Here is a 144,179-nt window from a genome sequence, read left to right on the forward strand (position 1 = left end):
TTCTGTGTATTGAATTTTTGCTATTAAAATAATTTACTCAAACATGCGAAGGAGACGAAACGCAGTAAAACCCGAATTATTGCAATTTTTTGAAATGTTGGTGTATGTGATTTTGGCAAAGAATTATCTGCCTAAGGGGAGGGATCCCTTCGGGGAAGACTTTCTAAGGGAAACGCTCATGAAGCCGGCCCGTTCGCAGGATTCGAACCTCGGAGCGAACTACCAGTGTTCAGCGACTTTGGCGTTAGGCCACTGATGGACGCAATTTTTGGAGGAAAGGGTTAATTCTCCTTGATAATGAGACCTCTTCCGGCTAATGGTCATTACTTTATTTCCTTTTTACTTCCTTGTACGAAGTAAAAAGGAAGGATTGCAATCGCGAAAAGTTTCAGGCAGCATATTTCAAGGAAAATATCCATTTTCACCGCTATCGAATGCAATTTGACGATGTTTTTGCGTGATATCTTTACGTAAGAACGGAATAAAAGACTCGTTTCCTCCAAAAAAATCGTAAAACTGCTTTAAAATTAATTCTGAAGAGAATTTTTGGTGATGTCTGTACGATCGCATGTACGTACGTATCTCGCATAATTCAAAAACGAGTAGCCTCAGAACGTTGAAATTTTGTATGTAGGACTGCTACAACATGTAGATGTGCACCTCATATTTTGGTTGCTATCGGCCGCACCAAACATGCACAAATATATTTATATATATACCCACTCTGTTACCCGGCTCAGTGATCTCAGTTTCTTATATGTTTGTAAATTGTACATTTTTTGCTTTAAAAATGATTGAATTATGTTCTTTTATCTTCCGGTTAAGGTTTTTATGCCTTTAGTAAATCTGTATGCAATATTTTTAGAATTGTCAACAATTTTAAAGTTGTTTAAGTGCCGCTAAGCCTTTTTTATGGCGGCCATTGATTGTTTACAGTTGAAACAGCATACTAGTGGATTTGTTGCCAATCTAGAGAAACTTAGCTTCGCAACAACAAAGATAACGCCTTCATTTATTATTGCCAATTAAATCATGCTTAATCCTTTCTGGAATTTTTTCGAGGAAATAAGTGTTTAAGATTTACTTCGTAATTTTAAATATAGATATTTTGAGTTTCTGTGTATTTTTGCCTTCTCGCGAAGTGAGAACTGAATTAATTGAATGAGAAATACTCAATCGTCTGTGAAAAACTGTTTCTTTTTCGTTTTGTTTGCTTAATTTCTTTTATACATCGTTCTAGCTTTTTATAGTATTTGAATAGAACATGTGGCAACGATTAGATAATTCTTTAAATGATATAAATTTTGTGCATTATGAGTTATAATATGAACGAAATATAATACTGTTAAGTGAATCTAGCGCCAGAGTGTTGCTATGGTAAAGATATACTAGAGTGAATTTTAAAGAATGCATTTATTCTATTGCGGTTTATGCGCTGTCGGCGAAGTAGATTTAATTCAATCCAATAAGTGTAAATGAAATGCAAGAAAAAATGAGTATAATTTAATATTCCGTACAAGTCCGTACAAGTACAAAAAGTCATGTGGTGTACACATCAGATTTTTTATGTACGCACTGTTCTGCCTTATTTTTATGTATGTACTATTCTTTTTCTTCCTTAAAATGTGCGATTTTAATGCGTCCTATTACTAGTTTTAGAAGTTTATTACAAGTTTTTAATAGCAGTTCTTTTAAATTCTAATATTTTGTAATTTTAATTTGCTACAGTTTTACATTTCCTTTCCTAGGAGATAATCATAAATAGAAAATTAATAATTACATATATATGTTACTGGCAAAGTTTGAAATCCAGTAGCAAGGCTTCTTAAACTTATTTCAGATCCCTTTTTAAAAATGAGGGTTTTTTTTTTTTTTTTTTTTTTTTTTTTATTATTATTTTATTTTATTTGCGACCCCAAGAACACCATAATATTTAAGAAAATTTTGTAGCCCTCCCATGATCATTGCGCAAATCCCACGCACGCGTAACTAAAACATTCAGTTTTTTTTCACTTGTTACTGTAATGTACTATTGGAGTTTTAGGTCATTAACTTTAATTTATGCTTTTAAGACATAAAACAACATCAGCATTTTAAATAGGTAACAGACGAAATGACAGCGTCACGTGCAAAGCAAGGAAAATGAACGTTTATATTATAAAAAGAATGCGTCGAAACATTTTAGTTTTTTCTTTGTTTGTATTTTCTAAGTTTTATCTATTTTCAGATACACTGTGTATAAATATTTGGTAATTGTAAAATTAATATAATAAATCAAAAAAATATTAAAACTGCTAAAATTTTTGGCGACACCCCCCCCCCGCTGTAAGTCCCGGGACCCCCATGGGAGCTGCGACCCACAGTTTAAGAAAACTCTGTTCTACAAAATCCTAGGCATTGTATATAATGCTAAAACTAGCCTGCGATGTGAAGCGATTCATATTTCGTACATTTCCTAAGCACGTTATATAATGCCAAATAACAAACCGGCAAAGTATCAAAGACATATTCAGATTCGGCTAATCTTTGGAATATGGTAACAGGTAGTTTGGCGACATTTTGGTAAAGCAATAAAGGTTACTAGCTAGGACTTAAGCAGTGTACATGGATATAGTCAAGAGTGTGCGCAATGCCATTTTGTGCAATTCTGGGATGTTTTTTTAAGTGAAAATAGGTCGACGTGTACATGGATGATACCGTGTATGTGCAATTCGTAAAAACGCGGCAAGCAGTGGGCGATTTTGCACTTTGTCCCAATTTCGCACCTAATCTTCGTATTGATTATGCACTTTTGTTCCATAAAAGTTCTAGCATAAGCGTAATTCGGCTAGCAGATTGTTGGAAAAAAATGTTGGAAATATTGAGTAAAAAAAAAAAAACCATGCCTTTACTTCGTGAAAACAAAATGGCGTCCAAACAAAAACTAGCAAGTTGCTGTAGCAGAGTTGGTCGCCAAATTTTCGCCAAAAAATCGCCAAGTTACCATAATCTAAAGATTAACCTCAGATTCCTATCGAAGAATCAAACTACTTACCAAAAGTTAACAAACGATGTAAAATGGCGAAAATTACTACTAAGAAGGAACCACTACTGATTGCCGCTGATTCGCTAGAGTGCAATTGTTTGGACAAAACAAAATTGCATTTATTTATCGTGTTAAAGAAAGCGTCAGCACTATACAGTTTTATTCACCTACGCGGAGTTACTTCCGGTACTTGATCAAAACTCATTCCAGTACCGGACTCGGACGAGGTGACAAAAAGTTGAAAGAAAATACAACCAAATACACAAACGTTGCACATGATATTGAACTGTACAACCACCTTTGCGAGCCCTGCCAGAAAAAACAAAAAGGTATTAAACCCTTTCGGTACATTTGACGTCTGAGAGACGACATTCACTTGTTTTCCCTAGGAGCGGATGACAAGTCTAAAACGTTATTTGAGGTTATGCATAATTCTATTCATTTCATTGTAGCTTGTATCAGTCATAATAGAAGAGGCAATTACAGTATTTCGGTGAACATTATTTGCGATACACTGCCCCATTATGTCAAAAACAAGGAATATATTTTATGATAGTGATAGCGAAAGTGACTTTGAGTAATCTAAGGAATTGTTTAGTGATCCTGAAATTGACGATTACCATGAAATACAAAGCGAAGGTGATGAAGACGGTATTGAACTAGAAAATGGTGACAATTGTAATATAATATCAAGGTTTCGAAGACGCACAAGACGTCTATCGAGCAGTGATAGTGAATCTTCTCGTGAATCAGTATCAGAGGAATGGATTTTGGAAGAAGAAGAAGAAAATGTAGCCGATATAAAAAGTTTTTCTGAAATATCTGGAATTAATCCTTTGAGCCTGCGTAGACTAGGTGGTGGTAATCCTACGCCTTTAGATGTTTTGAAAGAAGTCTTGAATAAGTGGAACACTATAGTAGAAGAGACGAATAGATATGCCAGACAAGGAATAGAAAAAGAAGGTTGTGTAAAAAAAAAGCTGGTTTCCTGTAAGTTCTGATTAAATGAAAGCTTATATTGCATTATGCATCTTGATGTCGCACATGAAGAAGCCAAAAATGAATATGTATTGGTCAAAACGATATGCAATAAGTACTCCAATTTTTGCCAGCACTATGGCACGCGATAGGCTTTTGATATTTCAAGCTTTCTACATTTTACGGATAATGAAGAGGAAAATAAAAATGACAGAATAAGAAAGATTAGAAATATAGTTGATTACCTAAATACTAAATTTTGTTACATTTATACTCCTAAAGTGAAGTAGCTATTGATGAATCGAACCAAAAATTATATCCGTTCCACATGCAAAAATTTTCTCAAATAAATCCGTACCCAAGGGGTTAAAAAAAGGGAATTATTGTGAAACTTGCGACTGTTTCCAATTTCCATTGTCAGGTAGATCTTATCGATTCCCAGTCTGAGACGAGCCAGATAGAAAATACAAACTGATTGTGGTATATCAAGATCATCCCACCATCTTTATTTTTACATATTTCGAACAACAGTTTTTTTAATGGCACTCTTTCAATTAATTTTTCAAACCGACATTAGACTTATCGTAAACCTTTTTTCATACTTTCTACAGCATTTGTTATTCTATAGAATGCCTAGATATTATATGCAATGCCTAGAGACAATGTGTAATAATTCTCATATTTCCCACGTTGTCTAAAATCGTCCGGTATTACATACAATGCCTAGGCATTCTATAGATGCTGATAACATATACGCACACACAGAGGAAAAGATAAAATCGCAACAAATTGAAGATAGCTTAAAGATTCATATTCGTCTTAAAATCCAATATCCCCAAAGGCAAATTTAAGAGAAGCATACTGAAAATATCCAAGCTTTAAAATCGTCCGGCATTACGTACAATGCCCAGGCATTCTATAGATGCTGATAACATATACGCAAACACAGAGGAAAAGATAAAATCGCAACAAATTGAAGATAAAATGTCAAAATTTTAAAAAATAACTAGACAAGTAAAAACGTTACTCTTCGTGCAACTCTCACAAATAAGAAGCATTTTCTTATATCTTAACCTAACATCCAAATCTTGGACACTTTTGTCAATAAAGTGCGCATTTAACAATTCTGAAATTTTCTAAATTATACTCGTCTCGAAATCAGGAGGCTTCATTGAAGGAAATACGAAACAGGAACTTTTGTCAGTTAAAAAATTAGAAGTAAAAGAACAAAGTCTTAAAACTATACCTTTTTCTTTTTTTAAGAATATATTTTTATCTTCATAGCTATTTTAGGAACTTAAAACTGCTGAAAGTTAACACTGAAGTAGATCTTGTATAAATGCTATAGAGAATGGCAGCTTAAAGATTCATATTCGTCTTAAAATCCAATGTCCCAAAAGGCAGATTACTTTTCAGCAAAAGAGAAGCATACTGAAAATATATTTAGACGCATTCTTCAGTTGTTCCTCCTGAACATAATTGCTTCCAAAAATACATCTGTTCTGTTTAAACATGACTTTAAGAAGCAATATCAGAATTTTTAAATCTCATAAATATGACAACTGTGTTATAAGTAGAATTTCCAAGTTGTTTAATTCTGTATGATTTGTGTATGAGCTAATACGAAAACACAGGAAAAATAAAAGAATTGGAATATATAAACAAAAAATATGTTTTTTAAAAGTCAACATGAAGATCATTGCTTACTATAGTAATATCACAATGAATTGCTCCAGCGACGTCATAGGTTATTGGAGATAATAAACTTGTTTGTTTGCATTTAGTACAAGTTTCGGAAAATAGCGTTTCATTATTACATTTTGGAATCTTTAGACCTTGCACCAACAGAATGCATTACGTTTAAATCAGCTAGATTTAAGTAATCACACCTTTCATGCCACAGTTTCAGTTTACTGTTTGATTCATTTGCATTACCCTTTCCAACATCTGAAACCTCAGTTACATCCTGTTACTTCACAACATACAAGCCGTTTTGCTTCGTTGCATGCGAGGCTATGAGTTTATTTTTTGTCTTTAACACACACGCATGGTTGTTTCTAAAGTAGACATCCATTTTTTTTGCGCATGTACATTTACGGTGCGTAACCAAGTTAACTGAAATTAATTATCTTTTTAGATTGGGAACGTAAAATGCATCATTAAGTATTATGCGTTGAAGTTTAATAGACGCTTGCATAAATTTCAACTTTCTCTTCCCTTCTGACTTCTAAAATTTCATTATTTTCTAACTGAACTTCGCCTTTTATTTCAGTTACAGACGTGAATTTACTTTTGTCATTACACATGTGTCCTGTTGCTTCTGAATTAAGGTACCAGTTAGGTGTTCCTAATTCTCGTGTTGAATTCTCGTGTTGATAGAACAGCTTAGTTTAAGGGATTCTTGATTAAGATTTTTGCTTGGTAAAGTTTACAATTGGGTGCCCCTTGTTTATTTTCGGGCGCCAAGAAAGCACAATTCCAATATGGCCGCTACACAAAACCAAAATAAGAAGTATCATCAACTTAAAAAATATTAACAGCTACAATCAGAAGACAAGCGTCTCTTTCGAAATCATTCATACCGATATTTCACATGTTAATATTTTTAAAAATAATAACATGCAACACATAGTTGAAAATATTAAAACAAGTTTTTACTAAATGTATAAGATGTAATAAGTAAGAATAAAATTCATATTATATTAATGACATAGTGTACAATTCGTAGAAAAAATAAAGCTTACCTTGATCATTATTGCGACATCATTGGAGAAGATGCAGGTACACGTACATTTGTGATGCAATTCAAAAAGTGCCGGGAAGGATCCGGAAACATACCGAAAACTAATCGTGCATACACCAATCAATAACAGCTTTCTTACCATTTTGCTCCAATTCAAAAAACAAGGCATATTCATTTTTCCAGACATTCCACTTTGCTAGATGACGGAGAACGCTAGAGCTAAATATCAAGCAGGCAGCTAGCAGTCAAACAAAATGGCGCTTAAAATTTGAAATTACACAAATAAATTATTTTGGTTTTGTCACGCAATCACAAAAACAACCAATAAAATTCCCATTTAAGAAAGTGACAATGATAACATCATATAAGGTTAAAAAAAGTTACGGTAATCGCAAGGTGACATGCTTATTCACAAAGCCTACAGACCGTTTCCATTGCTGTTTGCTCCGATTGGTTGAAACAGGAAACGTAGGGTTACAGAACCTAAGTGCTTGGCGGCTTTTGGTTCATCGCCTTTAGAATTTGTATTTAAGAGTGGTGTACCAAAAATTGTGCATAACTCACCGGAGAAACCGCAGCTCGGAGGTAACGAGCGCAAAGAAAGGTCTCAGACTTCTTGATCGCCGGTTCTATCCCCTCTTGTAGCTATCATAACCTCTGCTCTACACGGGTTTGTTTTTTATCTTAACTTTATTAAATGACTTTGCCATTATTTGTTTGGGTCCGGTGTTAAAAATCAAACGCCTTCATTTTCTCTATTTTTATTAATTTTTCTTATTTTTATTTACTGGTTTGTACTCTTTTAGTAGGTACCAGTAGCAAGATTACTATCCAAGATCCCGAAAAGCGTTTCAATAGAAATAGCGCATAATGGAATAAAATATAATTTTAGTTATACTTTTCATAATTTAGATAAAAAAAAGAATAGGTAGCCGACGCCCTTAAATGTTGAATGTTTTCATTTGGTTTATTTTTTAATATTCCTTTATTTGTATAAGTTAATGCGGCGCTATGGAAATTTACACAACAGGCTCTTTCTAACAGAAATGACGAAAAAGTGCATATGCTATGTAAACACCTTTTTCTTGTAAAACAATTACGTACTTTAAAAGTTTAATTAAAATACAAAAAAACTATTAATAAGATCAGTAAGTTATATAAAATATATTCCACACAATTCCTCCAACCTTTCATTCATAAACTAAAAAAAATATCGAATAAAATAAACGCTGTTTCCGTTTGTTTGGCGTTAATTACCATGCCTACAGGACGCTAACCCGCCATTGCAAATATGACCGCCAAGAAGATGTTTCATCCAATGAAAGCAGACCTTAGAGAAATGGTCTGTAGGCTTTGTGAATATGCAGGTGACATCAGCGAAAGCTAAAACCAAATTAAAACTATCATCGTAAGCAGAAATGGGGTTTCATCAATAAAATTGAACAAAATTTGTCGCCAATCGAAGAGGCACCCTATTCTACACTACAGCATTTTGCTTTTAGTCTACATTCTGATGTTTGCGGCCCTTTTTGTTACCTTCTAGCAACTTAACATTTAGCGTGTTTATGTCAGGCAATTTATCACGCAATTCTATCGCCATTCTAAAACTTTCGAATTCTCCAGTTAAGCAGTGTAATAGAAAAATATTTTGGAATTCATCAGGAATTTCAGGTTCTATTTCTGCTAGTTTGTTTGCAATTTCGAACAGAGAAGTTGGGTAATCCTGCATTGTTTCGTTCACGTTCATCTATTTCGAGTTCCGTTGCTTTAAGAGGCTAACTTTAGTACTAGGGCTTTTAGGCTTATGAATTTCGTGCAATTTCCTCCCTGCCTCGTATGAAGTTTAACATTTTTTAATATGCACTATCGCAGATGATTACACGCTCATAGCAACAATTGCTAAAGCTTTTTGATCTTTTGAAACCCACTTATCCAGTTCGGCTCGGTTACTTTCGGAAGTTTCTGGTTTCATTAGTTGACCCACTCATGACTTCACAAAGTTCTTATTAGATTAAAACCTCTCTATTTCATAGCTATTGTTACCCAGTTTTTCAATTGGAATATTCGAGTTCCATCATTTTCATCAGATACGTATAATTTCAGTAAAGCCAAGAAAAGAAGAAAGGGTAATTTGCTTTCCTTGTTTTGGTGCCACCAAAAAAAAAAACACAAATGTTCAATATCCTGCTCCGAAGGACTCCTTGGGAATCTTCGTTAACTGGGCGAATAGTGTATCTTAGCTCGTGAACCGTTGTTTTGAATATTTGAAGGTTCGCGAGAGTGATACGCAGTAGTACAAAACGTGGATCTCTACCAAAGGACACTTGCTGTAATTTGAAAACATAAGATTTAACGGGCACATTCCTTGGGTTTAACAAAACAGATGAACGTATCATGTAAGACTATGACACGTTAGTAAAACCATATGATGATGTTCATGGCTGGTACAACGTGAAATGAATCTGGCACAACAATGACTGGTACAACATGAACAGATGAATGTATTATGTCAGACTATAACACGCTAGTAAAACCATATGATGTTCTTGACTGGTACAGTATGAAATGAGTCTATTTGACAGTTCATTCAGACAGACAGGTACTTGGCGGCGTAATAAATTATCAGGGATATTGTGCTAGATTCCTGTTACAATCCATAGTTACACTCCACAGCAGGTTTCCATCCTTTGAAATCACCGCACCACTGAATGTTTCACGGTTGTTAGCTACGTCGATAAGGCACACCGAGAGGACACACAGTCTTCACCACTATCGGAAGGTTTCCTACTGCGAAATTCCAAACTCTATTTGGAAGCAAGAGAGAATATGTAAATTTCAAACACAATAAAAAGACAAAAATCGTCAGATATTTGGTTTTCAATTCCAGTTACAATCTATCTTAATGATAAATTCGTGTTTATTCCCTCATATTTTTAAATAAAAGCTCTGTTGAACAAGTCCTCCAAGTAGATGTCACCTATAAAAGATAGTACTTTGGAGTTATACTGGCTTTCAGCAGGCGATGTACAGGGTGTTTCTAAATGAATATCGGGGTTTTAGGGCCTGGTAGTATTACGCAAAACTTAAAAATATAATTAATACATGAAATGAAAGAGTAACTCAAACAGTTGTACAAGTGTTCAATGTGAAAACCTTTCGTCACACGGCACACATCCAAATCGATAGCCCAGCTTTTCTCAAATGTTGATTAGTGTTTGTGGCTGTTGCAACAGCTGCCTCATATCCTGTTTCTTCGGTAGGGTAGGTCACCCGGTAGTGGAGGCACATACACCCGATCCTTTAGGAATTAACTCACAGGATCCTTTATAAACTCAACATTCTCTTGACTAGCACTTGGTCGTCCCGTACTCTTCCCTTTGCAAAGGCAGCCTTTACTTTCAAACTGATGATACCATCTACGGAAGTTATTATCACTTGGGGGATCACATCTGAACTTAATCCGGAACGCACGTTGCACAATAACTACATATTCGGTCTCTGCAAACTGCAGAACACAAAAAGGTTTCCGTTCAATAGTCACCATTTTTTGCTACTATTGCACTCGCATTCGCCATTTTTGGAGCATGCTTGTACCAACAAACAGAACTGTTTATGTTGCTCTTTCATTTCATGTATTAATTATGATTTTAAGCTTTATGTAATAAATACTACGAAAGATATCCATATTCATTTAACGAAAGATATCCATATTCATATATCCATCAAACAACCTGTATTTAGCCTGCTCTTGCCAGTTCCTTGATGTATTCCAAGTTGGACCAGACGGCTGTGATTCGGTACAGCGATTTTCTCCCGTAGATCTGATAGTGAAGCATCATATTTCCCGGAGTTAGCTGCTAGGCTGGCGTGTTCGAAGTGGGGTACTCCTGATTGGTTCGTGATCTTATTTTAGGAGATGGGCGGTTAAAGGGTGGTATATCTTATCTTCTATCTGGATGGATTCATTAAAGAAATTTTCGTTCATTCTGTAAATGAAGTCCAGGATGGTTTCCACATTAGTCAAATTGGGGAATCTTATTTCTTACGTAATACGGTGCACCGGTGATGATGTGTAACACCTTGTTTTGAAATAGTAAAAGATGTTCATGCCGCCCAACCGGTATAGTGGTTAGCGTTGCTAACTGCTGTACCTTGGCGGTTGACTCAGGCGAATGCCTGAGAAGTACTGGTTAGGATCTGTACCTAGGCAGTCTCAACCACGGGGGTATAAAAACTGACTTCACAGAAGGCCTGATGGCTCTCGGGACAGAGCAAGGCGCGGCAGGGACCGTACGGGTACTGCCTTGTCTGCCCTTGCTCTGTGGGGACATTGTAGATTGAATTTTGTGTGGGGCGGCACTAATCTGAATGGCAACTTAGCCGGGGTGGAGCTGCTCGCAATAAGAGTTGTACCTTAGGGCCCTGTTTCGAATCCCGGAGAAGGCATGGATGTTCATGAATGTATAGTGCCCGTGCGGTCTGTAGGAACTCTAGATATGCGACGAGCCGAATGTCCTCTCGAAAGGTTGGTGGTGGAGACTCGTAGTCCGGGATGGTCTCCATTAAAACTGAAGGGGCTGAGATAAATCGCACTGTCACATGTAAAGTGCTCAAGGTTGTTGCTAATGGCACGCGTAAATTTTCGCTACTTGCCTCGAGGAATTTCATGGTCTTCGGCTGACTATAGGCCACACAAGTGAGCATTCGCTACAACAACAACAACAACAAAGAGTGTCATCTTTTGATTTGCTCAGTTAATTATACGGATATATCTACCAACTGTTGCCGATTACAGATTTTTCTTGCTTTACTGCGGAGCAGATATTTTATCCGCAATATATATAGTACACAAAATTTAGTTTTGTAGTTTTATGTGATTACGGCAAAGCCTCGAGGTCTATCTGCCTAAGAAGGGATGCCATCGTGGAGGACTTTCTAAGTGAACTGGCTCGTATACATGTTACACATGGAAAATCCATGAAAACGCCCATACAGCCAAGGTTCGAATCCCGCGAACGGGCTGGCTGCATGGGCGCTTTTGTGGTTCTCGAAATATGTAACGTGTTGATATGAGCCAGTTTCCTTTAGACAGTCCTCCATGAAAGCCTTCCTTCCTTCCGTGTAGTGCCTTAGGGTGGAACACGTAAATCATAATAATTAGAGTATATCCTAAAGTTTATATGGCTAAGTGCTCGTCGCGTTTGAAAAAAGACCGAAATCAATGCAATAGGTGAGTACTTCCCAAGCATTTCTCAGCGATGGTGTTTCAAATGAGCCTTTTCCCAAACGGTTGTGACGATTTTATTTTCATTTCTGTCGAAGCCGAGAATACTTTAACCATTTGCCCCGCCTTCATTTGCCGCTCCCTCTATGAAGGTAAAAGATATTGGGTCTATGGAATTGCACCAAAGCAATCACGCGATTCGTATTAGCCAGTCTTCGCATCCGACCTATCTTGAACACCAATTTCTAGTAGCAATTGTTGCCCCTCTCTTTTTTTTTTTTTTTTTTTTTTGCTTGTAATAGCTGCAGTAGTTTCGTTAAGAGTTCTTTTAAATATGTCTTGGAGAAAAGTACCTGAAAATCTTGAAGGGCTAAAGTATCCTAGCGTATGATAACAGACCTTTTAGATTGAAACATAACTATAAAAAGGTAATAAGCAGTATGTTTGCCGATGTAACGGTTCTAATGGAAATATTCTTCCAGAAAAATTACCCGAAACTTTTGATTCTATCATAATGATGAAAACGGTAGAACTTTCGCATGCGAGACAGAGAGCGCGACGAATGAATACGAAAACAGAATGTGATTTGTGATGGAACTTTCAAGTTTGGTTTATTTAACTATGGCAAAGCTCGCGAGGTCTATCTGCTTAAGGGGAGGGATGCATTCGTGGAAGACTTTCTAAGGATTGGTTGGGGTATTTTGGCACAAAACCTATGGGGGTTATGTTGCGCCAAAAAAAAAAAAAAAAAGGTTGTGTATTTCCAAAACTTAAAAATAAAGACAAGACACCATGCACCATTCAGTGCACACTCACAAATGGAAATTTAAGACAACGTTACATATAGGTATAAAACAGCAAGTGTATAATAAAACTTGAAATAACATCAAACACATAAAATTCTTTTACGAAGAACTAGGATATGAAGACCATGAAATACAGATAGAAAAACTCTATAGTCAAAGGATAAATTTTCATGATATGAATATAATTAGGTCCCGGTGGACTTTCTAAGGAAACCTGGCTCTTATACACGTTTCAGATGGGGGAAACCACGAAGACGTCCATGCAGCCAGCTGGTTCGCCTGGAATAGAACACAGTTCAAAGAGCTACCAGTGTTCAGCAACTTTACCGCTCGTTCGCTAATGGAACTTTCAAATCATATCAATTGCCCTTAGGTCAATGAAGATATTGGAAGTTCTGACTATTTAATAAATATAATGTTATTTATATAAACCTTAATCACAAACAGGAAGGAACGAAACACACGAGAGGTTTTTCTCTGTATTAAGTAAGAAAATACATTCATGACCGCAAAAATCGCTTATAATCGAAGTTAAACTGCCTATTATAAGAAAGTTGGTAAAAGTATAGTTTAGGGTACTCCTTGCCGAAACTTGGCGATTTTTGGCGGTACATGGATACTGATTTTATGCAATTCTTTGACTCGTTATTTTGGCTTGCGAAGCTGCGATTTTCGGGCTACACAAAACCAAAATAACAAGACAAACAATTGCACAAACTCGGTATCCATGTACACGTCGACCTATTTTCACTTTAAAAAAATCCCCGAATTACACAAAAAGGGCATCGCGCACTCTATCCTTGCACACGTCGATCTATTTTCACTTAAAAATATCCCAGAATTGCACAAACTTGCATTGCGCACTCCCTTTATTTTGTGTGTACACAACGATATATTTTCACTTAAAAAGTCAAAGGAGCACCAAATTCTACAATATAGGCAAACAAAAAATACATAATCCCAATAAAATACATTTTAAACCAAACAATAAAATAACATAAAAAAGGAAAAACATGTTATACATTTAAGCACTACCAAAAGCAAATATTCACTTACCATGATTTTCGAGTTCGCTTCGTACACCCAGAGCCACGTAAAAATCAAAATATCAATCATACTCAAATGACTTTTTTCAAACCAGGTACTCTTTCTGATCGAACGCTTCACATAGTGACCATCTGAACCTTTCTTCCTACAAACCCATTCAAATCCATCTAAACGGTTTTTACGTTCGACTAGACGCATATCCTTCCTACATACAGGACACTCATAATGGCTACTAAGTAAATCTGCATTTACACACCAGTCAATTAAAGCTCTTTTCCCCTTTCGCTCCAAATCGTTCAGAAACTTCAAATTAATCTTACTACATTCGGCCATTCTACCTTCTAAAGAATCAAACTATCACACACCCGAAAAAAAGCTTACAAAACATCCCATGATTCAAAATTTCCCAGAATCATGCACTCGATTACGTCACAATAGGGGATTTCCATAACATTCACCTATTCAGGCTACCATAAATGAAACAACAACTTGGCGATAAATCAAACAACAACTTCGCCATAATACAAGGGGTACCTTAAAGTCTACTCTACCCGAAAGTTTTCTATTCCGTAGAAGTGAAGGGTTGCAGCACTCAATAAGTTCTTGAAAAAGATGGTGCGAAACTAAGTTTTATTGTTAGTTTTCTAACAAATGTTATAAAACTGTTAGTTTCTGAGGCTCTGGTGTAGAATTGGGTTCCTTTTCGATTAGCGACAAATTTTGGCGATGAAACCTCATTTCTGGTTACCATGATAGTTACAACTTTGTTTTAGCTTCCTGGATTTAAAAAATGGTTTGGTTTGGTTTATTTAAGTATGGCAAAGCACACTAGGGCTATCTGCCTAAGGGAAGGGATACTTTCGTGGAGGACGTTCTAAGGGAGACTGACTCGTATACACGTTACACGTGGGGAAAACCACGAAAAAAAGCCCATGCAGCCAGCCCGTTCGCGGGATTCGAACCTCGGACAGAACTACTAGTGTTCAGCGACTTTACCGCTCGGCCGCTGGTGAGATCCTTTTAAAAATGAAATGTGTACATGGACAAGAGTGAGTGAGTGAGTGAGTGAGTGATTATGGCGCAAAAACCAGAGATGATTATGACGCGCCAAACACAAGATGGGATGATTACAATTGAAGTCATTAAAATTCAATGAATAAAAACAAGTAGATAAATGTACCAAATCCACAGGATGAAGTCATATAAAAACAAGTTAAAAGCACATATTAAAATTCAAGACACAGTCTTCAAAACAAATTACATTAGGTAATAAAAGCCAATCTCTTTTAAATAGTAAAATAAATTACAATTGACCTCTCTTCCGATTAAACGGTCGAGAGGTAAGTCACAGCTATTAAAATATTTCTGGCGAAGATTATTAAAACATGGACACTCAATTAAAATATGATGAACAGATAAACAAACATTACAATTAAAACAAACAGGCTCATTTTCAGCTTTGAGAAGATAGTTATGTGTGACTCTAGTGTGACCAATTCTGAGGCGAGTCAAAAGAACGTCCTCCTTACGATTTCCAGAAAAATCCCAATGCTCAATTCTAGGCTTGACGTTTTTCAACTTGTTGTGATGCTGAACATCCCAAATTTGCTGCCATTTTTTTCGGACCTTTCCTCTGATGACACTGCAGATATCTCTAAAAGGGATAAGGCGACTGGACAGTTCAACAGCAGATTTGGCTGCGATATCTGCAAGCTCATTTCCCTTTATTCCAGCATGTCCAGGAACCCAGCAGTACAGGACTTCATAACCTCGAATCGTTAAATTTATATGAATTTTTAGAACATCCACAACCACAGGATTCTGATTGTTGGGAAAAGCTTCCAAGGATTTAAGAGCACTATACGAGTCTGTATAAACTATGAACTTTCTATGGCAGAGCTTCGATATGTACAAAAGACCATAATATATTGCAGTTAGTTCAGATGTTATGACTGAGCAAGCATGATGCAGGCATTTGCCCTCAATGTAATCTTCAAATACAAAAGCCGTCCCGACATGATCATTTGACTTCGATCCATCTGTGTATATCGGATAATAACTGCTATATTTCTGCCTGTGCTCAGCAAAGAATTGTCTGTAAACGATCTCGTTAGTGCTTGCCTTCACGTGATGTTTGAAAACATCAAGCAGCTGAATACGTGAATTTTCCCAAGGTGGGATTTCAAAGTTCTGTACTGCTTGGGGGGGGCATATCAGAGAGGGAATGTTCCTCAATGATAGGGCGAAGTCTTAAAGGAAAGATAGGAATACAGGATGGACGTGTTTCAAATAATATATTACACTCATTATCAAGTAAGCATAGCTTATTGGGATGTTCAGGTTGTGATAGAATATTAAAATATTGCAAAAGGGACAATTGCTCACGCCTCAGATAAAGTGATGGTTCGTTAGAGTCAACATACAGGCTCTGGACAGGAGAAGTCCTGAAAGCTCCTGAACAAATCCGCAGAGCTTGATTGTGAACAGGATCGAGTTTTAACAAAACTGATGACCGAGCGGATCCATAAACAACTGAGCCATAGTCCAGTCTAGAGCGAACAAGGGCTCTGTAAATGCGAAGCATGGAGCAACGCTCTGCACCCCAGGAGGTGTTCGCCAACACTTTTAAAATATTTAGTGTTTTTAGACACTTCTTTCTCAGGTTTAAAACATGAGAAAGGAAAGTCAATTTTCGGTCGAACGTCACTCCTAAAAATTTTACTTCGGGCGTAACTGGAATAATTGTACCATTCAAATATAACTCAGGTTCAGGATGGAGACCACGCTTCCTACAAAAGTGAACACACACAGTTTTCTGTTTCGAAAATGTAAATCCCTGTTTGTCTGACCATTCTTGGATCTTATTCAGAGCCATCTGCAGTTGCCGCTCTACATATCTCATGTCTGCTCCTCGACAGCTAATCTGCAGATCATCAACATATAGAGATCCCAAGATGGTGGAAGGAAGTTCTTTTAATACAGAGTTTATTTTTAAACTAAACAGGGTTACACTAAGCACACAGCCTTGAGGCACACCCTCTTCCTGTTGAAAAACATCCGAAAAAACAAAGCCAATCCTTACTTGAAAAGTTCTAGCGTTCAAGAAATTCTGTATGAAAATTGGTAGGTTGCCGCGCAAGCCACTCTCGTGAAGATCCCGGAGTATACCGTATCTCCATGCCTTATCATAAGCTTTCTCAATGTCGAAGAATATTGAGACAAGGTGACTTCTTCTGACAAAGGCTTTTCGAATAGATGTCTCTAATAGAAGCATATTGTCTACGGTCGTTCTCCCCTTTCGAAAACCGCTCTGATAAGGCGATATAATATTATTCTTTTCCAAGAAGTAGACTAGGCGGCTGTTTACCATCTTTTCAAACAGTTTGCATCAAGCAGTTTGCAAACATCAAGCAGCTGAATACGTGAATTTTCCCAAGGTGGGATTTCAAAGTTCTGTACTGCTTGGGGGGGCATATCAGAGAGGGAATGTTCCTCAATGATAGGGCGAAGTCTTAAAGGAAAGATAGGAATACAGGATGGACGTGTTTCAAATAATATATTACACTCATTATCAAGTAAGCATAGCTTATTGGGATGTTCAGGTTGTGATAGAATATTAAAATATTGCAAAAGGGACAATTGCTCACGCCTCAGATAAAGTGATGGTTCGTTAGAGTCAACATACAGGCTCTGGACAGGAGAAGTCCTGAAAGCTCTGAAAAGACAACTGGTAAGGGCAGTCCTGAAAGACAACTGGTAAGGGCAATTGGCCGATAGTTCGAGGGATTCCTCGGGTCTTTCCCTGGCTTCGCAATAGGAATGACAATAGCTCTCCTCCATGCACTGGGAAATGTACGCTCCTTCCACACTCTATTGTAAAGTGTGAGAAGGGCACTCAGTGACTTATAGGACAGATGCTTTAGCATTTCATAATACACGCCATCCAGACCCGGACAAGACCTATGTGTCTGCAACAAAGCTCTCTTTAGTTCAACCATAGTAAAGTCTCTATTGTACGGCTCAAAGTTGGAAGAGTTGAAAGCGATGGGATTTTTTTCAGAGCGTTGCTTGATAGAAAGAAATGCAGGTGAGTAATTTCGGCTGGAAGAAACGGCAGCAAATGTCTCACCAATTGTATTTGCAATTTCTTCTATGGAGCTAATCACTCGGCCATCTTTTTCCAGAAAGGAAAGTGAGTGGTCTTTATACATTCCGCATGCTTTTCGAACTCTTTCCCAAACCCGCTTACTAGGCGTAGAGGATGTTATTGAGGACACATATGAAATCCAGGAATCCCTCTGGCTCTGCCTTCTTACTTTCCGTGCATTTGCTCTGGCTCTTTTAAAAGCTATGAGGTTTCGCAGAGTAGGATATCTACGAAAAATACCCCATGCTTTTTTCTGTTTTTTCAGTGCTTCATGACAGTCGCGATTCCACCACGGTTTCGAATATTTTAGTAGTTTTCCTGATGTTCTAGGAATGGAGAGCATAGCTGCCTGAATAATAGTATTAGTAACAGCTTCAACAGCGTCATCGATATGCACACCTTCTACCATTTGATGTGTGAGCTCTGCAATGGAAGAGAAGAGTTCCCAGTCTGCCCTGTCCAGGATAAAACGAGGGAGTCTCGTCATGGGATTTGCTTCTCTTCGTGCAAGAGACACAAAAATAGGATAATGATCGCTGTTGTACAGGTCATTTCCGACACTAAAAGTGCAAAATGGCAACAGAGATGGTGAACAGATGGCAAGGTCGAGAGCATGGAATGTCTTTGTAGGCTCATGGAAGTAAGTATCCTGCCCATTATTCAGAAGACAAAGGCTATGATCTTCGATCATCTGCTCAATTTGTCTCCCTCGGCAATTTGTATCTTTACTACCCCAGAGCGGACTATGGCCGTTAAAATCTCCTATTATGATGAAAGGCTCAGGCAGCTGCTCTAAAAGACCATTTAAATCTTGCTGATCAATATGCTCATTTGGAGGCAAATACAGAGAAACGACTGTAACAACAATATCAAAATTTGTTTGAGTAGCGACAACTTGGAGGGATGTCGTCAAAGAAAGCACATTTGAGGGATAATCCAGTGAGGTGAGGAGACCTACACCTCCACTGGCACGTTCACCTGCAATGTTATCTTTCCTGACGAAAGAAAACCTCCGAAGTTTTGCCTGTTGTTCTGGTTTTAGATTTGTTTCCTGTATTGCGAAGCATACAGGATGATAAGCATTGATTATGGCTTTGATGTCGAGCAAATTTCGGTGGAAACCGCGACAGTTCCATGAGACGAGGGTGGCCATTATGATTGATGTTTGTTGTTCCTGTGTTCCTTTTTAGTTTTGCGCGGAAGCAGATGATCGGGAACTTCTAGACCGTCTTCCACTTCCATACTGTCTGAATCTGCAGATTCAGAAATAATTTTATTTGCAGAACTATTGCTGGGACTTCTATTTTTGGTTTCTATTATTGGAGGCACAGTTTTGTGTTTGCTCGGGATTGCTATTTCTTTATTTTGTATGGTATGTGTTGGATTTTCTTTGTTCTTGCTTGCAGGCTGCTGGTTTTTATTTGGTGGAGTCTGTGTACTTATGGAAGTTTGGGTGGCTATTGTGCGGGTTGATTTCACGGCATTGGCATATGATTTGTTCGATATAGGCTGTGTGCTTTGAACTTGTCTTCTGGCTTCGGAATACGAAATGTTCCTGGTAACTTTTATGGTCTGCACATCCTTTTCTAATTTCCATTTCGGACAGGAACGAGAAAATGCTGGATGGTTGCCCTGGCAATTTATACACAGTGCTGCAGCGGTGCAATTTTCGCTATCGTGGCCAACCGACGAGCATCGAGCGCACGTCAGGGTCCCACGACAGGACATCTTGGAATGGCCAAAACGCTGGCACTGGAAACATCGCATAGGGTTTGGAATGTATGGACGTACAGGACAATTGAGGTATCCAGCCTTAATATTCTTAGGCAGATCAGGCGATTTGAAGGTCAGGATCACGTGTTTGGTGTCAATCAACTGACCTTCCTTACGCATCTTGATCCGCCTAGCGCCACAGACATTTTGGTCAGCTAACTCGGAAACGAACTCTTCTTCTGAAACAGAGAGAAGGTCGATTTCCGAGATAACACCTCTACAAAAATTCAGAGTTTTATGCGCTGACACAGTTATAGCTACATTTCCAAGTTTGGTTTGTGACAAAAGGGAAGCAGATTGTGTTGGCGAAACAGTATCTATAAGCAGGTCTCCAGAACGGAGACGCTTAATATTCTTTGGCTGACCTATGCATGAGTTAATGTATTTGCTTACTAGAAAAGGAGACATCTTTTGCAGTTCACCAGAAGGACAAGAGACAACTAGGAAGCGCGGATTTTCAGTAGTTTCCTTTGCATTTACATCAGTACGGGTTTTCTTACTAATAGGTTTCTCAATTATTTCTATATCTTGTTTAATTTCGTTTGGGTCAGGTTTTTTTAGTATGAAAATTGAAGCCATGTTTAAAAGAGAAAAAATTCGGGTCCGACGGCCCCGCCCACCACCGAGCCCTACAAGGGAACACAGATTCCTGTGTTAGGGCTAGCCGGACCTATACGCAAACTGAAGCCCCACAGTCGGCTTTCCCGAAAGCAGGTACTCCCGAGAGCTTGACCCCAAGCCACTGACACAAGGACTAGTGACCAGCCGATTGACACCCGTGAGGACGACTAAGGTGCCTCCCGTTTAGCTGAAGCAGAGGCCAAAGTAGTGTGTTGGGGACAGTACCTCGCCCCTCAACTACCAGGACCCTCCTTTCCAGCGACACGGGTCTCCACGCACGGCAAACACGTGGGCAGTTTTCTCGCCACTCGAAAACTAGAAACAAGGTCTGTTCCAGCCTCTCGTGACGAGCCCCAAACTCCGTAGAGAGAAACCACAAGGGAGAAGGGAAGGGAAAAAGTTCCAGCCAAGAGGAGAGGAGACGGAAAAGAGGATAGATCACTGGGGCTCCAGGATCGTGACACCCGTCTCACCAAGAAGATGATCCCCTGAAGGGCTAGGGTACCTCGGGATTGCCACACCCGTACTCACAAAAGTGAGCCCCTGAGGGCGTGTACATGGACAAAGTTAAGTTTGTGCAATTCTTTGATGTTTTCTTAAGTGAAAAGAGATCGATGTGGATATGGAGTTCGTGCAATTCTTTGACTTCTTATTTTGGTTTTGTGTAGCGGCCATCTTGAATTGTGCCTTCCTGGTGCCGATCTTGGAGTCAGAAAAGAATAATAATAAAAAAAAAAAAAAAAAAAAAACAATGGGCACCCAATTGTGAACTTTCACCGAAACTAACTAAGGTTTCAAAATTTTATCGTTAGAACACGGGTATTTTACGTACGAGTAATTTTTCCACATCAGCCTTGGCCCAAATTCTCGCCGCGTATTCTTTCGCCGCTTTCCCATCATAGCCCTTGGCATCAAGAACAGCCTGCTTAATTTCTGTCAGTTTATTTGTTTGAGACACGTTTATATCAAATCATCGACTAACTGTATTAGAACAGCTTTAGTAAGCTTCATCATAAACTCAAAAACTGTGAAAAGATAAAATTAAGAAAAATAACCTTACACTCTCCCCCCCCAAAATATTACAAAATACAAAAGCAGGCTTATTCTCTACAACTGAATAATTCCCCAATACTTCCTGAACGCTAATTGCCTTAAAATCTGAAAAGATTCAAAGTACTTAATATATACATAAATACAATATATAAATTCCTCGATAACTGAACTTGATTTCAAACACTTTAATTTGCTTAACTATGACATTACACTTGGAAATACCTCCCTCCTGTAAACTCAATGCATCAAAATACTTTAGATATAAACATATAAATCAGAAATGCTAAATAACGTGCAAAATTATGCCCAATGCACACCGCTGTAATACTCCTAATTTAAAACTCAGTTACTAGAAGAATGGAACATACAATTAAATTCCAATTAACAATAGTCTAACCACAAATCCCCAGTAATGAAGAATGTCTCTGAATGAATGTTTCGAATCAATGAACCCAAAATGAATGAAGTCTCAAAGAGCGTCTCTAAAATCACAAAAACGGTACTCACAAGTTTGAAGACCCCCTTCGATGATTACACAGAAAAGCACTTGGGTACAGGCATCTCTCCAAAAGAATTCTTCATTGCTCTTCAGCACAAAATCACACTGCAACGTTTTCCTTCGGACATATGGTAACTTTCTGAAAAGTCCTCATTATACGAATGCCCTTGCGCACAAAACATTTAATTGTTCTCGTGCAGAGACGAAAGACTTCTCGCGCAAGGTCTCTAAAAACCTTGCCGTTTCTGGAAAGTCCCTTCGACGACCTGGTACACTCACTCAAGAAGATATATGGAAAACAGCGCTCGATGTAAGCTGAAGTCCACATGCGAAAAATTCATTCCTAAATTTACTTTCATTGTCCTCGTGGAGAGAAAAAAGTCTGACTTCTCACACAAAGTTTCTAACAACCTTACCTTTACTGGAACTTTCCTTCGACAATCTGGAACACTCACACAAGAAAGATATACGGAAAACAAGGCTCGATGTAAGGGTTTAATCCTAGTATCCGGTGCATACGGGATTTGGCTTCTTTTGGCGACTTTATGATGAGCACTAAAAACGAAACATATACGATGAGTAGTAAACGGGTCATTCAAAGAATATATATAGTTATACATAGTATATAGTATGTATGTAGTGATAATATATAGTGTATAGTATATACATAGACGTTCTTTGGGTCATTTTTTGTGTTGGCGATAATTTTCAAAATCGCGCCAAGGCTGCACAGTATACTAGGATTTTACCGATGTAAGTCCACAGGCGTCCACAGAAATTCTTTTCTGAATTTACTTTCAGGAATAATCCACACTTCTGCCACCAAATACAATATTACTGCTGTGGGGTAGTGGCCGAACACGCTGGCCCAAACTCTTCTTTTATCTTAGGGTTGAAATTAATTCAAACCCAAGTTATAAAACGATAACAAGAAATTAATAAAAACGTAACCTTAACAAGTGAAGTTGACAACAATCTTTTACCTGGATAACACCAAGTCCAGCAGGGCTTCTGTAATGGTTGCAACTGAACTGTGCTAAAACAACAGCACATCTGAAATGGTTCCAGATAGTCCGAGCTAAATCTCAGCACAACAAAATCGTCCAAGCAAGACGATGCTACCTCCAGTATATATGCTGGAGGTTGTACGGTCTCCTAGGTCAGTTATGCTGTGTTGTTTAACGTGTAGGCGATAGCCTTCGAACTCTCGTACCCATTCGCTAGAGCATTCCACGGCACTGTCTTGAAACTACTCGCTTCTCCAAATATTGACTATTCCCTTTCATGGGGTCGCTCATCCTCCGCTGAATAGCGGGTATTCGTCACTGGTATGAAAAAGGTAAGACTTTATTCTGAGTCTGGTGAAAAAGAGTCTATTACGTGGGAGCTGTTTGAGGGACCTTGCAAAACGAAACCAGATAAGAAATTTATGATGAACGACCTTGTCACAATTGAACTGTTAGGCTCCATTCAGGCGGTGAGAGGCATAAAATACGGGAGCTCCGTTCACATCTGCGAGACAGGGTCTAAGCCGCAGCCCATTACAGAAGTTTAATTTGCGCATGCGTGGATATGTCTACAACTTTCTACTGTATTTTCCTCTTCAAGTTTCGGGCATTCGCTCTCAATTGTCGACTCTTATATACTAAATTTGCCTAAAGTCGGAAACTTCGAACGTCATGCCAAAACTCCTAAAACAGTTTTTGTAACGTAGGAAGATTTATTTACCTGGCAGCGAAGTTCGGCTTAAACAAGGTATGACATTTAGAAACTTCGAGTTCATATTTAAATATTAAGCTACATTGGGTTAAATCCCATATGGGCGTTATTGGTAATGAGACGGCCGACAGACTGGCCAAGCAGGCGGTCTCAAATGTGAGTGCAATGGATATTGAAGTAACAGGTTAGAAGAGAATTGCTATTCGAAGAATGAAAGAGAATTTTACGTTAACGAATGGAAAATACAGTGGTTCTCTTCACCTAAAAAAAAAAAAAAAAAAAAAAGGATTTATGGAACTAATTAAAATCTGCAGGAAAATCAACTATGTAATAGTTGTCAGGTTGATGGTGATGCTAGGCATTTTGTGGTTGATTGTAGTTTAACAGCCCCTATTAGACAGATTGGTACTATTCGGTTTCGAGGACCGTAAAAAATCGCCAAATTATCGTTGATGCCAATGCTGCCAAAAAGAATTGCGGCAAGAAAGGAAGTATAATAGTAAATAACTATCTAAGATGGATGTTTTAATTTAGATGAAAGGTTCATTTCATATAATACTTTTTTATTATTATAATTTATATGAAAAAGGCTAAACATGACTGAATGGAAGCATAAGAGTAAAAAACTATTTCAGATCATTATTATAATTTATATAAAAATTGCTAAACATAACTGAATGGATGCCTGCATCGCTATTTCGTTACCGACTTATCGCTAAAGCATATTTCATCTCGTTGGTTGTTCAAACGTATTGTATAATGAATGATGCCTTTTCTTTGAAAATATTCTCGGTAAAGTGCAGAATCGCTCACTTATTTGCTGCTTTTTACAAGGGTAAAAACAATTCGATTTATGTCAATTTTCTTTTACTCTTTAAGTGAAAATAGGTCGATGTGTACATAGATAAAGTCAAGGGTGTGCGCAGTGCCATTTTTGTGCAATTCTCGAATTTATTTTCAAGTGAAAATAGGTCGATGTGCACATGGATACCGAGTATGCGCAATTCTTAAGAACGCGTCAAGCAGTGAGTGATTCTGCACTTGACCCAAAATTCTATTGCCGACTTTTCGTCATGGGCAATTCCCAAATTGTTAAATGCATAGGATAACAAAAAAAGATTTAAAATCAAAAAAGGATTTAAATTTTAAACTAGTATTTCAATGGCGTCTTAAGAAATATAGAACTGTATAAACTTACGCAATCTGAAATCAGCGCGTACGCTGATCTGGCGCTGTTAAATGGGCGCGTTTGCTAGATTTGGCGATCTGGCGCTGTTAAATGGGCGCGTTTGCTAGATTTGGCGATTTTGCGCATACATTTTCGCTGCAATTTTCTTACGGCCCTCAAAACAGAATAGTACCGACAGATTTTTAACATTATTCATTTTAATGTAAGTGTTATTAATTTTAAAGTTTTTAAATCATATTCTATTGCTCTAATGAAGTTTATTAGTGAAAATAGGGCGCTGGTAGGAATCTTCTGTTAAAATTGAATTCTGTATTTATATGGGTTTTAGAAATCTATGTTGTGAATTTGCGATTTTTTTTTTTTTTTGTTTGTTTGTTTGTTTGTCTGTAATTTTGTGTTATATGTGCTTACTTATTTTTAATTTAATATTTTTGTTTGTTGTTTGGGAGTGGTTGGGTTATTGGATTGCCCTCGTTTGTGGAGATACGGGGCCTCTTCTTTTGAGCTATGGGGACACTCGTATCCAGGTGGGCTGAAGGGAGCCTCCAATTCTTACCAGGTATGACATTTATACCACCGTCTGAACGGAGCCTAATGAACAACAAATGTGATAGAAATCAGAAATTAAAAAATCTGAAAGTTTTCAGATTTTAAATCACGTCCAATAAGGCTTTTTTTTTTTTTTTTTTTTTTTTTTTTTTTTTTTTTTTTAAGGTTGTGTGTGTTACCTTTATTTATTAAATATCAAGTTCTTCGCACTTAACTCATAAAATTCAATTCAACAGCAATATCGCAAAATATTCTTAAAATGGGCATATCTTTAGAATTTCGGATACACAGTTCCGCGCGCTGGAGATAAAAAAGGTCCTCCCCCCCCGTAGAATGTTATTGTACGCTGTGATATCGTGGAGTTTGTTAATCAAAAACTCGCTAAAATTCTACAAAATATGAAATCGATAATAAAACGAATTCCAAACTCCAAATTTGGGCTTCCAGATGCCCATATTCGGGTGGAAACTTACGTTATTCAAAAATTAAATGACTCTGGGTACCTTTGTTTTATCACAATGCGAGAAACATACATACATTTATGCAGATTCTTCATTATTTAATTTCTTTAACCCATTAACGGTTTCACCCGGATTTTCTCGTTCTTTTATGCAGGTCTCTTAACGGTTCGTTACGGATTATTGTTAGTTTAAATGTACCCTCGAAAACGGACAGTCCCGTGTTTTTGTATTATCGAAAAAACACGCCAAAAAGGACTAGCCCGTATTTTTGTATGTCTTCCAACCCCCAATGCCTAAGGGGACAAGGGTCCATGCAATCCTGACGACAATGGGTAATGGCTGTCATTAGCGTGGGGAGAAATCTCCTTGATGTTTTGGGATAAAGGCCTTACACTGACTCTAAAGAAACAAATTTATTACCAGTTACAAAGTGGATGCATATATAAAGGGATTTAAGAATTTCCGTTTTAGAGCAATTATTGAATAAAAAATAGAATTTTTTTACAAAATGATTTTTTACCTATAAGAGCATTAATGAATTAAAACGAGAAAAATAAAAGTAATAAATGCAAACATAAAAATCTGAGAATGCAAATCTTTCAGATTTTACATTACGCCCAAAGGGCGTTTTTTAACGGTTTGTGGGTTACCTTTATTTTTAAATATCATGTTCTTCGCACTTAAACCATAAAACTTCAGTTAAACATCAATACCGCAAAATAAATTTTAAATGAGCATATCTTTAGAATTTCCAATACACAGTCTCGCCCGTTGGAGATAATTTTTTATATTATTATTTTCATACAGTGTTGCCTTTGCTCGCTTTAAAATCGTTGATTTTCTTAATAAAAAATTCATTGAAGTTTTACGAAATAGGAAACATATAATAAAACAAATTCCAAATTTCGGCTTCGAGATGCCCATATTCGGGTGGAAATGTACGTTATTCAAAATTGGATGGGTCTAGGTACCGTTGTTTTATCACAATGCGAGAAACATACATATATTTATGCAGATTATTCATTATTTAATTTCAAGGCAGATAGCTCTCGAGTGCTCTGCCGTAATCTAATAAACCAAAACCATTATTTAATTTCTTTAAATATAATACAGGGCTGTAATATGTGGTAGCAACAGTTTGAAAAGTGAACTGACATAATTTTCAACGGAAAATGAAAAAAGGAAGTTAATAGACCTTCTCGGCTAACGCCCTTTGTTTTAAAAATAATGTATCGTGTAATTTAATCGGAATACGAGATTAAATAATTCTCTTTAAAAAATTCTTCTACAAATTTATATCACGAATAATAAAAGCGTGAGGCTGTCTTGATAAATTTATAAATATTATACATCTGACAATGCGATTCAATTATTTGATTTCGTAATTTAAGAGCCTATGATTCTTCTTATAAAACTGTACAGGAATTTAGCAAAGAAGCTATTAAGTAATCTCTTATTACCATTAATCTATGCGATAAATTATTATTATTATTATTATTATTACTTTTGGTTCAGTCTTTTACTTCCAAGTATCCTTTTACCTCAAATAATCGAAAAAATATATAAATTTAAAACAAAATTCGCCCCCAAATCAGAAATTAGGTTACAAATTTCATGCAAATTTTATTTCAGAAGCTATTTTACGCTCTGTAAAATGATGCAAACTTAAAAATTTAAGATTTTTAGTTTATTCATAAATGGAAATATACGCAAAAAATTTCTTCGACATTAAATTTTAAAAACTCTAAATCGAATTATTATCATCCCTAAACGTAATTGTACAAAATCTGAATTCAATAGCTTATCGATAAGCAGTTCAAAAATCGACGACGAGCTTTTGATTAAACACCGTGAATGAACTGAATACAATTTTTGGAACAGCTCTATTTTTAAGCACTTTGGAAAGATCGGTAAGTTGTTGATATAGCATAACCGTTGTTTTTATAACATTCTTGGCATTATGAAACGTGTAAGTGATATTCATAAGCAATTCCCGACAGTTCTGTTCATTTGTCAAAGTGGCTGCTTTTGAAAATATTGTGAAGCTCACTCGATGTGCTCCACTATCTATGATACTCATTAAAGATATTTAATAATGTTTTATTTCTATACAGAAATACTGGTAAAATTAAGAGGTCAAATATTTAATTATTTGAGTTATATAACTACTTATACTGTCTCAAGAAATTTTGAGTCATTTTCTAAAAATAATCTTTTCTTTAAAATTCCTTTCCCCCCCCTACCCACTATGCTTCATGACTTTATTACTATTCTGATGAATGAAAGGTTTTTAGAGACATTACATTTTTTTTAACAGCAAGAGACATGAAAAATGAGCAATGCCTTACCCGGGACGCGAACCACGGACTTCTCGAATGCGCGCCGAGCGTACTGAGACCACGAAGGCATGCTAAAAGGGCGGGAGAAAATACCGTATATACTCCCCCTTTTAAAGGGCGTCTGGGGATTAGGGGACCGAATCGCCAAATCCTTGCGGCGGAGAATCATCATCAACCACCTTTTTTGGTTTGTGTGCCACTATAGAAACATTAGGTTATTTCGAAGCAGGACATGTGAAATAGGAGCAATGCCTTCGCCGGCACTCGAACCATCAACCTCTCGAATACACGCCGTGCGTGCTGACCATTACACCACGAAGGTATGCTAAGAAGGCGGGAGAAAATACCTTATAGGTTACAAAAGTTGAGTAAGTACTCACAAATATAACTAATAAATGCTCTACAAATACAACTTTTAATATTTTAGCAGAATTTTTCGGAAACGTATTTATATAGATTGTTTTAGAAATCGACACAGTTTGATGCCAGTTTAGAGGAGGGGTTGTTTATGAGCGTATTAAAAATGCTTTTCCCACTCAAAATGTTAACTACTTTAAAATAATAATTGATAATCGCACTGAAGCTGATGTTTACAATTATTTCCCCTGAGATTTCTTTAAAAAGAAAGAATTACAATTGTGTTTAATGCAGAAAATTTAATGGAATTGGCATCTGCGCAAGAGGACGGAAACTATCAGGGAGGACTTTCTAAGGAAAACTAGATTTCCTTCACATTGAACGTAGAAAACTTTCACCGAACAAGCGTGTTCACCAGGATTTGAACTTATGTAGGTTTACCAGTACTCAGCGGTTTTAGCGCTTGGCCACCGCAGGCCGATTAAAAATCTCGTTTAGAAACCTTTAATCTTGATTTAGTGTAACAGGTGCCGTAGTTTAAAGGTAAGGATTACTTGAATACAGCAAAACACACGAGGACTATCTGCTTTTAAGGAAAGAGATGCCTTCGTAGAGGACTTTTTAACGAGAAAACTCTCATATTCATGTTATATATAGGGAAAAACATGGAAAAATACCATCGTATTCGTTCGTCAGGGTGTAAATAAAACTACCAGTATTTACCGGCCACTAATATGGCCGTAATTGAATAGGGGAAATAACTGTTGGATTGTAAGGCATCTAAATTAAGAAATAAAAAAAAAAAAATCACTTCTGAGGTAATCTTAAACCCAAATTAAGTTTTTTATTATAATTATGAAAGAGTTCAACTCATTTGTTAATTTTCAGATCGTTAAAATTAGTGTGGCTTTAATGAATGATTATTTAGACCTGTTACAGGAAACAAATACATCAAAAGTTTCCTTTAAAATATCAGGAATTATTGAAAAATCTTCTGTAATTTATAAACGAGAAAACGTATTTATCCAGATTTTACATGTGTGAAAAAATAATGAATTTTGATCTTCCCTAGTAGAGACATTTGTAATTATATTTCTAGTTCCAAATTCAAAGTGAGAAATCTAGGTGCCTGAAGCCAGAGAACACTATCGATTCTTCTTGGCTTCTATTTTCAGCGACGAAATAGATCAACTGCATGGAACTTTTATGATTTTTCTCAACATGTAAACTAAATGCGTGTAAATGTTTCTTAGAAAGCTCGTCGGAAGTAGAATACCTTTATCTTGGTAGATAGATATCGTGTGCTTTAGTAAATTTAGCAAATCTAAACACAGGGCCGACAGTACTATGTTTGAGGCCTTTCTCTAACATAGTCGAATAGTGTATCGAATAGTCGAACAGTGAAATTACTCTACATCGCCCTCTTTTACTTACTTTTATACTTTTATCTCAATATTATATATTGCATCCACAAAAATGTCTCTAAATTAATGTTATTTGGATTCGAAAACCATTTTATGCTTAAATACATCTTTCCAGATGTTTGTCTTTTACTCACTGAGAGTCAATGCTTCTTGAAGATGTCAATTTATGAATGAAAAATTATTTCTTGCTTTTCCGGTTTCCCCTAACCGTTCCCACAAAGGCCGAACCTTTGGGCAAAAACAGCCCTCCTATGATGTTAATTCCTCAGTAAAAGAGAAAGCACTGAACGGGATAAAGTAGTAGAAATCTTGACTTTCCTTTTCACTAAAAATTCAAGCATTCCCAAAATCTACTATAAAAGATATACTCCCTAAGGTATAAAATTTTTGTGTAATGAAATTATAAAATGCAATATATATATATATTCATTATAATATATATATATGCTAAAATATGAATGCATATATATATATATCATTGATTATATATATATATATATATATATATATCATTGATGACATATATATATCAAATAAACCTTTAGACACACTCACACACATACATAATCAGATATATTACATATATAGAATCACATAGTATCAGTAGGTGAAAGAAGAAAATAAATCCTATTGGTGAAAGATTGCTGAAGAAATTCAAAGCATAATGAAAGTTTCTTTTATCTTGGAATCAAAGAACTTTTTTATCGCTTTAGTTTTTGGGAGACTATTAGATTAAAATGTAATAAATAAATAAGTATATGGAAGAAAAATAAATCTTTAAAGGAAGAAAAAGGAAAAATAGAACCAAACAGTCAAATCATTTTCAGCATTAAAACCAATTTTAAGTGTGACAGTATATTTTCCTGCCGATACGAAAACTTAAAAAAATAGACAGAAATCTACATTGTTTCACCTATCAATATACGACAAATGGAATAACGATACAAGAAAAAGTAAATTTGAAAAATTTGCGAAAGTGGAATAATTTCGAATGCTGCACAAATAGGAAGATACCATGCAGATACATTGGATTTTTTTCGAAGCAAGAAATGCGAAAATTCAGCAGTGCCCTCTTTGTGCTTCTAATAAGGTGGTCTTCCAAATTCTAGCTGGAAGGACTTCCATTTATAACAAGATAGTGAGAATGGCATAATTCCTTATTATTTGTTTTCATTTAAAGGGCGAGAGAGAAGAAGCACGAGGCACTGTCGGAATAATTCATGTGTTAACGAATTATCGTCTGACATGTTTTCGTTGGGGTGCCATTGAAGAGACATAGCGTTTTTATGAGGGAAAAAAAAAAAAAAAAAAAAAACACGAAAAATCCGTTATCCTATCAGCGGAATACGAACCACAGGCATTCCGACTGATAGTCCGATCTACTATCACTTACACCCCGAGTTCAAATTCTAGCTGGAAGAAGCTCCATTGAGCAATTTCCAGCTCAAAGAAGAATGAGATAATTTCTCATAATCAATACGGATATATAACTGATGATTCTAAAATTCTATTATCATTAAGACTGGAAAAAATACACGATTTAATTCATTTTCATACATTTTAAAAGAAGTTAAATTTTTCAGAGAGTTACAATAAAATATTTATTAGAATGTCAAATTTAAGCATTTCAATTATTTATATAATAAAGGATAAATTTTATATTTATATAATAAAGAAAAATCGTTAATAATATCACTCTGATTTTAGTGGAGATATTTTAAGAAATAAATAAGTGAAAGCTGGAGGAAGAAAAACTATTTCAAGTTATATGTTTATCTTAAAAGTAACGAGAGAAAAACTATGTTAAAAGAAAAGGCACGCATATCGAAATTATTTCCTGTACTGCTGACAAATTGTTATATGGCATGCATACTATAATGTTCATGAATAATTGATTGCTACTAAATTAATACAGGCATAGCATATTTCTAGGGACTGATCTGCTGTAATTTCCAATTTGATTTTTGCATACTTTTATATTTAGGACACTAATTACATCACACTGAAGATTACTCAATGGAATAATTCCATTGCAGTTTTATAGAAAATTATAAAATTTTCGGTTTCAATAAACAAATATATAATATTTCGATGACTCAGCAGGTAACATAATTTATTATCTTTCAAGTTTTTTTCGAAAACACCTCGGCAGATATAGAATCAGCCGCAGACTGTACTAACTTTAACAAGCGGCAGTATCTGAGTGTTCACATTTCTGTTTATAACTGCAATAAGAACAAGTATAAGTTTGAAAAGTTTACCAATGGCTATGTGGATAAAAGAGATGATCATAAGTATTTTGACCTGGTTTTGGTTTCTGGTCAATACGTTGGCTGTAGGGAAGATTTCGTGATTTTTTCCATGTGAAATAGTTTTCTTTATAAATTCCTCTAAGTCTTTCGTTAAGTACATACAAAGTTGCTACATTAAACATTAGTAAGTGTTTACATAGGTAAACATTTTAAAAGCGACTAGCGTAAAGAAAGATTATTTAAATTATGTTTTTAAAATGCAAATTCAGAACACTGAAAACCAAACAGTAAACATTATAAGACTAATTTAATAATCTTTGGTTTGGTTTACTTGAAAACTTTACTTAAAAAACGTTGAAATTTACAATGTTTACAACAAACTATTATTCTGCCATATTCATCGATTGCGTTAATCAAAATCTAAAATTATTTAACGTAAAATGTAATTATCCGAAAATTATGTAAAATAAGAATTTTTTCCCACTATATCTGTAGTTTACAATGGCTAGAAAAAAAGATAGCTCTAGATAATAAGTATTTCTAGAATGAAAAAACTCTATTGACTAGAAATAGTCTTTCGAGACCTTAGTGTCAGTTAGCCTGCGGAGGTCAGGTTCCCTTCCAAAAAAAAGTAAAACTGTTTAAAATGCATATAGTTTAACGCTTCCTGTTTTATTTGGAATAACATTTCAAAAATAAATCTCGTGTCGGTTACGAACCAAGCAATTCTTAACAGGATAAAAAGCCGTACTTTGATAATGCTAGGATCATGCATTCAGTTTTCGTCGTTTTAATAAAATCCATTATGATACTTATGCTGGTAATTATAAACTGCATTTACGGATACAGAAGTATGATTAATACACTAATATCACAGAATATAAGCTTTTTATGCTCTGACAAGTTTTGTCAAGATACCAATTTTTAGTTCATATACAAGTCGTAATTCCCTAGCCAGATTCCTTTTTTATATAAATAGATGCAGAGAGGAGAAAATGGAACAGTTAATTATATTTTTTATTCTTTTTCAAAATTTAATTCTTTTAGATATAATTTTTAACGATAAACGATATTCTGCTAAGTTATAATACAAAAATTATTACTAATAATAATTTATATCCTAATTTAATAATATTTATATCACTCAAAACAGAATTGGAAAACTCATTCAAATCATATTTAATCAAAACATTTTACGAAGTTATGGGAAAAAGGAATTTTGGGGTTTGTTTGATTTTTAACGGTGAATTCAATCATTAAAACATTTTTACCGTGTTTCCTCATTCATAAAACATTAGCAAAATAATTTACTAAAAAATTTAAAAAAAAAAAAAAAATCTGAAATGTTTCAGATTTTAAATTACGTCCAAAGGGGCGTTTTTTTAACGTTTTGAGTGTTACCTTTATTTATTAAATATCATGTTCTTTGCACTTAAACCATAAAATTCAGTTCAAGAGCAATATCGCAAAATAATGTTAAATTAAGCATATCTTTAGAATTTCCGATATACACAGTCTCGCGAGCTGGAGATAAAAGTATTTTTTTTTTATATATAACGTTGCCATTTCTCGCTTTTAAAGCATTGAGTTTGTAAATCAAAAATTCGTTAAAGTTTTACAAAATATAAAATCTATAATAAAACAAATTCCAAATTTGGGATTTCAGATGCCCATATTCGCAGTAGGATGTCGTCATTCAAAATTCGATGGCTCTATGTACCATTGTTTTATCAAATTGCGAGAAATAGACAATCATTTATGCAGATTTTTCATTATTTAATTTCTTCAAATATAATGCAGGACTCTAACATTTTGTGGCAACAGTTTGAAAAGTGAACCGACGTTTATGAGTCCGACGCAAAATCGCAAAACGAAAACAATAGTCCTTCAGGGACAAAGCCCCTTTGGACTAATAATTCTTAGATGTAATAGTATTCTTGTTTATCTTTTGTTATATGACTAAAAATAAATAAAAAAGCGGCTGGTATTCAATATTATTTTATTTAATTACAAATATTTGGCTATTGGTACTCAAGACATAGTCTTTCCATATTATCACTTTTCTATTAGGCCTTGAAATTATGTTAACGACCTAATAGAATTCGGTAAATCCTATGATAGCATAAAACTGCGGGAGGTGCTAGTAATGACAAATTTTAAATGAAAATAGAAATTTATTTAAATAAATTTATTTAAATTCTATTTGTGAGTGTCTGCTTTATGCATTTAATGTATCAAATGCAGAAAAGTAAGAAAAATCCATCCAACGCAGAGAAATAATTCTTTCTAGTCTGTGGTAAGATTGTATCAAATTCATTTAAACTTCCGTTTAAATTCGAAATGCGATCTCTCAAATCAACGAAGGAATACATTTTTGGCTTTAAATTCTACATTAGTAGCAACTGTATAATAGCTAAACTTACCAAAACATTTGTAGAAAACCGCCAAAATTCTAGAAATTGCTATAAAATCCCGAAAAATATTACGAAGATTATGCTTGCCAATTCCACGCTGAAAAGACGAAGATGAGCTCGACAGTAAACGAACAACTTGTGGAAAAAATTCAACGCTAAAATATAAATGCATATGCGAAATTTTCCAAAAATTTCTGATAAATATTGTATTCTCATCGTAAATATGTATGGACTTATAATGTGATGAAAACTGAGTCGGTAAAAGAATGGATTAAAATTTAATTTCCCAAAATAAATTGGTTTACTAAAACTAAATAAAATAGATAAGTAAATAGTAAAAAAATTGTGTAACAAAATAAATAATGATCTTTCTTAAAATACTGTCCAATAAACCATGTCTACAGGCTACTAGTACAAAGAAAGAGGAGGGAGACGAAACTAAACGGAACAACTACTTCTTGGCATTCAATAGCGGGGAGGCAATTTTATGGCTCATCCTACACACCATGGAGGTAAGAAGTAAGAGTAGTACTTTCCTACCTCCATGCATCACACTAAGGGGAAGCAAACATACTGCCTTAGGCTGGGCCATCTTAGAGAAATTTCAGAAAACGAAAGCAATTTTTTTGGAGGGGTTTGTTGTCTGACAACGCGACCGTTTTCGAAGCATTTCGTTCCGAGAGGCGGGCTCGTTGATGGGTTAAATATAATGCAGGGCGATAATATTTCGTGGCAACAATTTGAAAAGTGAATCGGACATTTATAGTGAACCAACGCAAAATGCCAAAACGAAAATAATCCTTCAGGGCAAATTGCCCTTTTGGAATAATAAGTCGCCAATGTAACTGAGAGCGAGAGTCGCCAATGTAACTGAGAAGGCGAGAGTTATTAAGAAAGGGGAAGTGGTTGCAACATGTACTCCAGTAACCACCGTTGAAAGAAAGAGTAACATCCAAGAATTCGTGTCCTCAGAGAGCATTACATCGGAGTTATTGCAGAATGCGCAATTAAACGATAAAGAGAGGAATGCTGCCGATCGCGTCATTCAAGATCTTCAAGTTGTTTTTTCCCACTCGTCTTCTGACGTGGGTCGAACTAGTTTGACACAACATAGAATAGATACCGGCGATCATCCCCCGATCAAGCAACATCCAAGACGTCTACCGTTTGCTAAACAGGAAGAGGTGCGAACATTGTTAAAAGATATGGAAGAAGGCGATGTCATCGAGCCTTCAGTAATTCCATGGGCATCTCCCATCGTCCTAGTCAGAAAGAAAGACGGCTCAACAAGATTTTGCGTTGACTATCGCCGGTTGAATGAGGTTACGAAGAAAGACAGTTACCCTCTTCCTAGAATTGACGACATTCTAGACACTGTTTCTGGAAGCAAGTGGTTCTCAACACTTGATTTAAAGAGTGGGTATTGGCAGGTAAAAATACAGCCTGAAGACCGAGAAAAGACGGAATTTACTACTGTACAAGGGCTTTGGCAATTCAAGGTGATGCCGTTTGGACTCTGTAATGCGCGGGCAACATTCGAACGTCTTATGAAGACTGTTTTGAAAGGCCTTTCCTACGAAGCCTGCCTGATATACCTGGACGACATCATCATCGTCGGAAAGAGTTTTGAAGAACATTTAGAAAATCTTAGGAAGGTGCTTCAAGAAACTGAAAGAAGCCAATCTGAAGCTGAGTCCCACTAAATGCAAATTGTTCCGAAAGGAAGTGACTTACCTGGGACATGCCATCTCTGCAGAAGGTGTGCGCACGGATCCTGAAAAGGTATCAGCGGTTAAATCCTGGAAACGTCCCGAAAATGTCCGTCAGCTGAGAAGCTTCCTAGGGCTTTGCACCTACTATAGGAGATTCGTGAAGGACTTTTCTTCCATCGCAAGACCCCTTCACAAGCTGACAGAGAGCAACCAAAGGTTCTTTTGGAAAAAAGAATGCGAGGATGCATTTAACAACTTAAAGGAGGCTTTAACATCTGCTCCAATCCTGACGTATCCTCAGCTCGACCGACCATTTATTCTCGACACCGACGCGAGCAATGAAAGTGTCGGTGCTGTTTTGTCCCAAGAAATAGACAGCCAAGAACGTGTAGTGGCGTACTGGAGCAAGTGCCTGTCTAAACCGGAGAGGAATTATTGTGTCACCAGGAAAGAGTTGCTCGCCATAGTCAAAGCTGTAGAACAGTTCCATCACTATCTATACGGCAGAAAATTCCTGCTCCGCACCGATCATGCATCATTGACCTGGCTTTTGAATTTCAAGAATCCTGAGGGTCAAATAGCCAGGTGGATACAGAGACTCCAAGAATATGACATCACTATCCGTCATCGTAAGGGATCATCACACGGAAACCCCGACGCCCTGTCTAGAAGACCTTATCAGGTTCAATGTTCCGTCTTACTTTCTTCGGGAACATGCAAGGACCTGACTCGGAACAGAGAGCTTACTAAAGCTATGTTCAATAACTGTGGGAAGTAGACAGGATACACAAGAAGGGTATACAAAACCCTTTATTTTTCTCTATTTACAATAACTTCCGTACTTCGGAATACAAAGACCCACTACTTGTGGTCTAAACGTAAAAATATAAAAATAAAACTAAACTCTAATTTAAATTTAAAATAATAAACGTGGAAGATTGGCCTTATATTAACAGGAAGCCTTATGTAGTACAGAGAACTGTGAACACTACAATACGTTTAAAGTTATCAAGAGGATTAAACCTCTGGCCTGGAAGGCAACCAGCAACTGAGTAAAACTTCTAAGGTAAGCGGCCTGCTTCGACTAACTGCTTCCTCTCTCTCGCTTGGCAAAAAGCCACAACTTAAATACTTGGCGTTCGCCAGACAAACTTTGCATAAATACGTTAACGCTTATAATTCTGGTCGGAAGGAGAAAATAAGAAGTGATAGTAAAGATTTAAAATAAAATAAACGTTAGTAAAACTTAAGATCCTTACAACCTTGCCAAGAAAGCTGCCGATATTGTTCCAGGGTGAAAGCGAAATACGAGCTGCTGACTCCGGTCGCAAGACAAATTACAACATCAACATCGGCTGATCGAGAACCGGGGAGTGCTGATGAAGTCAGGAAAGACCAGCTGGAAGACCGCGACATTAAACCCATAATTGATTTAATGGAGTCATCATACAGAAAACCTACCTGGCAGAACATTTCTATCTGTAGTCCTACAACCAAACAATATTGGGCACCCTGGGATTCACTTTACGTTCGAAACGGCGTCTTATACCGGAAATTCGAATCGGATGATGGGAAGACGTACCCATGGCAACTTATACTTCCAAGATCCCGCATTCCTGATGTCCTTTAAGAATTTCATAGCAGCCCTACAGGAGGTCACTTTGGAATAATGAAGACCTTGCAGAGAGTTCGTGAGCGCTTTTACTTTTACATCCTTTGCATTAGCAAAGGATGACGTGCAAAAGTGGTGCCGATCTTGCGATGCCTGTGCAGGTCGGATAGGACCGAGGAGACGCAGCCGAGGCAAGCTGCAACGTTACAACATAGGGACGCCTTTTGAACGTATCGCCTTTGAAATCCTGGGACCTCTGCCACGAACTGCTGATGGCAGCAAATACATACTCGTTGTCATTGATTACTTCACCAAGTGGCCTGAAGTTTATCCTATTCCTAATCAAGAGGCTGTCACAGTAGCTGAGGTAATGATACCGCACTGAATTTCCAGGTTCGGAGTGCCTCTTCAGTTACATTCCGATCAGGGAAAGAATTTGGCCGCGGCAGTAATCAAAGAACTATGCAAACTACTCGGCATTGACAAAAGTCAAACGACGCCATTGCATCCCCAGTCGGACGGCATGATAGAGAGGTTCAATCGAACCATCCTTAATAACCTCTCATTAGTGGTTTCCAGAAACCAACAGGACTCGGACAAGAAATTACCACTCTTTTTACTGGCTTACCGCAGCGCTGTCCACGAGACCACCGGCTATTCTCCATCACAGATGCTCTTCGTTTGTGACCTTCGTCTGCCTTGTGATCTATTGTTTGGCCGTCCTCCGGATGCTCCTTCATCGTCTGAGGAATATATTCAAGATCTCCAGGCCCGGTTTGATGTGATGCACAACTTTGCACGAGAGCGAGTCAACTTGGCGACGGAGAAGATGAAGACCCAATACGACACAAGAGCTACTGGACATAGATCCAACAAAGGAGACAAGGTGTGGTTGTGGAACCCGATTCAACAAAAAAAACTCAGTTCTAAATTGCAGTCACCTTCGATTGGTCCATACACAGTCCTGAAGAGACTGAATGACGTCATTATCCGTAAGTCTTCGAACTCTAAACTTAAAGTCGTTCATTACGACAGGTTAGCTCATTACAATGGACATAGTACATAATGTAAATAATTGTAAATAGTGCAAAAGCCCATGGTCCTTTTTGTTTTTAAATGTGTATTTGATTGGATTTGTATTTAGTATTTGATTTGCATTTAGTATTTGATGTGTATTTTGTATTTGATTTGTATTTGATAGCATTTGATTTGTTTTATTTATTGCATTTGTTGTTCATGTTGTTTATTATTGTAATGTAATGCTTATTATTGCATTTATACCTTTAGTTGTAAGTTTGGCTTCCTGTCCAGGGACTGTACTGCCCGGGACGTGCAGTCCTTGGGAAGGGGGTAGTGTTACGAATTTGGTATTTAAAAAGCTAATGTTAGTTCAATTATAAATTAAATGGTTTTATTTCTCGCGCAGTGCAGCGCGTGACGAATATTAAAAGAAAGCTAAGCCGGAAAATTGAAAATACAAGAGCGCGTGCATTAAATAAATAAATATCTCTTTTTGATTTCGAGAAAGTACTAGAAAATTTTAGCGCGTGATTTTAAAATCTTATAAAAGGAGGAAAACATCAGTTCGTAGTAGTTGCGTAGTTTGTTGTTGTTTAGAAAACTGCTCTTGTTGATTGTATCGAATTCGCGGATTAGCTTTCTTTAGCTGTTTTGAATTACGTTCATTGGACATTTAAGTAGTTAAAAGATAACTACTGTGAGATATTGTAATACTGCATGATAATTTGAGAAAATTTAAGCATTTTTGTTGTAATAATAATAAATTTTTGTTCATTTTTCATCGGATTTGTGCATTCATTTCGTAACGAAACCGTACGCACGCAACAATATGAAGTTTAATTAACGCAGCTAATAATAACTACATTACAAACGTATTAAATGTGTAATTCGGTGCTTCTGTTTTTTTTCACCTTAGACTTTCAAACTTTCAATGATAACTGGTACTACTCGATTTTACGGTAGCCCTTATCAAATTTGGCAAGATTGTCGCCAAGTTTAAAAAATGTGCATATAGTTTGTGGCTGTCAAATCCCCATGATTGCTTTTAACATGACATTTCAAATTGCTTTTAACATGGCGATTGCTTTCAACATGGCATAGTCTTATAGATAAATGGCTGTAACCAATCTTTTCAAGCTTGTCTGTTTTATAGTCATCTCAATAAAGCAATTTGAATAAACGGTCGATCCTTCTGCTACCTAGTGGTTTCAATTGTTAACATTGTTACGAATTTTGTACATAGAGAGATGATTTTAGTGCAATTATATGTGAAATTCTCGTATTTTTCTGCATAACGCAACATGAAAATTTACAGAGATCATGCTGTACCAAAAAAGCAAGAATACCGGGGCAACTATATTTAACATTGAGTAAATGGCTATCTCGCTAATTTGGCGAAATATCGCCCAGCTGCAAACGGCTTTGGCGACTCATTTCGGTCGCAAATCTGGCGAGAAAGCCCCAAAAGTCACCAAGCTTGGTGACCATTTGGCTCCGGTCGTTGTGTAACTCTAATGGATATTATAGTTTAATTATAGTTTAATAACTTTAATCGATGTTCTAAGCAACTGTAACCGTATTCGGCCCTCATATATGCCTTTCGCTAATTTCGAGAAGCACAAAGTACTAGAAATATCTCGACGGTAAAAAGTATAAGACCGGAAAGTGTATCAGTTCCTCAATTCTAATCGTTAGTTGTTAGCTCACAAGAGCATTTGGAAAGCTTCGCTTTTCAGATGAGCTTTTGGATTCTGTTTTGCTTAACGTTCCTAGTAGCTAGAAGTGTAACTACTGATTGTGCTCTGTGACACTTTGAACAGCTGTTTCTTCGGATAAAAATAAATTTTGCCCATTACGAACCCTTATGCACGCAAGAACATGTGCTTGCCTCCAGATTCAGAACCTGAACAAGAAGGAGATTGGGATTATTCAATTATGGCAAAGCACACGATGGCTATATGCCTAAAGGAAGCGATGCCATTGTTGAGGACTTTTTAAGGGAAACTGGCTCGTATACACGTTACACATGAGGAAAACCACGAAAACGGCCATGCAGCCAGCCCGTTCGCGGCATTCGAACCTCGAACTGAAATACCAGTGTTCAGCGTCTTTACCGCTCGGCCGCTGGTGGGCTCCTGAACAAGAAGGCACTGACCACTTTGTAAGATTTTGATTAAAACAACTTTACTTTGTAGGTTGGATGCTTACTAGTAATGTGAAGCGAAACTGTATCCATGACAAGGCGTACGAAGAGTGTGTATGTATTGTGAATACGGCAAAGCACACTAGGGCTATCCGCCTAAGGGGAGGGATGCCTCCGTGGAGGATTTTCTAAGGAAAACTGGCTCGTATACACGTTACAGATGGGGAAAACCACGAAAACGCCCATGCAGCCAGCCCGTTCGCGGGATTCGAACCTCGGACCAAACTACCAGTGTTCAGCGAATTTACCGCTCTGCAGCTGGTGGGCGCGTACGAAGGTAGAAAAGACCCTTTTATTCGACTCAAGGAAGAATTTATAGACTGATAACCTGGTGCTTACAAATTTAGCCAAAGCTTGGCTGCAATTCAAATTAGATATATAAAATTAAAACTAAATTAAATAATCAGCCGAAGCTGCACAGAGATAATTAACGAGAACTGGCTACCACCGACGTACGACCGGCAACTAATATATGCACGGTTGCAGAACACGATGTGTCTCTAGTAATTCGACACCTGCTTGAATAGTATCTTTTCACCCTACTTCGAACAACGCGCGAAATTGAAATATCGTTCCGACAGGGAATGGAAATAAGAAAGGTAAATTACTCAACAAAAACTGATTAACTTCAAATTAACCAAATCCTCACAACTTCACGACATAACCCTCCGAATATCCACTAGTGTCTGCTGTGGAAGAACCCTGTTTTACAGTCGTCGATGAAGTGCTGTAGAAACTCTGAAACGATCAGAAAAACTGAACTCTCTGAAACTCTGAACGAAATGTCGTCTCACGAACAAACGCTCGTCAATCTAGATTATTCTTCCAGGGCCACCTATTCGTCCGTTAGGTCGTCGATGCACATTTACCAAACAAAACTCTCATAAAAATTGTTCCATTCAATCCTGGTATTTTAACACATGTTGAGCTGTTCATCGAACCACTTAAGCGACATCAGTTCCCTCTGCCGAGCAGAAGATGAAACGCAACGCTGTTAGGATCGGTATTCTGGAACGATTAAACGGATTTGTCGGATCGAATGATTTATTTTTTTTATTTTTTTTATTTATTTATTTTTTTTTTTTTAATTTACAACTTTTTCACCTCCACGAACTTTCCTTTACGTATAGTTTCATTTTGTGGCCATTTACGCATATTGGATTGCAAGGTAATGTAAATCTATCAATGAAAATGGTAAGTAACTCCTCGGTAAATTAAAAACTGTAAAACATTGTTTTACAATGTTTAAATTCAAAAAATCTGATGTGTACAACACATTACTTTCTTGAACGGAATTTCTCTACATATAATAAAAGGTAAAGTTTGTTTGCGTGTGTCTTTGGTTCGTGCTGCGTATAAGCTAATAGACTCAGGGCTAAAAAATTTGGTACATAGATGCATCTACACAAGAGCCAGCGCACCTCCAAGCCAGGTTTTCGAAATTCGAATGACATTTTATTTTACGTTTTTTTATCAAAATCGCATCAGACTTAATGGGCATACCGCCAACAATGGCAAACAGGCAGCGTTGCCGTTGTTGCTGATATCAACACTGTTGCCACTCGGGAAAATGAAGGCGAAAACTAGCGTTTTAAGAGTTTTTAATTAATATCTCTGAATTTTAGCTACCTTTACCAGGACCCAGAAAAGAATTGTAAAAGGTTTGGAAACTGAGTTATTAGCGAACAAACACACACAGACTTTCTCGCTATGCTTTGTATACTGGACTGCTGACTGTTTTCTCTTGAAAATCTCTACATATAATAAACGAAAGAGTCTGTCTGTGTGTGTGTCTTTCGTTCGCGTTGCGCGTAAGCTAATAGAGCCACGGCTACGAAATTTGGTACATAGGTGCATCTAGACAAGAACCAGTGCACCTCGAAGAGAATTTTTCGAAATTCGAATTCGAAGTTTTTTAATTTTATGTTTTGTGACGAAATCTCGTCATTTTGAGACATAATGGGCTATAGGAAAGCGAGATTTTACTCTACACACTCCATTTTCACATCTTCATGAAACGTAGGCACTTAGATATTTTAGGAACTTAAAATAAATTTCGTGTTTCAATAAATAAATTCAATACGAATTTATTTAACAAAGTGAGCTTAACACCTCTTCAACGGGATTTTTTCTAAAAAAGTTTATTTTTAAAAATGTACAGTTTATTTTTCTTTGATTTTTGGACACGTTAAACTTTCATCCTTGCGACTGTTTTTACAAAAAAGAATTCTGGGAAATTGATAAAATTTTGTATTTTTAAAAAATGTTTTAAATGAAGCTTCCTAGTACACTTCTCACATCTTTAAAAATGTGACTTTGACAACCATTTTCCTTTCTTATTGTTGTTGATAGATTTTGGATGAAATCGCATCATTTTGAATAGTTTCATTCTTTTAGAAATATGAGTTTGGCAACAATTTTTCATCGTATTTCTTATGTCACTGTTTTTAAGAGATTGGCATATTTCACTGTCATTTTATATATATATATAATATATTTTTATTGATTTTTTGATAAATTTGTTCTGCAGAGTAATATTCTGTGCAGTTTTTAAATTTAATGTTCGGTGTTCCCTTCAGGCAATTTTTCGGTACATTTAAAAGCCAGACGAAGGCTGGCCGAGTAGCGGCTAGTATGAGATAAAATATTATAACTGTTAGTATGAGATAAAATATTATAACTGTTAGTATGAGATAAAATATTATAACAGATTGAGAGTAATGCATCTAACATCAGAGAGAACGGTCCTGCTGTAATAACGAAGTATGAGATAAAATATTATAACAGATTGAGAGTAATGCATCTAACATCAAAGAGAACGGTCCTGCTGTAATAACGATGCAAAAAATACGATTCATAGTCATACATTTGTAAATCTGATGCGATATGGAACTCACATAAAAAATTTCGATAGAAAAGTAAGCTACATCTCTCTCATTATATCAGCAACAATGGCAAGCAGTTTTGAATGATTTTCGTCTTTCTTATCAAACGGTTATAAAAGCTCAAGTTTCATCCAATACTTCCCGTGTATTCATTCAATTTTAGTGGATTAAATGTGGCAAAATATTTATCATCATTAACCAGAAATCAATAACGCGAACAAACAAACAGATATTCTTTCTTCTCTCTCTATATAGAGAGAGATTTTGTAAAAACTGTAAAACTTAACAAATTTTTGATTAACAAACTCTACGACTTGAAAGCGAGCAGTAGCGCATTGTAAGGCACGAAATACAGTGCACTCCCGATTATTTGCGAAATGGGTGGCGCGACCGCCGCGGATAACAAAAATCGCGAATAATCCGAAAAAAGCTAAAAACGGGTATAGCAAAAGAGGAAACTGTTATTCCAACTCTGAAAAATGTATATGTACAATAAAACGTAAGATAAACAGCAGGAAATGTTTAACTAACGCTTAATATTTTAGTATATCACTCAAAACTAACCTAAAATGCATTTTGTTAATGTGTGTGTGTATTTAATTATGGCAAAGCACACTAGGGCTATCTGCCTAAGGGGAGGGATGCCTTCGTGGAGGACTTTCTAAGGGAAACTGGCTCGTATACACGTTACATATGGGGAAAACCACGAAACCACCCCTGCAGCCAGCTCGTTCGCGGGATTCGAACCTCGGACCGAACTACCAGTGTTCAGCGACTTTACCGCTCGGCCGCTGGTGGGCCCGCATTTTGTTAATGAAAACACAGAAGTGCTTTGTACTTACGAGAGGCGTCAAGGATACACAGAAAAATTAAAACATATTTACTGTTTTAAGACTGTAATGTACTATGTAATTACAAAATCATAACTGTAAAATCAGTAAGATTAAGTAAGACGTATCAGTAAGATTAAGACGAGAGAGGGGGGTGGAGCGGGCACTGCAAGGGTGAGTAAGAAATACCTTACTCATCAGAGGGGAAGGTTCCGAGAAGGCCTGGGATATTTTTGCTATAAATAAGCACGATGTTTAGCAAATTTAACGTTTCGCTCAGTTTTGTGAACATTTTTATTTTCTTTCTGAACTTCTGCTTTACGCTTGTAAAAAAAAAAAAAAAAAAAAACTTTGTGCGGCAGGCGAGGACAATCCTGAGTCTACTGTAAGTGAAATTCACTTGGGGCAATATCTGGGGATAAGCAAGATGTGGCAAAAGATCTCAATTAAATTCACTCATTTTTTGCAGCGTTGTTGGATCAGTATGCGTTCATCATCCAACTGACATTTTCCAACTTCAAATTTTTTAAACCATTTCTGGACAGTCCTTACACTAATAGTGTGTTCACTATTAATTTTTATCGCTGCAAACCTGTCAGATTCACCACACGAAAATAAAAAATGTAGCACAGCACGTTTGTACTGATTATCTATATTCACCTTCTACGGGTACTAAAATGCGTTCGATATTTACGAAAGTTGGTGATGAACTGAATAATATGTTAGTCAAACGATGAGAAGTTTCAATAGGTTCAAAATTGTATTGTTTTAGTAAATGCGCCATAGTGAATTCCACACATACTCTTAATGCGCACGAACTTGTGCACTGACCGGATAAATACATCAGTAAAAATCTTACTAGAATCAGTGCAATGGCAATTTTAACCCTTAGCGCTCCGCACGTTTTTGTACCACTGCCTACCAGCAACTCCTGCACATTTTCGCAGGATATAACCCATAGAGGTAGAAAGTAAGATGGAGTAGCCCTAAACAGGTTTCTCCCGTACCCTGTTCTGAAGCACCGGCGATCCCTACGTGGTGACCAAAACATTGGATCATTTACCATTAAGTTCAATGGGTTGACTCGATCGGATGTAAATATTTTGCAATTACGTCGTAAATATACATATAAATGTATATATTTTCTTTTTCTACAACACTTCAGAGTCCTAAGTATTTGAAAACAGCATATTTTTAAAGAACATTTCATTCTGAACGGAATTAATTGCTATACTTTTCGCAGAACAGTTTTCTCAGAATGGTTTAATTTGAATGAAATATTTTCACAAGTTTTCGTTAATTGCATTAGAAAAAAAATTAAGGTAATTCGATTTTATTCGGTTAAGGTACAAAACTTAAGATAAAAGTTTATTGTATTATTAATATTAAAATTATGCATTATTTCTTTTCTATTTACAGAGCTTCTTCCTAAAATACTTTCTTTTTTTGGCTTTTTTGATTTTTTTGGCTTCTGAGGCATCTTTTAAATCGAAAAATATAAGTAAATTTATAATTAATACTCTATTCGGTTCATTTTAAATTAGAGAATTATCAGAAATTAGCGAAATACTTTAAATAGTACTTAACTTTCTCTGAACATTTCTGAAATGGAATAAAATAAGGATTTTTTTAAAGTATTATTTAAAACTTTTAACTGTGTTATTATAAAATGTAAGGGGAATAATTCCTTTAATTATACTTATCAGATTTTTTTACCATTAATTTCAACAATAGATATTCCAAAACTCTTTATTACTTTCTTAAGTGCGCATCTCAAAGCATTTGCTCTACAATGCCTTTTAACAGATTGCTTTCCAGTACGAACAATTCTTGCTTAAATAGTTTTATAACGTATTTGTCAATAGGATTTCAATTTATGTTTACAATTCAATATTAAGGTTATTATATATTTAGATAACATTTATAATAATTATAAATTAGATACATTTAATAATTAGATTTCTTCACAGTTGTTTATAAATGAATAAATTCTTCATTTCAAATACATTTATAAATAATTTAATGAATATTTATGTATTTTGTTAAAGCCAGATACATGCTTTTTGCAAGCACATGCATAAATACCCATGCATATTTCATATTTTTCATTTCCGGCATGTGCAAATCTTTAATTTCTGTGCATTCACTATATTTTATTTTTAATTAACCCAAATAAGTAAAACGTGTAAGCTCAAAGGGATTATTTTTCAGATATATAAAATTAAAATGATGAGTTTAAAATGAGCAGCAGTAAAGCATCTCCTCTAAAAAATTTTAAAGGGTACATGTTACAATAATATATGAATGTGAAAAAAATTATTTTATTTAAAACATTTTGGCGTTTGGAACATAAAATAAAAGTAGCGAATACTCTATCAAGGGTATCGAAAGACGTACACAATTTTAAAGGTACCGTAAGGTATTTTCCCTTCTTTAAGCATAACATTTTTGTTAAAATTTATATTTTTGTTAACTGACTGTTACAGATCTAAGAGAATTGTGAAGGGTTAAAGTTTTGTTTTTGAGATATTGAATATGGAAATGCCAGGATTGCCGAGTATCTAATACTATTCCCAGATATGTGATGCTCTTGTCAATTTTGATTTTTTCTTGAGAAATTTTGATTATTGGCTTTCTTAGGTTTTTTATGGAAGTACCTCTTTTTGGAATATATAGTGCTTTACATTTTGTAGTAGAAATTTTAAGATGAAATTTTTCTGTCCAGTTGCGGAAGATATTTAAAGAAAAACTGGAGTTAATTTCTATTGATTTCCGGCTACTTGCGTTCACAATGAGAAGAAAATCATCTGCGTATGCTTGGATATGGCTATGATTAATATTGTCGTATAGTTTTAAAACTTCGTTTGCTATAAGATTCCAAAACGTAGGGCTTAAGCAAGATCCTTGAGGACAACCTTTTGTTAATTTATAATTTATTACACCGGAATCTGAAGAATATTGTAGAGTTCTATTGCATAGGTAGTCTTTGATAATATGAAGGATATCCTGAGGGCATGCTATTATTTCTAGAATTGTTAGGATGTCTTTCCAGCGGATTGAATCGAAGGCTGCTTGAATATCTATCGAAATTATTATTGAATGAAGATTCTTTGATTCATTCATCTTTAAGACTTCTTGCATTTTTTGAAAAGCATGATCTGTTGATTTATTTGGTGTGAATCCATACTGATTTTCATGCATGATTTTATTCTTATTTAGATGATATAAAAGTCTTGAAAGGATTAGTTTTTCAAGGAGTTTGCCCAACGTGGGAAGAAGGCATATTGGCCTATAAGATAGAGGGTTTGTGGCTGGTTTATTTTTCTTGAGGAGCCAAACAACTTCTGCATTTTTTAATATATTAGGAAATGTTAAGTTATACCAGCAGGCGTTAATGAATGATATAATAATTTGTAGATTATTATAAAAAATAAGTTTTAAGATGATGTTGTCGATACCATCGAGACCTGGTGCTTTCCTGTTATTTAGTCTTTTGATGATATGTTCCAATTCATCGATCTTTGGAGGGATGATAACTGTTGGTGGATTAGGACGACGTGTAGAAGAACTGTTAGATGCTTCTGTATCTGTGGTATGATTCGATCTATATTCATCTTGTGGGAATAGTTTTGATAAAATTTCTAACGCAGCTTGGGAAGAGGAAATTGATTCAGAGAAGCTGTACATTGATAATGAAGGAGGAGTGAAAATTTTATTGTGCGCTATTTTGAAGGCGGAGCCATAAATTTTGGAGGTAGAAGTGCAAAATTTTTTCCAACTATTAATTTTTGATATTCTGATATTTCTTTTATAATGCGCTCTTCCTTTTTTTCTTTCTATTGCAAGATTTTGGTTCCACCATGGAGTACTTAATTTTTTGGTACCTGAGCATCGTTTATATGAGGAGTTGCAGATCTCTGTTATACTATATATGAGGTATGAAACAGAGGAATTTACTTCCGCTTTTGAAGAGGCTGTTTTTAAGGAATGAAGAATACTGGCAGGGTAATTTTGTAGATTAGCTATAAATTTATTGTGTCCGCCATAATGAGTTTTGAAGCGACGTTTTTTATTAAAAGTGAAATCAGATTGTATTACAAAGGTGATGAATCGGTGATCACTAAAAGATTCTATTTCAGAAACTTTCCAATTTGTGATTAAGGATGCTATTTTAGGCGCTGCGAGAGTTAAGTCAATCCAACCTTGTGCTCTTAATGTCAGGAATGTAGGTGGACTATTAGCGTTATTTAAAATTGTAAGTCGTTTTTCTTGAATAAATTCTAAAAGCAGTCTACCTCAATTATTTTCAACCGGCGCTCCCCATATAGGGCTATGTGCGTTGAAGTCTCCTGCAAGGATGGGATTTGAGTTTGGAGGCAGTTGAATTGAGTCCAGTTTTATAAGTATCTCTTGCAAGTCTATTGATGGAGGAGCATAAATGGAGGTACAAAATAAAGGATGAATAAGAAATTCTAATTTGATAGTTATTGTATGTAGAGTAGTATGAACTATTATTGGAGTTAGAGGCCCAATGTAGATTATAGCAGATTTATGAGAATGCGAAAGATGATAAAATAGCCCCGATGGAATTTCCAATTTCCTTGTTGAGGAAATAAATGGTTCTTGTGCAAAGATGATATTGATATTTTCTTCTTTTGCAAACTGTAGAGCATTCGGTAAAGTAGCACGAGCTGTTTGTAAATTTATTTGTAGTATTCTTATTTGTTTATGAGAATCCATTAGTAGTATGTTCTTGATTTTATTTTCGAGACTTCTAATTGATAAGAAGGGCAGTGAACGTCATTTGCAGCATGAGAGATATGAAAATTGGTGTTAAAATAAGAGTTATTAACTTGACAGTTAATGCAGGTTGGAGCTGGAGCTTGACATTGCGAGATATGATGATTATCTCCGCAGTATAGACAATGAGTTGAATAAGTGCAGAATTTGCTTGAATGTGTGAAATCTTGACAATTATTGCATCGACGAATTCCGAAGTGCTCGGTGATTCGAATAGTTTTCCAACCTATTGCAATTGATTTCATATTGATAAGAAGTTCAAAAACCGTGGGGGAACATTCAATTACCCACTTTGTAGTAGATTCTGATCTTTCTGAAAGTTTGAAAAGTGGGGCGAAAGAGTGGTTGGAAGTATCTATTAACGAAGATATTAAGGCAGAACTGTCCTGATCCGTGTAATGGGCTGGAACATTGTGAAAGTTACATCTTGGGAGTCTTGGTAAAGAGATTCGAAGAGAAATATTATCTATTGGGCTATCTATTATTGTTGTTTTAAGGAGTTTGACATCGTTGTAAGATTCGCAGGTGACAACCAGGCATCCTCTTTTAAGTTTGGTTATTTTTTTAATTTTCTGTTTCAAATTGTTTAATGGTACATAGTGATCCAAATCATCTAAAAGTTTTTCAGTCGTATTATTTTCTTTTGGATGGATGATAAGTACTGGGGATTTTTTATTTGAGTTGTAATCGTTCACAGATGGATAATTGTGTGGTAGTGTGATATTCGGAGTAGAATGTGTATGGCAGTTTGATCTCATATGCAAGTGATCTTGATGAAAATTATCAGTGCGAGTTTCATTTAAATGAAAATTAGGAATAATATGAGCTGATTTATTTTGAGTATTGATTTTTTCTTTTTGAGATTGAGGAGACTGAATAGACGGAGTAACTTGCCCCGCTTTGTCTTGCATAGTAGTCTTCTTATTATGAGTATTTGGAGACAGGATAGTAGGAGTGAATTGGCCTGATTTATCAGAATAGTTCTTAATTTCAGTTGATTTCATAGCAATATTTCTTAGATTGTCCAAAATTTGTGTTAGTTGATTTTGTAACTTTAATGGAATAGTGTTCTTTTCCCCCTTTTTGGATTTTAACAATTTCAGTCCTCTGTTGTAAAAGAATTCGATGACCTCCTTATTGCTGACGAGGACATTTTCAGAATTTTCGAGAACGTCAGTAGAATACTCCATATCCAATTCTGAATTTGTGTCCGAAAAAGTATCAATGGTACTCATTATTATTATAAAATAATAGAAATGTAGAGAAGAAAAATAGAAATAAAAAGTTGAAGTCTTGTAAAATTGAAATCTTGAAAACACAAGAGTCAATGCTTTCTGCTATTAAAATGTAAACAATGCGTAAACTTTTATTACGTATATTACTATTTAATAATATTTGAATATTTAGTGTTTCCAAGTACAGAAAACTAAACAATTTCTTAAAATATATTTAAAATGAGATTTATTTATTTTATTATTAAGGATATTAACAATTTTACATATTAGATAAATGTATTATTGCATGCGCTTAGTTAAATTTTGGCATATGCATTGCTAGTAATATTCCAATGATTTAAATATGAAAATAAATAGTAAAATATTGAAAAATGTATAATAACTTTTAAAATAAGGAATATTCAGAAATTAAACCAATATGAAAAGAAAGAGAAAATTCTTCTTGTTATTTCTATTATAAAATCATTATATTTCAACAAAATCTTAAAATGAAAATATAAAAGATATATGTATTTATATCAGTTAGAGCCGATTCAATAATGTAACTCAATAAATTTTTCTTAAGATAAAAGAGGATAAGTTTCAAAATTTGAAAATATAATAATTTTTAAATGCAAATAGGTATAGGAAAAGTATATATCTTAATGTAAAGAAGAAAATTTCTCTTATAAGAAAATATAATTTAAAACATAATTTTCAAATAAAATCTTGAAAATATCTAGTACATAAAGCTTACACCACCGTTGAAACGGAGTAATGATTGTTGAAAAGCAGAGACCTATTTTCCGAAGTTGTAATTAATTCAACCGTCCACAGGTGATAAGGAGCACCCCTATGAGAGTTATATCAAACTGTTACTCTTATAAAGGGCTGTCGAATGACATATTTTTCAAGAATATACTGTCGGCATTTCCGCACTTACAAATCCTCAAACGATCAGCATTAAAACATCCAACAAACAATGTAGCAGTCAGTAGATGATCAAGCACGATGTTAGCAAATTTAACGTTTCGCTCAGTTTCGTGAACATTTTTATTTTCTTTGCTTTACGCTTGTTTAGGAAAAAAAAAAAACTTTGTGCGGCAGGCGCGGATAATCGGGAGTCTACTGTACTTCGCTAGTGCATTCTCATTAGAATGGATGAAGTTAACCCTTAATTTTGCCTTTCCTATATTTTCGCTTTCGGGTGAGCGGTGTGATTGCACCCTAATTGACTTAATTACCGCAAATGGTCTTAGGGTATAAAATTGAACTATCTGATAAACATTCTATGTAATTGTATGTCAGTATTGAAAGAAACAATCCATCTGATAAGAAATGACTTATTTTGAAAATGAAGCGTAAAAGGTTACCAGCGAAGATATTCCGTTTGGCATTAGTTGTACCATTATTGGCGACTTTATCGTTTGCGCAGGCAAACCGAAAAAGTACCTTTATTTTTATAATAGAAATTATTTCTCCTGTTACTATTAAAGTTGGGTACTTCGCAACTACTTTAGTAGCAGTCGCCAGATTTTCCGAATGTGTCAGTTGTTTTTGATGTTTTCATGTCCCAACGACTCTTATAAATAAATTGTGATATTTTTTGCCTTAAACTCAATTTTAAAATATGAATTTAAGTAAAATATGAATTTGTCAATAGAAGAAACTAAAGTAAAATTCCTGCAGGAATGGTTTTATTTTGCCGCAAAACGACTAAAGAGACAGGAGTTTGGTAGCGATGTCAGCCAAACTATGGGAAAGCCGGTGCCGCAATGTCAAGCTTGGACACAGTTTCTTATGTTTTCAAAGAGAAACAGATCTTTAGGTCCATCGCCTAAGCGAAAACAGATCATGGGAAAAGAACAGCACAAAAACATGTGTTTTAACTTTTCATGTATCGTATAATTTATTTAATAATTTAATTTTTTTCGTATAATTTATCCTTATTTAATTTTGTATTTCAAATTGCTAAAGTGTGTTTTCCTTTGATGTGTTGATAATGTTTACCGACAAATATTTACGGTTTGGGAATCGCTTTTTTTTTTAAGTTGCGACAACCGCCAGTTTGCACTCGATAAGTAACTATCACCTTTTCATCTGAAACGGTCGTCAATTTGCGCCAGAGTGGTTGTTATGTTAATAGGTAAATACTTGAAATTATTGTTCTTGTTATTATTGCATTCTTCTAGTAGACGTTTCAAGTTCTAAAGTTCGTCTGTTTATATCTTTGTTCTTTAATAATGAAAGCTCAGAACTAAATCAGAAATTTGGAGATTAATATATAAAAGAAAGAATTTACTTTTACATTCGTGTACAAACAAAACTTTGAAAGATATTTACAGAAGATTCACTATGAAAGAATGATAGAAAAGAGCAAGGACAGTGATATTCGCGCCCTATTTGCATGAAGTTAAATAGATTCGCCGCGACAGCGAGCCTTCATTAAATAAGCTGTCACAGATCGGAATATCAATACAAGTCATCCAATCTGATTTATAACCTTAATTCAAGACTTTGAGCTTAACATTTTACTCTTAAAATTAATTTTTATTATTTGCTAAATTAATTTTGATTAAATTCTAACTGAAAACAGATCGCTACGTATTTAGGGAGAAGATTACAAAAAGATTTGGAGACGAATACGAGTGTTTTATTATCCTTGATAAGCAAAATTTGTATTTTAAACTGCTAAAATGTATTTCTTTTCGTATGTTGACAATGTCTACCGACTTACGATAAATATCGATAGTTTGGGAATCTTTCTAAAAAAAATTACCGAAAACCAGCAGCTCGCATCCGTTAAGGTACTTTAAGGTTTCATTAGTAAAAACAATCCCCAAATTGAGCCGAGGTGGCGTTAATACGTAAGTACGGAACATATTTTCATTTCGCAAAACAGATGGAACTAACGTATTATCTCGTCGACCGTCAAAGTTGACTGCCCTTGAATCACGAAAGTTGCTCCAATGATGACTAAGGAATTTTAAAAGAAATGGCGCCTCTTTCTTTAATAAATTCTTACAATATCCGACCCGCTCCGTGAAACTGGCTTTCGTCAGTTTCTACTACAGTAGAAGTCCGATAATCCGGCACATTCGGGACCGGCTCGGTGCCAGACTACCGAAAATTCCGGTCTATCGGGCGGTAATTATAAGAACAATTAGGTTAATAATTAAACTAAAAACACAGTATGCAAATACATACAACAAAGTTTATTTTACATTTCATATAATGTATGTACACGTACTGTAAAACATATTTCACTTAGATTTAAAAAAGTCACGAATGTCTTTTTGTTTTCTTGACTTTTGGCGTTTAGTATAAAATTTATTTCTAATGATATGGAAATCAATAATTTCTGAAGCACTGTAGCTAGTACTAGCCTCGGCAAAAGAGATAAACTTATTTAGTGATTCTGCAGCTTCTGCCCAGCTGATTTTTTCCTTTTCTTCCGTTTCGGCATCTGAGTCATTTTCTTCAAGATTTTGAGTAGGCTGAGGGTTTACTACAATGTTGATAATGTCCTCATCGGTTAGTTCTTGTTCAACAGGCTCATTCTCGTCGATTAAAAGCCACTCCTCTACCTCATCTTCAGGCAGGTTTTTCAAGGGATTGTCAGTACTTCTAACGACATCCAAAACTTTGGTCAGAGCGTCTTGATGGTTTTATTCCTCATCAGTCTGTAGAGTTAGGTCAGATGCAGGGTTTGCAGCTGGCCAAAGTTTTCTCCAGCATTTTTGGAGTGTTGTATTTTTTACCTGGTTCCAAGACTGTGCAATAGCATAGACGGCATCTTTTACTGTAAACTTTTTTTGAAAATCAGTCACGTCACAGTCGGCATTTAACAGGCCTTGAATAAAAGACCTTCTCTAAAAGCATTTAAAATTTTGAATAACCCCTTGGGTCCATGGGTTGAATCAAAGATGTTACGTTAGGTGGGAGCAGAGTAGCAACAATATTTCCAGAAACTAACTCATCTACTGGCGGATGGGCTTTGCAATTGTCCAAAAGAAGGATGGCCTTTAGTATCTTCTGGTAGACCAAGGCTTTTGAAGGATTCCTTGACCTCAGGCACAAAGTGGTGAAAAAACCAGTCTTTAAAGAGGGCGGCAGTTATCCACGCATTTGATTGATCATCGTATTGGACAGGCAAGTGTGTAACACTCTTAAAAGCCCTGGGTTTTGCGGATTTACCTATCACAATACCGGAGGATCTCTAACTACCCCGAAAACTTCCGAATAGCTCTCGAGCGGTTTTATTTGCTTTAAAGACACACTTTTGGAGAAAACCAAAATTTTTACAATTTTACGGAGCGATGCCGGACTATCGGGCATTCCGGACTGTTGGATGCCGGACTAATGGACTTCTACTGTATTGACACTGATTTTGCAGAAGCTCCGTTTAAAACGCGATGAGTGCAAATTTCTCGCAGGCAATTCCTGCAGTCTGTAAGTTTTTTATCCACCGTATTCAGCAGACAATATCATGTCCACTAATACACAATTTTATTGGTGGCAAGGTACTATAACTTTCAAAATAATCACCTACCGGTAATAACTACCGGTTACTCATCTGTAGAAAGCAGGTCCCAAATTTTACTCATTTTTTAAATGCAAAAAATATGTATATAATAATAATAAAAGTTAATTTATATCCTTGTTCATAAAAACCTAACGGGACATGTAGAGAATTAACTGGAGTTACAAGAGACAAAAGCGACATGTTTATATCATGCATATCCATAATTGGCGCTAAATCGCACTGCATGGCGACTAATGTATTGTCGACAGGATAATGCGTAAGTACGAAACAAATTAATTCTGTCTTGGTAACATCTTTGGTGAGTGACTCTTAATTTAAAAACCGTATTCTAGTAAAAAATGCATTTTAAGAAACATTCAGAGTAACGCCCATTCGGCGAGAAATTGCTAAATATTATCGAAATTTTCCTAACAAGGTATATCTTGATCTGTCCTCCAAGCCATTATACAACTGCAATGCGCATTCGTACAACACTCGATATATTTCAAGCTAGTTAAAAGCATAAAATTCAAAAATAACCCAGAAATTGAAAATTATACAAAGCACACTAGAAATATATATATAAAATTAAGTCTCATATTGCACAATAATTGAATAAAATATAAGTGAGCAGAGTCGTACAAAATCAATAAATATCATTGTGATTATAACTCAAACATATAAACACCAACATTTGTATAAATTTGCTACTACATATATACATTTACAAATTTTTATCTCTTCACTGGTGATATAATATAAAACCTTCCTTTTTGTCAAAAGAAAAAATCTGATGTGTACACCACATGACTTCCTTGTACGGAATATTAAATTATACGCATTTTTTCTTGCATTTCGTTTAAACTTATTGGATTGAATTAAATATATTTCACCGATACCGCATAAACCACAATAGAATACATGCATTCTTTAAAATTCACTGTAGTATGTGTTTACCATAGAGCCATTCTGGCGCTAGATTCACTTAACAGTATTATACTTCGTTCATATTATAACTCATAAAGCACAAAATTTATATCATTTAAAGAATAGAATTATCTAATCGTTGCCACATGTTCTATTCAAATACTATAAGAAAGCTAGAATGATGTATAAAAGAAATTAAGCAAACAAAACAAGAAAGAAACAGTTTTTCACAGACGATTGAGTATTTCTCATTCAATTAATTAGTTCTCACTTCACGAGAAGGCAAAAATACATAAAAACTCAAAATATCTATATTAAAAATTACGAAGTAAATCTTAAACACTTATTTCCTCGAAAAAATTCCAGAAAGGATTAAGTATGATTTAATTGGCAATAATAAATGAAGGCGTTATCTTTGTTGTTGCAAGGCTAAGTTTCTCTAGATTGGCAACAAATCCACTAGTTTGATGTTTCAAATGTAAACAATCAATGGCCGCCATGAAAATAAAGGCTTAGCGGCACTTATACAACTTTAAAATTGTTGATAATTCTAAAAATATTGCATACAGATTTACTAAAGGCATAAAAACCTTAACCGGAAGATAAAAACAACATAATTCAACCATTTTTAGTTCTACTCCTTTTTGAGTTATGCGAGATACGTACGTACGTATGTTCGTACAGACGCCACGAAAAATTATCTTCAGAATTAATTTTAAAGCAGTTTTATAATTTTTTTGGTGGAAACGAGTCTTTTATTCCGTTCTTACGTACAGATATCACGCAAAAACATCATTAAATTGCATTCGATAGCGGTCAAAATGGATATTTTCGTTGAAATATGCTGCCTGAAACTTTTCGCGATTACAATACTTCCCTTTTTACTTCGTACATGGAAGTAAAAATAGAATCATAAGTTTTCGCCTAATTTATGTAATTAGATGATGCCCTTAAGCAAAAAGAGATCGTTCTGTATACGGGAAGAATAATATATCAATAGATCTCAGTCAGAGAATTGCTCAGCTTCTGATCTACACACATTAAACATTATATAGATATTGTGTTATATTATAAATTACTGTTATTACAATTTCGTTTTTCATGAAGCTTTACGTATCATTAAGTTGCTTTCATCTGGTTAGGTTTCACACCGACGTTTATATTTGACTCGCCCACCAGCGGTCGAGTGGTAAAATCACTAAACACTGGTAGTTCGGTCCGAGGTTCTAATTCAGCGAACTTGCCGTCTGCATGGGCGTTTTCGTGGTTTTCCCCATGTGTAACGCGTATACGAGCCAGTTTCCCTTAGAAAGTCCTCCACGAAGGCATCCCTCCCTTCAAGCAGATAGCCCTAGTATGCATTGCCGTAATCTCAATAATGTAATTATGTCTGACTTTAAGTGGCACTCCGTTAGCAGAAAAGTACCGTCAAATATTTTAAAATTTATACACTGAAGTGATAAAATATAAGGTGAATCTTCGGATTATGGTAACTTGGCAATTTTTTGGCGAAAATTTGGCGACCAACCCTGCTACAGCAACCTGCTAGTTTCTTTTTTTGGACGCCATTTTGTTTTCACAAAGATAAGGCTTTTTTTTTATCAACATTTTTTCCAACAATCTGCTAGCCGAATTACGCTTATGTTAGAACTTTTATGGAACAAAAGTGCTTATTCATGACGAAGATTAGATGCGAAATTGGGAGAAAGTGCAGAATCGCCCACTGCTTCGCGCCTTTTTAAGAAGTGCACATACGCTGTATCCATGTACACGTCGACCTATTTTCACTTAAAAAAACATCCCAGAATTGCACAAAAATGGCATTGCGCACACGCTTGACTTTATCCATGCACACATCGATTTATTTTCACTTCAAAAGTGAAAGAAAATTGACAAAAATCCAATTCTCCTTACTCTTGTAAAAAGCGCCAAAGAAATAAGTGGACGATTCTGCACTTCAGCAGCGAAATTGTTTCTCTAAATGCTTATGAGCTCAAATCACGATCGGAATTTTCCGGAAAACGTCACATGGCATGTCTCATGATCTCTCATTTCTCTGAGACAAAATAATCTGTGATTCGAACTGTGTACTAAAGTCCTACCTAGTAACCTTTATCGCCTTACCAAAATGTAGCCAAACTACCTGTTTGCATATTCCAAAGATTAGCCAAATATAATAGTCAAAATAAGAAACCATTATTGACAACCAACAGTAAATCTGACCTTAACTAACAGTTTTGTTGTGTAAAAAGCTTTTTTGCCTGTTTTTAACTCGTGAACGAGTATTGTTTATTCCTTGTTGTGCGCATTATAAGCAATATTATAAGTGTTTCAATCTACATACGGCGATCTGTTATACGAAGTTTATGAATTCCTCGAAAATATATTCGATGACGTTTACAGAAGACGCCGGATAATGCGGTTATTGCCGCTCCTTTGTATTAATCTTCTTTTAAATTGAAGAAATAAAGTCTAAATTGCAAAAGTTTTAAAGTAAGGATTAAATGATTTCAGTTAACCCTTTAAAATTAGCCTTTCCTCCAAAAACAACCTTAGTTTGATGTAGATTTTAAATAACGCTACCAATTTTGAAGGCTACCAGCCACAAGTTCCCTCTATTTCAGAAGCAGAAACATTCTGCAGAATTTTTTTTAAATCCCGAAAGGAAAAAGTATCCTCCAAAAAAAACCACGCCTTGCCTTTTTTTGCTTACTTTTAAAAGTTACACTTTCATGAATTTGCACTTCATGGAATGTTACACTTTCCGAAGCTTATTGAATCGTTCGTAAATGAACTTTTCAATAAAAGACATTGTCAACAGTTAATGAAGAATCTACTGCATTTTCCTAATTAAAATGCTGAGGTGCAACATCACAGAGTTACAACAACAGCAAAACGCAGACTATTTCATTATACTTAAAATAATTCAACAGCGAAATTTGAAAATATTTATCAATTATCGCGAATAGTATATTTCAAGAGTTTCGTAAAAAAATATATTAATATAGTTTGCTTCTTGATCTTTCACCTACATTCAGTACAGAATTCAACGTTGTAAAGCGAAGTAGTATCTACGTTAATTTCCAAATTCCGTAATTTCCATAGAAGTATCTACGCAATTTTTAACAATAGTTTGGTTTAGGTAACGCGAAGTGCAGATGCATTTAACTAAAGTTAATTTTTCGCCGTTTGTTAATGTTCGTATGCAAGTGCATAAACTTTGGGAAATGAAAGCTGCATTATTCGTATACGTAATCATTTCTGGTTATTTTCCCATTAGCTCAAATTTGGTAAATAATGCAAAACGTGCAAAATGCAGCCGAAATTTGGATTCCTTAATTCCATAATGCACTTCTGAAGCCGTTTTAAGATTGAATTTAATACGAATTAATAAATATAATTCTGGTAAAATCTTTACCTCCGTTTAATTTTTACGGCGCATATTTGAGATTTCGTCTGAAATTGCGCAGTAAATTTACAATAATTCGTAATTTAAAGATACAAGAGACATAATCAAGAGAGAATTTTAAAACTTATTATAACTATTGGATTATTATTATTAATTTATTCTTTTAAGAAATTGACTTGAAATATAATCAACTCCTATTAATAAACAATGGGAAAAAATTGGTGAACCGATGCTTATCTAGACATATAATGTTAATTAAAAAGAATCGTAGTTATAGTATATAATGAAATTAAAAGCACGTATCGGATTCGTACAAATAGTTATAGTAAATAATGCATTTACCTGGGATACATCCAACGTTAGAGAAATTGGCTTGCATCTTCTTTACAAATGGGAAAACCAACATGCGGACAGCACCTATAGCGGAAACCAAAGTCAAATTACCTTTAACCTTTAACCGGCTGTCCAAAAGAGCAAATAACGAATACTTTTATCGCCAAGCTTCTGAATTCCTCAGACCTCATTCCTGGGGAAAACATTTTTGTGGGGATTTTAGCCCAAAATGGCAAGTAGTCTTTTGCGTTGTTTAACTTTTCGTTGCCATTCGGAAAATGTAATCCTTTAATATTAATCTGCTTGTTGTTAGCGAGCAAGCTAAGTTATTTAAAAGTAATAGATGCAGTTCTTAAGAACAGTATTTTTTTTTTTACTTACTAGTCCGATTCAATTAAATAAAAATGCATTTATGATATATCTAATTTAAAAATTCAATATTTTTATAGAACTACAGAGGCTGTTCACACATTTTTTAGACGAAGTATATTGTATTCACAAAACTAAATTACATAAAATTCTTGTATTTTAAATGTTCTATTTGACATCCCTTATTCTGAACTATCTTTCGGCACCACAATTTCCAGGATAATAATGCCTTTTGAAGAGGCAGAAGAGATATTCTATCCCATTCCTCCCGAACAGCTTTCCAGAGTCCTGTTAGGGTTTTGGGACAACGTTTGGATTCCGAAAGCACAAAAATCCATAAGTGACTCATCGGGAGATTTAGTAGGGATATCAGTGAAGGGTATGGCCTTGGTACCAGTTTTTTGTTCCATTTCTTTTAGGAAATTTACAGTGGATTTTGATGTGTGACTGCTAGCTTTGTCCTGATGGAGTCTCACAGATAGATGGCACTGTGGGTAAAGCGATGGTATTTCATTCAGAACAATTGGCGATAAAATATGTTCCTGATAGTATTTGGAGTTAATCTTGATATTTTTTTTGCACTCTCTTTATTTTTAACTTGCCATTATAAGAAAAACCAGCAACAATCATGAATCCTTTAGAAAAACCTTCTTTCGATTTTTTGAACCATGTGCTTAAATTTTTTCTCCTCTTTTACGATAATAAATGGCTCTTTTTTTGTTACAATCATTTAAATACACCCATGCTTCATCTATTGTGACAATTGTTTTTCATTTTCTTTGGATAAGCGTTTCTCATATAGAATTCTGCAGCGTGTCCTGCGTTGAGCGATGTGGTTTGGAAGAAGACGATGCACATTGCGTTCCTTCGCTTTCTTAAGATTTAAATCAACGTTTATCATTTTCCTTACAGTGGTCAACGAGCATTTTAATGATTTTGACACTGTCCTTTGACTAGGGGGATTTTCTTTTAACATTAAACAACGTACCTTTGCAATAGTCGAAGATGTCCGTTTTTTCCTTGGATACTGGTTTGGAATTTTTGAGGTTCCTATTTGACGTTTTTTTTTCCTTTCTTGTTGATGATATTACCTATCGACGCTTTAGATATCACAAAACCATGACTCTCACATCGTTTTTGGATAACGGAGTATGCATATTTCTCTTCGGAAAGAGCGTCAATGTAGCCTTCGAACCACTGCTTTGCTAAATTCGCCATTTTGAATAAAAACAAAACTTTCAAGCCACAGACGATAATTTTGACTTTTAAAAATATAGTACAATTGCAATTACTTCTTTTGCAGCAAACGACTTTTTATTACCGCTTACCGAAATCGTCTAAAAGATGTGCGAACAGCCTCTGTACATTACATTTTTCCGTTTTTAAATATACAGATTTCCAGATTGGAATTCTAAATACATGCTTTCCGAATATTCTATGAAATGTTTCGCTATTCTACCTGGATTTATCTATTCACAACGTACTCATAAATCATATTAAACTTTAAAAGAACCCTTTGGAGCGATCATTAAAATCTGAACGTTTTTCGTTTGAGGGGGCACTGTTTGAATATTAATTGTTTTACTGCCATTTGTCTTAACGAACTCTAATTATGTGCTATTCACGCTATCCCGACAATGCATTATCGACTGAAATGTACTAAAGACTGAATGACGTAGTATCTGTTATGATTGACCAGAAATTTAAAGAGTCCACGTGATATTAAATAAATTATGTTTCCCTTCAAATTCTGTTAAACATTTGTAAAAAGATGAATTTTTTGAGTAACTTTGTACATGATTTAAATTGTTTTAACATTGTATAAAATTTTTATTTTAAGTATCGCAATTTTGTTCTTCATTTGCATTGCATTTAATTTCTTTATTTTATCGGAAACAATTGCTGACTAAATTGACTCGTTTTCAAACAAATTCTTCGGTCTCCACAGTTTTATTCATCAGTGTGGCATGTCGACGGCAAAAGCAGAAAATTGTGATGAATATTAGTTAAAAATTAAATCCCTAATCTTGCTGAAGCAAAAGAACAGAATGGTAAAGGAAACTACTGGGATTTCGGAATGAATATTAAGTAATGTACCTAAAAAAAACTTATTTCCCAGAAGGAAAAAATAGTTTACTAATTTTCTCTTATTAATTATTAGACAATAAGAAGTGTTCAACCGCTAAATCAAAACTAAAGTGACTTACCTAAAATAACGTAATTAGATTTCGGGGGAAGCAAAAGGATTCAAATACGAATTCTCCTATAGAAATCCTTTGCTTTTGAATCTTCTGCTACAAAAATCTTTTTCAGTTAAGCTGTAAAAATATATCTTATCTCTCTTTTTTCCGGATAAGAGCAAGATTAAATTTTGAAGTGAATGAATTGAATTCTATCATAGTACTTAACTTTCTCATTAAAGTCTCAATATGTAAAATAACAGAGTTCTAAAAACAGAAGAAAATGCTTTCGCTACTCTTAAAAGAATACGTTCATCACGAATTTCACCAACTAGTCCGAAGTTTAACTAAAAATACGATACAAAATTCAGTTAATTTGTACAGCAAATGAAATAATTTCAGCTTGTTTTTCAAAGAATTTAACAACGAGCAGGATAATGCAACTTTTACATGCTGTTGCTCATATTTCATCTGGCAAGCCAATTCACTCGCTATAACATTTCACGAATGATGACATATATGGGTCATAACATGCACGGGAATGATGACACGTACTGGAATGATGAGTATAACACTGCACGTTCCGATATTTAAGCACTCAGGCCCACCAATGGCCAGTTGGAAAAATCGCTGAACGCGGATGCATTTCCCAATGAATGTAGGCTACTTGGTGAGTTGGTTGGTTGGTATCTCGCAAATGTCCACATACTCGGCGAATGCCATCAATAAATGCTAATTTATCAGGTCCATTAAGAGACTTTTATCCCCAAACTATAATACTTTTTTTTAATTGTAGAAACCACATCTTGAGGAATCAAAGTTTTTTTTTTTTTTTTTTTTTTTTCACTTTTCATCTAAATCAATTTTTTTGCCGTACGATCCAAATAAGTTAAACGTACTTTCGTCACTGACTATTATAATTTAGCCCAATTCCAAAGGTCTTTGCTAACTAAAGCCTTTTCTTCTATTCCTCCCGGGGGTCGACGTGGAGAACTTTGCGAAGGTACTGCTTTTGTACCTAACCAATCGCGGCCTTGGGAGTATACAAATTACGAAACTTGTGGTTCTGGAGGCCCCGGAGAGATCATAAGGTCGGAGAGATCGGCCTGTGAGTCTGACAGGTCCTAAAACTGAGGGCTCTAGTAGCCCGGGGTTCTCCCGGGTACACTGGGTAATGTCCCTCTGCGACGGGCTGCCCGAGCGACTGGTAGGTAGCAAACTGGCGACTGGTGACGCCCTGGGTCTCTGTTGCTCCAGGCGCTTTGGCGCCGATCTCTCCAAGGTTCTAGACCAGGGTTTGAAGCCCTATGCCTAGTTCCGCGGGGTTTGACGACCCTAAGTGTCATTAAATTGACTGAGAGGAGACCGCCCAGAGATTGTCTTATCTTTTTTTAATATTTGCTTCACTAATTTTCCTATTTGCTTCCTCATTACGCTTCTACCCTTATAGACAAATCTATGTGTATGATTTTTTACAGTACATGGTGTCAAAAAAAAGCATGATGTAATGTCATTTTCAATTTCATTGCTACTAATTACTTTTAACAAAGCTTTAAATGAGTCCCTTGCTGAAAGTGGTTTGGGTCAATCACACTGCTTGCAGTTTCCACTTGCTTCGTAAGTAAAAGTAGGAAACAGTTGATATACACCGAAAAGGTAAAACCATTGCTCCTTAATTGGACTATTTTGGCACGATCTTCTCTGATTCCAGACATTGCCAATTAAAATTTTTCTTAAAATAAATGTGCCAATTGACTTTCGGTGGGTATTTTTCATTTCTTACGCTATCTGAAGCGCAGTGGGCTTCTCCACCAGTATTTATTTTTAGTTTAACTTATTAACAATGAAGTTAGTGCTTAAACAAGGGCTCTGTTCAAATATTTTTTCCCGTCGCTGTACGTCTCGGGCTTTTCCCATACCGATCGTGCAGCACTGCACGGAAGAAAAAAGAAATTATTTCTATATACTCTCCAACTTGTATTATGATGACTACATGAGTATGTATTTTCTGTTTCTATATTCGATGTTATATAACTACCGTACTTCTGTAGACTAACAAGCAAATGTAATACTCGCTTGCCCTTGTATGACCCTGTAATTTTTATTTAAGATCCAAATAAACTCCCGGTGCTGCCTCCTGGGGCCCCAGGGAGTTGTTGCTACTAGATAGTGGAGGATGCGGGACATATGCCTGCTTGCCTCTATCATACGTCAGGCGTCCCCGTCCTCAGACACTTGTATTATGATGACATCATTTCTGAACATTTATAGAACTTCATTTTTTTCACCTGACAAGAGCAAGCTTATTTAATAAGAATTATACATAAATAACCAAACTGATGAAAAACGAAGAATTAAAAAAATAAAGTACAGAAAAAGATAAAAATGCCCGTAATAATACTGGTTCTAACTCTGGGCGCCTGCGTCTGAATTTGTCGCGATCAAAACTTTTTACTTCGTGTAATAAAACAAGTATTAAATCGAATCGTCGCAATGGTTGTAAAATGCCTTTAACTTGAAAATCTTCTCTCCGGGGGTTTAGTTCAGTTTATTATGGCAAAGCACACTATGGCTAGCTGCCTGGGGGGATGCCTTCCTGGAGGACTTTCTGAGGAAAACAAGCACGTACACACGCTATACGTGGGGAAAACCAGGAACACATCGATGTAGTCAACCCGTTCGCCTGAATTCGAATCCAAGTCGAAACTACCAGTGTTCAACGATTTTACCGTTCGGCTGCTTGCGGGCTCCCTCTCTCTCAGAACTTAGCGCTGTAGTATCAATATGCGTATCTCCATACGCAGATTGTGAATGCTGTCAAGCAGTAAAGAATTTTATGGGCTTACAATCATGTCGAAATAAGTATAAATAATTTCAAACGTTATTTATATTTTGACATGATTGTAAGCCGTAAAATTCTTTACTGTTTCTAGGATTTTCCGAATAAATATTATTAATAAATGTTCTGTTTTCCTTTAATATTCAAAGATCTAAGTGGAAATATAGCATAGAAGGAAATTAACTAAAATGTACGATTTCGTAATTTTTATAAAATTGATATTAAAATAATTTTTGTAATTTTTTGTGTTGATCCAATGGTTGCAAAAATAAAGGCCAGGTTGCGTTTGATTTCATTATGGCAAAGCACACCAGGGCTATCTGCCTGACAGAGGGGTTTGGTTTACATGATTACGGCAAAACCTCGAGGGCTGTCTGCCTAAGGAAATGATAGATTCGTGGAGGACTTGCTCGTATACACATTAACACTTGCTCGTATAGAGAAACTTGCTCTATGCGAGCTGTAAGAGAAACTTGCTCGTATACACGTTACACACGAAGAAAACCACGAGAACGCCCCTGAAGTCAGCCCGTTCGCGAGATTCGAACCTCGGTCCGAAATACCAATGTTGAGCTACCTTACCGCTCGGCCGCTGGTGCGCGCTAAGGCAAGGGATGCCTTCAATGGAGAACTTTCTAAGACAAACAGGGGGCCCACCAGCGGCCGAGCGGTAAAGTCGCAGAACAATGGTAGTTCGGTCCGAGGTTCGAATCCCGCGAACGGGCTGGCTGCATGGGCGTTTTCGCGGTTTTCCACAAATGTAACGTGTATACGAGCCAGTTTCTCTTAGAAAGGCCTCCACGAAGGCATCCCTCCCATTAGGCAGCAGATAGCCCTAGTGTGCTTTGCAGTAATTAAATAAACTAAACCAAACTAAGAGAAACCGGCTCGTATCTATGTTACTTATGGGAAAACCACGAAAAGGCGAATGCAGCTAGCTCGTTCGCGGAATTCAAAACCCGGTCGAATTAACAGTGTTCAGAGATTTTACCGCTCGTCCATAGGTTAACCAGATCTCCGAAGATTCCAGCGCCAGTCATTCCGGCTGTAGTTATAAAGGAACAGTTAGTTAATCAACAAATACAAGCTACGGGTATGATACATTAAAAAAAAAAAAAAATCCCTTTAAACGCTTACCTTAATCTTTCAAATGAAATTTGCACAGGTCCCATTAATGCACAAGGTTCTCGATATCAAAATCCTGTAATTTCAAAAATACACTATTGCAAGTCATGTCCCGATTTTTACAATTCTTCAAAATGCGAGGGGAAAAAATAGAAAAATATCAGTTAATTTCTATCAATTTTTACAAAAACTACACCAGCTTATCCAGAATGAATAGGATTGACAAAGCACAACTGGTGCAACCGGTGTATTCGCGGCAGAATAAGAATCGCTGAGATTTCACCGGGATGCAAAAAGCTATACTTGAGGATGACCTTTTAAAGGCTCTTATTTGCTTAATGTTTCGAAGGGAAAAACGGTTACTTCTACTTTCCGGTTATTTGAATGAAAATCGGATAGTCAAGCTTTTACTTTATATGCACCTCTATGTTTTGCTTCTTCCTTCAAATGCATACTTTTCATTTTGAAAACTGATTTTCTAAAACTTTAATTTGCAGATGCACAGTCGATAAGTGTATTTTCGGAAGTTAGTTTCATTCTTTCATTTTCTGTGCACTTGAGGTTTGCTTTTCTAAACCGGCTCTTGTTCAAGAACTAAATTACTTAAAAGCAGTTACTACTGACAAAGGCTTTCCGTCTAACATTATTGGCCAAGCGGTTAAAAAGTACTCAAGACATCAAAAAGCACTCTCTCGTTTTAGATTATAAGAACTCTGTTATCATTCTTTTCTTTCCAACGATTAGCTATAAAATTGCACGTTTTTACAGAAATTAAACTTTCCGTTCGTTTTTTTCTTCTTTCAGTATAATTCGCAGTTCCATACTTAACCACTTGCGCTACGATTAAACTTCACGGTTGCGGTGCCGTGCGCTACAATTTAACAAGCGGTAAAGTGTCTCATTTACGCCGCTCCGCGTCTGCGAGTGCAATCCAGAGCTGTAACTCGAGAAATAAACTGTTTGAAATTAATCAATTTCTTGACTTATTTAATAACTTCGGACAAATGGTAATATATTTCGCAGAGAAAACCTTTTTAATTAACAACGAACTTATTTATTTAGCATTCTAAACATTACAAAAAGAATAACATTCCGTGAGTTATCAAGCTCAAAGCAATATATAAAAAACATAACTGTTGCCACAAAAAATCTACATTATAATGAACATATTAAATTATTGTGTATTAACCGAGTTCGTGCATGTTCCTAAACAAAAACAATCTCGTTGTTAGGCGACGTGTGCACCACGTTATTTTCATTTTGTGATAAATGCCTATCGACGTGGTGTTCACGTCGCTCGCGGTTTGAGACAAAAGCATCTCGACGTGCGTGGCACGTCTTTTTAGCGCAAGTGGTTAATGAGCCTTACCGGATACGAACTCCAAGAATATACAGGGTGTCCCATAAATAGCGTCCAAATACTGCACAACCAGATTCCTCTTTGGGAGTACATAAAAAATGTCCAAAGAACTGTACCCGTACGATCCATAATTTACAAGAAAAATACATCATAACCGGTGCAATGAAAAACGCTTTATTTGACACATCAGCAGCAGTATTTATAAAGGCAGATGTTCAAGGTGCCCGCCGTGAATATCGAGGCAGACTTTAGCGTGTCCTGGAATGGATGAGTGATACGTCGCAGCAGCGCGTTGTCTACCGAAGCTCAAGCAGCATGCAGCTAAGCGATCAAGTCCGTTTCTATAGTCACTAAGTCTCGATACACCAATTGCTTAAGATGTCCCCATAGGAAACAAATCCAACGCTGTGAGATCTGGCGATCGCGGTGGCTATAGAACCGGAGCCCCACATCCAAACCAGCGGCCTGCGTATTCCATATCCAGCCAATCACGGACAGAAGAGATAAAATGCGCCAGAGCTTCACCCCGCTAAAACCATCGGCGATATAACGTCATAATTTTCTTTTGCAATTATGTCGAAAACTATGGACCGCACAGGTACAGTTCTTTGCGCATTTTTTATGTAATCGGCACGAGGAATATGGCTGTGCAGAGTTTGGATGCTATTTACGGGACACCCTGTGTACAGGATTCGCTGCCAATGTAATCAATTTACACTGATCAAACTGAGAATCCCGTAAAATTTCGAGCTACAGAATATGAGACATATGTTCATAGCCCGAAATTTAAGCATTTCACATTTATAAAAATCTTTCAGTTATAGTTAGCCATCCCAGTTTCAATCCGTCTTTACTCTCATCTTTTAAGGAAATTATTTCCTAGTTGTTGTTAGTTTTTGTCAATAGATGCTACCCTTTTTTATTGACAGCTTCTCTTTCGTCACTTGCATTATCAGGTTCAATGTTTCTTCTAGCCTTCTTCGGAAACATACAATGACCTGACTAGAACAGAGAGCTTACTAAAGCTATGTTCACTAATTGTAGTAAGTAGACAGGATACAGACGAAGGGTATACAAAACCCTTTATTTTTTTTCTTTATATACAATGACTTCCGTACTTCGGAATACAATGACCCTCCACTCGGGGTCTAACTTAAAAGATATCAAAATAAAACTAAACTCTAATTTAACTTTAGAATAAGATTGGCCTTATAATAACAGGAAGCGTATGTAGCACAGAGACTGTGAACACTACAATACGTTTAATTTATCAAGAGGATTAAAACCTCTGGCCTGGAAGGCAAAGTAGCAACTGCGTAACTTCTAAGGTAAGCGGCCTGCTTCGAACTCACGGCTTCCTCTCTTCTGCTTGGCAAAAAGGCCACACTTAAATACTTGGCGTTCGCCAGACAACTTTGCATAAACTCCTTCACGCTTATAATTCTGGCCGGAAGTAGAAAATAAGAAGTGATAGTAAAGATTTAAAATAAAATAAACGTTAGTAAAACTTAAGATCCTTACATACTTCCCGCCAGAGTTAATTAGTTTGAAACTGAGGTCTAAAACGACCTTGTTGAAAACTTTTAGCTCTAGAAACTAACGCGAGGCCAAACTTGTACAATCATAACTTAGCTAGAAACTAGAAAATTTTAAAAGAAAGAAATTTGTTACAATAGCAGCTCCCGGAATATACAACAATCTTTTTTCTTTTTCATCTGTACTGCATCAAAACAGGAGCTTTATTCAATTCTGGTTCCTTCCAGAGATCTGGAAGGAAAACTAGTTTAATGAAATGTTACAGAATTACATTGCAAATAACATATAGAATATACTTTTCTTAACATTCTTATTTCATTCATGACTATTTTAATTATCTCTCCCCGTGCTCTCTGACATGTGTTGTAAAAACACCAAACACGAATGTGTTTCTGTCTATGTGTTCAACACTTCCTCCTACAATCAAAACACTAACGTGTTAAAATTCAACATACGAGACCTCTTAACACACCCTAATTTCAACTCTAGACCCTGAGGTACTATTCTGAAAGTGGCTAACTCTAAAGTGTAGCGTCAGAGAGCCTAACTACATCATTCAACCTTTAACACATATTCACCATGATTTAATCTTTACAGTCACACGAATAACAAATTTTTTAACATTACTTTCACTTTTACCATATCACGTTATTTCTAAACATTCAAAATAACAGTTCACATGTATACAAGAACATATCAAGATGCCGTTAATTTTACACATTTGAAAACATACATTAGTAGTACATTGTTAACTTCTATTCTTTTCAAAGCAAGTGCCAATTCTTTCTACATTGAAATAATACTACATTTCAAAAAGTCTTTCAGACTAAAACTTCTTTCTTGTTAGAATGTTTTAAATAAAATTTATACAATAACTTTTTACAATATTTAAGTCTTTATACAACGCTATTATACATCAACTTTAGTTTTACGCGCGAGTAATTGAAAAACATAATAAGAAAATCGGTCACAACTCATTTCTCGCCCTTTTGGCGATAAAGGTAGACCTCGCATGAGGTAAAACTTCTTGAAATCTGCCACTTGCAGTAAGAATGAAAGATTAACTTAAGTTTGTAAAGTAACATAAAATTTTACTTATCTTTGTAATATTCAGACATCCTTTTCTGGGCCCAGTCTTTAAAGGTGCTGCAGACCGTAGCTTGGTTGATCCTCCTTCTTGTACGGGCTCGCCCTTCAGTGCTTTCCTCTGGAAGCTTCCGTTTTTCACCACTACGGCCATCCTTGAACATCTTCCTTCTGTCCTCTGCTTGTGGTCTTGGCCGTTTGAAGGCAGCTGGTCTTGGTGGAACCGGGAAACTTCTGTCGTGATCCTGCTTGGACCTCGTTGTTGGCCGTTCAAATTTTTCTTGTACTTTTTCCTCCGCCGCTGATGGCCCTTCCGCAGTTCGGCGACTTTTGCTGCGGAGAGTTCTGTCGGATGAGTCAATCTTCCGTTTCACAGCCGGGTTATAGTTGCCGTCCTTTCTCCCGGTCTTTTCCACATACGTCGTCCTTCTCCCTTCTTCATTCTGGGGGTGTTCGTGAACTCTGTTTTTTGGACGGTGGAACGGCTTCTTTTTCTTTGTACCTTCAATTTTTCCGCGGGGCAATTTTCTTTTCACTTGCTTCTGTCTCTCATTGGCTTGCCCTTGTACTTGTCGTTTTCCCACCTCTGGAACTTGTACCTGCGGTGTCTGCCGTACCGGATCCTGCAAAAGATCTGAAAAGATTTGCATTTTATTACGGTCATAGAATGGTTTTATCTGGTCAATGTTTGCGGAACAGGTTTCACCATTTCTTGCCTTTAACACTACAACAGCGTGAGTTATTTTTTCTATAACATATGGTCCTTCAAAGCGTGGAAAAAATTTGGCAGTTTTATCTTCTGGTGCTGAAGAAAGTGAATGCTTAATTTTTAGTACTTCATCCCCTACTTTATAAGTTACTCCCCGTCGTTTCAAGTCATAATACAATTTTTGTTTTCTTTGTGCTACTTCCGTATTCTTTTTTGCTTCTTTTATTAGTTTTTCTATATCACCCATTTTAAATTCTGGGGATCTTTGTTGCACATAAAATAGTTTATCTAACGGTGTTATAATCTTTCTGCCTAGAAATAACTCAGCAGGAGTTTTGCCCGTTGTATCATGTTTTGCGGTCCTAAGGGCGAAAGCAAATTCATTGACATAGTTATCCCAGCTTTTATGAAAATTTTTAACATAACTACGGATAATTTTCACTATATTTCTGTTGACCCGTTCCGCTATATTTGATTGCGGCCGATACGGGACCATTTTTAAATGACGTATGCCCAGTTTTTGGCACATGTCTTCAAATATATTACTTACAAATTGAGGACCATTATCCGATATAACTTTTAGGGGCGCCCCGTATTTTAAAATATATTTATTTAAAATAGAATCGGTAACTAATTTCGCGGAGGCTCGTTTTAAGGGAACAATTTCGGTCCATTTACTAAAATGATCAACTATAACAAGGAGATAGCGACTTTTGTTTAACTGACTTTTTGGGAAAGGGCCCAATAAATCGATGCCGATTATTTCATTTGGAAATTCGGATTTAATACTATTTAGAAACCCGGCCGGGCGGAAATTAATATAATTAACGGCTTGACATGTTGGGCAGGACTGGACATACGCCCTTGTTAACTTTTGCAGTTCAGGAAAGTAGACTGCCTCGCGTACGCGTTGAGTAGTTTTTCGAATACCAGCATGAGAAGCTAAAGGGCTGTCATGGAGCTCTTGCAGGATATTTAATCTAAGACTAGCTGGGATAACAGGTCGAAATTCGTTGTTGGAATTCGTAGTTTTTGTATAAAATAATAGACCATCTATTAGTTCGTAATGGGCCGCCCTATTTCTTATCGCCACAATATCTTGGTGGCTAAAATTTTCAGGATCCTTCAAATACTCATAAATACTTCCAAACTCAGGATCCTTACCCAGTTCTGTTATTACAGTTTCTCGGGAATTTATTGTACACGCTGTAAGCATTGCAACTTTTACGGTATTACCCTGTTCGTCTAATTTAATTCGTGATAGGGCATCTGCTACGATATTTTCCTTTCCGGGGGTATGCTTGATTACCAGATTATATTCTTGCAGCTTGAGTGCCCATCTTATTAACCTTGGGGATAAATTTTTTCCTGAGTACAATCTAGTTACCGCCGCATGATCAGAGTATACTGTTATCGGCGCCTTTCCAAAATAGACTCGGAACTTTTGCACTGCTAACAGAACTGCAAGTGCCTCTCTCTCGGTCGCGGAATAGTTTCTTTGTGTTTGATTTAAAGTTCGGCTAAAAAATGCCACGGGCTGCTGATTTTGCGAAAGTACCGCTCCTACCGCATAATCCGAAGCATCCGCTGAAATTTCTAAATTTTCATCCTTTTCAGGAAATTTTAACACAGGGGCTTGCGTTAATGCTTGTTTTAATTTTTCGAAAGCACTATTGGCTTCGGCCGTCGACGAGAATCTTGCCTTTTTCCTTTTTAATTTTAACAATGGCTCAGCGATAGCCGCAAAATCTTTTATAAAGGACCTATAATATGAACAAAGTCCTAGAAAAGAAGAGAGCTTCTTTGCCGTGTTTGGAGTCGGATACTTTTGTACAGCGATTATTTTTGATTCATGTCTCGATCCCTTTTTGAGATATTTTGTAACCTAAATATTTTAATTCAGGGGCTGCAAATTTGCACTTTTCGACATTAACTTTTAGACAGGCCTCATTTAATAAAGAAAACACCTGTCTTAAATCCTGTACATGTTGGTCTAGATTATCACTAGTAATAATGATATCGTCTAAATAGATAAATGTGGACTTTCCAAGAACAGGTCTTAACACAATGTCCATGCATCGCTGAAATGTTGCTGGGGCCCCTGAAAGGCCAAACGGCATACGCAAAAATGCATAAGTGCCAGACTTGGTTATAAAAGCAGTCTTAGGCACGTCCTCAGGCCTCAACCCTATTTGAAAATAACCAGTCGTTAAGTCTAAAGTCGTCATAAATTTGGTTGATTTTATGTTCCTTAAAATTTCTTCTATGATCGGCAACGGATATACCGGATATTTCGTTATGGAATTTAATTTACGGTAATCAATAGCGAATCTCCACCTTTTTGGATGCTCCAAAGGATAATCATTATTTTTCTTACATAAAACCACCGGGCTAGCATAACTACTTGAGATGGGCGTTACGATCTTTTTACGTAGCATATCGGTAATATGCCATTCTATAATTTTTTCCTTATTCTTATCATACCGGTATGGTTTTTGACGAACCGGCAATGCATCTCCGGTGTCAATACTATGGTTAGTAACCTGGGTAAATCCTGGAATATCACTAAATAAGGAAGCAAATTCACTTACCACTTGTCGGATTCTATCTTGCTCGTCATTAGGCAGGTGATCAAGATTTAACCTTGGCGGTTCAACCTTTTCTACACGCACTGGTTTCATCGTCAGCTTAAGAGACGCTTCATTAAAATCCAGTGTAGCTTGTGCGTCTGAAAGAAAGTCTATTCCTAGTATTAAGTGTGCTTGCAAATTCTTTACTATAAAAAACATCACCTTTACTTGTTCGTCCTTGATACGGATGTACAAAGGTACTTTACCTACGCACTTACATTGTTCTCCTTGCGCCGCTAATACTGTTGTATTATCCGCATTATATATGCGGTATTTGCGAAAATACTTTCTAAAAAAGACTTCTGCCACACAGGAACACTGCGCGCCGGTATCCAGGAGTGCGGTGGCCGGGATATTATTTACCAAGACTTCAATCTTCGGAAGAGTTAAATTTTTCACCATTACTGTATTTAACTTGTAGGAAGAGGGGTTTTCGTGGCCTTCGGATTTCCGCACCCTCTCGTCAGCAGAAATCCGTTTTAGTTTAAATTATTTTTCCTTTCGGTGCTTTCCTTCTTTCTCCACTGGCCTTGAGACTTTTTTCCTGGGTTGCTTTTGAACTGTCGACGTTCGCCGGCTGTTTTTGAATGCTCGGGTTTCCTTGCCCACTGATTCGCTTTTTCTCCGTAGCCATGTGCTTGAGTTTGCTGTAGTCTTGGCGTACCAAATTGGTTTCGCTGTTGATATTGGCGTCTTCTTTCGACGTCCGCCGTTCTTCTACTTTCAAACTGGATTGCTAGCTCAAATAATTTTTCCAGTGTAGTCGGATTTCTCAATTCAATAAAGTCTTGCACTTGGGGTAGTAACCTCGGCAAAATCACTTGAATTATTTCAGGATCCGGACGGTTTCCATACAAGAGCTTGAAAACGTGAATTTTTCTTAAAATAAAACTCGAGAGGTTTTCCATTCTTTGTTGATATATACTGAAAAGTTCTGTTTCTAATTTCGCACGATCCCTTACAACAGGGAAGGCTTTTAGTAGGGCAGTCTTGAAATTTTCGTAGGTATAGGTGGGACTTCCTGCTTGACCCAAGAGACTTCTGCCGATACATTTGAACCAGTTAAGCGCTTGGCCCCTCAAAGCGCTGGTAGCTAAGGTAACTTTTTGAAACTCGTGCACGGGGTAGAGCATGAAGTGGTCATCCAATTTTTCCAAAAAACTGGTTACCTGTGAGTTTCCATTAAACGTTGCTTCTGGTTTCATCGAAGCGCGCATGGTCTGGACAATATACCCAAATCCTTCCAGGGCGGCAGCTGGCATTTCTGGATTCTGAGCTGTTTCTGCAGGCAGCACAGGTTCTTCTTGAAACTCGGCCATGGTTATTCTTCGTCGGGCGCCACTATCAGGTTCAATGTTTCTTCTAACCTTCTTCGGAAACATACAATGACCTGACTAGAACAGAGAGCTTACTAAAGCTATGTTCACTAATTGTAGTAAGTAGACAGGATACAGACGAAGGGTATACAAAACCCTTTATTTTTTTTCTTTATATACAATGACTTCCGTACTTCGGAATACAATGACCCTCCACTCGGGGTCTAACTTAAAAGATATCAAAATAAAACTAAACTCTAATTTAACTTTAGAATAAGATTGGCCTTATAATAACAGGAAGCGTATGTAGCACAGAGACTGTGAACACTACAATACGTTTAATTTATCAAGAGGATTAAAACCTCTGGCCTGGAAGGCAAAGTAGCAACTGCGTAACTTCTAAGGTAAGCGGCCTGCTTCGAACTCACGGCTTCCTCTCTTCTGCTTGGCAAAAAGGCCACACTTAAATACTTGGCGTTCGCCAGACAACTTTGCATAAACTCCTTCACGCTTATAATTCTGGCCGGAAGTAGAAAATAAGAAGTGATAGTAAAGATTTAAAATAAAATAAACGTTAGTAAAACTTAAGATCCTTACAGCATTACCGCAGCTGGTTCTATATTTAAACCTTCGAAAAAACTAGTCTTACAAATTTATGAATATTACCTCGATTCTTGCAGCTTTAACACAGTTTATATTTCATAACCAAGATTACACTTTCCATACGCTTTAGCATAGATTCAAATAATTTTTTTTATGTGTTAAAATTTGCTACATTCCTACACGAAAATTGCTTTTGCCAAAGCTTTTGAAAAAGTATCATGTTTCCTTGTTCTTTTCTTCAATCAGTTCCATGTATGTTCTATAGAAATTAAGTTCCGAATATGGAAAAGGTTTTTTAATTTCAGCATAGTTGTAAAATAACCACAAGGGCTGTATGTTAAGGACAGTAGGGCTGTATGTTTAAGATTGTATAATTACAATATATCTTTAAACATACAATCTTATCAACATACAGACAGTTATTCTGATAAAACTCGAATGTATTTTGCATTCCGGGGATTTTCGCAGACGTTTCCAGATTTTCATTAAGAATATTTATATATTTATACCAATCCATATTATTTTAGACAAACGCTATTTTCGTATTCTAAAGACAAAGAAACATCTTCATCTGTATCCCTATGCGTGACATTAGGCAGTAGGTTTTTTGAATTCAGTTCTTAATTCTGATTTTCTCAGCTATTTATTCGTCTGTAGAACAAAAAAACTTTACTTACTGTAGATTTTGCGAAGGCCAGGCGTAGTTTCACTTATTTTCTTTCTGATGAAAAATTTCCTTCTTACCGATCGCCCTTTTTATTCGTGTGCTCTAAATGATTCTTCTAAAAGCTTCAGGAATAATTTTTATTGCAAACCGTTCTTCTAAGTCCGCTAAACGATTTATAGTACAGAAAACGAGAGAAAAATATCCACGATTCCTTGGTGTCAGCTTAAAAACTTCTCTTTAACGGCCAAAACAATTACTCACTACTTTTTGTTTTCCAACAGAAATAAAAAACATAAAACAGCACAATGTTTTCTGGCTCCATTTTCTAAAACATTTAAGTCTCTTCCGTTCATTTTTAAATTTAAAAAACACGTAACTCAAGATTTATTCTACTAAGAAACTTTCGTAAAACAATGAAAGCAACAGATGTTAAAAAATTTCAGAACTTCCAAATTACTTATATATTTTATAAAAACGTTTTATTTCAAATAAAAATATCATACGTGAAAGAATATCACAGAGAAAAAATGTGAAAATAGTTCAAATATTAATGCATTCACATATTACAATCATTTTATACAATATCATATAAATTAAATGAATTTGGTGTATTTAATTATGGCAAAGCACACTAGGGTTATCTGCCTAAGGGGAGGGATGCCTTCGTGGAGGACTTTCCAAGGGAAACTGGCTCTTATACATGTTACACATGGGGAAAACCACGAGAACACCCATGCAGCCAGCCCGTTCGCGGGATTCGAACCTCCGACCGAACTACCAGTGCTCAGCGACTTTACCGCTCGGCCGCTGGTGGGCCTTAAATGAATTTGATTTGCAGTCAAAATGGATATTTTCTTTGAAATATGACGCCAGAAATTTTTCGCGATTAAAATACTTCCTTTACTTCGCACAAGGAAATAAAAACACAAGCAATTTAATTTTTCAGAATTTTAAAATATGCGCCTTCTCTTTATTAATCTTGATTTCATTCATGTACCTTTTTAAATTTTATTGCCGCTTAATTTTTAATTTTATTTCTGCAGATTAAACGAAATTTCGTTTACTCGAAATTAATGATAGGAACTCAGCTTATAAAAACGAATATAGAAACAAAGAATGAATATAATATAGAAACAAAGAATGAAGAAATACAATCTCTACATACTTCTGATTTTGCAGATAAATTAACATGCAAAATAATTATATAGCAAATAGTGATTATAAGTCGGTAACAGTGATAAGTATAAAAATCGCTTATGTACACCACATGACTTCCTTGTATGAAGTATTAAATTATACGCACTTTTTTCCTTTATTTCATTCCAACTTGTTCACTCGAATTTCACTAGAGATATATTTCTCGTTCAATTAATTCAGTTATCACTTCGCGGCTGCTGAGTTTCAAATGTAAACATATGGCTGCTATGCTAAAAAATTAGGCTTAGCCGCGCACATAAACAACTTTTAAATTGTTGATAATTCTACAACTGTCGCACGTAGATTAACTAAAGTTACCCGACATAACAACATAATTCAATCATTTTTAAAGCAAAAATTACTTTGTTTACCAACATATAAGAATTAAAACAATTGAGCTCATGGAGCCGAGTAACAGAGTGGGTGTGGGTATATATATATATACTTTTGGTGCGGCCGATTGCAACTAAAAACAAAGGTGCACAGCTACATGTTAGAGCAGCCCTATATACAAAATTTAAATGTTTTAAAGCTACTCGCGTTTGAGCAATGCGAGATACATACATATGTACGTACAGTCGTAAAAAAATATCTCTTCTGAATATATTTAAAATCCTTTTTGCAACCCCTTTTGGGAAAAAGAGACATTTATTCTGTCCTTGGCTGTGGGGCAATTTTTTCCCACCCAAGTTGGGGCAATTTTTTCCCACCCCAGTTGGGGCAATTCTTTTCCCACCCCAGTTGGGGCAATTTTTTTCCACCCCAGTTGGAGCAATTTTTTTTGCACTCAGTTGGGGCAATTTTTAGGCATACCATCCTTCCGTTAGGCATACATCCTTTGAACACGTAAAAATATTATAATAACTAAACTCGCTTGGTCACCTGGAATAGGCATTGCAGTCAATTAGTTTGTATCCCGAAATACCGGAATAGCAGTAAACTGGGCAAAATAAATTGTAATTGTGCCCTTCCTATCTGTGTCATATCTTCTACAATTTCAAAGAGCATAGTTTAGAGTAAACTCATTGTTCTACTCGGAACACTCACATGTGTGCCAAATCAATTAGGCGAAATAGTAGTTCTGATAAATGTTTTAATAGGAACTGTCAGCGGGAATCCAACACTGGTGTTAATATTAGTGGCGTCGCTTAAAAATTAAGGCTGTGTAGAAATGTGAATACCTATTTTTGTAAAAAAGCAACTAGAACTTACTTTAGGTATGGCGTTCACTCATAGCGGAAGCGCAGCTATGGCAACGCGAACTTGAGACAGGTGATGTGAGAGCAATAGTATGGTGAGTTTTCCAAATCTTATGTGTAGTCAGTGGCTTTCTTCTTATTTTGATGGTCAAGAGCGCACAATTTCATCCAGATCGGAATAAACGTGTACATTTGTACAAATTACACAACAAAGAAAAACGGGCACAGATTTTTATATGCACAGAAGATTCTAATAAATTCAGTTAGTGTTATTTCATATCTTCAGATAATTTATATGAATTTTGGCTCTTTTCTAAATCGCTTAGTTTGTGAAAAATATAAGAATTAATTTGAAAGGAAAATTAAAATTCCTGCGCTTTGTTGAATGAGAATAATCTGCTGCGTGGTCAGCGTAAATATTTAATTTGGCTAGTGGCAATGCATTTTTTTTAAATAACTTGTTTGAAAAAGTTGGGTGACAAATATATTGCGATTTGCAACAGACTTCCTTTATACCCCCGAGCTAAATGATTACATTTGAAAAATAAATATTATCTTATGCTTTGCAGAATGCTTTACGGATGACCGGAAACACACGTCCGGTCACAGAAAAAGCTTTACGGATGACAGGAAACACACGTCCTTATTTATGTTTTATTATTCATTTAGCTAAAATGACAGTGCAATTACTGCTAATTTCATTAACATACAAGTAATCCAACCCCATTATTGCTGTTTTATATGCTTATATATTTTCTGTAAAAATGCGTTTCTTTGCGTTTCTAAAAGCGGGCTGTAAACATAAATGTTTGGGAAACACAGCTTTAGGGCCCGATTCATGACATTTTTAACCACAGCGTTAAGTGATTTTTACGGAATCACGTGGTACTCTGACATCACAAGAAGTTAAATCGCAAGTATTGGTATTCTCATCAAAGCTAGCGTTAAATTTGACCGTTAAATTGATGAGACGGCTGTTAAAGTAAGGACAGGTCTGACCCTTCGTGTTAAATAAACAGATGATTATATTTCCGGCAATAAAGATGGCGGAAGGTTTTGCGTCAGATTTAGCTAAAGCGTATGTCATCGAAGCAATGCGTTCGATTTACATACAATATAGACAATGGATAATTAATTATTGTCAAGATTAATGAATTCCGGACCAGGAGAGTGTTGTTGGTGAGGTAAGTTCAGCTTCGTATTTTTTTAATAGAATGTTAGAAAAATTACTCTTCGTATTTCTTAAGAATGTGTATTTTTATTTCCCTGTCACTTACTGACGATCAACTGATTGTATAAATACAAAATGAATTGCGGAATGTGCATGTGTTTGTGCAGTAAAATTATCGCCAATACTCTTTATGATGTTTCTTTTATTATCGCATAGTTTATGCTGTTTGTAAAATTGTATCCTACATTTCATGTAAACTTTGTGCTGAGTTATCACATGAAATTCAGTAATTATATTTCATGTATACATTATTCTTGATAAAGAACTATATCAGTATCTCACGTTGCCAACCATAAAATTTTGTACACATGTCATTCTGATAAATGTTGTATGTGTGTAAAAATATCTACCTGCTGTATATTTAAGTTATGCATTTAATAAGCTTTTTTTTTTTTTTTTTTTTTGCCTAATTTTAAATGCATACATATCTAAAATTGTGTATATTCCTCATTCTACTTAGCATTGTGGGCACGTATGGTGGATATATTATTTATATTCAGCCATTGCAGGTTTTCAAATTTTATCCTTTATATACAAAACTGAAAGTTTTCTTAAGTATATATTGTGATTATGAGAGTTATTATTTTTTGTGTGCTGTTAAAATATATTTTAGGATGTCTGTGTCTCTTTTATTTATAATAAACAGATTGATTTGATCAATTGCTTTATCAAAAATTTCATTATTTTCATTTGAAAAATTGAAGTTTCTCTAACACTGAAAATGTAAATTGCTGCAATGCACTTAATTTAATTACTAGTTTCTTAATGTTAACACCAATGAAATTTAGAATACAAATGAAAGTGAAGAGAAACACACTTGTGTAATATTAAAATTAGTCAAAAAAGCAACTTTGGGTTTGAGTTTCATTCAAAATCTATGCCACAGTAAGACTTTTTTTTTCTTTTTTGGCCTAATGATTTTAGAATGTCTTTGAATATCTGCAATGCAAATACTGCATAGAGATCAAAATCTGCATTATTTAAACTTTTATTGTTTAAGATTTCCTAAAAACAGTTATTTAATAATTTAAAAAATTCTTCAGTATGTAAAATTTAATCTCTTTAAGTGATATTTTTACTCCAATGCCGTGGAAAGAGATATACAAATTTTAGATCACGGTGTATTACTATGTTAATTACATCTTTGATAGGGGATACTAAATTACTTTTTCACCCAGTACAGCCGATAGGAATATTTTGAAAATTTTTCACTGAAATAGTACATGATTAAGACACAATAACACGCCGAATAAATACTAGTTCAGAAGTCAAACAACAAAAATCAGCGTTATATTCACAATTTTGTGAATATAACGCTGATTTTTGTTGTTTGACTTCTTAAATTGTACATGATCTGAAGCTATCTGTTAACTTCTTACTATATAATTAATTAAAAAATAAGGTGTATACTCTGAATTACCTTTAAATTAGAATAAATAGTTGTAATGCGTACATTCCAGAATAGCGTATGTCTATATGAAAGCAGGAATTAAAATCGAGATCAAATAGCTGTGAAAAAAAAAAAAAAAGGTCAGATAGCTTAAAATTCCATGCTTTCCTTCTAATTAAAATATTTTTACTAATAAGAAATCAACAATTTCTGACTACTTTGGATTAATCGCTTTTAAACTTTGCATATAACAAGACAGAATTCGTTTATGGTACTTTTTTTGTAAACATCGCAAAGTGTAGCAGAATTGTAGCGCCATCTTGCGGTCAGTAGGAATATCACGCAGGCAACCGAAAAACAAAAGAATATTTTCACACTGGCAACTTGAGTATAAGTTGGCCTTGCTGCAATTAAACTTTTATATCTTCAAATATAAACAAATGTCAGCCTCGTTAGTCTTAGCTCACTCTAAAAGTTTAAGTATTCATAACATATAAACCATGCAAGTTGGGATCGTGCTTTTAAAAATACAAGTAGAAATCACAATTCCAAATACATCTCTTCAAAAGAAATAAATTTGCACGGTATATTTATCAAAAAATCTACATAAAACTTACCCGTGCATGCAAATGGGGCGTTCCGTGACGTAGAAATTTTCAATCATTCGTATCTTCAAAAACAACCACAATCTTGATACAGAAAGCACATTTTTCGAAACCGAAGCACAAAATAAATTATAATAACACACTTTCAGAAGCACAAAAGCAAAATGCACAAAATTATAAAGATTCTCGAAACACCAAACCATTCAACCAACACGGCTGCTGACATGCCCGTCGCAAAGGGGTGTTAGGTTTGCCAGAATGTGTAAGGAAAGTCAAGATACCCAGATTTGGCGCGAAATCGCCCATTTAGCGATATGCCATAGACGGAACGAGAACATTCTGGAACTAAATTTTAGCGGTTTTTGTAGGGAATATTTCGAAAGGTAGGTTAAAACTCTATATACCCTGCCTATACAAGAAGATAGTAGTGTCTTGAAGGTCAGAGATTGGCTAGAGAGCAACGACAGAGTCGAAACTTGTATTTTAGGTCTTTGCCGTGAAGCTGTCTTCACTGTTATAACCTCAAGGGTGCGTTGCTGATTGTTTCCGTGTGTTCGTAGTAGTTTTGTAAACGTGTCTTTGGAACTGTCCTGTGTAATAGCGCTTACTGGCCAATAAATTGTGTTTCAATTCTTCATCAATTACTCCAAATCCACAAACCCGTAATGCAAAGATTCGAAAGGAAATCATTTAATTCTGCATGTATTTTTGAGCCCAGTCTCAAAATTGCTTAGAAGACTAAAAGCATTTTCAATTCTGCTTCAAAAGAAACTAATGCTTGTACAGAGCAACCATATAATTGTTATCGAATATCCTTAATTTATTAAAAATTCCAATTTCTATTCTCGTCGAAATATTGGATGACATGAAAAAACTGAAATAACATAAATTTAAAGAGTTTTTAAAATGATTGTACATTTTATATCCATGTGCTTACTTTGATGCTTCATTAGGATTAAACTATTTTTACGATTAGCGACTCTTCACCATAATCGCGAATGGGCAATTCCCCGCCCCCAGTTGGGGCAATGATTTTCCACCCCAGTTGGGGCAATTTTTTCCCACCCCAGTTGGGGCAATTTTTTCCCACCCCAGTTGGGGCAATTTTTTCCCACCCCAGTTGGGGCAATTTTTTCCCACCCCACTTGGGGCAATTTTTTCCCACCCCAGTTGGAGCAATTTTTTCCCACCCCACTTGGGGTAATTTTTTCCCACCCCACTTGGGGCAATTTTTTCCCACCCTAGTTGGGGCAATTATTTCCCACCCCAGTTGGGGCATTTCCCCCCCACCCTAGTTGGGGCAATTTTTTTCCCACCCCAGTTGGGCAATTTTTAGGCATACCATCCTTCCGTTAGGCATACATCCTTTGAACACGTAAAAATATTATAATAACTAAACTCGCTTGGTCTCCTGGAATAGGCATTGCAGTCAATTAGTGTGTATCCCGAAATACCGGAATAGCAGTAAACTGGGGAAAATAAATTGTAATTGTACCCTTCCTATCTGTGTCATATCTTCTACAATTTCAAAGAACATAGTTTAAAGTAAACTCATTGTTCTACTCGGAACACTCACATGTGTGCCAAATCAATTAGGCGAAATAGTAGTTCTGATAAATGTTTTAATGGAACTGGCAGCGGGAATCCAACACTGGTGTAAATATTAGTGGCGTCGCTTAAAAATTAAGGCTGTGTAGAAATGTGAATACCTATTTTTATAAAAAAGCAACTAGAACTTACTTAATAGGTATGGCGTTCACTCATAGCGGGAGCGCAACTATGGCTACGCGAACTTGAGACAGGTGATGTGAGAGCAATAGTATGGTGACGCGGTATGGTGAGTTTTCCAAATCTTATGTGTAGACGGTGGCTTTCTTATTTTGATGGTCAAGAGCGCACAATTTCATCCAGATAGGAATAAAAGTGTACATTTCTACAAATTACACAACAAAGAAAAACGGGCACAGATTTTTATATGTACAGATGATTCTAATAAATTCGGTTAGTGTTATTTCATATCTTCAGATAATTTATATGAATTTTGGCTTTTTTCTAAATCGCTTAGTTTGTGAAAAATATAAGAACTAATTTGAAAGGAAAATTAAAATTCCTGCGCTTTGTTGAATGAGAAAAATCGGCTGCGTGGTCAGTGTAAATATTTAATTTGGCTAGTGGCAATGCATTTCTTTTAAATAACTTGTTTGCAAAAGTTGGGTGACAAATATATTGCGATTTGCAACAGACTTCTTTTATACCCCCGAGCTAAATGATTACATTTGAAAAATAAATATTATCCTATGCTTTGCAGAATGCTTTACGGATGACCGGAAACACACGTCCTTATTTATGTTTTATTATTCATTTAGCTAAAATGACAGTACAATTACTGCTAATTTCATTAACATACAAGTAATCCAACCCCATTATTGCTGTTTTATATGCTTATATATTTTCTGTAAAAATGCGTTTCTTTGCGTTTCTAAAAGCGGGCTGTAAACATAAATGTTTGGGAAACACAGCTTTAGGGCCCGATTCATGACATTTTTAACCACAGCGTTAAGTGATTTTTACGGAATCACGTGGTACTCTGACATCACAAGAAGTTAAATCGCAAGTATTGGTATTCTCATCAAAGCTAGCGTTAAATTTGACCGTTAAATTGATGAGACGGCTGTTAAAGTAAGGACAGGTCTGACCCTTCGTGTTAAATAAACAGATGATTATATTTCCGGCAATAAAGATGGCGGAAGGTTTTGCGTCAGATTTAGCTAAAGCGTATGTCATCGAAGCAATGCGTTCGATTTACATACAATATAGACAATGGATAATTAATTATTGTCAAGATTAATGAATTCCGGACCAGGAGAGTGTTGTTGGTGAGGTAAGTTCAGCTTCGTATTTTTTTAATAGAATGTTAGAAAAATTACTCTTCGTATTTCTTAAGAATGTGTATTTTTATTTCCCTGTCACTTATTGACGATCAACTGATTGTATAAATACAAAATGAATTGCGGAATGTGCATGTGTTTGTGCAGTAAAATTATCGCCAATACTCTTTATGATGTTTCTTTTATTATCGCATAGTTTATGCTGTTTGTAAAATTGTATCCTACATTTCATGTAAACTTTGTGCTGAGTTATCACATGAAATTCAGTAATTATATTTCATGTATACATTATTCTTGATAAAGAACTATATCAGTATCTCACGTTGCCAACCATAAAATTTTGTACACATGTCATTCTGATAAATGTTGTATGTGTGTAAAAATATCTACCTGCTGTATATTTAAGTTATGCATTTAATAAGCTTTTTTTTTTTTTTTTTTTTTTTTTTGCCTAATTTTAAATGCATACATATCTAAAATTGTGTATATTCCTCATTCTACTTAGCATTGTGGGCACGTATGGTGGATATATTATTTATATTCAGCCATTGCAGGTTTTCAAATTTTATCCTTTATATACAAAACTGAAAGTTTTCTTAAGTATATATTGTGATTATGAGAGTTATTATTTTTTGTGTGCTGTTAAAATATATTTTAGGATGTCTGTGTCTCTTTTATTTATAATAAACAGATTGATTTGATCAATTGCTTTATCAAAAATTTCATTATTTTCATTTGAAAAATTGAAGTTTCTCTAACACTGAAAATGTAAATTGCTGCAATGCACTTAATTTAATTACTAGTTTCTTAATGTTAACACCAATGAAATTTAGAATACAAATGAAAGTGAAGAGAAACACACTTGTGTAATATTAAAATTAGTCAAAAAAGCAACTTTGAATTTGAGTTTCATTCAAAATCTATGCCACAGTAAGACTTTTTTTTTCTTTTTTGGCCTAATGATTTTAGAATGTCTTTGAATATCTGCAATGCAAATACTGCATAGAGATCAAAATCTGCATTATTTAAACTTTTATTGTTTAAGATTTCCTAAAAACAGTTATTTAATAATTTAAAAAATTCTTCAGTATGTAAAATTTAATCTCTTTAAGTGATATTTTTACTCCAATGCCGTGGAAAGAGATATACAAATTTTAGATCACGGTGTATTACTATGTTAATTACATCTTTGATAGAGGATACTAAATTACTTTTTCACCCAGTACAGCCGATAGGAATATTTTGAAAATTTTTCACTGAAATAGTACATGATTAAGACAAAATAACACGCCGAATAAATACTAGTTCAGAAGTCAAACAACAAAAATCAGCGTTATATTCACAATTTTGTGAATATAACGCTGATTTTTGTTGTTTGACTTCTTAAATTGTACATGATCTGAAGCTATCTGTTAACTTCTTACTATATAATTAATTAAAAAATAAGGTGTATACTCTGAATTACCTTTAAATTAGAATAAATAGTTGTAATGCGTACATTCCAGAATAGCGTATGTCTATATGAAAGCAGGAATTAAAATCGAGATCAAATAGCTGTGAAAAAAAAAAAAAAAAGTCAGATAGCTTAAAATTCCATGCTTTCCTTCTAATTAAAATATTTTTACTAATAAGAAATCAACAATTTCTGACTACTTTGGATTAATCGCTTTTAAACTTTGCATATAACAAGACAGAATTCGTTTATGGTACTTTTTTTGTAAACATCGCAAAGTGTAGCAGAATTGTAGCGCCATCTTGCGGTCAGTAGGAATATCACGCTGGCAACCGAAAACACAAAAGAATATTTTCACACTGGCAACTTGAGTATAAGTTGGCCTTGCTGCAATTAAACTTTATATCTTCAAATATAAACAAATGTCAGCCTCGTTAGTCTTAGCTCACTCTAAAAGTTTAAGTATTCATAACATATAAACCATGCAAGTTGGGATCGTGCTTTTAAAAATACAAGTAGAAATCACAATTCCAAATACATCTCTTCAAAAGAAATAAATTTGCACGGTATATTTATCAAAAAATCTACATAAAACTTACCCGTGCATGCAAATGGGGCGTTCCGTGACGTAGAAATTTTCAATCATTCGTATCTTCAAAAACAACCACAATCTTGATACAGAAAGCACATTTTTCGAAACCGAAGCACAAAATAAATTATAATAACACACTTTCAGAAGCACAAAAGCAAAATGCACAAAATTATAAAGATTCTCGAAACACCAAACCATTCAACCAACACGGCTGCTGACATGCCCGTCGCAAAGGGGTGTTAGGTTTGCCAGAATGTGTAAGGAAAGTCAAGATACCCAGATTTGGCGCGAAATCGCCCATTTAGCGATATGCCATAGACGGAACGAGAACATTCTGGAACTAAATTTTAGCGGTTTTTGTAGGGAATATTTCGAAAGGTAGGTTAAAACTCTATATACCCTGCCTATACAAGAAGATAGTAGTGTCTTGAAGGTCAGAGATTGGCTAGAGAGCAACGACAGAGTCGAAACTTGTATTTTAGGTCTTTGCCGTGAAGCTGTCTTCACTGTTATAACCTCAAGGGTGCGTTGCTGATTGTTTCCGTGTGTTCGTAGTAGTTTTGTAAACGTGTCTTTGGAACTGTCCTGTGTAATAGCGCTTACTGGCCAATAAATTGTGTTTCAATTCTTCATCAATTACTCCAAATCCACAAACCCGTAATGCAAAGATTCGAAAGGAAATCATTTAATTCTGCATGTATTTTTGAGCCCAGTCTCAAAATTGCTTAGAAGACTAAAAGCATTTTCAATTCTGCTTCAAAAGAAACTAATGCTTGTACAGAGCAACCATATAATTGTTATCGAATATCCTTAATTTATTAAAAATTCCAATTTCTATTCTCGTCGAAATATTGGATGACATGAAAAAACTGAAATAACATAAATTTAAAGAGTTTTTAAAATGATTGTACATTTTATATCCATGTGCTTACTTTGATGCTTCATTAGGATTAAACTATTTTTACGATTAGCGACTCTTCACCATAATCGCGAATGGGCAATTCCCCGCCCCCAGTTGGGGCAATGATTTTCCACCCCAGTTGGGGCAATTTTTTCCCACCCCAGTTGGGGCAATTTTTTCCCACCCCAGTTGGGGCAATTTTTTCCCACCCCAGTTGGGGCAATTTTTTCCCACCCCAGTTGGAGCAATTTTTTCCCACCCCAGTTGGGGCAATTTTTTCCCACCCCAGTTGGGGCAATTTTTTCCCACCCCACTTTTCCCACCCTCCTTTCTCGTAAATTAAATACAACTTACATCCTATTTAATTATTCTAATGATATTACGAAGTAATTTCTAACAAGGAAGATCTTCCAATCTTGTTTTCTGAATTTTTCTGAAAAAATACTTATGAATATAACATTTAAAATTACGTAACAGTAGAAAAAACTAACTGCTAATACTCTAATGATAAACAAAAAATTGCAAAGAATAACGAGATTTGAAGACTCTGCGCTCTTTTATTTTATTCTCTTCCAGCAAATTTTAAAACTTTCAAAACGTAGGTTTCAAAAATCATCCCCAAATCGATCGATTCACGCAGAAAAAGTTTAAAAAAAAAAAAAAAAATCTGAAAGGTTTCAGATTTTAAATTACGTCCAAAAAAGCTTTTTTTAACGTTTGTGCCTTACCTTTATTTATCAAATATCGTAATCTACGTACTCAAAATATAAAATTCAGTTCAACAGCAATATCGCAATTTAATTTTAAAAATGAGCATATCTTTAGAATTTTCGATGCAGAGTCTCGCGCGCTGGAGCAATGGCAAACTGTACGAAAAATTTTATTTTTCGTTCAGTGTTGTCATTGCTCGCTTTGAAATCGTTTAGTTTTTTTAATCGAAAACTCGTTGGAAAGGTTACAAAATCTCAAATCGATAATAAAACAAATTTCAAACTCAAATTTGAAATTTGTTCCACATGCCCACATTCTATGGAAGATTACGTTACTCAAATTTGTTTTATCACAGCGCGAGAAACATACATCCACTTATGCAGATTCTTCATTATTTCATTTCTTTACATATAAGACAGGGTGATAATATATGATGGCAACGATTTGAAAAGTGATACACCTTTTAAAGTTTTCGACGCGAAATGCCAAAACGAAGTTAATAGTCTTTCAGGGCAAATTGCCCCGTTGGACTAAAAAACAGATTTATTTTGGCGGTCAGTTCATTCAAAATAAGATTTAATAGAAGTGATGAAAATTTAATCCTTGAAAAATTAAATCAATATACTAGAAAATCTGGAATTATTTTACTGTGGAAAAGATGACTCACATTTTGTCATTTTAGCACTACTACTACGATTCGTAATAATAAATATTCTAATAATGGATTGAATGTATAGCTCAAAAGAAAATGCAGTAAAAAAATTATGAAAATAGCAATCTGTCTTGCACCGGTTGGTAGTTAGTGAACTGAATGAAATTACAAAAGTCTCAAAACTCAACGCCACCGGCAGTCGAGACATTTGATGTGACATTTTATGTTTCGCAGTGAGAGACATTTGATGTGGGTTCAAATCCTAATGTACGTCGTGCATATTTTGCCCGGTGAGTAATGAAAATATTAGCCATCTCCCTTAAGAAGTATTTTTTCAAAAGGCTACAATTTTTTCACTTATTTAATTTTATTTTGAACATATTGCAAGCTACAATTTGAATTTTTTAAATAGATTTTTTATTACGTCTCAGAATCTCACGACTTTTCCCCTTATAATCGCGTGATACAGGATTAAGGCTTTTATGTTTTTAGCCCAAAAGAGCTCTTAATCTTCAAACGGTATTTTGCGTAGAATCACCAAAAGCGTTGAATCACTTTTCCTATTGTTGCCACCAAATATTACTGTCTGGTATTGTACTTAAAGAAATTAAATAATGAACAATCTGCATGAATGTACGTATGTTTCTTGCATTGGGAAAACAAAAAGATACCTAGAGCCTTTCAGTTTTGAATAGCGTAGTCCTCCACCCGAACATGGGCACCTGGAAACCCAAGTTATTTTTTGAATTTCGAATTTGTTTTATAATCTATTTTATATTTTGTAAAGAATATTTGATTAAAAACGTCAACAATTTTATACGAGCAGTGGCAACACTAAGGAATAAAACATTTTTGTGTTCAGTGCGCGAGACTGTCTAATGGTTTGGTTTGGTTTATTTAATTACGGCAAAGCACACTAGGGCTATCTGCCAAAGGGGAGGGAGGACTTTCTAAGGGAAACTGGCTCGTATACCCGTTACACATGGGGAAAACCACGAAAACGCCCATGCAGCCAGACCGTTCGCGGGATTCGAACCTCGGACGGAACTACCAGTGTTCAGAGACTTTACCGCTCGGCCTCTGGTGGGCCCTGTCTAACCGAAATTCTATAGATATCCTCCTTTTAAATATTATTAGCCCAAACGTATAGGTGTATGTAAATGAAGAAAAGCCCCTTCGAACGTAATATAAAATCTAAAGGCCTTTTAGACATTTTTCCCCAAATTCAGCAAAACAACTGCCGATTCCCTTTTAAATTTGCCACTCGATTTATTTTCAGAACCAGTCTCTCCGGTTGATTTGGCGTAAATGGGTCCTATAGCTTCGTCGACTGTCATATTCTTTTTAAGTCTCAGAAATAAGATTTCTCTTTCTAATATACCGTATTTGCCGGCGTATAAAATGCACCCCCTTGTTTATACACATTTTTGAAGGATAAAATTTTATTACTGTTCATTATGACTAATTTTTAAATATAAAGTAATACAAAGTAATACTTTCTGCAAATACCCAATCTGAGAAAGAAAACCTTTTAATCTTCTTCGTCAAAATCCAGACACTCATCATTAGAGCTAAATGAAGAGTCACTTGAGCATCTGAGTCCTCATACAACAAATTGTCCTCTGTACCATCCAGTGCATTACTAATGCCACACTTCTTAAACGATTTAACAACTGTCTTTGTTTTACAGCATCCCGTGAAGCTGTGGCCCATTCAAAATCGCATAACTCTGAATAGAGGAAATGTCCAGTAATGAATGTAATCAAAAACTGAGTATGGGCGTATAAGACGCAGCACGTGTTTCAGACCTATTTTTAAAGAAAAAAAGTGTGTCTTATACGCTGGCAAATACGGTATATTGGTTAAAATTTGTTAATATCATATTTTTGCTGTACGGTTTTTATACCACCAAATAAACACAGTCTAAAATAATGTTCCTCTATCAAAAACAAAGTCAAACATTGAGAATCGGCGTAAATTTTTTAAAATTTTAATTTTTTAATTTTTAAACAAATTATTGAGCTAACCGAATATTAAAATAAAGTTATTCCCAGCTTGTGAACATAAAAACATTAAAAAAATAGGCATCACTTTAAGGGAATAAATACAAGTTAATACAAATAAAATATGAAGAATTTCATTGTAATTGCAATGCGAATGTTGTGAAAATATTCTGTTGGCCTGACAAGGTTACAAAACTAAAAAAAAAAATATTAATCATTCGAGTAATAAAATTCTACTTATAATTTACTTCTGGAAAGTTTGGAAATATAGCGTTCTACAGAAAAATATTTTTAATAATATAAAATGTATATTTTTATATTTTTCACAGCAAATTCTTACAAAAAATTTGTCTTTGTTGACAAAAAAAAATCACTTCTTTCTGTTTTCTTCTTTAATATTTGTTAGAGTTCTAATAATTCAGCAATTAATGTTATAGCTTTCTTTTGGGTGTAGAATCAAGTAGATTTTTCCTTAAATCCAGTTAAAGTTCAATCAAATGCAAATTGTAATTCTATTGGAAAACTGGTTAAACGTGAATATTACTGGAAATCAGCAATTCGCAAAAATCCGAAAATACTTGTTTATTTAGAAGTACGTAATATCATAAAAAATTAGTTAATCTAAATAAGTTTTAATAGAGTCAATATCAGAATAGAATAGAAAAAATCAGAATAGAATTGATCAGAATAAAATAGATCAGAGCAGAATAGAATAGATCAGAATATAATCAGTTCCACCAATCAGAATTGTTTAAATATACACAGATCTACTATATTTCACAAAGATTTAAAATTTCGTCAAAAAGTCCACCACTGGCGATAAAAAAACTCAGATTTAAAAATTGGTTTGATTACCTACACCAAATTGGCAATTCTTGTTTTTATTACTCAACAGTTTGGGATGAGTAGAATCGTATATAACAGTAGTTCACAACCCACAACCCCCCACCCTTTTTTTTTTTTTTTTTCTTCCTGCACCTTTTTTTACAATTGTTTAGACGATTATACTTCCCTTTCTCATACTTGAAAAGCACATATACATTTATTTTAAGTTAGGTTACTTTTTAATGTATTTTATAAATTAAAGAAGGAAAACTCTAGAAAATGTTCATAAGTACCAAAACTTGTCAGAAATAAACGTAGGCCACTAACACGCATTTAAGTATTTAGTTACAAATTTTAAGTTAAAACTATTACGTAATCGTTAAGTTACACGATTTTAACTTAAACTACTGTTTAACCTATTACGTTACATATCAACTTTTCTTGATCAGATTATAATGCAAATTCGTTATTAACCTTAAGTAACTTAGCTAATAAATGCCGTTTCTTTCTAAAACATTTTAATTTCTTTTACCTTCAAATGATCTTCCAATAGCCATCGAGGAATTCTTAAAATGATATTACCGAACAAAGTAACAAGGCAGCCTTTTCCATTTATCAGTCACTATGGAAGCATAATATAACGTAGATATAAAATAACCTTACCGTCTAATATCTAACTTTAGGAGCACGGAATCTCTTGCAAAATTTGCAAGATAAAGCAGTGTGACATGCTTTGCGATATACGAAGAAAAGGGCAGAACACGTACCGGTTAAATTTGTTAGAATGTTGACTTTTTAAAAAGGAAAAGGAATGCTTTTTCAAAATTGGCAACGACAGTATAAATTCTAAAAGAGTAGCGGTAACTCTTGTGTTATTATATTTACGAAAACATGGATTTAAACATTTGGGACTTACCTAATGATGAAACATCTTCCGTACAATTGGCTTCAGGAACGAGGAATTATTCACGCTGAAAGAAAATGCACGAAAAGCCATGAAATGAAGATCTACTTCAATTTGAACGAAACACCAAAATGAATATGTGAAGATATTCCGTACAAATGGGGAAAAAAAAATTACTTTCTCAAAATTGGTTTTAAGGATCGAGAATCAGTTTTTTAATGGCAATTCGTTTCATTTATGCATGGTATTTAGAATTAACTTAATATCAATCACTGCACGTCAATTGGTTGGTTGGTTTGGTTTGCGAGATAGCAAAGCGCACTTTAAGGGGACGACTGCCTTCGTGAAGGACTTTTTAAGGCAGACTGGCTGGTATACACATTACACATCGCGAATACCACTAAAGCGCCCATGCAAACGCCCAGCCCATTTGCCCCAAAACGAAACCAAGTTCAACTACCAGTGTTCAGTGACTTTACCGCTCGTCGCTAATGGGCCTGCACATCGATTGGAACAGTTACATAAGGTGTGTGTGTGTGTGTGTGTGTGTGTGTGTGATTATGGCAAAGCTTCGAGGGCTATCTGTCTAAGGGAGGGATGCCTTCGTGGAGGACTTTCTAAAGAAAACTGGCTCGTATACACGTTACACATGGAAAAAACCACGAAAACGCCCATGCAGTCAGCCCGTTTGCGGGGTTCGAACCTCGGACCGAACTACCAGTGTTCAGGGACTTTACCGCCAGTTACATAAGGGAAGTCTGTGACCATGCAGTCTTGGTAGATTATGCAGATCTATTTCTCAAAAGTACTCAAAATATGTTGATTAGCATAGTCTACGTAAATATCGACCATAAGGAAAGCTGGAATGGTAGATTTTCATGGAGGGAACTTAGCCATGCAGTTTGGGGCTTTGTTTAAATTAAATAAAGTAATCAAACAAATAATTCAAACGTGTTCTGATTCTGGCTTTAAATTCATTTTATTCTTATTTTCTCTCTTCCGGTGCATCGAGGGTAAAGTAAAACAGTTTGACTTGTGCGTAAGTACCCATGATTTTATCTTTATTAAATAAAGCAGCTCTTGGCAAGGGCATTGCACATTTTTCACGTCTCTTGCTACAAAAAAGACTAACGACTCTACAAAGTCATGTATTTATTACAAACTGTAAATGTACAAAAGTTTTTAATACGCAATATACTCTCTTGACCTTAATTATATTATAATGCAATTGCAACAAAACATTAGTGCCTGACAAGATGAAATCGATTGGATGACTGTTGATGAAATGTTCACGCTAAATTGTACAGATCCCCACGAATGCCAAATAAGAGGAAAATCCCTTTTCGTATACACCAAGAAACTCCAAAGATTACAGCGCAATGAATGAACTCGAAAAAAAGATTCCTTTCCATTCCTACCAGTTAGAATACGAAAACCCGATTCGGATCGTCATGAAGAACCTCAAAGAAGATACCATACATCAAGAAGCTGATGATCATCTAAGAAGATGCCATACACCAAGACCTTAACCGCAGGAACTATTAATCGAAACGTTAAGCAATTTTCCAAAAATCATGAAGAACAAAAAATTAAACTTCCCATCTACCTTCTGGAACTAAGAAGAACCCCTGAAAGAAGTAAGATTCACCAGCTCAATAATATGTTCAGTTTCAACGTCACCATAGAAAAATTCAACCCAAAGAAAAAGAACAGTCCAAGGCTACCGCTGCCAGAAATTCGGTCATTCTCAATTTTGTTGCAGTAATCCCATTAGTTGCGTGAAGTGTGACCAACGTCGAAGCAATCAATGCGCCATGAAACCCGAAGATAAGCTTTAATGTATGTTCTGATGACTCTGTCACGTGAGCAGCTATAGAGGTTCCAGCGAGTATAAGAAAAGATTTGAAAAGAAAAGCAAAGCAGCCTAAAGTTTCCATACTCTCCGAGGAACACTTACCTTGCTCAAAGGCTACCTCGATCCCTGCCCAGAAAAATCCCCTTCAAGCCACTTACAGCGAGAAAGTGAAAGGAAAAATCACCCCGCCACCGAAAGACACGAACGATGCTATTAAACGGATTCAAGATGAAAAAATTAACGTTTTCCCAACTTCAAATCATCTCACGCATTGGTAAAATCAGAGCAGCAAAGAATCCAGCAAAAAAAAATTACAAACAGGCTTTCAAGCAGCTATGTTACTTATTAATTTCGCAGAATCTGAAGATTAGTAAAGATTTAGCACTCTCCCTATGACGGACCAAAAGGAACACAGAAAATTCCCGCAGTTATTCCCAGAACTCACCTTTCAATTTTTCGCATTCGACCTTCTTCAACCAGCGCAGTTTTTACTGTCTGTTAGTCGGAGTACCTCCTGAAGGTGTTATACGCAAGGCTCATCTCATCGCAACATCGAGAATCCTATTTTTAGAATTCTCAGCCAACTTTCCCTAATGTTATAGTACGAAAGTCATGTCATTTCTCCATGAGTTAGACACAAGATGTGGCTTTTAGCACAGGCGCCTGTTCTCCATGTGCTTCGCGCCTGAGCCTTCGGTTGATTACAAAATAGATTTAAGGCGTTTTAATTTATGCAAATAACATTAGTTTTATTGTTTTTATTCAGTAAAAATAAGAACATGGATATGTGTTTGATTTTAGGCACATACTTATACAAAACTAATTTTCTTACATTATTTATCATGAAAGGCAAATTTGCTTCGAATTTACATTAATGATTAAATTAATGATTAATTAAATCAGTTTTAAATTCTGAAGCTACCTTACAGATCAACCACGAACTTGCCAGAAATGTCGTGTTAACGAAGAAATCCGTCATACCGAACTTTAACCATGATTCGTAACTGCATGTTACTAAGATTTTATACCAGACTGAAGTAATCGATGAATTGCCAGCGTGATCGTATTTAAAAAATACTATTCAATTTGCATACAATTTACACTAGCAGGTAACCAATAAGTTCGTACGGTTTTCCTCACGCATTAAAAACAGCCCACAAAAATTTTAAACGCCCATTTCATTCTTCGGAATAATCACAATTGGCTTCAATTACATGTTCCTAACGAGACAGAAGCTCAAAAATGCCCTTTTTGAAAAATTTATTTTTTCTGGAGTCCAGAAATTGTGACACAGGCGTTGTGACATTTTCGCGTTTTCGAAATTGCTGTTCCTGCAGCCAAAATCCATGGCCCAAAACAGTCTATCCTATGGGGCGATGCCCGGGAAATAGAGTGCCTGAGGTAAAACTTCCTAGCCCAGTGTTTTGATGACCTGTTTGATCGCTTTTGCAATGTGAGGTCTGTTATCAACCTGGAGAAGGAGAACTCCTCTTCTGTTGACCAAAGATGGCTGTTTCTGGCACAGTGCAGCTAAAAGCTCTTTGCAATTGTGAAGAGTAGACCTCGGCTGTTATGGTTTATCCGCTTTCCAGATGTTCATAGTGGACTACGCTAGGGCTAGTCCACCAAACACACAGCATTCTTTTGGTGAATGTCCGGTTTAGGAGCCAATCATAGACCGGTGATTCAGAAGTCGACCAATGATTTTCACCTTCCGGTTATCATACATGATCCATTTTTTATCACTTGTCAAGATTTGTGAAGCACACGACAGCAACGACAAGCAGATTTTCAGTCGTTAGAGCTTGTTTTCCTCAGACAGGACATGAGGAAGCCACTTGCCCAGTTTCCATATTATCTCAAGTCTATAAAGATATGGTCGAATGGTTTCGTCAGATACTACAAACCTGTATTCAAGTTCCTGGTCATTTTTAATTGGCATTCTGCTTGATTTCCTCCTCCAGCTGGACTTTACCGAAGGCGAATGGACGACCAACGCAAAGTTTGTCTTCAAGACTCTCGTCTCCGGATGAAAATCAACTGAATCCCTTTTGAGCAGTCTATTCTCTCACTGATGTCTCTCCAAGCACACAGCATATTCTTTTAACGGCCTCTGCAGCTTTATTTCCTAATTTGTACTTGTAAAGCAAAATAGGCTTCAAAATCTCCTTTCCCACCGACGTATTTTTTCGAAGACTGAAATTCCTACAAAACCGATAGCGAAACGTTCGATACACTGAATCTCTACTAAATAAGATTTGAAAGGAATATAAACGTATGACGTCATCAGAATCAGTTTGATCAAACTAAGCACCGCAAGTAACTGTTCTTAAAAACCGCACGAACTTTCTTAGTTACTTGCTATAATTTGTAAATAGTATGCAAACAAAAACATTAAGTTCCTTCACTTACATTCAATAAGCACTTATTTTTCCTATTCAAAAGGCAATGCAGTTGTCTGGATTAGTTGTCATATTAAATTCGAATGTTATAACTTTATATTTCTCTAGAAATGTTACACATGAAATAATTTATTTATAAATTATTGATAGTGTGTTTTTCTTATTCATTTGTTTTTCCTTCAGTTACAAGTTCTACATTCCAAGAATTTAAAATAAAAACTGAAAATTGAGATCTCTTATCATTTTGCTAAAACTGCCCATCTGTTAAGAGATTCAGTTTTAGTTTATATTTAAATACGTTAAAGGATTAGGCAATATTTTTATTAGTTAATTCAGATATCCATGTCCAGATTTTTACTGTAATTCGGGAAATAATCCCACAAAATAATATATATAATTATTCTAGCAATAGTTTTTATTTTATTCGATATCTAATATACGTATAAAACTATTTACAATTTAACGAAAGTAGTATAAATAGTTCATGGCTATAAACGGACAATAACTTAACTGTTAAAAATTTTTTTAAATAAGTACTATTCTATATTATGAGTCCTAGATTTTAAGTTTATAAATTTTCACACCCAATGATTGGCTTCTCAATCTTTTCTATGAATAAACATTAAAAAATTTTAAATCTAGATCGTTGCATGACGGTAGGAAGAAAAATCTATTGAGATGATCTAGTTATTAATTTTCAAATATAAAACTCAGAACTTACGTATAAATAAATTATATTAAATTGTATTTTACTTGATGTAAATTTTTCACTCTAAACTCATAGCACGTTCGGAACTTGAATATTAACGCAACCACCTTGGCGCAATTTGGAGATTTTTTTTACACATAAGAAAGTAACACACATGGGGTGAAAGTTCGTGGTTTTAACACCTTATTTATAGAAAAATTCGAAAAAAATCCATAATGATCATAAATCGGTAAACATTATCAATGTATACATTATCATTATCTTCTACATTACATTATTTTTGAGATACATTATTATATATAAAAGTTAAAAATATATTTACGGGTGCCCCTTAGCGATAATTGGCGATTTTTGGCGGAACATGGACACCGAGTTTGTGCAATTCTTGGACGACTTGTTATTTTGGATTTGTATAGCAGCAATGTTTGCCCCAAAAATCGCTGCTACACAAATCCAAAATAACAAGTCGAAGAATTGCACAAACTTGGTATCCATGTACAAATCAACCTATTTTCACTGAAAAAACATCAGAGCATTGCGCACCCGTTGACTTTGTCTATGTACACATCGATTTATATTCACTTAAAAAGTCAAAGGACCAGCCAACAAAAAATATATAATCTCAATAAACTACATTTAAAATCAAACAATGAAATAACATAAAAAAGGAAATTCATCTTAGCACTACATGAAGGAAATATCCACTTACCTTATTTACGTGTCTTCTGCCAAACAAAATTCCTTAACAGCAACCAAAAACTCCTTAAAATTATCTGAACTAGATTCCGTGTACTGGCTAAAAAAATATCACTAGTAAATTAAACGAGATTCTTGCACGAAGAACATGTTGTTCAGTTTTTTCCTTATTTTTTTATTCACATCACATACAAAAACATATTATACTGAAAAATCCAAGTGCAATTAATCCGAGAAACAAGAAATAAAAAGCTAGCCTAGTAAAGCTAGCCAAAAAATACGTTACATAGAATTCTAAAGATTCGTTTACATAAACGTTTACGTCAAGGCTTGCCGGGAAAGAATTCAGACGACCGTTAATCACGCCGTCTGATTACATGATCACTTTATTTTTAACAACTTCCCCCCCCCATGAACCACAGGCATTCATCAAACTTGTATATAAACAGTATACACGCGTACAACAAAAACACTCTTCCAGACACAAGAGAAAATTTAAATGGAACATTAGGAAATTTAAAAAAAAAACGTTATCCAAATTCAAAAAAGCAATATTCACCTTTTTCAGAAGATTATTCAATGACCCCCTAAGAGAATACTCACAAAAGATGCACTCACAATACATATTTGTAAATTAACACTGAAGATGAAACTTTAGTTGTGAAGTTCTAAACTGTGCAAAAGTTGTACAGGACGCCTGATAACCGATGACTCTGTTTTTACTTTGCAAGCCCTCTTCTAGATACAAAACGTCGAAAGGCAAGCAAAAAATTAATCTGATGTCCTATTACTAACTAGTTCCAGATGAACACTTCTTGTAACAGCACAGGTTATCAATAGAATATATTGCTTGTTTTTATTCTTTCGTTTAGGAGGGAAAACGTGGAATAGCTTTTACCCAAAACTGTTCAGCGCGATTATGTTCTTTAGTAGTAAGAAGACCCATTGTACTAGGTTTTCTTCAAAGAACATCAACAAACCGTAATACCCAAGAAGTCACCTTCAGTAGTTTGCGTAAGCAATTAACTTATTAACATCAATTATCTGTTTGGAAACAATTGCGGAACTAATTACAGCACAAGCTATATATTCAGCTTCAATCGCCTGGTCTATTGAGTCATGTTCAAATCTCTTCGGCTGGGGCCAAGTATTCTCCTGGTACAATAACCATTTTGGGCCCTGCCACCATTTTTTTAAGTTAGCAAATCTTTACTAGTTAATTGCCTTTTATCCAGTGTAGCACAATTGTTGAATCACTCCATAGAATAATCTTTGTAAATTAAAAAAAAAAGATTTTTACAATATTTGGCTATTCTTGCTGTAATTTCTGCACCCATTAATTCCAGTCACGTTTTTAATTGGCGCAACTCGTGGTTTATAAATTATGAAACTAGTTTTAAAAGTGCCATGCGATGTCTTGTACCTAAAGTATGCAACCGCTCCAAAAGCTTTTCATGAAGCATCAGAGAATATAACCACTTGTGACCAAGGCTCTTGCCAACAGGCGCAAATCTTGACTCCTAACCACCTTGAATTTCGTGGGCGTGCTTTGATTTCAAGAAAAGTGAAATTAGTAACAACAACCACGCATAAAATATTTGAAATTTTAAGCAAGAATTATTTTTACTCAACAGAAAACAAAACAAAATTTCGTAATGTTTAGCCCGAAAGGTGTTAACCCAGAAGGACTAATTATTTCGTTTTGCTATTTTGCGTCAATTCACTCACTGCGTTAATTCACTTTTCAAACTGTTGCCAGCAAATATTACAGCCCTATATTATATTTAAAGAAATTAAATAATGAAGCATCTAGATAAAGGTATATGTGTTTCTCACATTGTAGTAAAACGACGGTATCTAGAACCATAAAATTCTGACTAACGTAATCCTCCAGCGAATATGGGCATCTGGAAGCCCTTATTCGGAATTTGTTTTATCTCTTTTATATTTTGCGAGACATTAAAAATTTTTGATTAAGAAACTCTATGATTTCAAAGTGAGGAATCGAGGAATGGAAACACTACACGGAAAAAAAAATCTCCAGCGCCCGAGACTGTGTATCGGAAATTCTAAAGATAGGCTCATTTTAAACTTATTTTGCGATATTACTATTGAACTGAATTTCATCGTTTAAGCGCGAAGAACATGATATCTAGTAAATAAAGGCAACACATAAAACATTAAAAAAGGCCCCTCTGCGCGTAATGTAAAATCTGAAAAAAGCTTTCAGATTTTTTTTTCTTTTCTTAAAATGTGATTTTAATATTCCTTAAGAATAAAAGAATAAAAATAATTATTTTTACCTTTTCACATTTCTTTTTTTCAGAATTTCAATGCAATGCAAGATCCATTTGCTCTCCTAGAAATAGTAAGTTTGCAGAATTCCTTTAAAAGGATAAATTTTATAAATATTTTCTGAATTTTATTTGCAGGAGAATTATTTAACTTAAGATAAATCTCTGTAACATGAATTAGCAAAATATACTTCTGGCTGAAGCAAATTATTACAAGCAAAGAATATGGTATTTAACCATTAAAATTATTGTATTAATTATTAAAATTATTGTATTTAATAATTAAATACAACTGAAAAATGCTCTGTTGAAATTGCTATGTTGAAAGATAAAATTTTACTATTCTTTTGTTATGCAAGCCGCATATATGATGAAATTTTGTATCAATACTAAATTTTTCAGATTCTACAATTTTATTGTTGATTCATTATCTTTGGAAAACTTTAAGAGTTTGGGGTAGATTAAAATCTTCTGTTAATTTTAATAGCCATAGTAATTCTTGCGATAGTGCAACATATTCAGCTTCTGCCGAGGATAATGAGACGCATTTTTTTTTTAAACCACGAAATACAATTTTTGCCTAACAAATTTGCACTTCCTGATGGGGATGTTTTCTATCTTCAGTATCTGGTCTCCAATCAGCATCTGAATAAACTGTAAGGTTAGGTTCTTCACTCGACGAAATTTGCAGAGATAAATGCTTTGTCGTGTTTAAACAGCTAATGATTCTTTTTACAGCATTCTAGTCTTTTTGACGTAGATTATTACACTTTCTGCTAAGTATGCGAGTTGAAACTGTGATATCTGGTCTTGTGAAAGACGATATATACAAAAAGACTCCCAATAAGCTTGAATTTATCATTTGAAATTAAGAGATTTTCTTCCCGGTTTAGACTATAATAATTTGTTTCCATTGGTGTACTACAGTGAGTTTCGCTTCTTCAAGTTGAAATTGCTTGACTAGTTGATTTATTTTGTTTTTCGGAGATAAGAGATAACTTCCATCTTCCTTTCGATTTATTTCCATGCCTAAGAAATATTTAGCTTCACCAAGATGTGTTATTTGATAACGTTTCATTAAATCGTTAATTACTTGAAGAATTAGTGCTTCTTCTGTAGAACTTATTAGGATATCATCAAGATGTACAATTCAATTGATTCTTCGGTGACAATCCTCTTTTGTGAAAAGACACAGATCTGCTTTAGTTTGACTGAACCCAAGATTCTTCAATGTAATTTGAATTTCTGCATTCTAGCTCCTAGCTGTTTATTTCAGACCATAAATCGATTTCTGCCATTTATAAACTTTATGTCTTTCTTCTGGAACTACAAATCTTTCTGGTTGTTCCATATATATTTCTTCATTTAACTTGCCATTCAAAAAAGCTGTTTTAACATCTAGTTGATGTACCTTGGCATTATTATATGATGCCATGCTAAGAAAACTCGAATTGTAGTGTGTTTCGCTACTGGTGAAAAATTTTCTTCATAATCGCTGCCTGAATTTACTGCCGAGAAAGAGGAGCAAAAGACTTAATATATTGGTTCAGAAAAAAAAAATTTTTTTTTCTAAAGGTTTTATTGTTCTTACTGGATTCTCTTATAAGGGGAAACTTAAAATAAGGAAAGTAGAAAAAAATATCAAAATCAATTCGTATTACAATCAGAAATAACTTTAAACACCTATATTAAAAGACGAAATTCCATCTCTTTATACAAACAATCTTGACTGTATTAGGTTAAATCAGGATAAGGCTACAAACCATACCTCTAAATCTACTGCTTTATGTTTTGCAAAAAGTGATATATGAAACCGCAATTGAAGCTATTCCCTCTAGATGCATATCCGCCAAATCTCCTGATGTGTCTCCTATGGATTAATGTGCATTTGTACTTTTAAAACAAGCTCTTTATACGTGGCATCCCCAAACATTGGACGGACTGTGGAACATTATGAAGGAGAAGTGGCATAAAATCAACCTTGATGTTTTCAGGAAAAGGCTTTTCTCTTACAAATCAAGATGTAATATGATGGTTCAACAAAAGGGCTCTCACACGGAATATATTAGAAAATGAAATTATAACGTTTGTTTATATCTATAATTCTTTGCAAAATCCTTAAAAGGATACCTGAACACCCCCTGCACTCAGTCATTTGCGATAGTTACGTTGAATTTTAAATTTCAGACTAAACGTTTCAGGATTATTCATAGGGTTTCCTTTATTCTCATTTTTATTAATAATGCCTCATAAATATTTATTCAAATATATGAAAGTATAGGAAAGGTTCATTTTCTAATTTATAAAACACGCTGTTTTTAAATATTTTTAAACCAGAGGGACATTAGCCCGAATTCGGTCCAAACGTTTATGTCTGCAAATGAAAAAATGATCCCTTTGGGCGCAATACAAAGTCTGAAAGCTTTCAGTTTAATATTTGTTTTGGGTGTATCTGTGGGGTGTAAATTCTTTAACTTCCAGTATATATCCAATCGAGACATTTTTATAAAAGTTATTTAAATTAATTTCTTCCAAATTTCATGTCATGACTGATTTGTTTGAGAAGATGTTAGGTTATTTGAAAAGGGCAAAGAAAAGGATGGTTACCTGCCTGGCGCGAGGGAAGCGGAGAACGTTCTATGGGAAATCGCCTAATATACATCGAGATAAGGAAAACTGGAGAAGCCAACCATGCAGCCAGCACGTTGGCAGGGAATCAAACAGGGTAAAACTCTTAGCATTCTTAAACACAGGGCATATTGCTATGGGACACATATTGAAAATATTTCGTTTGTAATTAAAGCAATATATTCTCATTTATTATTTCTAGTAAGTTTTGACATGAAGGCCACAGAGAGAAAAAAATCTAAAATACAAAATAACATCCTTATTCGTGTTTTAATGACAATCTGGAGGTTTTTTTATACGAAATGCCGACAAATCACGTAGGAAAAACAAAAAGGAAGTAGCTGACGGTCACTTCGAATTGGGAGCACAGACAACAAGGGAAAATATGCCTAAGAAAAATTTCAATAATAGCTACAGCTTAACTTAAATCAATGAGAAGTTATAGTTAAAGTAGAGCATATTGGTAAATCATAACTGAATATGGTGTGTAAACTAGTAAATTAAGAGCACAAGAAAATTAAATTTAGCAACGGCATTTAACTGCAAATAATATTTTAATTTCAGGTTACCATATAATTTCATTTAAATTTTGCAGTTCTGAAATGTAGCTCTAGAAATGAATTTTAAAATGATTTTCTGTTTCCATTTCAGCTGTAGCGCAATAGATTGGACTGAAAACATCTTTCCTCTCTCTTATCGAAAAAGGCAATTTCTTCCGTCCAAATCCAATGCTCAGTCAATAAGGACGTCACTTAGTCAGTCAATGTTCAATTTTTATTCAGTCACTGGTCAGGCAAAGAGATCTTCACTTTCTCAGTCGATTTTCAGTGAATGTCCAATTTTTATTCTGTCACTGGTCAGTTAATCAGATCGTCACTCAGTCACTAGACTGTCAATGAGATCGTCACTTGGTCAGTCAATGTCCAATTTTTATTCAGTCACTGGTCAGGCAAGGAGATCTTCACTTTCTCAGTTCCTGTTCAGTGAATATCCAAATTTTAGTCTGTCAGTGCTCAGTTAATGAGATCACTCAGTCACTGCTCAGTCAATGTCCAAATTTAGTCAGTCTCCGGTCTGTCAATGAGATAGTCAGTTAGTCAGTCACTGGTCAGACAATGTCCTACTTTTAGTCACTCAATGAGATTGTCATTTAGTAAGTCACTGGTCAGACAATGTCCAATTTTTAGTCAGTCAACGGGCAATCAAGGAGACCGTCACATAGTCAGTCAATGTCCAATTTTTAGGCAGGCCCTGGTCAGTCAATGTGATCGTCAGTGAGTGACTGGTCAGAAAATGTCTAATTTTTAGTCAGTCACTGGCCAGACAATGTCCTACTTTTAGTCAATGAGATTGTCATTTAGTCAGTCACTGGCCAGTCAATGTCCAATTTTTAGGCAAGTACTGGTCAGTCGAGATTGGTGTCATGGCAAACAAGTTTATCACGAATACAAACTCAAATTGTGTAAACTTATCTCAGATCTATATAATATGTTTTAAGTCCTTTGTTTATTTTTAATTTTTTAAAGCAGAAATATTTCAGTAATGTTTTTCTTATGTTTGAAATTTTGAAACGCTTGCTATGATTCGAGGAAGGATGTTGAGTGTACTCGTCATCAAAGCAGATAACAGGGACGGTACCAACCACGAGATCAACGAGCTGTTCTTCAGAATCTTCAGTTGGTTTCAGTTCTGTTCTGTCTACTTGATCCAGTTTGCCATTCATTTTTGGTTCATTATTTGTGTTAAGGAGATTACCAGAATCGATGTCTCTTTGTGCACCAAGATCGTTATACGATACAATGCATTCAGCATCCAATGATTTAATAGAGGCATTCAAACTGAATTCTTCCTGGTTCAACATGGTTATACTGCTATTCGGGCCTATTTGATTACCTGAGTTATCAGGTTTTGGAAAATCAAAATCCATTTCTGTTTCATGTTGGAGGTAATTAAATTGCTTTTCATCGCTGATATTGTGCACATCATAAGAATTATTATCGAAATCTTTGGCAAAATGGCCGATGTGGTCAGTATCACTATCAATATGCAACTTAAGAAGGTTATTATCAAAAGCTTCGTTATTAACTTCGAGGAGATCGGTGTCACTGTCTATGTCCACATCAAAGGAATCATCATTAAATTCATTAATATCAGCATATGAATCAAGGAAATCTAAATTACGTACCTTGTTTCCGGCATTAAACTCGTGTTCATTACGGTTAATAGAGTTTTTATCATTATTTTCCCGAATTCTCTCTTCTCTTCGAGAAAACAAAAGGAAGGCAGTCGCAAAACAAATAAGTATGCCCAATAGGCAGTCGATAAAGGCTGTTGGTATAAAAACGTAACACAATACTGTCAAAAAAAAGAACTCTATTTCTAAAAATGGTTCGAATGCGATTTCAGCATTAAAAATAACAAACAAATAAGTTCCACACGTAAGATTTTAGCACCACTAGATTTGATATCTCTAATGATTATGGTTTATAAGCATTGTTAAAAATGTATACATTAACTTTGTTTTAATTCAACAAAGCCTAAAACAATTATTGGTAAATTCATTGTTCCGAACGTTGTTAAAAGGATTCTTTGAATATGTAACAATGAAAGGTATTCTGATATATAACTTTACTCACAATAGAGGGAAGATTCTATGAGTCTGTCTTTCGATCGGTCTGCGTGTAAGCTGATAGACCCAGGCCTACGAATTTCCTACATAGGTGCATCTAGACAAGAGCCAGTGCACCTCGAAACGAGGTTTCCAAAATTCGAATGACTTTTTAAATTTTTTTTTTAATTCATTTTTTTGATAAAATCGCATAAAATCGGTAATTCTCTCTCATTACATCAGCAAAAATGGCACGCAACCATTATTGCTGTTGTATCCCTGTCGCCATTGTTGATGATATCAGCACTGTTGCCATTCGGAAAAATGAGGGCGAAAATTAGCGTTTTAATAACTTTTAATTAATATCTCTGATTTTTGCTATTTTTTTGGATAAAAGGGGAAAACGAACCAACACTAAACTGCCGCTGCCATACATAATCAAATAAATGTTTCTTCTTTGGGGGTTTCTTGCAATACAAAGCATAAACGTAATACTTATATGTACATATATATATACAGAATCATATTGAGGGAGGTAAGAACAAGTACTAAAGATCCCAAACACAACCAGAAGAAAGCATCCCAGACCATGATTAAGCCTCCACGGCCTTGTACAGTTCCAATCTGTCACACCGGATTCATACATTCATGATTCTCTCGCCATATTCTGAGCCTCCCATCGGTATTAATTAGACGGATCGAGACTCATCACTCCTACACATTTCATGTCCACTAGTGTCTATTCTCTATATTCTCTTGCCCAGGTAAGAATGGCAACTCGATGGCATGCATTTAGGAAAGGTACCCTCGTGTGTCTACGGCTTCCGAAGCCCATATGGTGAAGGGAGCGATACACGATCTTTTTACTGACTGTACGACTGTCGCCTACTTTAGCTAGGTGGTAATTTGAGCTAATATTTGGCTTCATTGACCATGTACAATACGGCTGAGACGTCTCACAGCACGATTGTTCTAAGTTAAATGTGCTTTGCACTTTGCAGAGTCACTACTTCTTTTTCCCACCATCCGTGTATTCTCGGTATGCTCTTGACACTGTCGACCGTTAAAATCCTATCTCGCTGAGGATTTAAGAAATTGTATGGCCCATGCGACGAGAGATTACTATCTGCCCGATATTGAAATTTTACCTATACTGGTATATGAAACAACTGATTATCGACAAGCATAGTGCTAGCTGTATGTGCATTTACCACAACTCCCTCACGTAAGCCCAGATGCGGCGCAGCGCTATTCAGTTTGCATAGCCATGTCTATCCCTAATTTAGTGGCACTTCAGTGTAGTAACAACTCGTGAAGCTTGGGCATACGTGTAACGCTTGCAAGAGATAAACATGAATTTACTGCCGAAAAAGAGGAGCAATAGACTTAATATATTGGTTCAGAGAAAAAAAAAATTTTTTTTCTAAAGGTTTTATTGTTCTTACTGGATTCTTTTATAAGGGGAAACTTAAAATAAAGTAGAAACAAATATCAAAATCAATTCGGATTACAATCAGAAATAACTTTAAACACCTATATTAAAAGACGAAATTCCATCTCTTTATACAAACAATCTTGACTGTATTAGGTTAAATCAGGATAAGGCTACAAACCATACCTCTAAATTTACTGCTTTATGTTTTGAAAAAAGTGGGCGACCAATACTGCTACAGCAACCTGCTAGTTTTTTTTTTTTTTTTTTTTTTTTTGGACGCCATTTTGTTTTCACGAAAGAAAGGCTTTTTTTTTTTTTTTTTACTCAACATTTTTTTCGAACAATCTGCTTGCCGAATTACGCTTATGCTAGAACTTTTATGGAACAAAAGTGCTTAATCATGACGAAGATTAGGTGCGAAATTGGGAGAAAGTGCAGAATCGCTCACTGCTTGCCTCGTTTTTAAGAATTGCACATACACGGTATCATCCATATACACTTCGACCTATTTTCACTTAAAAACACATCCCAGAATTGCACAAAAATAGCATTGCGCACACTCTTGACCATGTACACTGGTTTATCCATGTACACTGCTAATGTCCTAGCTAGTAACCTTTATCGCCTTACCAAAATGTCGCCAAACTACCTGTTACCATATTCCACAGATTAGCCGCATTTTCAGTATATTTAGAGCAGAGTCTTTTGAACTGTAGGTTTCAACCTGCAGTAGCAGTTTTAATACAGCTTTAACTTGTAATAATAATTTTACAATTAACAAATATTTTTACACAATATATCTGAAGATGGTTAAAGATAAGACCATTCAGACAAAATCGAAAAACGAAAACGTTTTGACGCATTCTTTTTACAATATAAACTTTCATTTTACTTGCTTTGCACGTGACAATGTCATTTCGTCTGTTACTTGTTTAAAATGTTCACATTGTTCTGCGTCTTAAAATTAGAAATAAAGTTAATGACCTAAAATTGCAATAGGATTTGCGTAATGCTTATGGGGTCCTAGGGTCGCGAAAAAATCTCAGTGCAGAAAAAGGGTCGCGACTGAAAAAAGTCTAAGAAGCCCTGATTTAGAGTGTGCTGGATTATTTTCACCTACAATTTGCACAGGAACACTAAAGCGAGAGCGTCAACTCGCCAATGAAAGAAGCTGAGTTGTGTGTAAACATTTTAGTCACGTGTGGATTATGGGAAAACTTGCTATTTATAGTTGATTTCTTAAAGAGAATTTTTTTTTTTTTTTTTTTTTTTGTGTGTGTGTGTGTGTGTGTGTGTGAAGTTAGCGAGTTCGTTCTGTTGAGATTCTCCAGTATCCAGTACTTAAAAGTTAAACCTTAAACTTTAGTAAGTTTTATGCATGTAAAATTAATATGTAAAAATGACACTGTATTAGGATTTTTCGTATACAGAGTGACTGTCAATTGTTCTTACAAAACCAGAAGGGTGGTAGTACCCATCCAGACGAATAATAGTTACACTCCATGGAACACTCCACTAAGAGAGACAGAAAAGAGTAAAATAAGAATTCCGACATGAACTTATAACAGTGCTGAGAAAGCGAATGAACGATACAAAAAGTTGCATAATCTGATTCGTAGATGAGCTCAAAGTAGGCTCACCAGTAGTCGAGCCCACCAGCGGCCGAGCGGTAAAGTCGCTGAACACTGGTAGTTCGGTTCGAGGTTCGAATCCCGCGTACGGGCTGCATGGGCGTTTTCGTGGTTTTCCCCATGTGTAACGTGTATACGAGCCAGTTTCCCTTAGAAAGTCGTCCACGAAGGAATCCCTCCCCTTAGGCAGATAGCCCTCGTGTGCTTTGCCATAATTAAATACACACACACACAAGTAGTCGAACGGTAAAGTCCCTGAACAGTCGAATCACGCGAACGGGCTGGCTTATGGGCATTTTCTTGATTTTCGCCATGTGTAACGGGTTAAGTACGAGTCAGTTTCCCTTAGAAAATCCTCCAGGAAGGGATCGTTCCCTTCCGTGTAGTGCCGTGTAGGGCGGCACACGTAAATAATAATAAGAGTTCAAAGTGGCGGTCTTGTTGCACAGTTCACCCCGGGCAATGAATGGCTGGCACAATAGCATGTGAACAGGCATCTTCTTATGCAGTGTTAGTGAACGCTTGTGTGCCTCATGATGCAGTCATTGCTGGGGCTTTACCCATTAATTAGTGCTACAACATCCTCGTGCTTTTTAACAGTGTTTTTTATCTATGTTGTTAGCGACGCTACAATAATCAACGCCTTAGAAATCTAACTGCACTCTTCTGCACACATGAGTATTCATGAACACATCATTCATCATTCAAGATGTACCTGTATTTACCTACACTAACATTATGCTCCAGCTATCATGTGACTTCACGTACTGCATTTGTCTTAAGCTACTTTTCTGCCACTCTCTTTTTCACCCATGCTTTTCATGCCAGGATTTAACGAGCGTTTATTCAGATTGAATGAGAAAGAAGTGAATTGAAGAGATGGTTTCGCAAGTTAATTTTAGAGCATGTTCTGCTTACTTGAACCCACGCTGTACTGGGATTTATTAGCGATTTGTTTCTGTGGCTTTTAGTGCTTTTAAGCACTAGGCTTGTCTCGCCGGTTTCCTACAAACCAGAGCCTTTCCTGCGCGTTACTTTATACTGTGAGCCGTTAGCCTAATCTATTACATTTGAGTTAGTTCAACATTACGTATTTAAGTTAACCCAGAAGTTGTGGCTTGTGTAAACCTAAGCTGGGTCATTGTAACTTCTTTGGTGTTCAAATAAAAATGTCTTATAGACCCTCCCTCTGAGATTATGTAATCACAAGACTCGAAGATAGGTTTGTTCCCCTTCAAAATCAACGAAATTCCGATCAAAGACGATAATTATTTGGCTTAATAATTACTTTTTTCATTTTTAAATGATTCCATTTTCAATTTTTTTCGTGATTCATATTTGAAGTTTCTTTTTTAAAAAAAAATTTCAAGGTTCATTTTTAAATGCTTATAAGTTACTTCATTGAACTAAAATTTTACTAACTCTCTCAAAGGAGATAATATACTCAATAATCCGTAAGTAAATGAATTATTATTTAATTACTTTGCAGCTTTTGCGCAAGGTATTAGGCAATTTTTTACGATTTATTAATATATTTACTTTAATTCAATCTTTGGTATAGATATATATAAACTCACATATATAACGTAAGGCGTAATATAAAGGGAAATGAAGCCAGAATAATGCTAATCAACTTTAACAATTTAGTGTATATGTATATACTACATATAAACATAAATACACATTATTTCATTATAAATATATAATATATGTGTGTGTATATATGTAATTTAAAAACTTCTAATTGCTTCCAAACCTAACTAAAAATTTGTGTTGCAGTTACATATATTTACGTAAATGAATACAGTATATTTAAGAATTTTTCTGTGATATTTTATATCTTCTTTAGTATTTTGTTCCATTCATATTTACTTACATTGTACACTAATGGATAGATAGAGCAATGTGTCATAATTAAGTAAACGAAACCAAATCTTAAAATTGCGACTTCTAGGCGTTCTTAAAATTTAACGACTTCATACGGCTCTGGTGGCGATTAATTTGTGTTATGGTGCTAAAGTTGGCAACTGGTCGCTCGGTTTTGCCTTTTTGACCGTTAACACCTAAGTACCTTAAAGATAGCCAATGTAGCAAAAATTGCAGAACGCCTAAAAGAGAAAGGACAAATATGTCGAACCTGCAGAAATATCTCAGCCCGTTCCCTGAAATTTCCGTATTTCGTAACGTAATTTTCCTCCCTTTTTATTAATTCTAGCGGTAAAGTCGTTGAACACTGGTAGTTCGAATTCTGCGAACGACATGGCTGCATGGGCGCTTTCGTGGTTTTCTCCACGTGTAACCTATATAAAAACCAGTTTTCCTTCGAAAGTCTTCGGCAAAGTCCTTTAGGCAGATATTCCGCAAGGGTTTGTCGTAAACCCATAAACCAAACCAACCTTTCCCTTAATTTCTAGAACTGTGATTGTTATTTTGGGTTATTTGAATACTGCAAAGCCCTTATAAGAAAAACTAACATGGAAGAAATCAGATTAACAGCCCTTTTTGAATATGAATAAGATCCGATTACAAATTTTAAATTGATATTAAAATTCCACATATAAATAAGTATATGATTTGTTTTCATTTATAAGCGAAAAATTTGCATCTATAGGATGGTAAGCATTACAACTTACGTATGTAATACAATTCATAGTGTCATATATTAGAATTATTTAGAAACGTTTTTGGTATTTTCACCGAAGATTTATTCCAAATTATTTACATGCTTGCTAGCTGATAAAATGGGTCACAAACTATAAAAAAGTCCCAAATATTAAACTGTAAACTCTAAAACTTGGATTACAAAAGTTATTGGTAAAGTGTCTATAATTTAAATTATTATTGGTACAACCTGTTAATTGTTTACATCTCATACTTTTTTTTTTTTTTTTTTTTTTTTTTTTTTGTGCGTGTGTGTGTGTGTTAACGCTCGGCCACCGATAAGGCAAAAACGTTTGTAAAATTCAAGGTTAATTTGAAAAAAAAATTACAATGACAAATGATAATTAACTGAGGCATTACATGAAACAAAAGTTGCTGAAAAGGGAAATTTCCGTCAGGATCTTCTGAAGCTGTTATAGTGCATTTTTACAAGCTTCACTAGAGTTCTACTTTCACTTCATTAAAATTGTTACTCAATCTACAGTTTAAAAAAAATCTCGAGTAACGCGAATACTAATGCTTTCCATAGTGACTTAAAAATAGTAATAAATTAATTAATTATTTAATTAATTTATTACTATTAAGATATTTATTAATTAATTAAGACAGATTAAGACATTTAGAGGCGCTTAAAGCATTCTGGTGTCCCCTCATACATTTACGCTAATAGTCTTAACTGTACTGCTCATTCTGTGATAAAACTGGCAATGAAAATTTTTTTTTTGAAATTATGAATACAGTACATTTTTGCTGGTATGAAAAAAGTGAAGCACAATTTTAGCAGGTCCAAGAGATTCAGGCGCATAACTTTGGGAAGCCCGTCAAAGATGAAACATTTTGGTGCTTTTGAATCTTTTTTGGGGTGCCTCTTTGACGTTCTAAGCGTGTACTTATTTTGCTCAATGGCTAATATATTAAGTAACCACTCAATAAAAATTTTTGCTTGAAAATACAATCCTGAAAAAAATAAATAGAAAACATTTATGTAATTTTGAATGTTACAATTACTTCTAAAGGTTTACCTATTCGTTTCACTTGCCCCAGTGCGACTACTTTTTAAAATATATTAAAATTCTCTTATGCATCTCTGTACATTCGTATTTCAAGGGCTAGGCATTCAATCAGCATAATTGCACTTTGATTCATTTTACTTCCACTTCCTCGTTGGCCCACCAGCGGCCGAGGAGTACTGTTGGTTCGGTCCGAGGTTCGAATCCCGCAACCGGGCTGGCTGTATGGGAGTTAATGTGTATGCGAGCTAGTTACCTTAGAAAGTCCTCCCCGAAGGCTTTGCTCCTCTTAGTCATATAGCTCTTCAGTTTCCTGCACACTATGAGGATCTTGTAGATTTTCCGAGCCGATTTTCAGTCGCAACCGTTGGAATTCACATTCTGAGTCGATTTCTAGCCTTCTGTGTTAGTTTCTAATGAGCATTTCTGATGTTTACTTTCGGCCCACCAGCGGCCGAGCGGTAAGGTAGCTAAACACTGGTAGTTCGGTCCGAGGTTCGAATCCCGCGAACGGGCTGGCTGCATGGGCGTTTTCGTGGTTTTCCCCATGTGTGACGTGTATACGATCCAGTTTCCCATAGAAAGTCCTCCACGAAGGCATCCCTCCTCTTAGGCAGATAACCCTAGTGGGCTTTGCCATAATTAAATACACACACACACTGATGTTCACTTTCCTGGTCAGCTCGTGGTTAAGTTTTCAGTAATTCACTTTACGAGTTCCTGCCAAGCTCAGTTTTCTGCACCGACAATATCGAGACAATTTCTTAAAAATTTACTCTTAAACTGCTCACCGTACTGAACTGTGTTAAAGACTGGAAAAAAAGAAATGCTTAATCTTTCAAAATAAGCATTTTCATGACTTATTTTGAAATTAGTCGTTTTTAAGTAATGAATTTTTAAGTAAGATTTTTTTTAAGTCATTAGAATTTTTAAGTAATTAAAGTTCGTCATTCATTAGCGAACACACACTTGCCTAGTCTTTTTCTGCTTTTATTTGAAATTCTAGTTTTTATTATTAATTGTTCCCATTTCCTCTCATTCTCATTCCAAAATTTGCTCCATTGTGCGGGTTACCCCGTTTTACCCGTTATAATCCGCACAATGGAGCAAATTTTAGTCCGATTTTCTCGGTTCCTATGGCTCCGATTGAAACGCGGTTTGGGGCTTAACATGCCAGAGGGTAGCCCCATTTTTTGATGTCAAAAAATTTCGTTTCACCGTGAGGAGTCAAGGTGATTTTGAAACCCATCGATTTCGATGATTTCTCCATAACTGCTCGATAGAAAATCGCAATTTTTTGTGTGTAGGAGGAAACCCATGTGACCTTTCATCTCCGCAAGAAAGGTGATCCTATCTACAATAGGCGAAGATTTTTATATTTTGTAAATATATCCAAAAATCGATAAAATTTAAAAATTATTTAAAAAACTGAAATTGCCAAAATGTTTGTCTCGAGACGCTCTATGATTAAAAAAATATTCTCTCTCTAGGCCAATTACGACACGAGATCCATATAGGCGCCCTAACCCGTACAACGGGGCAAATTTTGGTTCCTATTGTCACGGGTCCTATGGCTCCGACTGAAACGCGGTTTGAGGTTTAATATGCCAGAGGGAAGCCATATTTTTTTATAACAAAAAAAATTCATTTTAGCATGTTGGGTCAAGGTGGTTTTCGAACCCCATGTTAATTTTTTTCGACAATTTCTCCGGAACTGCTCCATAGAAATCTCCATTTTTTGTGTGGAGGAGGAGACGCATGTGACCATTCATTTCCGCAAGAAAGGTGACTCTATCTACAATAGGCGAGTTTTAGCGAATTTTTTTTTAATTTTGCAAAAATATTCAAAAGCAATAAAAATTTAATAATTAATAAAAATCCGAAATAGCAAAAATGTTTTTCTCGACATGCTCTACGATTTAAAAAAAAAAAAAATTCTCTCTCTAGGTCAATTACGATACGAGATCCATGGGGGCGCTCTAACCCATACAACGGGGCACATTTTGGTCCCGATTTTCTCGGTCCCTATGACTCCGATTGAAACGCGGTTTGCGGCTTTAATATGCCAGAGGGTAAACCTATTTTTTCATATTAAAAAAAATTCATTTCGCCATGGGGGGATCACGGTGATTTCGAATCCTATATGTTAAGGTTAGCAATCGCCTTTGCCAGGAATCGAACCACGGTCCTCTTAAATACCGGCTCAGTGCGCAGAACCACTACACCACGAAAGCACGCTAGGGAAGTGGGAAAAATACCTTATATACTCCCCTTTTTAAAGGGCGACTAGGGTTTCAGGTGGCCTAGTCGCCAAATCCTGGGTGCGGAGAATCATCATCCACAACCCTTTTATAGTTCGGGCGCCATTGCAGAGACATTAGGATTTTTTCGGAAGCAGGCAAATAAAAAATATGCAACGTATTCTTCGGGAATCGAACCAAAGACCTCTAAAATACAGGTTAAGTGTGCTGACCACTACACCACGAAGGCACGCCAAGAAGGTGGAAGAAATACCTTACAACTCTTATTATTACATTACGACAAAATACACTAACGCTAAGGGTGCGACTTCGGGGTCTGCTTTCTAAAGAACACTGCGTCGTGTTTAATTTACGCATAAATGTTTACTTCGTGTTTACTTTATGTACTCATGAAAAGTGACATGCAAGCAGTGATTGGCATTTGAACCCGGATCGAACAGCCAATCTTCAGAGATTTTTACCACTCAATAACTAAAGTAGTTTCATCTTCCAATGGCCCTTATTATTTTTCATAGTAATGGGATTCATAGTACATCATATTTACAATGTGGAAAACGTGAGCAATTTTTCTGGTTTTGGCCATAATTCCACAAAAAATCATGTCAGAGACTTGAAATTCATCCTACAGAGGCTTTTGATGCCTTATTTTATTCTGCTCTATAGGTGGTGCTGTCCTTGCACCAGACGTTTTCCTGCGTAGGTAGTTTTAGTTTTACTTTTGTGGCAAACGATGTGAAAAACCAAACCACACAATTCAATATTCCATGAAAATATCAACATGCAAAAATTTCTAATAGTGCATTAAAAGAACCATGACACCACTAAAGAGAAGTGGGAAAAATACCTTACAACAGAATCAAATCGCTAATAAATCCCGGTACAGCGTGGACTCAAGTAGGGAACATGCTCTAAAATTAACTTGCGAAACCTTCTCTTCAATTTCACTTCTTTCTCATTCAATCTGAATAAACACTCTTTAAATTCTGGCATGAAAAGCATGGGTGAAAAAGAGAGTGGCAGAAAAGTAGCTTAAGACAAATGCAGTACATGAAGTCACATGAAAGCTGGAGCACAATGTTAGTGTAGGTAAATACAGGTACATCTTGAATGATGAATGATGTGTTCATGAATACTCATGTGTGCAGAAGAGTGCAGTTAGATTTCTAAGGCGTTGATTATTGTAGCGTCGCTAACAACATAGATAAAAAAACACTGTTAAAAAGCACGAGGATGTTGTAGCACTAATTAATGGGTAAAGCCCCAGCAATGACTGCATCATGAGGCACACAAGCGTTCACTAACACTGCATAAGAAGATGCCTGTTCACATGCTATTGTGCCAGCCATTCATTGCCCGGGGTGAACTGTGCAACAAGACCGCCACTTTGAACTCTTATTATTATTTACGTGTGCCGCCCTACACGGCACTACACGGAAGGGAACGATCCCTTCCTGGAGGATTTTCTAAGGGAAACTGACTCGTACTTAACCCGTTACACATGGCGAAAATCAAGAAAATGCCCATAAGCCAGCCCGTTCGCGTGATTCGACTGTTCAGGGACTTTACCGTTCGACTACTTGTGTGTGTGTATTTAATTATGGCAAAGCACACGAGGGCTATCTGCCTAAGGGGAGGGATGCCTTCGTGGAGGACTTTCTAAGGGAAACTGGCTCGTATACACGTTACACATGGGGAAAACCAGGAAAACGCCCATGCAGCCAGCCCGTTCGCGGGATTCGAACCTCGGACCGAACTACCGGTGTTCAGCGAGTTTACCGCTCGGCCGCTGGTGGGCTCGACTACTGGTGAGCCTACTTTGAGCTCATCTACGAATCAGATTATGCAACTTTTTGTATCGTTCATTCGCTTTCTCAGCACTGTTATAAGTTCATATCGGAATTCTTATTTTACTCTTTTCTGCCTCTCATAGTGGAGTGTTCCATGGAGTGTAATTATTGCTCGTCTGGATGGGTACTACCACCCTTCTGATTTTGTAAAAACAATTGACATTCACTCTGTATACGAAAAATCCTAATACAGTGTCACTTTTACATATTTATTTTACATGCATAAAACTTACTAAAGTTTAAGGTTTAACTTTTAAGTACCGGATACTGGAGAATCTCAACAGAACGAACTCGCTAACTTCACAAAAAAAAAAAAAAAAAAAAAAAAATTCTCTTTAAGAAATCAACTATAAATAGCAAGTTTTCCCATAATCCATACGTGACTACAATGTTTACACACAACTCAATTTTTTTCAACTAATACTCTAAAAGCCTTTATCTTCTAACTTTGTCAGATGTAAATACCTAGGTATTATCCTAAATTCGGAATTAATGTAATCCTACATTAACACGTTGAGCACCACGCGTATGTTTTAGGCAATTTCGTTCAGGCCACGCGCTTCGCTTAAAAGCGCTGGTATTGTAGGGCCAGTGATTCGTATCGCGGTAGAAGATAGCAACAAGTTGTGAAAAAGAAGACATTTCATCGAACAAAAAATGCAAGGATATCTAGAAAACCACAACATAAACTCCGAAGAAAACCGGGAAAAGCCTCTGAAGTGCGAAAATATTGTAAATTATGTTATGATAAAAATGCAACAGAAGCTGGTAGAGTAATGGCCAGAAAAAAAGACTAAAAGAGTGTTGTCACATTTTGTAATAGCTGTAATGGAGAACCGTTTTTATGTTTACCATGTTTCAATGAAATCCAATGAATCAAAAATCAAATCATGAATCAAAATTAAGTAAATTTAAAATAAATTTTGTGTCATTTCATAAAACAGTGTAAATTTAATAGTTATATATCATGTTACACGCTTGTCAGCTAGCGGCGGTTGATGCGGCCTAAACGAAAAGGTCTAGTGTCAGCCACAAATGGCTGACGCGACCTAAACGGAAAGTCTAATGTCAGCCACAGATGGCTGACGCGACCTAAACGGAAAGTTTAGTGCAGCGACAGATGTCTGACGCGCCCCAAACGGAAATTCTAGTGTCAGCCACAGTTGGCTCACGCGGCCTAAACGGAAAATATAGTGTCACCCATAAATGGCTGGCGCGGCCTAAGCGGAAAATATAGTGTCAGCCACAGATGACTGACGCGGCCTAAACGGAAAATCTAGTGTCAGCCACAAATGGCTGACGCGGCCTAAACGGAAAATCTAGTGTCAGCCACAGATTGGCTGACGCGGCCTAAACGGAAAATGGCTGACGTGGTGGCTGATGGCTGACGTGGCGCTCAACGTGTTAAGAAAAATTTTTTATGCGAAGTTAGCTAGAACCTAATATTAACTTATATTGGGTACTTATATTAGTTTGAGTTCTAAATTAAGGCCTTATCTAGGTTAGTGTTCGCTAAACTGATCCCAGTCGAAATGCAACTTTCAAGAGTAAAGATATCTCATACATGCGCAGAATTATGACCCATTCAAAACTTATTATCTTGCTCACGTTATAAACCAGACACAAACAATACATGACAATGAAGGAAACACGTATAAATCCAGTCATAGTTTTCACTTACAAAAATTATCCTTCAACGTTGTTGTAGACTCAAAAGCACTCAATCAACTCAAAAGAAATTCAGACGCACAGCGCCATTTGGCCCCTGTAATTCTAGTTACCCCCGCCCCCGAATGATCAGCGGTTCATTCAAAATTTACATTAATGCAATTTTAAGCAGAAGAAGCTTCGCAATATCGCGGCATTACATTACCGATACCGATATCGCACAATGTTAATTCATGCATGACAGTAACGAAATTTAAGAAAATATATACAAAAACACTTTTATTTTATAGAAACATGATGAGGATCACATTAGATTGGAATAAGGTTTTGGTTTGGTTTCATTTATTGAGATTACGGCAAAGCACACTAGGGCTATCTGCCTAAGGAGAGGGATGCCTTCGTGGAGGACTTTCTAAGGAAAACTGGCTCGTATACACGTTACACACCACGAAAACGCCCATGCAGCCAGCCCGTTCGCGGGATTCGAACCTCGGACCGAACTACCAGTGTTCAGAGACTTCACCGCTCGGCCGCTGGTGGGCAGATTGGAATAAGGAATTGGAATCTAATAAGGAATGGGTGACTAAAGAAATTAAAGGACTTAAAAAGAGGTTTAAACTAAGAAAGTGGTGAGGCAATGACCTTTCTTAATACCGATATTTGTTGAATCAGGGACAACACGCAAATTAGGCGTAGTAAATTTTCTAAGCTGTTGCGGTTATATAGCGATTCAATATTATTTTATATTAACATTAAGACAGCCTTGACAATTGCAGAAAATCTAACCAAGCGAAAAGGGCTATCACTATCATTGAAGATTTTTGATTTGATTAAGCAAATCAAAGATTTCCAAGCGAGCAATGGCATCACTGTACGAAAAAAGAAAAACTACTTTTATCTTCATCGCGCAAGACTGTGTCGGAAATTCGAAAGATATGCTCTTTTAAATATTTTGCGATATAGCTGTTGAATTGAATTTTATGGTTTAAGGGCGAAGAACATGATATTTAATAAATAAAGGTAACACACGAAACGTTAAAAAAAACGCCCCTTTATGCGTAATGTAAAATCTGAAAGCTTTCAATTTTTTTTTTTTTTTCTTCCTTTATTTCTTTTTTCCCCAAAAGGGCTTTTAGCCTCGAAACACAATCTTAGGCTGTTTAATTTTTCATTCGAATCTGTCATCACTCGGAAAAACGTAAGATATTATTCTTTGAATCTCTTATTAATTAACAAATTAAACTATTTAAAAGCATTTAAGTTTTTTCTCCCTTCTCTGCGCGTTCCTTCGTGCTGTAAGTGGAAGTATGTTCGACGCGTTATTCGGAAGGACCGGCGTTCGAATCTCGGCGAGAGCGTTGCCCATTTTCCCAGTTATTCTACAGATATAATCTAAGGTTCTTTTTTAAGAAAGTTCTTTTTTTTACTGTTAATGGGATTGATTATAAAATACATTTAATTAACGCTATGTCTAATTAAAAACCTTCAGTATTTTTATAGAATTACATTACCAATCTTTTTCCTTTCCAAATACATGAAAGATGTTATATTATATGTTAGTCTAATGTCCTACAAATCTATATCTATCAATATCTAGTCACCTAATGTCCTATAAAATGTATCGCTATTCCACTTGACCCATGTCCATACATAAACTCTACTGATAAACCATATTAAAATTTAAAAGAACCTTTGTTTAAAAAAATGTATTTCTCATCTTTAGATCGTATTAACCGAACTGTTGATCACAATAAGCGACGAATTTTCCTCGTTTTCGTATAGAAACTGGAGGGAGTTGTGCAATTCGATGACAATATCCAAATGATATTAAGAGGCATTTACTGCATTTTACACAAGCGTAAGTTAGTTTCCGATTAATAGGCTTGACTCAAACTCTTCGTTAACACAAAGCGACTGGGATGACAGCATGAAAGTTTGAGTGATTTTCCTCACAAGTGACGTGAGAATACGAGCCATTTTTTATCAAAAAAATCCTCCATGAAGGCATCTTCTTCCTCTAGATGGCATATTTTGCCACAATTCTAATAATAATTTTTTATTGCACTGTGTTTACATTTTTAGCCTTCTGTACAATTAAATCTGATGATCAAAGCATCTTTTTAAATTAAGGCATAACAGCTCTAATTAAACTAAATTTTATTTTTGAATTATTATTTTAAATTAATTTTATTTTTGAATTAAATTTTATTTTTGAATTTTATTTATGAATTAAAATTTCATACAAAGATCCTTTTTCGGATCTCTATCGTTAAATGTCTGTACATGCATCAACTTCATTAGTTCCGAGCGGAAAATATTCTTCCGAACTTAGTAAGGAATGAAAAACTAGAATGGCACATCTTCTAAAAACTTCTTATTCAAAGTAAGTGATAAGTGACGGAGGACGTGGGCACTGTCCCTTTACCTTAATGGTTAATCAGTACAGCACCACGTCCGCCATTATCCAGAGCCGCCAATGGGCTTATTCAAAGTAAGTATTCTAAGCAATAAGAACAATGCATTTAATTTAATATGGCCACTGGACCACGCCTGGGCATATACAGTGATAGTGATAGTGACGGAGGACGTGGCCACCACCCCTTTACTATTAAGTTAATTAGCATATAGGGCCACGTCCGCCCTTATACAGAGTAAAGCCAGAGAGGTCACATGGGAGGCTTGCACAAGGCGCCCAAACCCAACGCCTGGACCATCCGGTTGGCAGTTCCGCGAACCAAATGCCACCGGGTAGACACCCGTCCAAAGTGCCCGGGTCCAGTGATTTTGAATCTTCAAGAATAGCATTGTACATGGCTAAACAAGGGCAGATATACATTAGTAGTTATTTACATGCTTCTGTTAATACATATTTGCTGACATGCAATCCAGCACTGTTACATACATATACTTTCTAAATACCTACATGACATTACCTTAATTTGCTTTGGAATAATAAGACAGAGCTAGTGTATACACCTAGCACAATAAAGATAAAAATAAAAATAAAATAATAATAATAATAATAATAACATACATTAGGACACGCTTGCCCACACTATATACACACATCGCAGACATACCTAAATTACTTATGCTTGAATGATACTGATTTACATTGAAATTTGCTGACATACTGACCAGTTATACTTACACATGGCATAAGTCTGGACCCATGTCCATTAGCTTATCAATTATATCAGTAATTTTGTTGGTCTGGTGTCGCTGCTTGACCATAAATCTGTTGAATGCTTCCCTGTTCGTCTGCGGGAACCGGGACATATACAAGATGATCCAAAGGTCGCGCATTTATCTTTACATATAATAAAAGAAAGAGGCTGTCTGTGTGTGTGTGTCTTTCGTTCGCGCTGCGCGTAAGCTAATAGACCCACGGCTACGACATTTGGTACATAGGTGCATCTAGACAAGAGCCAGTGCACCTCGAAGCGATTTTTTTTTAAATTCGAATTAAAATTTCTTTTAATTTTATGTTTTGTGACGAAATCGCATTATTTTGAGATATAGTGGGCTATAGGGAAGCGATATTTCATTTTACACACTCCATTTTCCCATCGTCATGAAACGTTGGCACTTAGCTATTTTACGAGCTTAAAATAAATTTCGTGTTTCAGTAAATCGATTCAATACGAATTTATTTAACAAAGGTAGCTTAATACCTTTTCAACGGGATTTTTTCTAAAAAAGCTTATTTTTAAAAAATGTCTAGTTTATTTTTCTTTGATTTTTGGACACGTTAAACTTTCATCCTTGCGACTGCTTTTACAAAAAGAATTTTGGAAAAATTATAATATTTTGTATTTTTTTTTTAAATTTAAATGAAGCTTTCGAATGCACTTCTCACATCTCACATCTTTAAAAATGTTATTTTGGCAACAATTTTCCCGTCTTGTAGTTGTTGATAGATTTTTGATGAAATCGCATCATTTTGAATAGTTTCATTCTTTTAGAAATATGGGTTTGGCAACAATTTTTCATCGTATTTCTTATGTCACTGTTTTTAAGAGATTGGCATATATATATAATACATTTTTATTGATTTTTTTGATAAAGTTGTTCTGTAGAGTAAAATTCTGCGCGGAATTTTATGTTTTTTGTGTTGCTTTCATGTTATTTTTTGCTTATTTCACTGTTAAGATATTGAAATGTTTTTCGTGATTTTTTTTCTTCAACGGAAAGTTGGTTAATTTTTTATTAGGATAATTAATATTTGTATTAAGGGATATAGCTTATTTCACTGTAATTTTATTATACGTAATAACTTTTTTTATGAAGTTGTTCTGCGGAGTAAAATTCTACGCAGTTTTTAAATTTAACGTTTGGTGTTCCCTTCAGCCATTTTCCCAGTACAATTAAAAGCCTCGCTGCCAGTAATTTTCAAAAATTTTCGAAACTCCGAAATGACTATTAAAGGCAAAACGTTTTAATGGATGAAACTTCCGTATTCTTAAAAGTAACAAATCACATGAAACTTCAGTTGTACATTATGCCATTACCTTGTAGAGATATCAGGTTGTTTCGAAATAGAAGTCGTGAACGACGTGCAATGCCTTCGCTGGGAATCGAACCTCAGACCCCTCGAATACTCGTCGAACGTGCTGACGAAATGTGAACGTATCACGAAGGCATGCTAAGAAGGTGGAAGAAATACCTTATAACCTTTAAAAATCCATTGATTTGCTGCAAGACAAATTTTTATGATTGAGCTTTACTTCGCAACGCATTCCTACAGAAAAACTGTTGAAGCTTTTAAAGATTACCTCCCCAAATGTTCGTGAATTTAGCAAGACAATAAGTTTCCGATTGGTAACTTGATTTTGAGAAACTAAAGTAAGCGTTCACCACAAGAAACGAAGTACCCGCCAGTCTCCTCAGAGTTCGGACAAAATGGACTCGCAATCAAATCTATGCGTTGCGAAATAATACTCAATCATAAAAATTCCTCGGTAAATCTTGGGCCAAATAAAACAGTTATAGGGGGTCATTCAATGAAATGATTTGCCATTTAATCCATTTTGTAATTTCAAAATTTTTGTGAGTTTGATGAGAGCGAACTTTGGAGCACCCTGTACCTTTCTACAGAAAACAAAGGTAAAGATTCTATAATGCATTTTAAGCAACATCGTAAAACTCAAGAATAAAATAATTTTAATAATAAAGAAGAGTAAATACATTTTTTAACACCATTTGCCATCACTAATGATACATCAAGAATTTTTCTTCTTCCCCTTTTTAGCTCAAAGGCAGTTAGCCCAGAAGTGTTGGTTCACTATAAAAGTCCGAATCTCTTTTCAAGTTGTTGCCACCAAATATTAGAGCCCTGCATTATATTTAAAAAAATTAAATAATGAAGAATCTGCATGAATGTATGTATGTTTCTGGCACTGTGTTCTGGCAACGCAAAATTCTGTCTTGAGACAAATAGCCCTTCTTAGTTAACGCCATTTCGGCTAATATTTCATATTTTTTAAAGAAAAGTGTAAAATATAAGTGAAAAGAAAATCTTAAAATCCTTTCTTTTATATTTTCAGAGAAATCGGCATGGAACAGAGCAGCTATAAGCAAATGAACCTTAAAATATCTTTTGAAGATTATTTCAGCCGCAAAGTATCTTCATCATTTTTTTCTCTTCCACCACGATTCTCGACATTCTTATCTAGTTAGCTATAGGGTATTTTCTCCGTCCTTTCTGCATGCCTTCGTGTTGTAACGCTAGCCTGCGTGGCATTCGAGAGGTCCAAGTTCGAGTTCTGGCGAGGGTACTGCTTATTTTTCATGTCTTCTGATTCTAAATAACCTAATGTCTGTACAGTGGCGCCCGATCCAAAAGGTGGAGAATGATGATTCTTCACCAACAGAACTTGGCGATTGAGTCGGCTAATCAACAGTCACTCTTTAAAAGGGAATTATATAAGTTATTTTCTTCCTCGTTCTTGTATGCCTTTGTTGTGTAACTGTAGCACACTCGGCGCTTATTGGAGAGAGTCCAGGTTCCAGTATGTTGCTAAAGAAATCATATTTTGAATAACATTCTCCTCCACCCGATTATGAGCACCTGAAAGCACGGATCAAGATTTTTTTTGTTTATGTCTTATTTTGCAAAGCTTTAACGAATTTTTGATTAAAAAAACTCAACGATTCCTAAGTGAGCAGTGGTAACACTGTACGAAAAAAAAAAAAAAAAAAAAATCTGATGTGTACACCACATGACTTCCTTGTACGGAATATTAAATTATACGCATTTGTTTCTCGCACTTCTTTTAAACTTATTGGATTTAATTAAATCTACTTCGCCGACAGCGCATAAACCACAATAGAATAAAGGCATTCTTTAAAATTCACACTATTTGTTTAACACTCTGGCACTAGGTTCACTTAACAGTATTATATTTCACTCATATTATAACTCAGAATGCACAAAATGTATATCATTTAAAGAATTAACTAATCGTTGCGACATGTTCTTTTCAAATACTATAATAAAGCTAGAACGATGTAAAAAAGAAATTAAGCAAAAAAAGTAAAAAAGAAACCATTTTTCACAGACGATTGAGTATTTCTCATTCAATTAATTCAGTTTTCACTTCACGACAAGACAAAAATACATAAAAGCTCAAAATATCTGTATTACTAATTATTAAAAATTAAATTACTAATTATTAAAAATTAAGTAAATCTTAAACACTTATTTCCTTGAAAAAATTCCAGAAAGGATTAAGCATGATTTAACTCGCTATAATAAATGAAGGCGTTATTTTTGTTGTTGCGAAGCTTAGTCTCTCCAGATTGGTAACAAATCTACAATTCTGCTGTCTCAAATGTAAACAACTATGTCCGCCATGTTATTTAAAACTTAACCGCACTTAAACAGCTTTTAAATTGTTGATAATTGTACAAATATTGCTTCCACAATAACGAAAGACCGGAAGATAAGAACTTAACCGGAAGATAAGAACAACATAATTCAATCATTTTTAAAGCAAAAAATGTACAATTTACAAACATATAAGAGTAAAGAGCCTGAGATCACTGTGCCGAGTAACAGAGTGTATATAAATACAGTATTTATATACGTTCGGTGCGGCCGATTGCAACCAAAATACGAGGTGCACATCTACATGTTATAGCATTCCTATATACAAAATTTCAACGTTCTGAGGCTACTCGTTTTTGAGTTATGCGAGATACGTACGTACATACGTTCGTACAGACGCCACGAAAAATTCTCTTCAGAATTAATTTTAAAGCAGTTTTATAATTTTTTTGAAGGAAAAGATTATTTTATTCTGTCCTTACGTACAGATATCACGGAAAAACATCGTTAAATTGCATTCGATAGCGGTCAAAATGGATATTTTCGTTGAAATATGCTGCCTGAACCTTTTCGAGATTACAATACTTCCTTTTTACTTCGTACAAGGAAGTAACAAAAGAAATATATCTCTAGTGTGAGAGACCATCTATCGGAAATTATCAAGATATGCTGTTTTTAAACATTTTCAACCCAAACGGACATTACCGCAAATGCTCTCGATGTTATGTATGAGAGTGTAAATGAAAGACATGCCTAAATACAACTAACAAATTACGAAAATGATCATGTAAAATCACACAAAAAAAATCACTAAAAGCGTTTTGTCACTTTTAAAACAGCTGTCAGCATGTTTTTCTCTCATTATGAAAAACCAACAGTACCTAAAGCCAGCAAATGTTGAAAAAAAAATAGTCCTCCATACCCGAATATGAGCAATTGAAAGCCCGAATTTACAATTTGATTTATTGTCCATTTAAAATTTGGAAAGCTGAAAAATAAATGAGTTATGAAAATTTTGGAAGTGGGACATAACTTAAAAAAAAAAAAAATTACAATCTAGCCTGTTTCTGTTAACTATTAAAATTTGTTCGAAGCATAAATAAAAATACAAATGTTTGTATGCAAACGTCTGTACCTTCAGATCTTTGGATTTGCATCTATTTATGCCTTTATTGGCACTGGGAAAAGTAAACCTTAATAATTTCGTCAACGCATCTACACTTTTCAACTAGCATGCTGCGGCCCGCCAGCGGCTTAGCCGTAAAGTCGCTGAACACTGGTAGTTCATCCGAGGTTCGAATGCCGCGAACGCCCTGTCTCATGGCGTAGTATATATGAGTCAATTTCCCTTAGAAAGTCTTCCACGAAGGCATCCTTCCAGTTAGGCAGATATAGACAGACCTCTATGCTAAATCGCATAAACCAAACCAAATCACATAGCATCCTGCATCGAAATCGACGTCTTCCGGAAATTCCTACTTTCTTGCATGTGTTTGTTCACATTTTTAAGCGAAAATGATTTGGAACTAATCACGTTCACACGATGACTACGACACGAGTTTGTACGAAAATCTCCTTCTGGCCACCAGGGCTGCTGTACTATACGTCAATTGTTTCCAATCGTAGGAGTTTAAAGCATCTTGAACGAAACTTTTTGGGAAATGCATTCAGTTTAAAGAAGTATCTAAGAAAGTGGGCAAGATTCGAAAATTATATCTTTTTTACATATTTTTGTGTAGTGACAAATTAACACCATAATTATCGTTCCTCCATTCGATTAGAAAAAAGAAAAATGAAATCTGAAAGAAAAAAGAAAAATGAAATCTGAAAGCTTTCAGATTTTATATTACGCCCAGAAGGGCGTTTTTTAAACGTTTTGAGTGTTACCTTTATTTGATAAACAAACACACTTGTTCACAGTTAAACCACATAAAATTCAATTCAACAACAATATCAATGAATATTTAAAAAAATGCAAAATAGCATATTGTTAGAATTTCCGATACATTGTCTCGCGCGCTGAAAATAAATGTTTAAAAACAGCATATCTTGATAATTTCCGATAGATAGTCTCTCATACTAGAGACATTTTTTTTTTTTTTTTTTTTTTTTTTTTTTTTTTTTTTCCGTACAGTGTTAAAACTGCTCACTTTGAAAGCGTCGAGTTTTTTAATAAAAAGTTAGTTAAAATTTTACATAACTTGCAATAGATTATAAAACGAAATCGAAATTCATTTAAATATAATGCAGAACTGTAACATTTGGTGGCAACAGTTTGAAAAGTGAAATGGACATTGATACATAACCAACGCAAAATCGCAAAGCGAAAACCTATTTAATTTCCTATTCCCAATTACGTTTTGGACTAAAACGTAATTGGGAGTAGGAAATTTAATAATTAAAAATTCAACCATTACTTAACAAAAATTTTTCTGCAGGTAAATACTGGAATGAATCTATTACGATGGATGAAATTAAATAAAAGAAACTGCAAACCTACGTATTCATGTGATATACGAACAGCAGCTATATGCTTATCTTATATTTATAACGTATCCTTTTTACCCAAACATGCGAGGATTATTTCTTATAAAAGTTGCATGTTACCTCCCAGTAGAGAAAATATAGTAAAGTAATATATATATATTTTGCTTTGCTTCTTTCATTGGCGAGTTGACGTGCTTGCTTTAGTGTTTCTTTGCAAATTGCGGGTGAAAATAATCCAGCACACTCTAAATCAGAGCTTCTTAAGACTTTTTACAGTCACGACCCCTTTTCTCCACTGAGATTTTTTTCGCGACCCCAGGACCCCATAAGCATTACGCAAATCCTATTGCAATTTTAGGTCATTAACTTTAGTTCTAATTTTAAGACGCAGAACAATGTGAACATTTTAAACAAGTAACAGACGAAATGACAGCGTCACGTGCAAAGCAAGTAAAATGAACGTTTATATTGTAAAAAGAATGCGTCAAAACGTTTTCGTTTTTCGATTTTGTCTGTATGGTCTTATCTTTATCCATCTGCAGATATATTGTGTAAAAATATTTGTTAATTGTAAAATTATTTTTACAAGTTAAAGCAATATTAAAACTGCTACTGCAAGTTGCAACCTACATTTCAAAAGACTCTACTCTAAATACACTGAAAATGCTCGTAGAAAAGGTATGCCAATTACACAGTATTCTAATTCTGCTCTGCCTCACAATTTCAGTGCAGTATATATAAGTAATATTCAATATATAAATCCGTGCATAGGATGTGAAAATATTCCAACACATTCCTAATACACAGAAACCACTCATAAAATTTTTATTCACAATGAAGTAGTTTTTAGATGTATATCTGTTTCTTAATTTCAAAACAATATACTTTTATGTATTAACCAAAACTTTTATGGTTATAACAGTGTAAATCTGTGTATAGGGTGTAAAAATAAGTTTAAGCACTGGTAAAACACAAATAAATATTCGTTCTTTAAAAGTACGGTAATAATTTCAGTACTCAATCGTACTCATGTATACATATCAGATATAAGCTATTATCATGTTTTCCTCCAAATAACGCACATAAATAGAAAGAACGTTATTCAAGAAAGATTTGATAACACAGTTTACACACGCATTCATCAATATCACTTCAAAACATTGAGTAATGTGCGATTTCTCACTATCGTATGCAACGAAACAAAATAATTCACAAATTCCTGTGAAATTTATATAAATCAGTTTAATGTGTAAAATAACGAAGCAAAACCAAATACATACCGAATAGCTTCGAGGTGAACCAACACGCACAGCTTTTAGTCCAAATAACTTCAAATCAAAACATAAACAATTCATTCCGCTTATGCTAAACCCGCTGAATATGCTTGTAGCTCTCCAAATAAGGTTTATAAATGCACACTACATCTCAAACAACTTAAGATCACATTTTAATGTAAAATATAACGCAAAATTTCAGATACACTATGTAATTTCCAAAAAATAATGATAAATTGAAGAGCTCGCAGAACCAGAGACAGCAATGGCGCCGAGCATGCGCAGAACCAAACATTAATGCGGTAATTGAGTACCCAATGACTCGCCAGCGGCCGAGAGGTAAAGTCGCCGAACGCTGGTAGTTCTTTCCGAGGTTCGAATCCCGAGAACGGGCATGAGCGTTTTCGTGATGTTCCCAATGTATAACGTGTATACAAATCGGTTTCCCTTGGGAAGTCCTCTAGAAGGCTTCCTTCGCCTTAGGCAGACAGCACTAGAAGCTTTGCCGTAATCATATAATCAAACAAACGAACAAATACTCCATGGCCTTGTACGGACGAGTCGAAAATAAACAACAAATTCGAGAGTGCTCATGTTATTCTAATTTCAGAACATGAAGAGAAAATATTGAAAAGCCACCTGCATGAATATAACAGCGGGTTCGGAGGCGAGCTGATGCTATAAAACGAGCAATTATCTGAGCAACACAGCGAAACGTGAAACTAATCAACATTTATTCAGAGATTGAGGCAGCCATTTAAGCAACTACAGATTTCAGAACTAAATCTCCAATTGTACAAAAGATTCCCGAATTTTTTTTTGTCTCGTTTCTGTTTACTAATTATAATTCCCGTGCTGAAATCGAAGAAATCGAAATGCTTCTCAGCGTGTGTTACAATCTGGGAAGTGCGAAAAGGTGTCTGAAATAAAATATGTTTATAACTGTTTAAGTAAAACAAAAAAGCAAAGAAACACCCAGAGAAATTTGACAATAGACTGACCTCATATTGCACGGTATTTTACTGTATTTCTCCTCTAGGTATTGATTACATTATAAATTATAAAAGCGCATTGCTCATCGAAGTAAAAGTGTCTGCCATCTAAATACTTTGTCCATAGTGAAGAACATTTCGAAAGAAAAGTGTTATTTTATTAAGCGTGTAATTAACAGTATATCGTCTGCAAAATTTCTAAGCTTTACTTCATAATTACCGCTACTATTTATAATAACTAACTTACGATAACTTAATGACTAACATTGCGATAGTTTTGTTGTACTTTATAAGAAATCTAAATTTCATACCTTAAATAATACATAATTTTTTTTTCCGTAAGAATTAGCAATGTTTTTTATACTTCTGAAAACATGCCTTTATGAAATATTATGTGTTAATTGCACTTGTCGTAAGAACAGTGCGCTTATCGTTTGCAGAAAAACCTAATTTTGTCCATAGTGAAGACGTTTTGTCCATAGTATTCACATCTCGAAAGAAAAGTGTTATTTTAATTAAGGGTGTAATATAGAGTACATCGTCTGCAAAATTTCTAAACTTTACTTCATAATTACCGCTACTATTTAAAATTACTAAATTTACATTACGATAGTTTTGTTGTATTTTATAAGAAATTTAAATTTTATACCTTAAATAGCGCATACTAATTATTGTTTTTCGTAAGGATTAACAATGTTTTTATACTTCTGAAAACATGCCTTTATGAAATACTATGCGGTAATTGCACTTGTCATAAGAACAGCGCATTTAGTATTTGCAGGAAAACATAATAAAAATTGTTCAAACAACTTAAAAATTATTTGAATTTTGAAAGAATATAAGATACCAATAATACAAATAACTCTTCCAAACCAAAACCCGCATTCACAAAAAATACAACAACAAAAAAAAAAAAAAAAAAAAAAAAAAAAAAAATCTCAAATCTTTTATATTTTATGTTATGCCGTCTTTTTAACGTTACGTGTTATTTTTATTGATTAAATATCACTTAAACCACACGAAATTCAACTCAACAGCAATATCAGAAAATATTTTAAAACTGCATATGTTTGGAGATTAAAATGTATTTTTTCCGTACAGTGTTCTCCACTGCTCGCTTTGAAATCGGTGAGTTTGTTATTCAAAAATTCTGTAAAGTTTCACAAAATTTTAAACAGATAATAAAACAAATTCGAAATTCAAAATTCGAGCTTTCATCAGAAATTTTAAGGATAAAGGCACTTCTGTAAGAATTAGCAATGTTTTTATAGTTATGAAAATATGTATTTACGCCTTGGATTAATTTGTTTCTGTTTGTACTTGGAAATATATTAATTAGCAGTTCAGTAGGAAAACAGCCATAAAATACAGTCATTTCAGACATAAAAAACATGACGGAAATTACATTTATAGTTTTTGAATCACGAAGTTGTTTCAGTGAAGGAAATAGGACTATGAAGTGTGTTTTCTTCGGAATATGAACACGAGACTTTCCGATTCCGATTTGTAGCCGGACGTGATTCTAACTCCAAGGTTAAAAACGAGCAATTTTATTTGTTATATGAAAATGCTATTTAAAACAAGATAGAACATTTCAAAAGATATATAAATATACCGGCTACGTATTTATTTTATGATTTGATACAAAATTTGCATTAATATTTAAAACTGTTCCTGGGCGAGATATACGAAAATCGTACATAAATATAAAAACAAGACAAACATTTTTGGGGGAAAATATGCCGTTTTGTGACATATTTTAGTTGCACCTCTGTATTGTGACAGCGCCATAAAAAATAAATAAAAACGATTTAAGTTGGCATGGAAATCGCAGATGACTTTTTCTTTTTAGATTCTGCAATCTAACGGTTTAAGAGAATAGAGTTAAAAAAGTGCAGTGAGTGTTTTCTAAATGAAGGTAAATAAAATTAAATAAAAAAATCGCTAATTTTTAAAATACAGTCCACTATATTTCTTGTAAAAAGCGTCTATAATCGCTAACAAAATTATTCAAAAGGGTAATTTGCCAGAAGAAATATTAATTTTGTTTTGGAATTTTACTTTAATTCACTATTATTGGCAAAATAATTAGACCGCTTGGCACATTATTTTGCCTTTATTTGTTCTTGGAAAAATTCCTTTGGTAATCCTCCTTCCTCAGGAGAAGGATGCCTTCGTGGAGGACTTTCCAAAGGGAAATGGCTCGTATACACGTTACGCAAGGTGAAAACCCCGAAAACGACCATGCATTTAGCAGGTTCACGGGATTCAAACCTGAGACCGAACTACCAGTGTTCAGCGACTTCACCGCTCAGCCGCTAGTTGGCCGTAAACACCCCAAATTGAATAATGAAGTATACCGAGGTACTACTGTATGAGGATAATGTGACCAGCTTGTGTTTCTCGCATTGTGAAAATACAACGATTGCTAAAGTCATCAAATTTTGAATATCGTATATCGTCGTCCAGCTCGGCTGTGCAATTTGATTTATTGTGTATTTCATATTTTGTAAAGCTTACGAATGAATTTTTGATTGACAGACTCAAGGATTCAAAAGCGGGCGGAGACACTCTATCCGAAATTGTGAACATATGCTGTTTTTGAATGTTTTTAGCCCAAAGGGACTGAAATGCTTATGTTTGCGTAAATTAAAAACACGCCTAAAAATTCACTAAAAAATGTAAAATCGCTAAAACAGTTTGTTTAGTATTTTTTGTTACCAAACAAATTTCTAGTGTGTCTTGGCAACAATAGTTGGCTACCTATCATGATTCAATTACGGTTGCTGTGGTAGCTATAATTTGGAATTTGTTTTATAGTCTATTTAATATTTTGTAAAACTTTAATGAATTTTGGATTAACAAACTCAATGCTTCCAAAGCGAGCAGTGTAACACTGTACGAAAAACAAATCTCCAGCTGGGTGGCTGTCTATCGAATATTTTAAAGATATGCTGTTTCTAAATATCTCAACACAAAGGAACATTTGCCCAAATGCTCTCAGAACATGTATGTGTCTGTAAATGAAATAAAAAGGGCGTAAAATTCGAGTAAAATCACGAACAAAATCACTGCATGTGTTTTACATTTTTTTAATTGTTTCCACCACGTGTTTCTGGCATTCAGAAAAAACAACAGTATCTAAAGGCATCAAATTTTGAATAACGTAGTCTTCCACCGGAAGCTTAGCACCTGAAAGCCCGGATCTGGAATTTGGTTTATTGGAAGCTGATGGTAAATACGTGAGTTTATATTTATATGTAAAAACTAAAGGCTTACCTGGTGCAGGTCATTTTAGCCAGTTTCAAATACTGCAAATTGCCATTAAAATTTCTCTAGGAAGAGAATACATTAAAACAGCATATCTAAGTTTTCTGATAGAGTGTTAGCACTATATTAGCACATTCGCACAATGCAGATTATTATATTCGCTAGATCATTTCTTTAAAAACTAACCACTCATGTAACCAGCAGCCTAAAACAGTAATCATAAAAAAGGTATATGATGATTTTAATGAGTCGGTGAAGAGTAATTTTATACAAATATTGAATATTTCTAATTAGACATGTCAAGATTTTAAAACGTATTTAATTCAATCACATTAAAAAGTACACAAAACTGTTCTTAAGAACTCTGTTAATTGCTTTTAAACCGCTTCATTTATTACTCGATAACCTTCGTGAACAAATTTGAAAGTATCTTAAGCTTTACTGAATGGCAACACGCTGGCACGTGGAAGATAAAAATATTTAATTCCGGCCGCTGCAACACTTTGCTTTCATAGAGTCGAATTTGTTAGCACAGATCGAAAGATAATTATCTTACATATTTTTTTTGAATGACAAATGTCTAGAGCTCTAGAGATTCTGGCGCTCTGGAAAAATACTTTATTTGGAATAGTGTTGCGCTGAGTGTGTTAATGAAATCAATCTTTAAGTGTGTTAATCAAAAATCCATTAAAGTGTTAAATTATAAATAAATTATCAGTTGTTGCCTAGCAATTAAAAGCGAGAGAGCGGTAAAGTCGTTTTCACCGAGGAATTCGCCCTCAAGCTCCTTCTGGGGTTCTCCCGGCTGAATGTCTTTCACGACCCTGGAAATTTATAGCCATGGGCGGGATAAACATGTGTTGCATCGTTTGCGAGGGGGCGGAAGGCTTCATTGGTAAAAGAAAGGTTTCCGAGTGGAGGATTGAAACGTTAAACTTGTCCCATTTCGCGCTAGAAATACTGATAAAATTTAAACCTTTTTTTTTTTTTTTTTTTTTTTTCCCCAAATCTTTCATAGTTTATTCGCAAGAAAATAATGCGCAGATGTAAAAATTTATAAAACGTACGCACGATTTTTGCTTACTCGAACTTCCCCTTGATTAAGGAGTCCACACCAATTATAGCATCAAGTGATATGCTTGTTTTTATAACATAAATATTAATAGTAAAAAATTCAGCATGTTTTAGACTATCAGTTGTAAAACAGGCTATCGGCCTTAATTTCTCAATATCAAAACCAGTCGAATTACTTCGCAATACACTTCATGTATGAGAGAGTTTATTTAAATTATCTCCCTCTGTTATATTTAAAGAAATTAAGAATATTCGAAAGTTTCCAGATTTTAAATTACTTCCAAAGGGGCGTTTTTTTTTTAATTTTGTGTGTTACTTTTATTTATTGAATATCGTGTTCTTCGCACTTAAACCATAAAATTTGATTAGCGGACCCAATCGCCAAATTCTGGTGATGAAGAATCATCATCCTGCACCTTTTCGTTCGGGAGCCACTCTATAGACATTAGGTTATTTAGAAGCAGAAGACATGAAAAATAACCAGTGCCCTCTCGAATGCCACGCATGCTAGCGTTACACCACGAAGGCATGCAGAAAGGAGGGAGAAAATACCCTATAGCTAACTAAATAAAAATCTCGAGAATCGTGGTGGAAGAGACAAAATGATGAAGATACTTCGAGGCTGAAATAATCTTCAAAAGATATTTTAAGGTTCACTTGCTTATAACTGTTCTGTTCCATGCCGATTTCTCTGAGAATATAAAAGAAAGGATTTTAAAATTCTATTTTCTCTTATATTTTACACTTTTCTTTAAAAAAGTATGAAATATTAGCCCAAATGGCGTTAGCTAAGAAGGGCTATTTAGTCTCAAAACAGGATTTTCCGTTGCATCACAGCAAAAGTCTGAATTACCATCCGAATTCTTTCCACCCAACATAATCGCTCTCTATTATATTTAAAGAAATTTAATAAAAAAGGATCTGCTTGAACGTATGTATGTTTCTCGCATTGTGAAAAAACGACGGTACCCAGAGTCATCCAATTTTGAATAACGTAATTCTCGAACAGAACAATGGGCACTTGGAAGCTGAATTCGGAATTTGTTTTATTGTCTTTTTCTTATTTTGTAAAACTTTAACAAATGTTCATTAACAAATTCAACGATTTCAAAGCGGGCAATCGCAGGACTATAAAAAATAAAACATTTTTATCTTCAGCGCGCGAGACTGTGTATCGGAAATTTTAAGGTATGCCGTTAGCCTAAATGCTCTCGAAACATGTATGCGTCTGTAAACTAAACATTTTAAACCTGAAATCTTTCAGATTCTTTTGTTACTTCTGGCAATGTTTATTATTCTTTCATATCAAATTTACCTCAAGTAGTACCTTTTCATTCTACTACTTACTTCTTTTGGGAGGCTACCAGCGGCCATTCTGCAAAATCGCTGAACGCTGGTAGTTCGCTCCAGAGTACGAATGTCGGCTAACGGGCTGGCTGCATGTTCGTTTTTGTAGTTTTCCCCATGTGTAACTTGTATACGAGTAATTTTCCTTAGAAAGACCTCCCTCATGTAGACAGCCCTTGTATATTTTGCAGTAACCAAACAAACCAAATTTTTCTACATTTTATTAATATTGTATTATAAGAGGCATATAATTGTGGCAAAGTTTTATAAATAGTTAGGTTGTTTTGTCTTTAGAATTTTATATATATATATATGTGTGTGTGTGTGTGTGTGTGTGTGTGTGTGTGTGTGTGTGTGTGTGTGTGTGTGTGTGTATGTTGACCATTTTTGTTGCAAAGAAATATATCATTTTCTGCTAACCCAGGCTTTAATGTCTGAACTGAAAATGTACCGATGTTCTAGAGGGCAGTAAACCACAATAATGATAGAAATATGATAGGCAAACAAAATACGCTTTGGCCCAAAATTATATCTCATACATAAAACTAATACTATTTATGATTCACACATAAAACTAATACTATTTATGCGATCAATATGAGTAATGATTCATGCAATGAGAAGAAAGCTAAAGTAAAAATTTGTATATAGTACAACGTGGTCAATCTGTTCCTAAGAGTCTGAATAAAATTATGAGGTATTGAAATGGAATGAAAAATGCTCTAAGCCAAGCTTAAAGTTTCAGAGTTTATAACTTCAGTGTTCATTCAGTCAAAACGTTTTCTGGTAGCAAATTAAACCCTTGTTTAGAAGAAGATATGTGTGTGTGATTATGGCAAAGCCTAGAGGGCTATCTGCCTAAGAGGAGGGGATACATTCGTGGAGGACTTTCTAAGGGAAACTGGCTCGTATACACGTTACAAACGGGAATAACATCGAAAACGCCCATGCAGCCAGTCCGTTCGCGGGATTCGAACCTCGGATCGAACTACCAGTGTTCAGCGATTTTACCGCTCGGCCGCTGGTGGGCTAAAAGATATGAAATTGAGAGATGTCAGCCGTTAAATGGAACACAGTATTTCCTCACGCACTTCCCCCCATTTTTGTAGTAAATTTTTCGTAAGTAAATCGAGAGGGAAAAATTATGCGAATACCTTAATTTCCAAAGGACGTGGTTACAGCAAGAACATAAGAAAAGAAAAGTATTCTTTGAATGACCATAAAGGTCACTGGCCAAAGAATGACCATAAAGGTCATTCAAAAAGGCCATTTGAATGACCTTTATCACAATATTATTTTTAAAGTAATCTTTATTCCAACAAGAATGAGTAGTAATATTAACATTAGTTTAACTAATATGATATCTTCATGTCTACATCCCTGTAGCATAGATCTCCCCGTCGTTATTCCTCAAAATATCTATAAAGAATAAGAGAAGGTAAATATGCAGCTGGCTCAGCGAAATGGTAGACTGAATGTCAGTTGGTGTTTACTTCGCTCTGACTTTTCGGTTATTGAATTAGACTAACATAAAATTCAACAATTAGAAGGGAACGTTTCGGCGGGACCTTCGCAAATATTTTGCGAGAGTTTGTCTGTTAGTAAGATGAAAACAATCACTATATGAACAAATTTATTTAAGGCAGTTCGTTTTCTGAACGCAGCTTTCTGAGCAAGGAGAAAAATCACGCGAATATTTTTAAAAATTTCAGAACCTGGCGCTTAAGATCAGAGAGGAAATATACGCAAGGGAGAAAAGGGATTTACGCGAGGAAATACGCTAATTGTTTGAATGCAAGACGTAAGAAAAAATGGTATTATAAGCTGAATGTATAAAAACAGGTTGTCTTATATTATAACTCTTTTATTGTACATTTTATAAGAGATCTAAATTGTATAGTTTAAACAGTGTGTGATTTTTATTTTCCTGGGAAGCGAACACAAACTGACATTCCGTCTACAACTTGGCCGAGTGAGCTGCACATTCACCTTCTCTGATTGAATTGAGGCTTAAGATTTACCATAGACAACAATGAAACTGTCAAGATTCATTTGCAGAGAACTAGAAATGGAGACATAACAAAGATGCGTGGTTTAAGTATCTGTATTTTTAAAGAATGGAATAAAATATATTTATTCCCAGCCATGGAGATTGTATATAGGGAATTCTTAAACATGTGCTACTTTTAACTGTTTAGCCATTTTGCTGTTCAAATGGGTTTCCCAACTAGTCCGTTTGCCTAATCCCAGCTAGCCCGTTTGCCTGCAATAGAATCCAGCTTAAATCGAACTACGAGTATTCACCCGAGTCTACATTAATTATACCATCAAGTCTCTTTTTATAACATAAATATTAGTGGAAAAAATTCAGCATGAGTTAGAATATCAGTTATGAAACCGGCTGTTGGCCTTAATTTCTCATTATCAAAACTAGTCGAATAACACTTATTGAGTGAGAATATTTTGATAAGTTAATAACAATCATAGTTTTAAGTAGTAAACAGAGCCGTAAACGACGCCATATTTAATTTGAATTACTTTATGCATTCAGTTCGGTACGCTACAATTAATTCACACTTAAATGGCAGTGCTAATATTTTCATCATAAGTCTGAGTTATTGCCGCCAAATATTATCGCCCTTGTTAAAGAAATTAATTAATGAAGAATCTACATGAATGTGTCCATGTTTTTCGCACTGTGAAAAAACAACGGTGCCTAGAACCATCTACTTTTGAGTAACGTAGTCCTTTATCCGAATATGGACACCTGGAGGCCCAAAATCTGAATGTCTTAATTTGTTTCATTATCTAGTATTTCATACTGTGTAAAACTTTAATAATGAATTATTTACTAGCAAAGTCAACGACTTCAAAGCGAGCAGTTGCAACACTGTACGGAATACCACATTTATATCTGCAGCTGACAAGAATGCTTATCGGAAATCCTAAAGATGTGCTGTTTTTAAATATTTTGTGATTTTGCTGTTGAATGAAATTTTATGCGGCGGAAGCGCCGAGAACGTGATATTTAATAAATAAACTGAATAACACAGAACTCTAATAATAAAAGGACAAAAAAAATTTGTAAAGCTGAATTGATATGATTAAGTGAGAAAAGACTGAAAAAAAAAAACAGATAAATGTATGCCAGTACTTTAACGCCGCATTGTGAAATCAAACATGTACTGCTATGCTGCTTTTGAAATTTTTGTAATTTTGCTGTTGAATTGCACATGGCGTAAATGCTAAGAAAATGATGTTTAATAATAAAGCTAAAAAGACAAAAAACAATGGGTTAGTAGTAGTGAGCGTAATAGCAAATTCGTAAACTTCGAAGTCAGCGAGAGCGTAAAAAAACCAAATGAACCCTTTTGGGCGATCCTTAAATTTTTTTAATTTGTCCTTGAATTTAGAGATAGTTTTACAATTGCAAAGTAGTTTTTTTTTTTTTTTTTTTTCCCAGGAGAATCGGGAAAACCATTGACCGATAGTCGATAATTGAAATATCGTCGTGGAACGTGTATATTATGTATTGCAAACATTAAGGGATATTATGTATTGAAAACGTGTTTCCAGAGAATGCATCTTTGTCTGATTGTTTTGCACTTTTTGTAAATGCGAGTTTTCGTTTGGAAGAATTATCTGAATTTGTATTTATTGAATTTCTGTCTCCTCTTCTTTCAAAATGCAATACATTTTTAAGATGTTTGAACAAGCTTTATTATGTCATCCTGCGAACGGGAAACGTGCTGTTCTTACGACACGTACAAATAACACACTGCATTTCTTAAATACATATTTTCATAACTGTAAAAACATTGCTAGTTCTAACAGAAAATAAAAATTACGTATTTTTTTAATCTATAAAATGTAGATCACTTATAATGTACATCAAAAATATTATGATGCAAAGTTAATAGTTATAAATATTAGTGATAATCATAAAGTATTAATAAGATTAGAAGTTTTGCAGACGATGTACTGTATATTACACATTTTATAAATTAACACTTTTCTTTCGAAGAGTTCTCAAACACTATGGACAAAATATTTTACATGACAGATATTTTTACTTTATGAGAAATGCCTTTTTAAATTTATAATGAAATCAATACCTGAAGGACAATGATAGTCAAATGCTGTGTAATAAATATGAGGTGAGTCTACTGTCTAATTTCTCCGGGTTAATTTCTCCGATACAGTCTCACGCCCTGGAGATAAAAATGTTTTTTTTTTATCTTAATGTTTTGTTCGTACAGTGTTGCCATTGCTTCTTTGAAATCTTTTAATCAACAATTTGTTACCTTGAATAAATACCTTGCTAGTTTTATTCAAAGTTAGAAAAATGTCCACTAAAATTTTGCTTACGCAATTACCAAAATATTTTAAAATTGCCGTCTAGGCAATAATATGATTCAACTAAAATTCCAACTTTTTGAAGCTAATGTTGTTAAAGAAATGGCAATTACAGGTAAATAAAATTTGAATGCGTTTCCCTTTTTAGTATTTAGTAACTACTTCATGCTTGCAGTGAATAATTGGCTTTCTACCGTTTGTTGCCCCCCCCCTCATATTACAGATTTGTACGGTTCTCTGTTTGTTATTGGATAATATTTCTTCTTAGATTTGTTCTCGCTCGTGAGACTTAATGTTTGGGTCCACCAGCGGCCGAGCGGTAATGTAGTCGCTGAACACCGGTAATTCGGTCCGAGGTTCGAATCCTGGGAACGGGCTGGCTGCATGGGCGTTTTCGTGTTTTTCTCTATGTATAAAGTATATACGAGCCAGTTTCCATTATAAAGTCCTCCACGAAGGTATCCCTCTCCTTAGGAAGATATCCCTCGAGGCTTTGCCGTAATCACATAAACCAAGCAAATCCGTGAGATCGTTTGCTTTTACGATTAATTAATTGAACAAATGATTAGAATTAGGCAAAGCACGTAAAAGTTATCTCCTAAATGATTAGGTTATGTACATTAGGTTTTCGATATGGGCGTGGGCAACCCGCCTTTGAGAATGCCTTCGTGACAGACTTTCTAAGGTAAATGGGACAGGTCACCACAAAATGAACAGTTGTACCACCTTTTTAGACTACCAACTGATTGTTCATTTTGTGGAAATATCTACTATCCGCTAGACACATCCGAATAGGCCCGGAGATCAGTGGCATTTATTTAAAATTTCAAGTAATTACAAAAATTTAAATACAGAATCATTAACTTATTTAAAACAAAATGTAAATTAAAAATCTGAGAATATATCAGCACTGTCAGTGCTAGAAACTAAACTGGTTAACAAAAGAAATATTATAAGCTTATCTGAAATTATTTTCGTAGAAACTGTTTACAGTCAGTCTAGTGTAAGTTCAACGATTGTTCAACTTCAAAGTCTCGGATAATACAAGTTATTGAATGTTCACTAAGGTTCACTGAAAGTTCTCTAAAAGTTGACTGAAAATTCACTGAATGGTCACCTCACTGAAAATAAAAGTTACTGAAAGTTTACTAATAGTGTAGAGAAATTAGCTTATTTCGAAGCAGGAGACACGAAAAATGAGCAATTGATTTATTTAATTACGGCAAAGCACAGTAGGGCTACCTGCCTGAGGGATGCCTTCGTGGAGGACTTTCTAAGGGAAACTGGCTCGTATACACGTTACACATGGGGAACCACGAAACCGCCCATGCAGCCAGCCTGTTCCCGGGATTCGAACCTCGGACCGAACTACCAGTGTTCAAGCGACTTTACCGCTCGGCCGCTGGTGGGCGCAATTGCCGGGATTAGAACCTCGGAGCTCTGGAATACGAAGGCATGCTAAGGCATTATACCACGAAGGCGAGAGAAATACCTTATATTTCACTAAAAGTTTACTTCACTGAAAATCAGGGCTTAATTTCTAAAATTAGAAGTGCCGGAGCTCTATGGAAGACCGTTAACAAAGAGGAACAAAAGTAAATAAATAAATAAAATGACTACTAAAATCATTAATAATTTAAATATTAAATAGTTAATTATTATGAAATTAATTATTATTTAATTAATTTTAATAATTAGTATTTGCCAATTATTATATAATTAAATAAAATTAATTTATTATTATTACTAAAATAGTTAATAAATAATTAAATAAAATGTAAAGAGATAAATTAAAATTTAATAAGCGATTTGTAATATAATTTTATTACAAAAAATAAAATTTTCGAGATCAAATTTCTACTGAAATTGTTGTTCAGTTACAAAAAAGAAGCGCCGGAGCCTTCTGATTTAGGGCTCCGGTGCGCTCCGACTAGAATTATGATTTATACCAAAGCCTAGCACCGGTGGGCTCTGGCGCAATTTAAGCTCTGCTGAAAATGAAAGTCATTGAAGTTCAATTCTAGCTCGTATTCACGTTACTTATGATGGGAAAGACTACTAAGAATAACTCTGCAATCAACCCGTTTGCCTGGGATCGACTCCGAGTCGAACTTTCATAATGCAGTGGTCCTGACACTCAGCCACTGGTGGAGCATCTGCCTAAAAGGAGGGATGCCTTTGCGGAAAATTTTCTAAAGAAAACTGGCTCGGCTCATATATTACTTGCTACACATACGAAAAACCACGAAAATGTTTAGAAAACAGATCCGTTAGCCTGGATTTGAACTCTATTCAAACTACCAGTATTAAATGATCCAGGTCCAGGATGCGAACCAAAGACTTTTAAACTACGAGCTATATACTTGTTAAGGTGAAACACCGAAATCTGGAGAATGTCGACTTTCACCGGTGAATGTCAACACAGAGACTTCACATAGTCGCTTGGTGCATGACCGAAATATTTTCCAAATACTCTTATTTCTGTCTTACACCGGTAAATGTCGACATTCACCATGTGCTAATGGTGAATGTTGAACATATAAGACTATTATATTTTCTTCTCCGTAATTCAGTCTCGAAAAAACGCACTTGAGACTTAAAATAAGAACTGAAAACACACAGTACATTCAAAATGAGAAAGGAAAATAATATAAGTTAAAAACTTACTAAATTATGTGATTCAAATCTTAATTACTGCAACAACTTAAACTATTAAGACACTTTGTGCAAAAGAGGTCCTTGCTTTTACAACTGCATTTATTTGTTGAACACTTCCTTTTGCAATGACAGCAAGTACATATACTCCTCTTTTTTCGACCTACACCAGAGCATATCCGTGATTGTCGACATACACCGGTGAGGGTCCGAATGTACAAGAATGTAATGCAATATTCGATCTTTCACCAAGGCATTTGGTGAATGTTGACATTCTCCAGTGAAAGTCGACATTCTCCAATTTCGGTCTTTCACGGTAATATACTCACATCACAAAGAAAGGATTACATTCTTCCCTACTCAGGGGCGTAGCTAGGGTTTTCAGCGCCCAGAGACAACTGAAGATTTTGTGCCCCTCTCTGTGCGCCACGAATGGAAAACACTTCATTCTAAAATTTCGTACCATCAATTAGGCGCCCCCTGGATGCTGCGCCCAGGACCCTTTGCCCCACCCTAGCTACGCCACTGCCCCTACTAAAGCGCAATTGGAAAGCGGTAAGAGATCCGGTCGACCAAGTTCAGACAAGTAGTGATGAATTAATTATCTTCCACACGCAAAGGAGAAGTTCCATTATCTAATTAACTAATTATCATATTCTTTAGCAGTCCGAATATTTTATACCTTTACCTTTTCCAGAAATACTTCAGGGAATAAAAATAATACCGTATTAACTCGCGTATCCCCCCTTTCTTTACAAATTTTATCGTCTTAAAATCGAGAGGGGAGAATTAGGCGGATCATTTAATTTCCGAAGGACGCGTTTGCAATGAGAACGTAACAAATGAAAAGCAGTCGTGGATTAACTCCGGGTAACTATCCCAAGATTGTCTCTTTAAAAGAAACCTACATTCCGATAAGAACCATAGTAAGATTAACATATCTAATAAAATATCTTCATTTCTAATTACTTGTAACTTTAATCGTCGCCCGGTCTTATCGTCGTCTCCATAAGTAATTATGCCTCAAATCTCTAGAAGTAATTATGCCGATGAATTATGAAGTGTAGACTACATGCCAGTCCCTGCTTGATTTGCTGTGATGGGTAGCTGACAAGAAACTCGACAGTTA

At 35.3% G+C, this 144,179-nt stretch overlaps 1 long non-coding RNA gene across 1 annotated transcript; it reads right to left on the minus strand.

Moving 5' to 3' along the window:
- Positions 1-21,593: 21,593 nt before the first annotated feature.
- On the minus strand, positions 21,594-82,357 carry LOC146993490 (uncharacterized). The gene is made up of 3 exons (XR_015038283.1): positions 82,145-82,357; positions 60,100-60,174; positions 21,594-22,471 (listed from the first exon to the last, which is right to left on the minus strand). It is a non-coding gene; the product is annotated as an uncharacterized LOC146993490 (long non-coding RNA).
- Positions 82,358-144,179: the final 61,822 nt, after the last annotated feature.

This window comes from Stegodyphus dumicola, chromosome 12 (assembly GCF_044657685.1).
Source record: "Stegodyphus dumicola isolate Sdum_Otavi_A_Nest chromosome 12, ASM4465768v1".
Lineage (NCBI taxonomy): Eukaryota > Metazoa > Arthropoda > Arachnida > Araneae > Eresidae > Stegodyphus > Stegodyphus dumicola.